This window comes from Lepidochelys kempii, chromosome 2 (genome assembly GCF_965140285.1).
Source record: "Lepidochelys kempii isolate rLepKem1 chromosome 2, rLepKem1.hap1, whole genome shotgun sequence".
NCBI lineage: Eukaryota > Metazoa > Chordata > Testudines > Cheloniidae > Lepidochelys > Lepidochelys kempii.
The window spans coordinates 207,704,490-207,847,790 of NC_136381.1; the positions used below are offsets into that span (position 1 = coordinate 207,704,490).

Below are 143,301 nucleotides of genomic sequence, written 5' to 3' on the forward strand. Positions count from 1 at the left end.
AAATTATATGTGTATGTGCGCATATATGTATATACACACATACACTCATTCACTATATATATAGTTAGCGTTTATTTACTACATTTATATATATTTTCGGTGATCAAAAGTGTTTGTTAGTTTAGATACTGAATTGTCTGCATATTTTCTCGGTTTTGTTATCATCGTTAGTTTGACTGAAGAAGTACCAATACAAACACACACATTTACACTCGTATGTACTTTGTATGTATATTTTTATTTCTTTAGTTATATACTGTGTATACAACATGCTTCAAATTACATATAATTTACACGTAATTTATATATGTATTGCACAATTCAAGTTGCATATAATTTGCACTTAAATATATTATACTAATATATAGTTTAGCAAACTCTTCCAAAAGCAGTAGCAGTGACATATTACCCAAGAGTAATTGTTTAAAAATGTGAATAGGTTTAATAAAATAACTTTAAAATCATTTCTAGTAACTCTTTATCAGAACTAATGAAGGGAGATTTTGTTCAGATTGACTACCTACCAGCTAAATCTGCTAAGTATCCCTGTGCTGAAACTAGGTTACTGGATTTAAATTTCCACTGGTGTCTATATATTTTACAGTGTACGTATTTTATAGTGTAAAAAGTGTGCAATTTCAATTGTGATGCTTACAGGAGCAACATAACATTTTGGATCTGACCCTGCTCTCATTGAAATGCATGGCAAGTTCCCATTGACTTCAAAGGAAGAAGGATAAGGTCCTCTTTCCTAACAAATAAAGGTTCCTCTCCTGCTCCCGTTTAAGTATAGAAAAATCCCATTGACTCCAGCAGGAGCGGGATTAGGCCCAAGGCGCAGACATATGACAATAATTCAAACCAGGGTCTAGCTCTTATATAGTCTTATTGAGTTAATGGGAATACGCCAACACCTAAAAATGGAAGGATCGTGCTTTATTAAGAATTGTTATCACAGTAAGCGTAGTTAGCAAGACAGAATGCTCTTCTTTTTTAAGGCACATTACGTCCCCCATTAAGTGTCTGGCAAGCCATCTTCCGATTTAGGCTCCGACTCTACCAAACATACAGGGGAAAGAGTAGCAGCCGTGTTAGTCTGTATTCGCAAAAAGAAAAGGAGTACTTGTGGCACCTTGTGGCAGAGACTGAGCAATTTATTTGAGCATAAGCCTTCGTGAGCTACAGCATCGGATGAAGTGAGCTGTAGCTCACGAAAGCTTATGCTCAAATAAATTGGTTAGTCTCTAAGGTGACACAAGTCCCTCCTGTTCTTTATACAGGGGAAAGTTAATAGTCAGGTGAGTTCTACTGATCTTGCTGGGATTATTCACTCGAGTAAAATTATTTACTTGCTAGGGATTTGCAGAATTGGGCCAATAACTGACCTCACGTACGGATTTAGCATGATCATTTGGTAATTGTTTTCCTTATCAATGCGTCAGCTGATTTAATAACAAATTAAGAATGAGCTGCGCTTATTGATTTATTAATTGAATAATTATTTAAAATTGACCGCGCTATAAAATGTAGGGAGAGGGAAATTCGCTGTATCTTACTTATCGAATAATCTGCCGGCAAACATGAAGAGGTATAGGTTAAGGCCATGATTTTAAGGCACTTCACTGATTACATTTTATTCTTTTTAATTGTGAAACATATGATCGTCTGCTTTATTTTCGATTATCTCTCTATCTCTCTATCTATGCTGTCTTCTTGAGTATACATAAACACACCTATATATGCATGTGTGTGTGTGTTATTTATTACCTTAATTTACCATCCAAAAGCTGTTGGCATATACATTTTCAAGTACAAATTGCTGTTGTATTATATATTCCCGTCTCATCAATCTGACGCCAACGTTCTAAAATATGTCCGTAATATGTGTTTTATAGGTAAATATATCACCAACGAAAATAATTAACAAACGCAATACAGTACTTCACAAAGTACTCCCATGCACATAGATCTGAGAAAAAACATTATTTATATTCTCAACATTACCAGAAATATATTACCATGGGGGGGAGGGAGGAGTTATTGTATCTGTAATGTTTGATAGTGTTATACACATTCAACATTGTATTTGCCTACATTTAAATATAACCCAAAATATCCTGGGAAGATTGTTGTTGTTGTTATTTATTTATTATTATTTTATTTATTTTAAAATCAGAACAAATAAAAGACACCTAGAGGTTTTAACTTTGCTTTCCCAGATCCCTGGAAAATGCTGTATATAGAAGAAAAAGAAGACGAGCTAATGCTATATATTTAGAGCATTTATGGCAACTGTAATGTGAAGGTAATATTTCTGTCTCAGTGCAAAATGCAAAACATAATTAAAGATAAAAAGATTAGCGCAGCCTCATACTTGCAGGATTCAGCAACATAAACCTTAATTCCAAGTGTCTGAATATATTGATTTATAATCTTCTAATGCCTGACGTCCTTAGAACATTGGATTTAGAATTCCCAAAGACTAGAAATGTTTTATGATATTTGATGAGGACGGAAGAGTAAAACAAATGTTTTGTATTTTTTCCTCAGCAAGAGAATAAGATGGCATTTAATCTATCTCCGCCTTTAACTCCTGGCAATAACAAAGGTGGTTTGCAACGGGAAATAAAACTTGACAGCAACATATTTCCTAAAAGGAATTAGTTTAACGGCAAAAGTATGTCTTTTTCCTCTTTCTTAAAAATACTTCCGTTTAAAATTACTGGATTTCTAAGAAATCATTTCGAAAGAAACCAACTGTGGTGCTTAAAACTGTACTTCATTGGGATATAAAATTATGTCAGGCTTCTACGGAAATGACTTTATTTTTTGCATATCTGAACAAGCGGTAAATATTTAGACCTCCAAACTATAAATTTAAGTTTACAAAATGTTGCTGTGTCTTAAGTAAAATACACATTTCAGTGTCTGTGTAGGCAGCGTTAGCAATGAAATCAAAACAGTGTTTAGAACCAAAAACAGATATGCTATAAAAAGGCGGTTTGTCGTCATTCGGAACTTTTAAATGAACTTAAAATGATGATTTGAAGAGCTGTCCTTAAAGATTTTCTTGTGGTTAAAGAGTAGAAAAAATGTGAAGGATAGTCGTTTTCTTTCCCAAATTATACTTGTTCCCAAATAAACTTCGGACCACGTTGACTCCTTGCACATGTGGCCAGTTTTGCTGACATTACAATTATTTTCTGACGGGACAGTTCCCCCAAAATGTGGGATTGGCTTGGGTGTTTTAGCCTATTATTACTTATTTTCCTGGAAGCCTCCTATTCTCCCTTCCTTGCTAATTGCCCCCTTTGTAGGGATTTGGCTCATTAACTGCAGCTACGAAATGCAAATGTTCATTAACGCTCTGTGAAAAAGCACCAGTGAAAATATGGCGTGCTGAAATGCAATGGTCTTTGCCGCTCCTAGATCTGATTTGTGATTAAAGATCCCCTAAGAGAGCATCTTCCCTTCCCCCCTCTCCTCCTGCAGCGTGAAAGAAAGGGCCCTCCTCTACGTAGTAAAGGTCAAGTCCCTACAACGCACAATCCACGGTCATTACTGTACTGTGACCCACGGTGTATTGGGGAGGGAACGTCAGGGTGTCCAGTGATCAAAAACTCTTGGACTTTTCCTCTAGGGCGATGGGATTATACTGCAGTTAGCTTATTGCAATTACTTTGTTGTATTAGAATTTCAGTTGGAAATTTTACCAGGACTGAGAAAAGAAATATTTAGAATGTTACACTGGTGCATTTTCCAAGTAGGCTAAGCTGAAGTCTGTGAGAAAGCTCATGCACCTTAGCGGCTCCGTTTCTTTGCGTGCCTGAGTGCGATTAAAAACCTTTCGAGTTCCAGAAGAAATACTTTTGTGGACCAGGTGTACTGTATGTATAGGAAAACCACTACTGAGTGGGCGTCTTGAGATCTATCAATCGAGGCGCGGGATCCTAGCTATTAGTCTCTGGTTTTTGAAGTTTGCACAAGGGAAGAAGATCTCGGACTCTGGGGTAAGATTTAAATGCTATTCCTCGATCTTGCTCAATGGTTTCCCTCTCCCAGCTGCTGATGTTGAATTCAAAACAGTGTGGGACCGGTGATTTGTACAACAATGTCATTTGGAGGGCCTTTGCGGCGGTTTTTCAGCCTTCTGCCCAATCCTCCTCCTCTTCCCTCTACTTAACCCTCTAATTTATCTCTCTCCCAAGATATACACAGAAGTACAGATTTCGCTTCAGAAGTTTGGGGGAATGAGAGTGCCGCTAATGGTGACGATCAAACCATTGTTAAAAGTATTAATTCTGATGGTCGCTTGGGGGCAAGGCTCCAACTTGCCCAAAGATGCTACGGAGCACCACATAGGTGGAAACAACAAAAGGGTTTTAGCATTAAAGAAAGATGGAAGGTGCTGGGAGTGTCAAACCCAAGATTAAAGAGGGTGCATGTAGTGACGGTGCTGAATAATTGGATTTGCGTTTGTCTGTTTCTCTAAGAGTTTGCTCAAATTTAATTGAAAAAGAATGGGTTGAGTTTTTTTCCGAGTAATTTTTTTTCATTGTTTGCCTCTTTTTGTTATTATTTAATCTTGCAAGAGAATTAAGGAGAGGGGAAAAACCAGACAAGAATAAAGCCATCCATTGGCGAATTTCCTTAATACTTCCTCAGGATGGTTATTTAACCTGCCTGGTTTTGGCTATATGTGGAATGTCCGAAAACAAATTTCCACCGGATTTTGTAACTGACCAATTTAAATGAATCCGAAGTTAATTTTAATCACCTTGATTCAAACTCCCCAAGCATAGTTTGATTTGTTTAGTATATCAGAAATTCGCCGCTGTGCCCAGCCTAGGTTAAAAATAATCGGAAAGCACAGTGGTTTAGGCCAGTCTGCTCTTAACCTTCGGGATGCCGCTGGGTAGACGTAAAAATGAATAGGTCTTAATACAAAGAAGGCTTGGATTGCTTTCAGCCGTAGCTAATGGTTGGCATATGTCTAAATATAAACAGCTTTAACAATCTCAGCCCTGCTTGTTTTGTTAGAATTTGAAAAGTTTACATACGTGCATGGTATAAAATGTATTGTTGTGTTGCTAAATAGTTTCATTTATATCTATACTGATGTTTGAACCATTGCTAAACAAGTGCCAGGAAAGGGAAATTGACAATACGATGGACATGATGAACCCGGAATATTCAAGACAAATCAGATTAGGATTTTTTGGGGAAATATTTGTATAAGCACCCTTGTATTTTATTTGCATAGCTAAAATTCACAAAAGGAAGACCTTACAGAACAATATAAAACATGTGTGGTAAAGCTATTGCATTTTACAATCCACAACTTCTTTTAAACTTGTGTTTTACAAATGTAAGATTTTAAAAATTACATAGTACAGGTAACTTTTATTATAATACAGTTCTTAGCGTCCATCAAAATATGTTAATGTTCGAAGTTGTTGGTTTGACAGGCTCAGTATAATGATACTTCCTGTACCCGCCCCCTGAAACAATCCTTGATGAAGAAATGTCTTTAGGTCGGTATGTTTCATGATTCTTGAGTAGGGCTCTCCTATACAGTTAGCAGAGTGGCATAGTAGAATCTGATATTTTTTCTTGGTGAGTGGACAAAATATTGTTTAAAATTTTGTATCTATCGCTGTTAAAATTCAGCTTAAATTAGCCAAAACACTGAGTATTATAAAATCAGATTTAGCTGAGAATTCAAGGGACCGACTTTTTTTTAGGATGCACAGCAAACTGCGGATCTCCGCCCCCAAGAATAACCAAAATAAAAAGAGTTTGTCTCCCCATAGCGACATTTTATTACCTATAACTTTAAAATCTTAATATTAAGAGCATATTATATATACCACAAGAACTGAGCTTCGTTGTTGTAACCCTGAATTCCAATATAACAATATAACCTTCTATAGGAGGCAATACAATCATATTTTTCTCCCAGCATGTATTTCATTGATTAACATACCTAAGGTCAAGTTCAAGGCATCACCTGTAGCAATACTTCTAAATATATGTGGGCACTGGAATGTTCTGGCAGGGTTGTTTCTGTTGTTTAAATAAACAGCATTGCAGTTCCCAGACGGCGCATCAATTCTGTGAGCAAATATGGTTGGGGGGTCAAACCTCTGTGGACTTTGCATCAGGAGATCACGAGTCTGTATATTTTATGTAAGGACAGAGGTATAGTCTTATTGTTTTATAACTCGGTTTTTTTAAAATAAATCTTGGAGATGGTCACTAAACCACTATGATTAATTCCACATAAAATAAATCTGCCTGAAAGATGATTGGAACCTGTTTACTACAGGTGAGGTTAATTATCCTAGTTATCTGCGAATATGAATATGGGTGGAACTCAGTTAAAGGTGTCTGGCTTTCTATATCAAAGGATAACAAGCGAAGAATTTTGCTTTCGCAGACACTTTAGAGTAACTGGTTTAGACACCCATTCCCTGCACTCCACATTTATCAGAAGTCTCTTGCATGTTTTCATGTATTGGAAAAATACAGCTGCACAATCACGTAGAGAAGGGAAGATATTTATGGTACCATCGACAGTTAAAACAATTTCAGAAACACCTAGACTTCCAGGATAACACCTCTTTATGCCCACCTTATTTCTGACCCTGCCTCGATTCTCTTACAGACGGTACACAAAAATACCATGACACTGTAGGCAAATATACACTCTGGGTCTCAACGCTTTCCAGAAAAACACGTTTTCAGAAACAGAATATTGAGAGAAAGACGCAGCCCTTAAAAGGGTGCTTGTGGGATGTTATAAAGAATATCTAATATTTTGGTTAAAAAGAACAGGAAAATAACATTTGAAATTGATTATTCTTTTTAGTAGAATAAATTCCTTGTTAAAAGAGAAACACCTCTGTGTTTATATTTGTTACAATTATCGGAATGTTGCCTTACTTTCAGTAACAGCTATTCGATATCGAGCATCTAAGTGAATTTGAGATAGTCTTGATAAATGCTAAAACCGTGTAGCTTTATTCATATCTTCATAAGTCTTATTTAAGTACTAAAAGAGACCACGAGAAAGGAAAATCATTTTTCCAAACATTGTAACTTTAACATGCAACATTTTCAAAGCTAATACAATCATGTACAATCTTCAACCTGGTAAGTAAAATTGTTTTAAAAAGCTTATTCGTCAGAATTAATATAATGCCGTTAAATATACCAAGACTACAGTTGAACTGTGACTCAGTTTTGTATTTACATTTGCTTTCTCTTTATATATAACTTTGCACCTCCATAGTATGACTACTATTACGTAGCGCCTGGTTTTGAAAAATAAAGAGACTATTCCATATCATAATCTTGGAAATGCATCTTGCTCTTTCGATAAATCCCTACTAGCTGTAATAGCAGAGGTATTAGTGTTTGAAATCCATTATCAAAATATTGTTACAATTATTTGTTCTTAAAATGTTAAAGACGTGTTTAGGTGACAAACTATATTTTGGTTATTACTGTATAGCTCAGTAGTACAGTGGTCAAAAAGGAAAAGAGAAAAACAGCTGAGTAAAGACCTAGTAAGTCTTAAATAATGTTTAACCCAAACAATCTGCAGGAAATTTAAATAATTACATTTAAGACAAATTTTTCGAAGTGTTGCGACCTTATAGACATTTTTCATTAGAAAGAAAGAAGTTATGATGTTTTCGTTGGCCAAAATATGTTGCATATTTCCTAATATTGTCCTACTATAGTAACTGCATGTATATAGAAAGTAAAGCATACAATAGCTATATGCTGTAATAATTAATTAGTGCATAATTTTGTAGATATCAACGTTATATCAAAAAGCATAATTATTGAAAATATGCTAATTTTCAAAAATCAATAAAAGTGTAATATTTTAGTTAACTCGTTTTACACATAAATTCCACTTAGTATACACTCCTACTGTGAAACACAGGTATTCACCCTAATGTTTAATATAAAATATAGTGCGATTTGTTTTTATGAAAAACCCCATAAATAAACACAAAGTGACAACATTTTGCACATTATAGAACTTGACCTTTTAAAGATGCCCTGTATTGTTTTTAAAAGTTCCTTCTGCACACCAGATATATACAAACTCTGGAAGTGACATCCTAGCTTTGTTTATATCGCTCCAAAGTATGGATTAATTGTTCTTCCCTTTGTATAGGTAGACACGACCCAATCTGCTCATAAAGTCTATTCACCTACTAGCGATATCTGCGTCCATTGTAAAATGTATCTACAATGTAATGCAGCGCAGTTGCAAAGCACATAATATGATTATACACGTTGCCCTTTCTCAGCCAGACGAAACAGTTGTAAAGGAGGAATGAATTGATTTTGCTTCTCAAAATGAAATGCCTTCTTTTGTTTTTGCTGTTCTCACCGAGGTTAGCAGGGGCAATGCACGGTGTTATTTGCTTTCTAAACGCAGAAGTCCCAATGACTGTATTAAAAGAGCAATTCAAAATTAGACAAAATAATAAACAGTATAATTGTGTTTAAAACAGCAACATAATAGCAGTTTTACTGCAATTACCTAGATATTCCGGGGCTTTAAGCGTACATTATGTCTGTTTCACTTAGCAGCAAATAAAGCTGAGAGTTAACTCCGCCTTGGGTCTCTGCTTATTCTTACGTTATCTGCACCTTTAAATCTTTTCAATAATAGTTTCTAATTGTTCTACAGATATAATCATTTGTCAGGATGCATTTTGTTTTCTCTTGTGTGAAAGCATGTTCTAACAAAGTACCCTACTTCTCTGGGAAAATACATAGCAAACCATCAAAACTAAGCAAGTATATTCTGCATAGGCTGTGCAGTGTCTTTTAATATAATGTTAGCTGGACTTGCATTATTAATTGCGTTCTTGCCTTCAACCCATGATTTCCCTTTGTCTCAGATAGGCATACATGAAAACAGCAAGTCAGAGTCTTTAAGGGCACGACAGAAATTGAATGTAAGTAAGAGCAGGAAATAGGCACATACAAACCTTTCTTCAGAACTGCAGCCCGTTCTATCCCCAACGTTTGTGATTTGTTTAATTAAGAGGGGACTGCAGCGATTCCAAGTAGGTGGTGTCTCCCGATTAACCGTTGGTCCGTTCTGTCGTGTCTGTTCTGACACAAGCTGAAGTTGACTGCCAAAAGTGCTATAAAACCGCAGGTCAGTCTAGAACTGTTTTCGGTTCTCCTAGACGCGCCGTGTTCAATTATAGCCTTAAAAGCCCTAATACAAGTGCAAGAATTTGTTTGCCATCAAACAGAGGCGGGGCGAACCTCTGCAATGGTGGCGCCTTTGTTATCTTAAAGTCGCTGAAATCCTTTATACATTCCTTTTGTCTGGGAAAGGGGGAAATAGATTTTAATATCAAGAATTGAAAGGGAGGGAGAAGGGAGATGAACAGGGCTCAGAGAGCAAAATAGCCTCTCTTTTTTTTTTTTTTTTTTTTTTTTGGAAAAAGGCTAAAGGGGAAACTAAATAAAGGCAAAAGTGTAGAATTAAGGAAGAAGTCTAAGCATGGATGCTGCAGAGTTCTTCTGCGGCTTAAAAACATTTTTACAATCCCCAAACGACAATGGAGTCTTCAGGTAGCACTTTGATGACATGCATATCTCTTACTTCCATCCACTTTCTGGCAAATATGTCAAGTTTGAAGATTAATTAATAATTTCAAGTTCAGATCACAAACACTGAGGGAGCATAAAAGTTCTTGCAGCACACCAAAATAAAGAGTTCATTAAAGGGATATGTCCAGAGCTTTTGATTTGTGATTCGTAACCCTTGTAAAATAAAAAAGGCATATAAACATTAACGCTAATAAATTAGTTTACTCCACTACAAAGTAATTACTTGATAATGTTGATATTTACAGCTTGAATTCAAATGTAACAGTTAACTATAATTTACCGAAAATACATAATGAGAATATTTAGTCAGTGCACAACATGATAAGATTTGTTATTAAGTCAGTTACGATAAGCTAAGCAATAAATAAACAAATCAATGTTGACATTTAAATACCGAAGATCTCCAAAATTTGCAATAGAACTTTCCCCTGTTATATATAAATATTTCCACTACATTGTGAACCTAGAAAAATTCAAAATGTTGTTGTCTTATTATTTTTAGATTTCCTTCCATTGCTCACCCAGGTCCACAGGAACAGAGATGGTGAAATATTTCCAATTTCTTAATTACGCCAACTTCACAATAGTTGTTTGTGGCCTTAGTGTAATTCTGTTTTGCTGTTTTGATTAAAATGAGCCAGAACCTAAATATTTCTTTCCCTTCTGATATCGATCAGCAGAATAGAAAAAAATGTTTTTTTCCTCCCTCCAACAGTGTAAGGTTGTTCATGCCTCAAAAGGTGCTGGCTTATTTCTCTGTTTTCTTTGGAAAAGATCATTCGATGGGATGTGCATTTTTGTTGGCAGATAAATAGCTTTTAGTCTCTGCCCTGTACAGTCCGCTTTCCATATCAGCTCTTTCATGTAACAATAGTAAAAGCTTCTCTACGTTTTTAAAATAGATCTATCTGGATCTCAACCTCCAGCGATGGTCTGAAGAAAAAAGAAAAGTATCTGAGTGCTGCAAGTTTGTTTCTAGGGGTTAATAGGATATAAAATATTTTTAACTAGGCTTCTGGCAATTTTACATAGAATATTTGTGAAATCGGGATAGCCATTGGTTTCCCATGTATTTAGCAGCACTGTTTAGGCAAAGAGATCAGCCCTCTTTACGCAGTGGTCTGGAATTTAAAGGACTTTCTAACACTGAAATAAAGAAAGCAACGCTTTGGAGAAAAGGCAAAAAGGGAACCTGCATGATGGGAATAAAATGTTATTAAATATCTCGAGCAAAACTTGGGTGAAACCGGACAGGGTATTTGAGGTTAATATGTTAAAAAGGGAAGGAAGACACTAAGCGCTTCGGAAGTGAACATGAATGCGAGCATGTAATCTATTCACTATGAAAATCAGTACAGACTTGACCCTGGCACATTCTTCCAAGCAAAAGCCTGCAGGGCGACTATCTTCTGCACAAACAAAAAAATATCGACCAATAGCTTTGGAAACATTCAATGCTAGAAATCAAATAGCAAGAAAAAATCAATTAATTTATTTTGATCTTCTTTTTGCAAATATACAAATTAAAAAGGTCTCACCTAACATGTGGGAATTGCTAATTCTTTCTACTCCACAGCGACCTGGTGCAATTGGTCAAACTAATAAGTAGGAAAAAGTGTCATGCGTCTTTTTGTCCTCTAAGGGTACACAAAGCAAACATGAGTTATATTTTAGATTACGTGCTTTTGGTGAGAATACCAAAGTGACGATCTGTTGCTTCCCTTGAGATGGCTACAAAGAAAAAAGGGCCCATACTTGCAGCTTGTCAATTTCAACATTTGGTCACATGACCAGCACCTCCCTGCTAAGGATGGGGATAGATTTCCACGTCAGCTTACGTCTCCAAATTTCTTACTTCACGGATCTGCTTCAAAGAGGCAGCTGCATTAGAGAATCATGTTAAGCTCAGCTAATGCGGAGAACCCGAGGTAGCCTAATGATGGATTTTGATGAGCGTGTTCCTTGTTCCTCTAACATGTATTTGCCAAGTTGTACTTACTACGTCTCGGGTCCTGATTTCTCCAGCCTCCCTTCTTTTTTGCCCCAGACCCCGTCTTCTCGCCCTATGACATACTCCTACTCTTCCAACCTACCCCAGGTCCAACCTGTGAGAGAAGTTACCTTCAGGGAGTATGCCATTGACCCCTCCAGTAAATGGCACCCCAGGAACAATCTGCCCCACTGCTACTCAGCAGAGGAGATCATGCACAGAGACTGCCTGCCTGCCACCAACACGGCTAGCATGGGCGAGATGTTCGGCAAAAACACAGCAAACGTCTACCACCCCACCACCAACGTCTCTTCCAATTTCTATAGCACGGTGGGGAGGAACGGGGTCCTGCCCCAGGCTTTCGATCAGTTTTTCGAGACGGCGTATGGCACCACGGAAAACCTGTCCTCAGCGGACTATTCGGGAGACAAGAATGGCGAGAAAATGCCTCCGACAGCTCCTGCAACTTCAAGTTCGGCAGGCGGCTGCGGCAGAGAGGCGGCAGCGGCAGCGGCGGAGGAGAAGGAGAGGCGGAGGAGGACAGAGAGCAGCAGCAGCCCGGAGTCATCTTCCGGCAACAATGAGGAGAAATCCAGCAGCTCCAGTACGTATAAAGGCAGCGCCCAAGCGCTTTATGAATGGGAGTTTGAAATCTAGCGCACCACCGCTGTTAAATTTTTATATGCTGTTTTATAAGCATACAAGGTTTATGAAGGGCCTTTAGATTTCCCCCAACAAAACTTTGTTATAAAAGGCAAGATCACGTGTTTAGTGCTGAAATTGGCCGTGAAATACCCACCGGCCAATGGATGCCTTAAAAAAAGCGTTCTCCTTCCCTTTTTTTTTTTTTTTAATAATAATAAAAAAGGGGCTCTGTGGTCAACTCTTGAAAATATAATAACGTACGTTTGTGCCTGTAAAGTCACCAAAAAGGGATCCTGACTCCTTTGATATCAAGGTAATCCAGTGATTTTATAAAAGCCATGTGTTGCACCAGAAGTCTAGTTAGGGTCTGAATTCAAAGCCATCACCATGTTAACGATTGCACTAGCATAGTGTTCAGCAGATAAAGTAGCTGCCTGAACTGTAGCAATATATTAAAAGAAACAAATTAACCTAAAGCTGGCCTTTTTGTCTAAAGGAAGCCATTTTACTTAGGCATTATGGCAATTACGTGTTGCCTTCTGTCCAACAGTCTGTTACTTACAATTGTTATTCAATCTGTCAAAGTCTGATTTTTATATGTGTTTTTTTAAAAGGCAAAGCAAGTAAACAACTTTGAAAAATACCTCTACAGTGGCCTGTACCAGAAAGGGAAGGTTTTTTTGTTTTTTTTTAAAAAAAGGAATAAGATCAATATTTAATTTAAAGAGCTTTTGAACCTTGAAAACCTTCCAAACAGAACCAAACTCTGCGTACTGCGCTTTAAGCCTATGGTGGCACACTGAGAGACGACATTGCCCTTCTAGCGGCATACCTGCATTTTAAAAAACAGCGGAGTGAGGCAGAATGCAGTGGTTTAATAGCAGCCTTAGTCGCAGTGCCATTTCCACTGATTAAAAAAGGAGGGGAAACACATTCATGGAAATGTAAAGCCAGTATCTGTAGACAGAATAAAAGATGAATTGTAATGGTCTGGAGAAAGACTGGGGTTGAAAATGTGTTTACTAAAATGTGTTTACTAAGGTAATGTCAGCTGAAGTGAACCCGGTGATTAACACAGAAATGTCTGTGTGCAGCTGTTTGTTTAGTCTGTCACTGCACGGTACCAAGCATCACATATAGCCTTTGAAAAGTGCGTGCTCAAACAGTAAGGCAAGGTACGCTAATACTTGTTCCGTATTATGCCTGTCCTCGTTGCCGAAGTGACCCTTTGTTTGCCATCATTGCTTTTTCACATGAAGAAGTGTGTGCTCTGCATATTCCGTACCCTTTCCCCACAAAAAAGTCGGTAAGGTAAAGAGCTAGCCTGTAGAATAGGACCTAACCGTTATACCCATGGAGTAGGCAAAACACTTTACATAGTTGCTCCTTGACCGAGCTTTTTCCAGTACCAAGTTTCAAACACTTCTGCCTTTTTTCATTCCACAGGTGGACAACGTACCCGTAAAAAGAGATGCCCATACACCAAATATCAGATTAGAGAATTAGAAAGAGAATTCTTCTTCAGTGTCTATATAAACAAAGAGAAACGCCTCCAGCTTTCCCGAATGCTCAATTTGACCGACCGTCAAGTAAAAATATGGTTTCAAAACAGAAGAATGAAAGAAAAAAAAATTAACAGGGACCGATTACAATATTACTCAGCTAATCCACTACTTTAAAACTCATAGCGTTTTTCAAAATGAGATTAAATTCAAATTTCGCCCTTGACAAGGTCAAGCCACAGGGTTACATTTAAGAAGGAGGTGTGTAACTGACGGGACTATGAGAACTATGATTTTACATAAATGTAAATCAACTCTGGACTTTTAATTTTTTAAATTTTGATATTTACGTATCAACTGGAATCGATTTGATGTTGACACACATGGCTTCTAGCGCCAACAGGCCAGCCACAATCTTTGCTCTGAGTGCAAAATTCATACCTCTTACCTTTATAGACAGTTCCGTTCGTTCTGTTATGGTTTCAGTAATTAAAAGTGGGAACTGAACCTTTGCCTATTCACTGTTTAACTATTGTTTATCTTGTTCCTTTGTTTTACTGTGGAATGTGTGTGTGGAAATTACATGTCGAGTTTACGTGCTGAGGACCACTGCAAAATAAAGCTTCGCAAAATAATTTTTTTTCCTTAGGAAGAGAATTTCTACCTTAGAGCAGTGCTCCATTACTAATTGATTTAAATAAAAATAAATACATATTCCTTTACAAGGCCAATCAAGAAGGTTATAGTACAGACGAAGTGATGGAGATAATCGTGTTTTATTGGGTTCGGGGGGGAATGATATGAAAGACTTGATTATTTACTTTAAAACTATGTCAGGTATAAATTTGCCATATATCGTAAAGAAACAATCACTGAAAATAAAATGTTTAGCAGTTGTCATATTAGCTCTCGATTTATTTATAATAACTGTCTATACCTTGCCATCCTTTAGAAACTAAGTATGATGTCCATATTTAAAAGTTAAAAAATGGCAAAATGAATTCCAAAGTTTTAAAAGACAAAAATAAATAGAAAACTAAGATTCTGGCTTCTGGCGCACAAACTTTCTTCAGGAAATACCTGTGGAGAACGAGAGTTTGGTAAATACCACACAACACTTAAATGTAACTTGGATTTGTACAATACACTAATATTGAATCACCAAAATAATTTAATCTTCTGTTTCTTTAGAAGGTTGCTTGTAAGGAATTTATTCAGAAGCCCAACAATGTAAATATGGTAATTTTGTTTTGTGTGTTGTTGTCTATTTTAAATGTCATGAGCTCTGCTTCGTCCCTCAGGCGACATATACAAAGAATCGATAGTTGTTTGGAGTTATTTTAAACATATACATATATATATATATATATATAAATATATATATTGTCCTGCAGGAACCAAAGCGAGAAAAATGCAATTAAAAATATTTAAAATTCTATATCAGTTTACAAAGGATACGATAATCTATCGTGAAGGCAATTTGCTGTTGAGAGTACGTGAATGTATATTTCATACAGGAACAGTGTTTTACAAGACTTGTAAATAAAAAAAAACATTACCTATTTTGTTTTAATACATTTTTTACATATTTTTTTCCTTTGGGATGAGAGGGTGCCTTTTTTTCTCTACATGAGCAACTAATTGGTGATAATTATTTTTGAACAATCAGCTTACCAAATGGATGTAATTTCTTTTTACACCGTTCACAAAATGCAATATCTTTGTATTACATCACTGTTTTCAATATCTATCATCTATATGTATATACAGTTTTCTTTTAATATGCGAAAGTATTTGGTTGCATGTATACAATGGAACAACGCACAAGGAAATAAAAAAATGGAAATTTATATTTTTATTCTGATGCTACATTACTGTGTATTGTTTTAGCTAATCTAAATTTTACAATCAAAATTGACTGTGCAAGTTACATGCCTATTTTTTCTAATCCTTCACTATCAGCCAAAGCACAATGTTCACACTGGTGAATAAACTTGCAGACCAAGGCTCATTTAAATCTAAATTTCAATGGATTTTAAAAAAGGAAAAAATAATGCGTTTAGTAATTCACTGTAATTATCACTCCTTTGTTCTCAGCTGTAAAATACACACAAGACGATAACTTGCTATATTTTAGGAATTAAAAATCTATTGTTTATTTCAGACCACACATGTCTGGACAAACCATTTAAAAATTATTTTTAGTATCAGTAATGTTCGGGAATATTTTATCACCATAACCCTAAAGCGAAGTTTAAAATTAGCTAACGTGTGTGTAAAGGAGTGAGAACACTGTGTTCTTGGAAAAGCCTTCCATGTGTGAAAGTGGTGGAACTGGGCTGTACGAAATTGTCCTTGATCTCGAAGGGGGGAAAAACAAAAGTTGGGAAAACAATGTCCAGATGAGACTGTGGTATGGAGAATGGCATTTTAATCTCTAATTCTTGTCCTAATCTTAATCAGGAAAAGAAAGTACTTACTGTTTCTGAATTGTTTACTGGCTTTGAACTTCTGTATTGCTTTGGACATCACCCATAACCTTGAGGTGAAGGGCTAAATGGCTCTGGACCTCTGGTTGACAACCCCCACCCAGTCAGACAACGTCTCGTCAAACGATTTTCTTTTTAAAAGGAGGAAAGGGGCAGTTTGCTTGCTTGTTTGTTTGTTTGTCTAGAATGCTACAATAGTATGAAAGTTTTAAAACAGATGGAGGGATAGATACAGACGGAGAGAGAGAAAGAGAGAGAGAGAGAGAGAAATAGATGAATGGCAATGAGTGTTTAGCAAGAAGCTTCCTTTCCCAGTTAAAAATTAACTGATATTCATGGCTACTCCTGGAGGCAGTTGAGCCATGGCGTTTCTCTGGTTGGGATTTGATTTTCTAACCCAATAAAAACACATCCTCTGTGTTGCTGTGACAATGTGATTATAAAAAGTGTCCATGACTTGTTCATTTGCATATATGGAATGCCCTGCTATAAACTAAGGAGAGGTTCTACAGCAATTTCTTAGATATAGAAATTAGATCTGAATAACACTTGTCTGGACACCTTCTCTAGCATCCTTTTATTGGAATAGTGAGTCTGAATTAGTTAGTCAGTCACTGTTCCTCAGGTGTTCGATTGCCACAAGATGGCGTGCTTCAGATCAATGTCAAAGCCGCAGCGGGAGAAGAGAACCCCTGGAAAAAAAATCTTGGCCTTTGTTCACTTTACATTCTAGCAGCAGCACGTTAAATTATTGCACTTTCTATGCTACGGTTGGCAAAAGTAGCTTCGGTGGATTGCTTACTTGACACATGAAGTTAAACATTTCGCAAGGCATTCCTGAAAAATTTAATCCCGATTGACTTTGGTTTAGAAAAAGCATGAAGGTAAGTGCTTAGATCTGCCCTATGTACAGAAATTAAAATGGAATGGGCTGTTATCAAACTAGTTCTTGAAAAGTTTGCAGGAGCTTTATTTGTTTTGTTTCCGTTAAGCATTCTGGAGGAAAACTATAGGGAGGAAAACTATTCCAAAAAATTGGTGGTTAAACTTAATACATTAAAGAATATTTAAGAGACTTTCTAAGTTTTAGTTGACAAATTTTTTTTACTTAATAAAGTTTTGGCCAACAGTATGAAAAATCCACTTTATGGGGAAAAATTTTCAGAAGAATCCTGTAGATTTCTTCCAATTATACAAATAGGTGCACTGGAAATATGAAACTTGACATTTATGTGTAGAACACTAAGGGTCTTCAGTCAAATAGAGCTATGATAACATACATTGAAAATGACAGGTAATTTTGATGTTCTTATTGGACTTGAATCGTAGTTTGCTTATTGGTCAAAATTTTAATGGAATGGCTCGGACAATGTTTAAAAACGTCACTATTCTGAGGCAAACTTTACTCTTTTCTTAGTTGCGGCTGGCAATAGATGTTGGTAAACATATAGTTAAAGTCACTTGCACAAGGAATAAAATATTTGATTGCGTATTAAGTCAGTGTGTGAATAAGAGTAACTTTAAAATATTCACTATCTAGCTATCGCAGATAGAACACTGTTGCAGAGGGATATAGGTCAAACATCCCCATTTTCTAAGGCATGAGTTGGGATGTAGTCTCTAAAGTATCTTCAGCGTGTAATTTAGCAGCTACTTCTGGTTATTTCTCCTGTTTCTACAGTTCCACGAGTCTTTAGTAAGGCTGTATTTGAAAAAATGTGTGGCTCTATGTGAATTCACTAGTTTAGCCGCACATTTCAATACACATGGCACCATAGTCTGAGTACTTTGCTTTTAAATATCAGATTCAAACACAGTTAGCTTACACTTTGCTTTCTGATACTGTAATACTATGCAATCGAAAAAAGAGACTAATGAACCTGGTCTGCAATATTACACGAAAAGATCATTTAAAAAGTAGTTAGAGAAATGTTGAGTGAATTGTTAAAAACCCACATGCAATCATTATAGAGTGTATTTTAGATCACTATCAGAATCTATGTATTAATTAAGCAAATATATTACATTAAAAGTACAAGAATTTTTATCTCTTTTTTACTTCCGCGGATAGGCGTCAATGCTTAAAAAGGCACCTCAAAATAAAGCAGGAGGAATACCGAAAGCCCTTTTAGTAAATTCTATTTTACACCACTCAGATTAGGCTCAGCATATTTGATAAAATATTTTCCTTGTTGTTCCCTTCCCCCATTCAGTACTCAAATGAATAAATCAAAGAGACCCCAGCCGTAGTTAAAGCGCCCTCTGGTTACAAATTGTTTACTGATGGTCTTGGTCATAGGACAATATTTAAAAAAAAACAAGCTTGCTTCTTACAATAACTGTTTATTATTTCACATGGTTTGGGATAGCGTGTTTTGGAGGAAAGAGTCTAAAAGAAGCTCAGTATTTACTTTGCGTTAATTAATCACCGGCACATTTCTATTTCGCGTGCTAGTGATTACCACTTCCTCTACTAAGGCGAGGTTTTTCATAATGTTTTGTCACACCCTTTTCATCTAATGGTCTAAAATTGCAATATGAGGCCAATATCCACCTAGCCATCTAGCTAGCTAGCTCTCAAGCTGCCTCCACCTCGAAAAGGGATATTTATACTTTACATCAAAACTGTATTTAAAGATAAGGTAGTCACAAAAAAAGACAGTAGCTATATAACTTGAAATGTTTAATATTACTGTCTGTCCTAAATCTACATTAAAAGTCAGATATCTACTTCTGTACCCTGTTAAGGGCTACATAGACGTTAGAAAGCACTAGAAGGCAGCGTTCTCACGCAGGTTAGTGAATAGGTAAATCCTTAAAAATGGTTCTGGTGTAATTTTTTATACTGTATAATAATCATAGGGGTCTAAACTTCGGAAAGGACTCATCAGAGTTATGTGCAAAATACATTGCTAATCAAAATTAGTAAAATGGCACACAAAATATAAAATATATTCAGATGATAGAAGGCCTTCAGACGGCTGTAATACAAATTAAATTGCAACCTAAATTTCAAAAAGGATAACCTGCTAAAACATCCCAAGGTTCATTTTGTCCCTTACAACGTGAAACAATTTCTAGTAAAGATAAAAATTAGTGAGCTAGCCATTTATCACCTTTCTTGGCACAGACACGGTTTCTAAACCTCCTGATTGAAAGCCGCCTACTTTGGACCAAATCCAGAAAGAAAAGTAAATCTGGCACACATACACGGTCCTGACAACTGACAGTTCTAATATTAAATAAGTATTCACTGACTGCATTAGTTTTTTGAGATTTATACAATGTAATCTACCTCCATATACTCATATAGGCGGCGTACACACGCCCATGACAAACTTCAGGAAGATTTGCATTTTAGCATATTGCAATTTTCCCACGTCAGAAACAAAAGCATATTTTAATTAGCATACAAAATAGCATCAGACGATTAACAGTGTTGTACCTTTTGCTTTGTCTAGGAAATAAGAAAGAGATAAATCATTATTTAGCTTGCTACATTTCAAAATTTCGAACCAGAGTTTGCATGTGGGTGAGCTGTCCTTTTTAATTTATTTCTTTTAGTTTTTAATTTTTAGTGTAACAAATAAAAGAGTTTAAGGACTCTATTAATACATCCATTACACTTTTCTTAAATCGATTAAGTTTTATTTTGATCTCATTGTCTGTGTATGCAATTAATTTAGATTCTCCACCAAACAACACTTTACTTGCTTTGATGCTTATTAAACTGTACTTGCTTATTTGTATTTACCTCCAGATGGTTTTGTTTATATAAACAGAATTAAGAAGAAACTATTTCTCGTCCCTTGGAATACACAATATTATTCAAAAAATTTTTAAAGTCGGGGTTAATCTTCAAGAGACACATTGTTAAGGGTTTAAAATGTAGTAGCTACACACGATGCATGCCAAATTAGTTTAGTTTATCCAAAATTGGCCATTATCTTTTATAGGTAAGAATCAAGTGAACATTATTAGTTTTACTTCACTGGGTTTGATGATGTTAGTTACTATTTGCCTTGGCCTTGTTAGCGATTAAAGAAAGCACAGATAATACACAGCCGAGTTGAGTTCATGATCTAGACTAAGTGCTTTGACCATCAAAGCAACACTGTTCATTACTATAAACAAAACAATAAAGGGCATAGATTTCTGTTTCCTGTTGCAAGTTATTGTGAATAACTATCCTTTGGGTTAAAGTAATCAGCATTACTAATGCTAAAAAACCATCCCTCTGTGGCAGATCTTTTGCTACAAAGGATAAAAGAAAGAGTTGGTTTAAAACCTGTTTTCTTTCTTTGATTAGTCTCTGTCCTGTATTTCATCTCCCTGATTTCTTTGCTTTAGCTTTTTTTAAAAAGGCAAATCCAATTCTTGTTATAAAATGTGCAATTATTTTATTTAGGCTGAAAAGGATTTTACATACTTTTTCTATCATCCTTTTTCACTTTATTCCAAAGCTAATTTTAATTTTAAAAGCTAGCTGGTTATTTAAAAAAAAAACCAATTTTGGAAGGATTTCAAGCGTTACCCTTCTATTAGTACAGTTTATAGATTTGCAATCCATTTCTATTTAATTTGGCAAATACAAAATAAACATGTGGCAAGAGCAGACTCCCCCGGTGTAAATTTTATACCTGATTTGTGAAGAGAAATACCTTTGGAACGTGGAATTAAGGGTCACATTTCATTTTATTTAGATCTGTATTTATAACTTTAAGCCTATTGATAATAACCTTCCTGTATACTAGCCAATAAACTGGTTCCTTATATGGTATTAATTTTGTTAGCAGTGATATGGCCCTCACAGGAATCTGATAAGGGTTTGTCTATCACACATTAACACAATGTGGGGTAAGTCGAGTTTGGGAAATACACACAATATTACAGCGGGAAAAGAAAAAAAATAGAGGGGTTCCGATAGGCTGCTTGATGTCCCCAGATCACTGCATTACGTCCAGCTTGGCAGTCGTATGTAAGCAACGGTATAATGCTCATTAGATAACATTTGAAAAATAAGCAGCATTTCCATAAAGATTTTATGAGCACTGCAAAGTTGTAACAACCTCTACCAGCTCACAGCTTTTCCAGCTGACAGGGAAAGAACCTTAGGAGGGCCCCTTCAGCTTAATTTGCCCATGGAAACTAACATTTGTGTCCCGCTGTTTTCTGTACATTTCAAAATTACTTGTCTAGGGGAATGTCAAAATGTGGAAAGGAATTGCCTCGTTGTGGGCAAACACTGAAATATTAAACCACGTGAGGCTCGACAGATCAATAGATCGAGGGGAAATGTACAGAGTACAGTTGACACTGTTATTCTTGTAATATTCTCCTAGATGCTTTGAACGCCAAGGGTATGCGCTGCAGGAGTGTATGGCTGAACGCCTGCCGGTTCTGACTGACACAGTCAAGCGTGGTCAGAAAGGAAGCCAAATGACCACTTTAACTGTTTCCTTGGCATTCTTATTGGTTACGGCTGGCTTTATGGCAGAGCTGGGTGCCAGAATGAGGCGAGCATTAAGATTTAACGAGCAATATTTATTTTTCAAACGGTTATTGGTACTCATCGGGAAGCCAAGACAACCGATCATTTGCTTCTAGGATCTGAGAATCAGCTTTGTGTTTTACACAGAAGACCCATATGCTAAGCGGGAATGTGTCACCGAATGCTTTAAAAATATTTAAAAATCCCACGCAGCCATAGACCTTGCACAAAATACCATAATTTCTCCAAGTCAGTTGTATGATTTTAAAATAGCATAAATGAGAGATGATATAACTTTAAGTGAACCATCATCCAGCTATTTCATTAGAAAGTCTATCTAACGCTCCGTCTGCATGCCTGTCTGTCTGCGCTCTGCCTAGGGGCTCCGCTACAATTACATATTGGCTTGTACAGCATTGTCTAATATCCCAGGATTAGTTGTCTTAGTATTTTACTGAGGAAATGGACGGTACATTTTCACAGATTCATAGCGAATCATCCACATGAGAAAATTTAAAACATAATTACCAACATATAAACACGTAGGGCGGGTGGTATGTGGGAAACCATTTTCATTGTGTAGATTTGGATTCTTTCTGTGACGACCATCTTTTCATTTGAAATGTAAACCAGATTTAGGGAAAAATCCAAAGTGAACCATAGTATGAGAAGATGCAATCACAATACCAGTTCTGACCCAATGGCATTAGTTATTAACTGATTCTTCAGTACTCTGGCCAACAAATGTTTATCTCTAGTACATTTCCGATTAGTTTACAGTAATTCACATTGGTGTAGCTGTTATTCTGGAAATTGCTAATTTCTTCATAATTTAAGGCTCCAGGAGCCAGAATCCTTTATAGCGTCAAATGGTGCGAGATAAATAAGAACAATTTTTAAAAAGTAGACAACCAAATAAAATGTCATAGACTAGCAGTAAAAACAGGGGATTCCGGGCTTTATTAATATCATCACAAACACATGCTGTGCAACGAGGCGAGCACGCCTTACTTCCGGAAAGCCCAACTGTAGGAAAAGAAGTGATAATAAAAGGTTCATTTATATACCGTTTCATGTTAGGTAATAATAAACATCAGACTGCTCTGCTACTTTATAGCAGTGAATGTGATAATAGAAGAGTATAAAGTATGCGAACACTAAAATAAGGTGGGAAATGGTTGTATACTTTTCAGTGTGCAACTGTATCTCCTCATACACGTATACCCTATATCTACCTATAGATATAGGTAGATTTAGGTGTGGGTCTATATGGAAATAGATATTACACATTAATATACATATATATTCTAAATACAGAGGTCGACCTGAGACCAGCTCTCTGCATACGAAACCAAACTGGGAGGGGTTGCTAGTAGGGCTTGGGTTTCCATTGGCTGTAAGCATTTGCCGTGGTGCGGGGGTATCTCTAATCATATTCAGCATGTTTTGCACAAGAAATGTCAGCCAGAAAGGGCTATCGGCTCCCTTCGCCAAATTATTCCACAACAATGTCATGCTCAGAGAGCCCAGCTGCAAACTCTTTTTTGGTAGACTCCTTGATCAGCTCAGGCAGAGGGGAAGGAGGAGGAGGAGGAGGCGGAGGAGGCGGAGGCGGCGGCGGCTACTATCCCAACAGTAGTGTCTTTTTGCCACAGGCGTCCGATTTGTCCTATGGGCTGCAAAGCTGCGGACTTTTCCCAGTTTTGAGCAAACGCAATGAAGGTACTGCTCAAAGCATGGTCCCCACTTCTCATCCCTACATGTCAGGGATGGAGGTCTGGCTAGAGCCCCCAAGGTCCTGTCGCCTGGAAGAGCCTGAAAGCCAGCAGGCTACATCCTGCTCTTTTGCTCAAAACATTAAAGAGGAGAACTCTTACTGCCTCTATGATTCAGACAAATGTCCTAAAGGTGCAGCTGCCACAGATCTATCTACTTTTCCAAGGCTAAACGCTGAGGTCTGTCCCATGAGCAACGCTAGTGGGGTTCCTGTCCCAGGCTACTTCCGCTTGTCTCAAGCTTATGGCACTTCCAAGAGCTACAATGCTGGGCAAATTGTTGCTTCCCAGTTCACACCGCAGCCCCAAGTTCGTTTTGATGCGGCTCCATCTTTGCCTTCAGTCCCAACAGAAGCGGGGAGGACAGAGACCGAGGAGGCTTCCCCCAACACCTTGGCTTGCGTCTCCCAGAGGGAGGAAGACGCTCAGGCTTCGCCTTCGACCGCAGAAGAACTCTCCCCAGCTCCGTCAGAAAGCAGCAAACACTCTCCTGAGAAAGAACCCATAGGTAAGCAAATAAAAGCCGTGTGAGGATGATAGTTACATCACAAATGGAAAGGAGGATTGAGCAGCCTGCAGAGCTGGCAAGAAGCGCCGCTCAGACTGACCTTCTGAACTTTTTAATATTTGGGCGTGGGGATGTAGTAAAAATTAACGTCCATCCTATAGTTTAAATGTTAAAGCCTCCGCTCTGGGCAAGCCGTAACTTGCATGCGGTTTGAACATATAGAAAAACAGAGATCCATCTTCCCAGATGATGTGAGGGTGCCTAAGAGATAACATAGATGTTTGTAAAGCATCCAAAATAAGCAATAGGCAGTGCCAATAAATAAACCTATTAACGGGGTAAGTTATATTTTACGATCCAGAATGCTTTTCAAAATAACTGGCGCGTTGAAATGTTCTTTCTATGAACTGCTATCAAATTAGACTGATGAATGCTCCACGAATATCCTTCAGTGTCGTCAACAGATAACAGGGCTGTTATTATTTATTATTGTGATCCCTTGGCAAAAATAAAACCTTAGTGGGCGATATTGTCAGACTTTTCAGTTGCTGATTATTTTACAGTTGATTTTTTTTTAGATATAATACAGTTGCTCTATTAAACAAAAAAGGAAAAACAAAACCATCACCTACCCCACTAGCAAATCAATCTCTAAATAATAGCAACAAACACCTACAAAGGTACTTTAGTTTGTTTTTAAAACTGGGTAGAAGCTTCCTAGTTAAGAGGAAAATAAGGCGAAATAGCTCATCTTGTCTTCCAGCTGCAAAGCGCGCTTATAAAGTTTAAATCCGCAGTTTTTTGCTGAAGCAGTTTTGAAAAACAGAAAGAATAAACTAAACTGCAATATGAGGGTTGGGAGGGGGAGCCATTTAAAAAGCCACTTCCATTAAATTAACTGACCACTAACGTATCTCTATCACTGTAGGAGCCAACAGTTCGTTTCATTAGGAAAATGGAAACTCAGACATTCAGTTTTAATGATCTCCGCGGGCTTTTGGAGGCTAGATTTTTAAAGGAAACGCCAGCTACTCTAAACAAGAGGCTGAGGTGCCCACAAGGACTCCCCAAATAAGAACTATGACCAGGGGGCCAACTTGAGGAACCACTTTGCCTCGTGTCATCTGGTAATGTCCCTTTTTTACTTTCTTAAAACTAGGCAATTCAAAAGGAGAAAATGCAGCAAACTGGCTAACCGCAAAAAGTGGCAGAAAGAAACGATGCCCCTATACCAAGCACCAAACTCTGGAGCTGGAAAAGGAGTTTCTATTCAATATGTACCTGACTCGTGAGCGTCGCCTAGAGATCAGCCGCACAGTCCACCTAACAGACAGACAAGTTAAAATCTGGTTTCAGAACCGCAGAATGAAACTGAAGAAAATGAACAGAGAGAATAGAATTCGGGAGCTCACAGCCAACTTTAATTTTTCTTGATAAACCTATTAACACATTTTTTATGGTTTAAAGAGCCAGTATCATTTTCCTAGGCTTTAGTAATCTGCACCTGTATGGATTAAGGATTTTATACATTCTCAGTGTGTCCATAACTTCTTTATAGCTATTTCTGGGGCGGGGGGAGCCATAATGATGAATAAAATTCTGTGTGTGTGCCGCCCTTGTTCCATTACAATTGCCTTGATGTTATTTGCTTCTTTAACCATGAAACAGAGACATATGAGTTCAAGAGCTGCAAATATTTTTTTCCACTTGAAAAAGTAAGCAAACCCGGTTAAAGGCGAGTTTCAATTTTAAACGATAAAGGGTATATGTGGGCCGTGTGTAGCTTAATAAAGAATAACTGAAGCCTTACCATAGTTCTATGTAAAGGGACTTAAACTCCCCCCCCTCAATGGCAGGAGTTCCAATAATTAAATGCAGGCATACTTTAAAAGAAGGGCTTCGGGGGAACTGGTGTTAGGCTCTGTTTTCTTTTTCTTTTCCTTTAACGTAACAACCAGTATCTGAAGCTTTAAAATTGGCCAGGAAAATGAGACCTCTTCTCTTTAAGGATATAAAAGATCTCGTGTTGCTTATGGACTAAATTATTACACTTACCTCTGAATTTCACCCACTCTGTCTGGTGTAGATATTGACCATAATGTAGTTTTGCTTAAATATGTGGAATTAGTGGATTTTTGTCTATAAATGACGTTACCGCTGGTAACGCATGACAAGCACACAACAATCCCCCCCGTCTTGAGAAAAAAATAGTCCCTTTTGCTAGCTAAGTTCATTGAACATCAGAAGGACTTGCTGAGCCAAAGAGCAAGGGAGAATGTGTCCGTCTATCCTTTATACTGTGAAGTTACATGCATTAAAAAGGTCAAACGTGTAGGTGCAAAAAAAAGGGGGGGGATATAAATACAGATATGTATAAATGTCTATTATTATAAAAATGACGGTACTGGTTTAAGCAAATGCATTCTATCATTATTATAAATGTTAGTTCTAGCTCTATCTAGTACTTACCTTAAATCGGAATAAATTAATATTGTAATGCTGCTGTGCGTGAAAAGACGATGTTTATGTTCTCATAGAAGAATAAAAGAAGTGGAATGAATCCTTTTAATTTTACCTCTTTTTGTGACTGTTTATCCTCAGGTTCTACTTTATGTCTTCAAGAACTTTTACAACAGGAATAGTTGCCTAAACACCCTGCAATTACTTTAGGAATCTATTTAAATATTACCTAGACGGTCGTAATTTGTCTGGGCCATATAGCAATGGTGCAGTAAGGTTTGTCGGCTTTTGTTCAGTTTTATGACTTGCTAGTATATCTGGATTGTTGCTGTCTTGGACGAGTGGTTTCAGTTGAGTGAGGAGCTGCATAGACAGAGGAAGCAAATTACTATTTCTTGAGTGTAGCGTATTGATTTTTTATTTTATTTTTTTTTTTTGGAAAAATAAAACACCTTGAAATATGCAGACGTCTTTGACTCCAAAGGACGGTGAAAAATCTAGCTTTAGCAGATGGCTCAGAAGAAAATCATAAAGGTGAGCACATGTAAATGAGGGTATTATTAAGGTCTTGTTCTTCTTATCAAATAGGTTCTAGCCATATTTACACATCAGTATCCTTTGCCTTTCTACCTGGCTGCATGTTGTCGGGCTTATTTAAAATGCTTTCTCTTTTCTTGCTGCATGTTTAAGTATTAAAGAGTTTTGCACTAGGGCGAAACAAAATATGGGGCCTGAATAAGGGCTACAGCTAATTCTTTCTTTTGGGCGGGGGCGGGGGGGGGAGGAGAGAGAGAGACTTATCCCGGGCTTATGGCGAGTCTTTAGCTTTTTATGATGTACCATTACCGCGCACGGCTTTTCTTCACTTTTTCATGTGCATGGAGAATTAGAAGAAAAACTCACAAGAGATTATCTCCCTCCCCCCCACACACACACATTTTAAAGAATCCTATCCAGATTGGAGTCGGTGACCGGTGTAGGCTGTGGGGGAACGAGGGGAGGTGGAATGTTTTGGTCACATTTCTGGTTTTATTTTTATAGCGGGATCCTTGCGTAAGGAACACGGCTATGGGGAGCGTAATAATTAGAGCACTGAGAACTGTTCTGTGATTTAGGTAGTTTCATGTTGTTGGGGCTCCACCTTTCTCTCTGCAGCACGAAACTGCCTTAATTACTTCAGTTGAAATCATCACCAGGTATAATAGTGCGAGTTGGCTTACTACCGAAGAAATCTTACAGCTGAAGCTATCTGTAGGCGTCAAGTCCCAATGCCATTGTTTCCTATCTACAACGAAGGCTTCATTCACTTCCCAATAAACAGCCAAGGGGAAAATCTTGGGGAGTTCTTCAAGGTTAGCTAGTTCTTGAGTAAGCCTGCTTGCTTATGGAATTTTTTTTAATGTATCTTGTAGACTCCATTCAAGGTCAGGTGCGCTTTACATTCTGCTCAGCATTTGTTCTGTTTTTATTTTATTTGGGGGGGGGGGGCTGGATTTTTAAATTGCGTTACAGTTTAATTGCGTGGCAATATTCATACACTCTGTTATCCCGAGTCCCTGTAACGTAGCGTCAATTTAAGTAAACGAAGGGACCGATTGCAACCAGACCAGAGACAGAGTCTCGGTTTTTTTTGTTAAGATATTTTATGTCATTGTGTCACTTTTTTTTATTTTTTTGCCTGCACTCTGTTGTGTTATTCCGTGTCCATCTCTGCCTTGAGTGTTCCTAAAATCTAAACCTGCTTCTACATATGTCCAGGGATTAATCATAAATTACACAAAAGTACCTTACCGGAGGTGAACCGGTAACTAGAAGTGATTTAAAATCAGCCAAAACCCATTTCCCTATAGCTCACAAGGCCTCGGTTACGATCATTATTACAGTGTGTCCAGGCGCCGACATTCCATTGAGGCTGAATGAGCAACAGCGACCTCATTGGGCCTTGTGCAGGGGATCTAGGGCTGCCGGCTATTGTGTACATAGACCAAACAGAAATAGGAGCTGCAGCCCTTGTTTAGATCACAGGCACAACATTTATCCTTAACGTACATGATCAAGATTTCTTCTGGCTGCAAGGACCTGGGAAGTATTTGAAAATTGAATATCCTTTTTGATCATTCGTTTTTAAACTATTCAGGGCTCAGATAGGCTACAGTGAATAAAAATAGTCTGGAAATTGGATTTTCACTGATTATGTAGATGTGTTATAATTAGATTCTCATATGAAGGGATGCATTTACAAAGAAAGCGTCAGACCTTTAAATTGCAGACATATGACTCTGAGTGTATATGTCTGTATACACGCTGTATGTATGGCGATGTATACGTATGTATGTATATATGTATATGTGTATATATATATATAGCATAGTCTATCGATCGATCGATCGATCTATCAAGTTATAGTGTGTGTACATAGGCTTGCCTCTGCTTTATTTAAAATTTTTAATGTATAATTCTAATTTCATGAGAACTTATCCCAAGTTCTATACAAATTTCCATTATAAAATTTCTGGAACTGGTTAGTTTTAAATGGAAATAAGTTATTTAAGAGGCGATCCAGCAATTTCCATTCAATCAAGACTGAATATTCCTACAGAGTGTTTATCCAAATGCGATAGCGTATATGCAAGCGTTATAGTGCATTAGCAGATAAATTGCATTTACTATTTCCCTTCAGTTAAAAATAGCAATATCCTTTCCCTTACACTGGGTTTAAAAATCGCATCTAAATTGCAGCTTTACTGTTGTGATTATACAGATACGGAGGACAGAACCATTTTTTTAAAATTTCTACAGATAAAATGTTCCTTTTCTAAATATCCCGAGATACCATATACACAGGCGAATTTTATATTAACTTTTTCTGGTGGTGACTATCTGTCTACGAGATTATGTTTCCTATAGTTTAAAATTATTTGTGATGCAAACTATATTAAATTAATAATTTCAGTAGATATTAGAATTTAAAATTGATTAAAGAAAAACTCACCATAAAGGGGGGTGGGGAGAGAAAGGAGATCATACTGAGTGTTTTAGTCAGAAACCTACCTGAAAATAGCGTTATTTATTATTATTGTAACTCCCGGTGTCTTTAAGTTTCCTAATGCTCCTTTAATCCTGCAGCGAGCAATTTTCGGAATACATAGGGTGTTTAACCCATATTCTTTTGCATTCTGTGTATGTGTGAGTAATCAAAAATGAAACACGCTGCAGCTTCAGAACCCAAATTCTAACACAAACATCCAGGACTCCTGGAGTTAAGATTATTTTTCTTAATGGAAAAAGGAAGTTCTGCAATCACATTTCACCCCAGTTGACTCAATAATAAATACAAATGACGTGGAGTTCCGTCTTTCAGTAATAGACATAGACTTGTTTTTCTATTGCGGTATGTCAGTACACGCATGAAAAAAAAAAGAAGCTCTAAGGAGTATATAGACCTTTATTTGCATTTTAAAAAATGGTTTGAAAAGAACTGATTGCTATTCGCCTGGTCTGTCTTTAGGGTTTTTTTTTTATTTTAGTTTTTCTGACTGTAATGTATTAAATAATAGTTTCATATATACCTTGTGATTTCAAATCAGGATAGAAACTGTTGTGAAAAATTACATCTCAGTAAGCTTTCTGATGTAGTTGTTGGGAAAAGTTGAAAAGAAACAAAAATAGAGCGCGCTAGAGAGACCACATAGTGATGTAAAACTAATGAGAAACATATTTTTGCATGCAGAATATTCACACGTGAATTTAATTATTATGCAGTTGCTCTGCCGTTTGCTGGTCTCTATGCTGAATAAGATTTTTCAAATGCAGTTGACAGAGATGTTTTCCCTCTCCCATTGGTCTCTTTTCCCTTGCAACAACAGGAGATAAGCAGCACACACATAAACAGAAGAAGATAATGAAATCAATTCTCATACTTTCAAAAATTTCAGCCATTAGTTCAATTCATAATACTGCACTTGATCTGAGAGCCGTATCACTTTTTTGTGTGTGTGTGTGGGGGGGGGGGGGGGATAGGACTGTAACCCTCCGCTTAGTTTTCATGCTGTACTGTGTGCACAGAAGTCAAAGAACGTGCCAGCCTAGATTTGCACATAAATTTGATTAATCAGAATGTGATACAACATAATGTAAGTGCCCTTTTTACAGTACAACTGAGAAGAAGGGTGCCTTTCGGCGATGAGGAAGAGAATGCTTTTTCCCCTGCTGGTTTGGTGCATATTTAACAATTAATCGTCTTGATAAACACTCCTCCCCCTCCTCCCCTCTCCCCTCTCTTCCTCTCTTGTTCTGGTTTAGATCCGTTCTAGATATAGTATTAGCTACATTTCAGGAAGGCAGGTCTAAAAATCTCTTCCGTGCAAACAGACGTAAAAGTGGAAATAGATTCAAACAGCTTAAATACATTCAAACAATTTGGTAGCGAAATCAACCACTGTATCTGTTCTATTAAAGTCGATTTTACTTCACTCGCTTTAATTATACTTTTCCTATGATAATTGTGTGTGTGTGTGTGTGTGTGTGTGTGTGTGTGTGTGTGTGTGTGTGTGTGTGTGTGTGAGGTGTTTTAATATAATGTCATTGGCAAGGTTCCGGGGTGCATATTCGTTGAAATTTCCTTTGACACCTTCTATTAAAAGATAGTTTTGAAACCCGGTAAATTTATCAGGAACACAGTGTTCCCAGTATAATGCAAATGCATCGATTAATTCTTCTGTATCTGGTTATATGAATTTTTTTTTTTGAGATTCTTCTTGTGGTTTTGAATCTGGTGCATTAGGGATTTCGAACTGGAGTTTGTTGTCTTGAAATGTGAAAAACAATTATTTAGAAAAGTCCAAGATCCAAGACTAGTATATAAAAATGCAAATTTAAATATCGATTTAAAATATTTATATATTCCTCCTCTGGTCTGTGTGGTAAGGAACTACGCTGCAGATCAGTTTCGGTAAGAGACTAAGATGAATTTGACTTTTCTTTGCCAGCTCCAGTTAGCTCGGAACTAAACGGAACGGTATTATTTACAGTTAGTTCCCAAACTAAACACAATAGTATAATTTAACCTTTCCAAGCACTCGTAAATTTTTACTGCTGTGAAACACAGCGATGCAAATGAATATGCTCATAGTTACTGACTTAATAACATGCCTGTGGCTCCTGAAACAATAACTCCTTATGAAATATAATAAATATATATTTAAATACAGTATACCGCAACTGCTATTTTGCTTTTTTATTACTTCAATTATTATATAATTTTATGTGAAGGTCTCCGATCACAAGGTTTTTGCTGGGAACACGAACCACTGATGGGATGATTAATTATGATATAAAATAGTCCGTTTAAAAAGGGTAATAATACAAAATCTGATCTTTTAATCTCAGTTGGCCACAATTAAAACAAACTTTATCGTATAACTCAAATATCCCTTTGCATAAAAACATATGGCTTTGCTATAAAAATTATGACTGGAAAACACTGACCCATTAATAGCCTGCGGAGTGATTTATACTTTATTGTTCTGCTACCCTGCCATGTGACTCCGGCAACCAATGGGCTGACAGGCAGCCTTCAACTTATTAGGTGACTGTACTTCTTGCTAGGACCAAGTAGTTACATGAAATCTGCAGTTTCATAATTTCAGCAGGTCCTGCTCTGTGTTTGTTGAATGGCAATGTCGACTTCAGGGACGCTCAGCAATTATTATGTGGACTCTTTCATAATTCACGAGAGTGAAGACCTGGTGCAGTCCAGATATGCCTCTGCTCCACTGGCACCGCCAACGAGACAGCCAGCCCTGAGCGAGCACCCTGAATTCACCCCATGCAGTTTTCAGTCGAAAACTTCAGTCTTTAGCACTTCCTGGAGCCCCGTTCACCCTCCGAGCGCTAATAATGTGCCCACTGTGTACCATCCATATGTGCATCACCAGGCACCAATGGCAGCGCCGGACGGCAGGTACATGCGTTCGTGGCTCGAGCCTATGCCGGGCTCATTGTCTTTCCCTGGGTTACCTTCCAGCAGGCATTACGGCATTAAACCTGAACCGCTCTCGGCCAGAAGGGGTGACTGTACCACGTTTGACACTCACACGTTGTCTCTGTCTGATTATGCTTGTGGTTCTCCTCCAGCTGATAGAGATAAGCAACCCAGCGAAGGTGCGTTCTCTGAAACCAATGGAGAAAATGAGACAAACGGAGAAAAACCACAGATTGATCCAAGTAAGTGCAACTACAAGGGTAATGGACTTCAGGTCTCTGAGCAGGCTGCAGGGAGGTTAGCATCTCGGGCTAACTAGATGACTCGAAGTTGCCGCTGCTCGGGTGTAGTTAGATCTTAAAGGGAACTGTGCATGTCTAAGCTCTTAAAACGTGAACTAGAATGCCTGAATGTTCGGGCACAACACGGCCAGGCGTGGTTTCCCCCCTGTACGCACTTCTGGGAAATCCTTGGGAAGCATGGGCTTCTTTTGTCACGAGTATCTTGCAAGAAACAGCCCAGGGTGGTTACTGTAAGGATGGAAACAGAGACCTCTTCCTTTACTTCATTTTCTTGCCGTAAATCTAACGGAACAATCGGCTCCATGTTAACGCACAAAAAATAATGCGTATGCAAATAAGGCGAATAAGCGACCGCGGCTTAATTGAGCCAGCTGTATAGTGTCTCGCTATCTCCTTGAAACCTTCCAGTGGTGACACGGGAGAAGGTCAAAATTAAAAACTGAAACGTTTTCCCGATGACATCGTAAGCCCACTAGTCCTTCCCGGGCGGTGAGGAGGAGGGACAGTCTATTTTAAAATCACATTCTATAAACAATATCCAGGCGAGAGTAGGCGGGGGCTGGGCTTTTACCGCGTGCGATTCTGTGTGACCTCTCCATGTGTCTGTATTTTGATTCCATTGTGCCTAACCATCCTGTATGTCTGCTGAAATGAAAGGAAAGTCGTAAACCCTAATATCAGGCTACCTACGCTTTTAAAGTCAGGGCACCGAACAGTGGCGCGACGTGGCTTCCTCCGTCCCCTGAACTTCTCCTGCTCTTTTATTGCAGATAATCCCGCTGCAAATTGGCTGCACGCAAGATCCACCAGGAAAAAGCGCTGCCCTTACACCAAGCACCAAACGCTGGAACTGGAAAAGGAGTTTTTGTTCAATATGTATCTCACTAGGGACCGTAGATACGAAGTGGCGAGACTCCTTAATTTAACTGAGAGACAAGTGAAAATCTGGTTTCAAAACAGGAGGATGAAAATGAAGAAAATCAACAAAGACAGAGCAAAGGATGAATAATGAGGACACACAGGTTACTTTTTTTAAAAAAAGAAAACCCTCCCTGCCCCCGCTCCAACCTCACCACACAATGCGACTGTGTTCAGGCCTCGGGTTTTTTTTTGTTTTTGTTTTTTGTCATGGCAAATTCTAGTCGTTACTGTACCTTGTAACAGTGGCATTGAGATGTCGGTTTGCCAGTGCTACTGCGGAGGTACGGTACTACTTTTAATTTTATAATAGGAAAGAAAAAGGGGGCATTAGTGCGGAAGACTGTTTGTGGGCTTGTATAAATCTACCTGTTCTTCACTTACAAAGAAACAAAACAAAAACAAACAAACAAAAAAAACAAACTACCTTTTCGTAATGCACAACTATTTACGGACTGTAGAGTTTAGACGACGTAGTTAATTTAATTTGCCCTTTGCGCGGCAGAGAGAGGTCTGCTGTAATACTTGAACACTGTGTTTTATTGTGGTAATTATGTTTGTGACTCAACTTATGTGCTTGGGTGCTGTACCAGATGTGATTGTGAAAGCTAGAATTCAATTTGAACTCAGGTTGTTTATTATAAAAGTTACATAGAGTATAGCTCTGTAGTGTAATAAGTCTTTTCTGTATAACTAGACAGTAAACCTTTGATTGTAATATCTATCTATCTATCTATCTATCTATCTATCTATCTATCTATCTATCTATCTATCTATCTATCCCCAGCTTATATATATAGATATATATCTATATATACCAATTTCAACAAACAAAAATAATAATAATAAAATCTCCGGGGTATCTAAGAATTATGGTTCTCAAACTATTATCAAGCAGGTCATTTTAGTATGAAAATTTGATATATATAGTACTGTCTTTGTCAGCTGTATATATAATCTATATATTAAGGAAAAAGTAAATAATCAGACTAGCTTAAATATTGTTTTTGCACCAGTAAGCAGTTATCAGATTTCGGAGCTATACATATATGTGAAAAGGGTAACTACCTATGGTTTACGTTTTAATTTTAATCAAGTAATTTGAAGCTTATTGTAATGAAGTTTAATTTTATTGATAATAAATTATACACTATAAAAAGCTACATTTGGTTATTGTAGATTTGTATCGAGTATAAAATCTGGGAAGTTATGTTTATGCAGAACATACACTGTATATTTTGCAAGTTACCTCATGGCCTACTGACCAAATTGTTGTGTTGAAATGATATTTAACTTTTTGCCAAATAAAATATATTGATTCTTTTATACTTTGTGATGTTTTAACATTATTAAGAAGGCGCTCATCTGTATAAGGCAACATAAAAAACAGTAGAAACTGCATGATTAGAACAACTGTGGTGGGAATAGGCATTTATTTGATCCAGGTTAAATGCACAGATATATGAGTGCAAAACCTGTATAATAATATGTACTAATTTTCTTTGTTTAACCTAGAGAGTGCATAAAAACACCCAGATACAGTTATGTAATCTAGTGCTTAGAAACATATGCAGGAAACCCTTGAAATATTATGGGGTGCATGCTTTGGACTTAACGTATTTTAATAAAGTTTTTTTTAAAAGAACGAGACCGAAATTGTCAAGACTTTTTAGAGGGACAACAATGTAAATAGATTACACATCTTAATTTTAGTTGGCACAGTAAATTACCCCATTATAAAATGGGCATAGCTGAACTGGCTGCAAAAGGTTTGAGAAACGCTCGCTTTGCCAATATATTATTTTTAAATCCCCTTCCATATGTAATGTAATGTGCAAAATATGTCATTTAAAAAGCTTTGCAATCCGTTATTTTTCTTCTTCTTTATTTGCATCTGCAAATTTTCCTCTGAAGTGGCTTATGACACCTAAAATAAGTACGTTGCATTTTACTATCTCTAAGGGGAAAAGTTTACAGACAAGAAATTATAGTATTATTTATAAGTCTACTTTGGTCGTTGTTTTAGTCCAACTGAGAAAATGTACCTCGCAACAGGCTAGTTCAGCAAAGCCAAATACATTAAAGAAGGTTTATTAAAGAAAGTTTATTTCAGGTGAAAGTTATTTTTTTCCAGCTGAGCAACAAAACCAAATAGCAAAGATTGTGAGCTAGCTAAAGTTATCCCTGCTGTAGGCCGACATCTTACCGCCAAGAGAAGGAATCTTCCAAAATACGATCCAGAATACTCGTCTGCTCAAGACCAGGCAAACCATATTTGTAAATATGTAGAACAAATGCTTTGTGAGTGTATCATTTTAAAGGCAAAAGTAGCCAGAACATTTATAGTCACAATTCTTGGCAGAAGATGTTGCTAGGAAAATTCAGAGCCATACAGTGCAATAAAAGAAAATGACTGCTGTAACCGTTTATGGGGTGTAAAACGCTGCAGGGTTAAAGACAAAATTTAGGGCGCTCGCAAGAAGCTTACAGAAGTGCAAAAGTGTGGTAGGAAAATCTTTCAGCCTCACTTCTTCTTCTTCTTCTTCTTTTAAAGAAATCTCTGATAAGTTTTGATGGGTTATAATTAGTAAAGGGGAAATAGTTTTGTTGCACACTCACACAGAAAAAAAGACCCTAATTGATCCCTGTTCCAGTGTTTTGGGATGTTCGGGACGCCCTCTGTTGTTGCAGACAGAGGAAACTTCAAAGAATCAGCATTAAGAGTGTGTAATAAATGACGGGTCTGCAAACTGTCTGGAATTCGGCTCTTAATGGGTTTACAACTGTCCAGCCACAATTAAGATTTTCTACCAAAGCCTTTTCATTTGTTTTGTCTGGCTGTTTTAGATAAAACGGGGGTGCGGAAATAACTACCTTTTATTAGCTTTCCTCGTCTGAAATCTAAGCTGGAAGGCGAACGTTTATCTGTAATGTATTTGTGACCGGAACATTTTGTATAATTGCTACTTTTTGCCGGGCAGATTATTGAAGTATTCGCTGTCGGAGACGTAAACTGTTAGCAAACTGAAATGTTCTTGCATCATTTATTATTTGCAATGTCCTAAATAGAACAGCAGATGGCAGTATTATTCCATGAAAACATTTACAAACCCGCCATGAAGCATACTGCGAGATCACTTGAAAGCTCCTAAAATGTCGACTTTACAGGAGAATAACTGGATCGGAAACAACTGATCTGATGTTAACCAAGGTCAACAGTTCTTACTCTGGGCTTATTGTGAATGATGCATCATTGAAAAATAATATAGTTAGTATTAGGCTTGCTGTGTTGCCTATCTTAACCGCAGTAATTGAAAAGGTAAAGTTTCAGTCTCCGATTTTATCAGATGATTTATTTATTTTTAATTATCAAAGCATTAAAGCATTTCTAATTAGTTAACATAAACCTCTGACGCCTTTATACACTATTCAATTCCCTTTTCACCTTTCCTTTTTTCAAAAATATTAGACATTTTATCATTAACCCATTAATGTACAAGCAAAGTATTCCGATTTCATTCACGGCTCGTAAGAACTTTAATATTTAGGAGAAGCGGGGATTTAAAAAGTACGAACATAATGATTCGAATGTCATTTAGCTTTCTGTGAAGGGTGGAGGTGTTTTTCATACTCAAGTCCATAATGCGATTTCACAAGACGTGGGCTTTGTACGGGGAACGAACAAAGAGTCAAACTAATTCCCCAATGGAACTCTCCTTGCTGACCATACAACCTAACCGCCTTCATTAAAGAAGAGGCAAGGTTGCAAACTTTAATTTGAACATTATTTACTGGCAACTGAAATTCTTCAACAGCTGTCTTTGATACAGATAAAACACTGCTTGGGTTCCTAGCAATTTCAACTCTGTGGGACCCGTTTAATTATATCATACTGACGCTAACAGTCTGAGGAGATGTGTCTTCAAATTAATTCTTAAATTCTCCATGCCTCTTCTTTTTGTTTCCCTGGTTAATTTTAGTATTTATCCGTTTTGGTTTTGTTGACTGCGTTGTTCCTCGCTAACTGCTTTCAGAGAGCAGTTTAGTGGAATTAGGTTATCTTTTGTCAAATCAGTCGTGGAAACGAGAGAAAAACTAACCGAAAGAAAAATAAAGAAAGGGACCCTCTACACATGATCGAAAATATTAGTTTTATATCTTTCAAGTTAAGGAAAACGAAGAAAATGAACCGCCCCCAAGGAGTCACCTTACTTAACTGGTTTTATATATTTCATTAATATTTATTTAAATTAAAGGCAATTTCTTGAAACCAATTCTCAGAATGAGCAAGGGATGTGAGGGTTATGTTATTTTTTCCGCATCACTTTCAGTATATTAGTATTTTTAGGGTAAAATATGATTGAAATAGAACAATCACTTTCTCAGGTTTCTAATAAGCCTATTCACATCGAATGTCTGCATAGATTCGTATTTTAAAATAATGATTTGATTATTTGTCTTGAGCAGTAAAATTATACTGAAATGAACATGTGCTTATGCATTTAAAAGTAAGTAATAATTTGGCGCGGTATGTCCCATTACCATATTGGATAAATTATAGTGGTAACATGTTTTGAAACAACAGAGTAGTGTCCAGGGTCACCGTTGCATCAGAATATTGCTTAACACACAACCGATAATCGTGCCGTGCTCCCAGGTTGCGTATAACTTCTGCGCACCATTTTATCACTACCTTTTCCATTCTGGGAAAAGCTCAGAATGTCATAAGACATAGTCCGGCTCTTTACTAGTCAAAAAGAAAAAAAATTCTAAGGTCTTTTTAAAACATAGGTTGATATTCTGATAGCTGAAAGCTTGCGATTTACTTGTCCAAGATTTTTTCTTGAATGTAATAATTCATTAAAGTGGAAAGTTGCAGTTTCAGAAATATGCTAAAGCACTATCCAGTGCTGTGTAGAATGCAGAAGATTGCCATGTTTTAGAGTCTATTCCAGAGGTAGTATTTTAAGGAGCCTTTTGTCGAATAGGTGCGGGGAAAGCACTTTCCTGGGACTCCTGGTGTGTCTTATTCAGTGCGAACTTCGTGTGAAATATTAATATTGTTTACAAGAGGTGACATTAGAAAGATGAAAGGAAAATAATCAAAGGTGGTGGTATCTATGTTTAATATCCTGATTACTTTTAAATATGTTTTAAGAAGCGAGACACACTTAAATGTTCTTTTTAAGGCTCCTCTATAAAATCCTGTCTTGCTTTATCAATACCCAAGTCTAGACATTGGTTATGTTTGCTGTTTCTTTCTTCTTGCATCTTGGTATGTTGTCACCAGAGGAGCAATTTATTGGTCTAATGCCGTCTAATTCAGCCTCTTTGATCTTCTTAGTAGTCTTCTTGGTTGCTTCACATTCGTTTAACTTCTTGGGCCTTTATTTCTTTCCAAAAAGTCTGTTGGGATTGTAATTCTTCGTTTTTTGTAACTAGCTGTAATGAGGAGTAAGATTTCTGAAACAAAATAAAGAGGAAGCTGTTTATTCAGATGCTGGCTTTAGATTGCTAATAGTAACCTGGTTTGTACATGTTTAGCTGTTGACAAATATCTAGAGGTAGTCACAACGTTTGCATACTCTTAACAACAAATATCTAAATGACTTCACTTTAGTCAATTTCACTTGTTTTTCTCCTTACCCTACGTGGGATTGTTGCAATATTCGCACGTAAACAGTCCTCAAGCGTTCTTTTTTCCTTAGGTTTTCAAAACGTGACCTCTAGGGTCCGTGCGAAATATCGCCAAGAACAATTTTAACTGGTGAGAAGTTCTTTGTACACAGGGCATTAAACTCTATAATTTAAAGGAGAATTTCCGGGGCAATTCCATTGTGCTTCTTCCAGTTTATGATGTGCAATATAGCAGGGCAGTAAAAGCTGTCTTTACCAGGACTCCCTGTCTGAGAGAAGGAAACCCATTTTATGATCCGTTTAAAGGAAGGGTACGGTGCAGCATCCTCAATGGAAAGTCATTCTTATTGTTGGAAAGCGGAGTGTTTAGAAAATGAGGAACGTTACCCGTGATCTAAATGTAACTTTGCTGTCTCCGTCTTCGGATGGTAAGGTAGGTACATTGAAAGGCAAAGAAGGCATTAAACAATTAGTTAAGATCTGAAGCCCTACATGTGTGACTCCAGGACTTATCGGTTTTTAAAAGGTGTTCAGACGAGAGGTGTCCTCTTTTTGCGGGAAAGTGGAATTATTCTGCTATTAGACGTAATGAATCCGTCAGGAATACAATCGTAACAATACAGATTTAGCAACGGAGTATTATAAATATAAAGCGTGATCGATATATTAATTCACCTTTGAAATCGGAAGAGATGAACTAAATTTCACACACGAGGTTCGGTAATATATGCGTGTCATCATTATAAGAGCCCAGGAGTATCAATATTCTTTCAGAATTGTTATCCAGCACTCGCTTCCTCCTTTGAGACATGCTGGTTTGCAAAAGAGTTAAAAGCGGATTTCTGGAGCAACCCCATCCTGATCCATCTTGCCGAAAGCGATTAGCAGAATGTAAAATCTCAATATCTCAACACATCTGTTAGAAAAGCAGGAAACGCAATATATACTTATTTTCACTGCAGAAAAATAATGCATGCGTGAGTAACAAAATTATTTAAACTTGTGTGTGTGTGTGTGTGTGTGAGAGAGAGAGAGAGAGAGAGAGATAGTTTCAGTTTACTGCGGAGTCTTTTTAATGTGCAAGATGTGCTTCCCCCCCAACACTAAATATTGATCAGCTGAGCACTGTAGCTTTTATTAAATGGAAAAGCCCCCTACGCATATTATAATATAGTCCAATGTTATGCGATCTCGACTTGGATTTAAAAAAAAACAGAAAGAAGAAGAAAAAAGACAGAAAATGAGGAGTAAACTGAGAGGCAGGGAGCAATACGTGTGCAGCCATACCTAATCCGATACAGCTCTAGAATAGAGAGATCTGCATCGCACAACGTGCGGTTTAAGTTTCATAATAGAACCAAATAAAACTCTGTTTATTTTACTTACTATACTTTATAGGGATCTTACAAAATATCATCTACCATGTGGCACCCTTAACCAAAAGCTCCCTTGTCTTTAATTTGTTAGACATATATTTGATCCTCTTCCCCTTCCATTATAGGATACTGTGAGACACCCTGATCCATACCACCTGTGATGCAGGAGGAGATTGGAGGATGGGGTCATATGACTGGTCACGTGCTGGAGGCAGCTCAGTCCAAAAGAAAATGGGGTTTGGTGTAAATCTGGGGGTGTAATGTTATCATATATCACGCTACCTCGTAAAACCGACACTGAAGCCTACCGGACAACAAATCACAGGTCAAAATTATGAGTTCTTCGTATTATGTGAACGCTCTTTTTAGCAAATATACGACGGGGGCTTCTCTTTTCCAAAATGCAGAGCCTACTTCTTGCTCCTTTGCAACCAACTCTCAGAGAAGCGGCTATGGACCAGGGGCTAGTGCTTTCACCTCCTCCATGCCTGGCTTGTACAATGTGAACAGTACCATATATCAAAACCCGTTCTCTTCCGGATACAGCCTGGGCTCAGATGCCTACAACCTGCATTGTTCCTCTTTTGATCAGAACATTCCCGTTCTCTGCAATGATCTAACCAAATCCAGCTGTGAGAAAGCGGAGGAAAGCAACCTGCACAGCCAGGCTGAGGCTAATTTCCGGATATACCCCTGGATGAGGTCTTCAGGTATGGGGAATGGAGAGGGCAAAGCTATGGCAGCAAGGCAAATGTGTAGCCGAAATTACTGTCAGCACAGCCTTTATGGTTTTAATTATAGCAGAGGCGCCATTGCGTAGAAAGCCCATGGCATTGTATGTAAATGAGTATCATAAAACTTTTTATTGCTCAATTAATGGGTTCTATCCTCGTAAATTTATTTAAGTCAATTTGCTATGGAATTTTAGTATTGCGTTTATTTGTGCGGTTTGATATAGAAATATGGAGAGCTGGCTATGTACTCTGGGACCCCACACGGGTAAGTGTTCCCCACCCCCACCCCACCCCAACAAAATGTACAAAAATCATATGTGGTGGAAAACGCAGAGGAAAGAGAAAAAGAGGGGCGCTAAAGAAGGGAGGAGAGACTATTTCAGGACGCAGGGGTGCTCTAGCTCACTGTTAGTGTGAAATGTGTCATCTGCCTTTCCTGGGGATCAGGGTCTGTACACATGTGTAAAAAGGAAAGGGACCCGGAAAATGTGAGCTCCGTTCTTGAGTCTAATGCTAGTATGTGTCTATAATCTGTTAAAAAGCCCCTGGAATGAATGAATAAATAAATAAATGGAAGTTCCAGACCCTGCTTTTCTTCTCTTTGTGAAACACTAAAGTCTGGAGGACGCTTGAGAAACAGAGCCGAGTGTAAAGTTCATCCTTTAGGAAGCAAAATGTTTTTTGTTTGTAATGTTTTCTTTCCACTTTGGTATATTTCAGAGAACTTTAATTTGCCATGTTGGAACTGGGCATGCTGTCTGAGAGAAATGCCTTTGTTAGGGGCGGAGGGAATAAAGGAAGAGGATTTACTCCAGTTGCTTGGATGGCTGTTTGTAAATTCCAACTTTCCATCGAACTGATTATTTTCAGGTTTCTGGCTAACTTCTGTGCCTGTTTGCCTGCTTTCAGGTCCAGATAGGAAGCGAGGTCGGCAGACGTACACCCGCTACCAGACCCTGGAGCTGGAGAAAGAATTCCACTTTAACCGCTATCTGACTCGCAGGCGGAGAATAGAGATCGCTCATGCTCTGTGCCTAACTGAAAGGCAGATCAAAATCTGGTTCCAAAACAGGAGGATGAAATGGAAGAAAGAACATAAAGAAGAGAGCTCCAGCACCCCAGCGACCAACGAGAACACGTCAGCAACAGCGTCTGTGGAGAAAGTGGAAGAAGAGGAGGAAGAAGACGAGTAAAGCTCCCATTTGATGAAGCAATCTCTAGTATTATGTATGCACGTGACAGTTGTAAAAGCTCTCGTTGAAAAGACTCACTGTTTTATTTTAAAAATTCTGTTCCCTTTCATGAACATCTTGAAACCGAGTATTTTCAAACATTAAAAGGTCCCCTGACTTGTCTTCCAGTCCCCACCTCCCCAAACCGCGCACATGTCCTGTCCAACCTATTTGGAATCTCTCATAAGATCATCCAAATAATTTTATTTTCGTTTGCCCAAACCTTGGTGTGTTTTGTATGGGTACATTTGCGTGAGAGAACTGCTACTTGCACATGCAGAAAAACGTTAATTTCCAGCATAACTACCTGACTCAATTAGTCCCAATCAGTTGTTAAGGGGTAAGTGCATTAGGGTCACATAAAAAACTACCTAATTTAGAATCAATAGTTCTGCACTTCCTGTTTCCTTTTATTTAAAAAGATCACAACAAACAGGCAATATTAAACAGGAAGTGAAAAAAAAACCTGTAAAAATAATGAAACAGAAACCACTACATCCTACAACAATTATTTGTACTACCTATTTCCAGACTACCTATTTCTTGCTCCGCCTACCTATCTTCTAAGCTATACTGTATTTTATTAATCAAAAGAAGATAACATACTAATGTGAATTGCAGAATGCTTTTAGAAACTTAAGTGTAGTCCTTTGAAAAGCACGCATCAATGGCTTTGGTATATAATTTGGTACCGAAAACGCTGAATATATTTAAATTGAAAAATAATATATTTATTCCAAAGCAATTATAAATGAAACCATATGCTGCAATATATCTTTCTTCTCAATCCTTTACTATTCCGCGTGAAGAAGAAAACACATACTAATATTGTACAAAGCGCTTTAATATCTTCTGTTAGCTCCTACCTTTTGAAGTACATTGTTACAGGCCGTTTTGTTTTCTAGGCTCATCCTACTTAATATAGCGGAAAACGTTCTTTAAAAAGTGAATTAAGACGACCATGTTAGCACCTCTCAAAAATCTTTTTGTCCTGGTTTCAGAATGTGTTAATATGTAATACCGTGAATTTTCCTACAATAGCAAATACTGTATATTTAAACGAAATTTTTGTCATTTATATTGTCTTGAAATCATTTGTAAGATCAGGTCATAAACTGGGAAGTCTGTAATTAAATTGGTAACTTTGTAGCATGATGTATTGTTAAGAACTCTGTATAAATCCTTAATGAAAGTTTGGCTAAAGTTTATTCATAAATTGTATGTTACAATGTGTTTCGATGTGTTCATTGTGAACATTTGGATATGCCGTGTAAGTATTGGCAGTGGAGGAAAAAATGTATGTGAAGCTCTCTTTGGAAGTGATACCGTGTTCAAATATCTCCCACGATAAATGTGTTTTATGTTACACAGGAAATAAATATGCTTGTTGACAATGAATTGTGTTTCTTTATTAGGGAACAGTTCAAAAGAAGCATAAAATTTACACGGCCAAATAAAGAAATGAGATCAAACATATCATTTTTATCCGCAATCAAAACCAAAAATTCATAGGCGATGAATTGTTAGGAATCAGTCAATTTCTCTATCTAGATTTTTCACCTGAGTTGATAAATTAAGCAGAGATCATTCCTTAAACAAGACGCTCCTATGTGCTTCAGTGAAATCTTAAAATCACAGTAGACATGAAACCTAACTATATGCAGGCGGAAATCCGCCTTAGCAGAATGATATTTGATTATAGACGCAAACTGCACTGCAAAAGTTCAAAATGTTGAAGACAGGTGTGTGTCTGCGTGTCAGTCCTATTAGGGCAATAGAAAAAATGTAAAATCAAAACAAATAACCGAACCGAACCGCCTATACTTAAAAATATTCTCCCTGCCCATTATTACAACTGGTAAAGCAGATACCGTATTTTAATATGGAATTTAAAAAGATCATGCATGAAATTCTCTTTAGAGGGCAAGAAAAAAAATATACCTATAATAATACTTTCATCTGCAGAGTAGTTCCCTAGCTCTGCTGTGTTCAGTTGCTGGTAAATGTACTAATTGCAATTTTAATAAAATTAGAACAAACTCTAGGTCTTTTAAAACTCCAGGGCTGCCTCTCTGGTAAGATGGCGCCTCTCTAAGACCTGCCTCTTCTTAGTGATGAGGAAAAGGCCATAAATCCGTTGTTGTTTATGAAAATTTACAACTTTGCAATACAACTTTATGAGTTGCTCGGTTTTTCCATTGGTCGCTGTCGGTCATGTGGATGGTAACCGTGAACATGAACTTTTTTATAATTTCCCTTGCGAGAATAGAGCTGCATTCTTTTGCTCAGCTCTGTCCTGCTTCGGATCTCTCTGGCTTTCAATCCCCCATTTCATTTGTTCTTTGTAAGGCAATAGTGAACAAAGTGTATGGAGGTTCAGCATAAGCAGCCGCCTAGAACACAGATCCTGGATGGCAATTTCCAATTCCTCCGCTGGAAGGTGTGGCATATTGGATTCAAAGCACTGGAGTGGCAGATTTTCAACTTGCAACCTGGCTAATTTCCTGCTTCTTCTGGCACCAAAAGGAGGGCGATTCGTCTCCTGTGCAGCCAAAGCGACAGCTGTCAAAGTAGCAGGGGCTCCTGCGAGCCAGAACCTAAAGGTGAGAAACGTATGTAACACTACCATAAGCAGGGTAACATTATTTTAATACCCATATATACTTATATGGGACCGATATATAATATATATATATATAGAGAGAGAGACATGAATTGATACCAACTGAAGGATTACCAATAAAATATTTAGCTTATTTATATTTAACCAGTGCATACAAAAATTCAAGCGTTTGTTATTAGCAAGGCTGAGGTGTAATTTTAATAAAGGTATTTTTTAAAAGATTTGCTATCACATTCAGATTTGTATTATTATTATTTTGTAATTCAGATTTATAAAATCATACCGAGTTTCTTTGCCCAACAAAATGTATTCATTTTGTTTTCCAGCATTAGCAAATGCATTTGTGTTAATTGCAACTTAGATTTTTTTTTTTTAAAAAAATACACTTACAATTTCAGAAAGAGACCAATCGGCATAATATCTTCTCATTCCATAAAATTTCCAGGCGAGAGAAAGGATATTTCTGTAACAGCAGAATAGAGGAAATATGTGTATAGGTTGCTTTATCAAATGAATCATTGTATACAGTTTAACCGTGTCAAGTCATGTGTTGATCGGAGCTTGAACAATATTACAGACATTTTTCTAAATACGTAGTTTATGGATGAATGGCATCTAAGGCTCGACTTTAAGCAATCAATCCTACATCAGATCCTGAAATGAAGCTTTTTCGATGTCAATTGAAGAAAATAAGAGGTACTCTGTCAATTTAGTTATGATTTTGAAAAACTGGAACACGGTGTGTGTGTGTGTGTTGGGTGGGGGGGGGAAGAGGAAACAGATCTGGACCCGGACTATTTTAGTCAGGTATTGACATCATAAAGTGTCTTTCACCAAGCTGGCGTTGCTTCCTATATTTGTGTTCTGGAAACCGCGGCATTGGTTCAGGGTTCTGCTCCTGCAATATCTTGATATTCATTACAGTAATTAAGAATGAGCTGTGAGTGCTTTAGATGTTAACACCGGTGTTGTTTGTGTTCTCCGGGCTGATAAAGAATTACATTTGCATTGCATTGCAGTATCTGCTTGACTGCAACTGCAGTGAGTGTCGGATTATTTATGGCGGAGCGAGAGACTCTCAGTGCTGCCACTGTGTGGTGGAAACAAGGCGATCCAAAGGCAGCAGCAAGTAAAAGGCTAATTGTCTGCAATCCTCTTGGAGAAATCCTAAAAATTCGGCCTACTTAGGGAAACCATTCAAACTCCACCACGCAAGGGCTATTTCTACGCCGGGGGGGGGGGGATTTTTGTTTTTTAAAAAAACTTTGATGTGTGTAGAATGTAAAATGTCCCAGTGTGACTTGGTTTGATGGGATAAGATTGAGGTTGCCCAGTGAGGTTATTATTAGGAGTTCAATCTAAACAATGGTTTGGATTGCAAGAACTGTTTGGACTATAGGCTATTAGTTAAAGGTTGTTTTCTATTGCGCCTCTGCACATGAGAAGGATTTGTGAGTGGATTTAGATGGTATGTAAAGGGGGGTGGGTTAAGCTCAAGAGGGTAACTGCCCTGCACCTGTACTCCAGCGTTGTTCGAGTGATGGAGTCTGTTGACAGAAAGAAAGAAAGAAAAACCCGCGTCTTGTTTAAGCGCGAATCCCATTTTTTTCAACTGTGTGCTGACATTTTTCCATAATTAAGAAATTAATGGGAGGTGCAGGACTGCTTACTTTGTCGCAGTTGCAGAAGTGCAGTGGTGAGCTTTTCCATATTCACTTTTAGAAGATAAATGTTCATATAAAGCTGCCATTCAACCTATCTGGCTGGGAACGCTCACGGTAAAAGCTTTATGGTGGCAGGGTTTTTTTATTTTTGGTTTTTGAATGTAACTGAAACCACGATTGCCATGAAAATTGTTTCGCTGTTACTGCAACATACCCTAACCAAAACAAATGGGTATTTTCATTTATTTTGCGGTGTAGTGCGGCGGAAGCAACTGGGAAATGTTTTCATTTGTTATGCTGAGACATTAGAGATTTTGACTTTGTCTAGAACAAGAGCCGCCGATTAACATCCCTGGGCAAATCATTTTCCTCCCATCCCTTTAAAAAAAGATAATATCAATCTGAGACCGACATAATAAAACTTAAATATTTATAACCCGCTAATTTTTCGCGATGAATCCAGTGCGTCTTCAAAAAAAAGACCTCTGACCACAACTTTTTAAAAGAAGTAAGGGCGTTGGATTTTTGTATTCACCGAGTCTTAATTTTCATGGCACGTTTCCGGTCTAGCTTCTGCTGAAAAATTTCACATATTTAAAAACCTCATTTGTATTCAGAATTTCCCCCAGCACATCCGATGAAGTGAGCTGTAGCTCAGGAAAGCTTATGCTCAAATAAATTTGTTAGTCTCTACGGTGCCACAAGTCCTCTTGTTCTCCCTCCCCCCCCCCCCCCACATAGTGCAAATTCTTCAGGGTAGGGATTCTTCTGAGTAGCTACACATAATGTTCAGCTGTTCCCTCGATGCATATAGTTTTAGTCTAGCAGATGTGTATATAGATTAAAGTCGGAGAAGAGAATGGGGGAAAAAATAAAAATGGAAGGTAATCAACATCTCAGTGTGAAAGTCCAACTGAGAACGTTAACAATACCAACTATTGTGGAGAGATGTTTTAACTCACTACTGTTTTATAGGTACCGTAATCATCCTCCGGAAATGAGACACGGAACCTTCCAACAACAACAAAACTCACGTTTCCAAAACTAGTTTAGGTGCTATAGGAAACAGAGTTAGTACAAACTCCAGCGGGTTTAAAAATCGGCTGTTCAGTCTGTTGTCATAGTCACGTATTATGAGTAAACAGGGCTTGGAATGAATAATCTCCTTGTTATTTTTAGGAACTGCTGGAGTCGGCTGAATTAAAAGCCTTTCTGTGCATTTCACCAGCACTTCTACTGCTTCTGCCCTGGGCCAAGACTTATATGTCCGCCAAGTTGAACAGTATACGTTAAGATGTTTGTTAAAACATCAGTGGGTAATTAAATGATTAGAAACAACAGCGAAACCGGTTTGCCTCTGCATACACGTTAGGATGGCTATTTTCATTAGGAATAATTCTACCACTACAGTGTTAAAATCGTCGTTTCAGATACAGCAAAATACCCTTTTCGAATGTAAAGAAAACAAACACGGGTAACTTTATCTGACTACATCTTGTCTGGGAGCTCTGGAAACCTGTTCCAACCTCTGCCAGTGACTCCTTTTGAAACACGTATCTAAATAAATAAATAAACCTAGGAGGCCACCATTTCCTGTCCGATCCATAATCTCCACTTTCATTATCTGAAGATTCCCCTCAATAAATGCACGAGATTCCCTTCAATAAACAACGGAGAATATGGCTCAATCCGAACACAAAGGCTGGATTCTGAACTGGGGCGAAGATGCTTGGTGCTCAAGCTCGGGAGGGAAATATTATTTGGGGGCTTTCAGTATATTTAGTTTAATAAAATCATTTTCTTTGCACTGTGTTAAGAAAACAGATATTTGTTTACAAAGTCGGCCAGCTCAGATGCCATCGCTGATTCATTCCCCTTCCACGGATTTTAATTGCTCCAAAGTTTTCAGTTCTAACGTCAATCATCCTCTACCTTTCCCATAGGAATATAGAAAGGACGGGGGTAGTCCAACCCCCCGGGGTGGGGAGCGAGGGGGAGGGGGGTTCGCCGTGTGATGATTTGCATATCTTCCAGAGTGAAGATCCTAACTTTGGAGAGCTGCCCCTTTTTCACCAGCTGCCACAGGGCACTGCCTCTGGGGCGCTAGCGGCCGCCGCTTGCCGCACTCTTTTAAGCTTTGCAGTTTGTTTGTTTTTTACAGTACCACTCCCTACCCATTCCCCTCCCCCCTAACATGTCCCACCTCCCACGTTCCCTTAGCCACGTTAAGGGTGGTGTGTGTGTGTGCGTGTTGCCATCCATCTGTCGGGTGTGCGAGCTCGGGGTTGTTTGTAACTTTGCTGGCTCGGTCGCTGCGGGTCCCAGGGGAGCGGGCTCCACGTTGCGCTCCCATTGGCCGCCGAGCCGTCAGCTGGTGCTATTTGCTGCTGTCGCTTTTGGCGCTCGGCCATCCAGAAACAAACCAGTTCGATGACTACTAATAGTTATAGCCAGATGTACTAATACACAACAAATCACAGTCCTGGAGAGGGGAGAGCAAATGAGTTCCTATTTTGTGAATCCCACTTTCCCTGGGAGCCTGCCTAATGGCCAGGACTCTTTCCTCGGGCAAATCCCCCTTTATCCAGCTGGCTATGATGCTCTGAGGCATTTCCCAGCTTCTTATGGGGCAACAAGCCTGCAGGACAAGACCTACACCTCACCTTGTTTTTACCAACAGTCCAACACGGTCATTGCTTGCAATCGGGCATCCTATGAGTATGGAGCCTCGTGTTTTTATTCTGAGAAGGACATAAGTAGCGCCTCTCCCTCCGGCAGTGGCAAGCAGAGGGGACACGGTGACTATCTGCACTTTTCTCCTGATCAACCATACAAATCCGACAGTGTGCAAAGCAAAATTTTAAATGAGGAAGGCAGCGACCGGAAGTACACGAGCCCTGTTTATCCCTGGATGCAGCGGATGAACTCCTGCGCTGGTAAGTCGTTTGAATGCAATAAAGAGAGAGAGTGAGAGAAAAGTTTCTTTGAGAAAGACTTTCAGAAAGGGCGTCCAAACTGTCGGAGAGCAATGACTCCTGCGAGGTAATGTGTAACACGAAACCTTTCCAGGTTATTCCAGCCCTGGCATATTGGTAGCCTTAAAGCAGTTTAGGAAAAATCTGCTCCAAACTTGGCTGACTTGGTGCAGTTCCTTAGTAATAACTGAAAAATAGGCATTCACAAATTACTAATAACCATCCCTCCCCGAAGAAACCTCTTCTTCGCTCCTTCAGTGTCAAAGACTGATGTAAGTAACATGCCCCCTGTACTGCCTACCCCCATTTATTTGTAGGACCCTCCCAAGCCCATTAGTATACAAATATTGGTTATTGAAAGCACGTTTTCGGACAATGTGTGCACATTTACAAATCACCTTGAATTTTGTCTCACATAAAGTGAAGTTTACACAACAGGACAGTTTGGGATGGGAGCAAATGGCACTTGTTTTGAATAAGCACATTGCCTTGTTTACTTCAACTGTTTCAAAAAATAAAATCTTCCGTCACCTTCCACCTAATTATCTCTCAAAAGATGGGATTATGATTTATATTTATTTGAAAAGTTTAACTTTTAAAGACATTTTTTATTTTGAAGAGCCCTTTTGCATTTGAGTGCACCATATTCAGGAGCAAATGCCAGGGGCTGTTCTAGGAACTTTAGTTGCTTCTGTGAGCTTTAACTATGACCATACTTAATTACAGTTCTGCTATAGTCATAGTAACTATGATAGTTGTATACATACTCACACATATTTGTATATCTCTCACACATACGTATATATAAACGTTTTAAATATTTCTCGTTCATTGGGTAAATGCTTGTCCCAATAAATATCTGTATATCAGAATTATACCTTCAAATATGATAATGATGCTCTTCTTCATTTAGAAATGTTTAATCAGGAAAACTTCTGAAAATCAGAGTAGACACACACCCCTGATGTGATTGTCTCTGCAAGAGGAGGCACAATGCAACTGACCATTATTTCTTAACTTGAGATCATTGGGCCTTGTTCAATGCCATAATTTTGTCTTTACTTTTACAGGTACAGTGTATGGAACACATGGGAGACGGGGGAGGCAAACTTACACCAGATACCAAACTCTAGAGTTAGAAAAGGAGTTTCATTTTAACAGATATTTAACCAGAAGACGACGGATTGAGATTGCAAACGCTCTCTGCCTTACTGAACGACAAATTAAAATATGGTTTCAAAACAGGCGAATGAAATGGAAAAAGGAAAACAAACTCCTACATTCCACACAGCCCAGCAGCGAAGAAACAGAGGAAAAGTCAGGGGAGTAGAATACTCCTGAATAAAAGTTACCAGGCCTTTTCCTTTTTAGCGTTTTTTTTTTCTTGTGTTCCTTCAGCTACTAAAATCCTATAGGTTTTTCACAGTCTGTTGACTCCCAAAGGCTTGATTAAAATATATACATTTGCAATCAACTGTGAATTTATTTTAAAATAGAAGTATTTGATTTAGAGCTATGTAGTGTATATGGTCACCTTTTCAAAGCCTAGATAACCTTGCTTAAAGTAATTCAGAAAAAAAAAACCAGATTATAATTATAAATGTTTTAAAGTGAGTATCGATGTCTGTATGAATGTCTCTGATACCACCGTATGGCTGTAGGCAACAGATAAGTGAGTAGATTTTTGTAATTGGAAACGTTCATATTGTGGAATGACGCCTGATTTAGAAAATCCTGATTTGATGTCTTTACTAACCCAGGCGTCTTGTTCTACTGTGTTTGGGATTTTAGGGCCTCTAGAAAAAAATGTTTTACACGTGTATACGAGATTTAATTAACACAGAGAAGGTAACGGCATTTTAAAAGAAGTCGATTTACAAATCCTGACTATTAACTTCCATTAAAATCGAGGACGAATCGCAGAGAGATTTTAAAATGCCCAGAGCTGATTCCTCTAAATTGAACAAAATCTGCGCTGGTATTAAAGAAAAAACTATGAGTTAAACTTTACAACGGGGAAATAAAAGGTTTTGAGGCGGGCAGATTTCTGCGGCTCCTGATGTGGCACTGATAGTAAAGAAGGTTTTCGCTGAGCAACGAGAGGGTTTTAATCATGCAGCAAGATTGTGGGAGTTTCAAAAAATTAAAAATCAATGGTCTGTCATGTTAAATCGTGCCTCTTTTTTCTATCTTTATTTGCTTTCGAAATTCCTAGCACAGAAGACTAAATAGATAATAGAAACTAGCTTCTAAAATTATTCCAAGTAGAGTTCTCTTTCACTGACTAAAATACTTGCAGTGAAAAATATTTACTAATAGATACGTATACGTATGTGTGAATATGTGTACAGTACGCACAAAGACCCCTTTATTCGGAAGGAAAAGCTATTTGGGTTACCGGTCTGAATAGTCCCAAATCGCGAAAATATTAATGTCAAATGACCGCCCCAACATTGTATTTATCTGAAAAAAAAGCCGCCGACCATAAAACTATATAGAATTTGACTCCACTTGGAAAACTACTATACAATATTTATTTTTAATGGGTACCTGCCATTTAAAATCGTCAGTACAGCTTTTCTTAAGCGACTGCAACACAGGACTGTAATTGTTGCCAGTGTGTGAGGATTTATATTTTTCAATAGGTTTAAATATGCATCACCCTAAAAAGAGGTCGAAGTTGTTTCTGTATTTAAAAATCTATAGCAGAACAGAAGAGGAAGGAATTAAAGAATAAAAGAAAGCTATTGAAAATAAAAGCAAATGTTTTCCTCAAACTCCTGGATTATTCCTGGTTTTGTGGTCTGCAGCCGATAGCCCTTTACAATTGGTACATACTAATGGAACTGTGAGAGAAATGCAATAATTTTGCTATAATGGGCTGTAACCTCGAGTCGACCCCAGCCCTGCGGACCCTGGCTGGAAGCGTGAAGATCTAACTAGTCTCCAGAGGGTGGCGCAAGAGTCCGACTGACAATCAGGAGCTGGAAGCGGGAGCGCGCCTTGGGCGCGCGCGCCAACCCTCCAGCATCCACCCAGCTCCCCCATTAGTGCACGAGTTTACCTCTAGAGGTCATCAGGCAGGATTTACGACTGGACAACAAAAGCACGTGATTTGAAGTCGTACCCCATATTTGGGTGCCTACGTAGGAGGGAACCAAGTACATGTCCCAGTCATTTCCATAATTCATCATAAATTGTGCAAGGGTGCTATAGACGCACAAAACGACCAAGAGCCACAAATCAAGCACACATATCAAAAAACAAATGAGCTCTTATTTTGTAAACTCATTTTGCGGTCGCTATCCAAATGGCCCGGACTACCAGTTACATAATTATGGAGATCATAGTTCCGTGAGCGAGCAATACAGGGATTCAGCGAGCATGCATTCCAGCAGGTACGGGTACGGCTACAATGGCATGGATCTCAGCGTTGGGCGCTCAGCTTCCAACCACTTTGGTGCCAATGAAAGATCTCGCAATTACCCAGCCACTACCACCTCTGCATCGACAGAGCCCAGGTATAACCAACCTGCAACGTCTTCACATTCGCCTCCACCTGACCCTCTGCCCTGTACCGCCGTGGCCACTTCGCCTGTCAGCGAGAGTCATCACGGGGTGAAAAACTCCATAGCTAACTCTACCAGCACTTCGTCCAATTCCAGCAGCAGCACTCACATAAGCAGAGAGGGGGTTGGCACGTCGTCTGGCACTGAGGATGACACCCCAGCAAGCAGCGACCAGGCAAGTGCCCAGAATGACCAAAGCACAGCTCAGCCTTCACAGCCCCAGATCTACCCCTGGATGCGAAAACTGCACATAAGTCATGGTAAAGCATACCCTGCTTTTCTTTAAAGAGGCTTTAATGTAAGATGCGTGGTGGCTGGGTGGATGAGAGTGTGTAGCCTGATCAGACCCCTGTGCTTGCACGGTGGGGAACGACAGTTTCGTAGGCACGTTAAAAATGTAAATGTAGCAACCCTAACTCAACAAAGTCTACACAACTCGGGGAGCAGAGCTATATCTGAAGTGGGAAAATGTGAATAGTGCTTGTTACGGTGTGTAATTTATTATGAGGACTGTCCAGTGGAACAGCGTAGCTAATATATATTTATAAAGAGTTTAGCAAAATAGTGAGAATGGGAGATTTCACTGGTAGGAAGTCAGAAAAAAAACAAACAACTAAGGGTGAGGACCGGGGGGTATGGGAAGGCTATGTGGTTGCCTTCTGCTCTATAATTAAAAACAACAAACAAAAAAACCTGCCATGCCCCTTCTCATTATGAAACAGGAATGATATTGTTAGTTACAAAGCATTCTAAAACTAAATCTTGTGACAGATCTGAATGTCCTTGCTTTGCTTGCCTATCTCTGAAATCCCACCTAGCCTCAGATCCACAATGCACTCATCAGCTTAGCTCAGGATTTCTGTTGGTTTACTCTTCTAAAAATGTCTACAGAAAAGGTGGTACTTGTTGAGCATTTATCAAAAACAAAAACAGGACCAAGAATAACGGTACTACTGATGCTCTGGGCTGCTTTATAAAATACAGGAGCAGGTCGCTGGGAGAGACTAAATCATTCACTTTTCTGTTACAGACAACATAGGGGGACCAGAAGGAAAAAGGGCTCGGACTGCTTATACCCGATATCAGACCCTGGAGCTGGAAAAAGAATTTCACTTCAATAGATACCTGACCCGCAGAAGAAGGATTGAAATAGCACATGCTCTTTGCCTCTCAGAGAGACAAATAAAGATCTGGTTCCAAAACAGGAGAATGAAATGGAAAAAGGATAATAAGCTGAAAAGCATGAGCATGGCAGCTGCAGGAGGGGCTTTTCGTCCTTAAGAAATTGATCAATTAAAAAGTACTGAGCAGTATTAGTTGACCCTGCGCATAATGTCAGTACTAAGTTGACTTTCTAAAACTTCCTTGTGTTACTTCTGTGAAGAAACCTTGTTCTTGTCGCCCTAATTCATCTTTTAATCATGAGCCTGTTTCTTACCATTATATCGCGTGTATAAGTAGATCTGCTTCCCATACATTTCTTTGTCTTGAATGGCTTTGTCTTGAAAATTTAGATGTTTTAACTTATTTATATGAAGCGAGCTGTGTTACTTGAAGTAACTGTAAAAAAGAGAGAGAATTCCCCTCCTTTAGTACAAATGTTATGTGTTGCACTCAATTTGCTTAACTGTGCATGTGTGTTTAAGTGTTAATAACTGTATAGCTCCAAGCTGTTAAAATATTTTTATTCAAACTACCTATATAATTCTTGTGTAATTAATTCTGTTGTAGAGGTGAAATGATGAAATACAACTGAACTTGTCCTACGTGTAGTGAATAGTGAATCTGTGACGAAAACTGTGATTCCAAGCAGTATGTCCTTGCTGTGCCTTTGTATGACTCTTTGCACGAACTCCTAGAAGTGGCTCTTATTAAGCGCAGCATCAGTAATGTATGTTTTTTGTGAACAAAGTTACAAATATAGTCAAAGTCTGGCTGTTTGAGCAAACTGTGATCAGCTTTCTTTCTTTCTTTCTTTCTTTTTTTTTTTTTTTTGCTTTTTTTTTGTATTTGTTTTTTAAAAAAACTGACTGGAAACAAACAGACAAAAATAAATAAATAAACTTTCTATTGTAAGTTTTCGTGATCTGATTTTGAAGCTGTACTTCCTGATCTGGTGCTTTTTTTTTCTTAAATAGTGCAGATTTTTGTAATATTTTACCTGGATAGGACCTTATGCTACATTTTGCAAATGATACAAGTGCAATTATCCGACACCAATCCTTTTAATTGAAAGTTTGACCATAAGTTCCTCCTTAATGGTTTCTCGTTAGGTGGAAAGCTGCATTGCAGAACCACAATCAACACTCTCTGTGGGTGAATAAACTGGTAGCTGGTTGGTGATTGTTGAAAAACATGTGCTTTGTTAAAATACACTCCCAACCCCAGAGCGTGTTTACCTTGCTATATAATTACTCGTGAGGTTTAATTAAGCATATTTGCAGGACAGCCACATCAGAGATCTTTGCGTCCATAAACAACACCCTATAGCCACCTTCCCGCTTTTCACCCTTTACAGATATTTGTTTTTTCGCTACAATTAGTTTTCTATAAATGTAATGTTACTTACCCCATCAGAGCTTGAATGGTTAACTCTTCTGAGCTTCTAAGAGCAACTAGAGATTTGCACATTTACTGACTGGTTACACTGATGCCTTCCCTTAAAAGTTATAAAACAGTAAACTTTATAAGCCCCAGTTCCGGCTATATGACATTTGGGTGCCAAATGAATAGGGTTTTGTCTATGAATTAGATCGTAAAATCATCCATAGCACAGACAGATAGGCTCACTGGCTATAAAAAGTCACGTGGTGCCATTAAAGTAAGTTTTATGGTTTTGGGGAGTTGACATCCAACATTATATACCACATAACATATAATCTCGCTGACGCTGGACTTCATTTGACTCTTTTGCAGGCTACGTGTGCCTCCTGGTCATTCAAATTGTCAGTTTTAGGTACAGAAGTATCCAAATCACAAGTTCTCAGTATTCTATGAAAAATGGCTCCTTACAAGTCAAGGTAAGTTTTATGCACAAGTTCCTTAAAGTTTATTTGTACAGTGGCGAACTGGACTCTCTCTGGCTCGATCCTTTCAGGACTGTCACATTGAATACAAAAATGCAGAATAATCTAGTAAGGATACAGGTTGCGCTAAAAAGTTTTCCCCTCTCTGATTCTAAAGTTCAGCAGCTAGCTCGATATTTTAACAATCAAATCAAAGTAAACCACAACAAGCGTCTTTGGCAGAGATGGATTCTGAGGCCTAACTTTAATTACTTTGACTACTGCAAAAGATAATTACTTCCTTTGCTCCATAGACTTTCCAGTTTAGAAAGGTTTTGTTTAGCAAAGAGTAGATACTGCAGCGATTTTTTAAAAAGGGAATTACATGGATTGATATTATTTGAGAAGTGCCTTATAGAGGCATGGTAACTTGTAGGTGTGCCGATGTGGTAGTAATCTTTGGATTGGAAAATATTTTGCACACCAAAGCAAGCATTAAAATGGCATAGATTGAATGTTCCTGTTTAGGATTCCTCTTTACTGCTCTGTGTTGTATAGATAGCTATATTTATATGACTGTATCCATATGTGTATACGTGGTATGTGCGGGCACTCATAACCACTTACAACTTTGTTATACCTTTTTCCAGAGACAGTATACATTTTTTGTATTTCCGCTGTTTTTTTCTAAGGGAACACATTGACTGTAACTTGTAACGTTAATACAAGCTACTGCAAGTCACAATGCTGCAAATTATGAAATACAGACCAGGTTATAGACAATTGTAAATAACCCGTCTCTATATAGCTACAAATATTACTGGCTGGCAATTGTGAGGTAGGCCCCAGCTGCGTGTTTACTTCAACATTCTTTTTATTTAAGTAGACTATTCTCACCAGAGTGTGATTACTCAGCAGTAAACTTTATGGCCGGATTTAACTTTAGTCTTTGAATTTTCAGGGCTGAATGAAAGGGCGAAAGGAACTTTCACTTTCTCTCTGTCTCTCTCCTTCTTTGTAGAACTAGAGCCAGATCCTGAAAATCCTTACTCATAAGATCATTGCTTAGGTGAGTAGTCTCACTGAACCTATTAGGACTATTGGGGTGATGACTACTCAGTTGAGTAAAGGTTTGAAGGATTAGGCCCACAGGATTTAAATACAAATTTTGACAACTATCTAATCTATCTATCTATCTATCTATTTCATAACTAAGGTTTGGTCATTGTCGAGTACACCAGACTCAACAGAGTTCTTTAAAACTGCAGTGCAATGATATTGTTTTTCCTGACACGCCATAAATTCGAGATTAAAAAAGAACTGAGTTGTTTGTCACTAGATGATTTCTGGCTTTATTTTGTTAGATTCCTTTCTCTTTGAGTATTGTTAATTTTCTTAATATACGCTAGCTGAAACTATTATCAAAATGGCAGAAAGGTGTTAGAAGTTCAGGAGAATTATGAAGATTATTATTTGCACCTTTATAACATAATACCTCTGCAAGGTCTAAGAATGAAATAGAAAATTCATTCTAGCTTTTTAAAATTTTTTTCAAATAATCAAGCGTATACATTGATAAAACACTATCATATAGTCAAGGTTAACTCCTCGAGCTACTCCAAAAGATATGGTAGGTTTACAAACTTTTAATATTTTGAGTTAATTCCCAACATAAGATTAAAAAGTTTGAGATACTTTTGTGTTTTAGTATCTTTCTATGAACACTAAATAAAGTTATTTGCATATCATTGCTATAATAAAATAGAAAAAAGGTAGACTTTAAAAGTGCATTCTTTATTGCACTTTACAGCCAAAGTACAAACTAGAATAATTCCCATAACAAACAGCTGGCAGTTTCATGTTACACGAATATAACAGATTCAGTATCAGGAACACAGCAAAGTTATATTTCATAGTAATACATGTAATTATATGTCATAATACCCAGGCAGTGTTTAATGGGAAAAAATCAAACTTAGAGCTAGTTTCAAAGTTTTGACTTCTTTCATATCTTGGTTGTTTTCTGAATAAAAAGCCCTTATTTCTGCTATTTCATAGATTAAAACTAAAGATAATAGTTTGAATATCTTAGTTTCTTAGCTCCATTGTGAGAATTGGCACAAAGTTCAAGGCAAATATACTTAAATTCTATTTTAAGGGACCTTAATGTCATCTGAGCTTGTGAATTATCAGTGAAGGAAGTAAAATAATTTGCTACCAACGTGAACGTCTTTGAATTTTAGTTTCTCAAGCATGCTATATATAAGATACAGTGTGGATGTGTTTGGGTATTGTGAAAATATCCCAATATTTGCAGATATATAAACACACACATTGTGCAAGGAACTACGAGACACACTCTTGAGACACAAAATAAAGTTGATTGAAAAATTACTACAACTTTAAAGTATTTCTAGTCTTGAATCACCCTTTCAAAGTTATGACAGCTTGAATCCTCTTAAAACAGAATTGCATTAAGATTTTATAATCCAGACCGGAACGGAAAACTCAATACCTTCAAAACGCAAAACTCTAAAACCTTTCCCAGAACCTGTCTTCAGAGGGGAAGGGGCTGGTTCCTTCATAGAGAATGATTATTTGGAATCAAGATTTAGTTCTTTTCTGTGCATATTATTTTTCTATGGTATTTTTGGACTCAGTGCACCTGAGTTTGTTTTACAGAAATCATCGTAAGTGGTGGTCTACTTGGTATTAAAATATAATTTACTAACTCATTTGAAAGAAATACGTGAGTGTAGTGTGTCGTGTCCAAGCATAAGGCTAATTAAAGTTTAGGCAACCCGTTTGTGCATATACCTAGTAATTTATAAGTCTTAACTTTCACTAAACTATAAGTATAACATGTCTTGTGAAAGTCAAATAATTTTAGGTTGGTAGATTTGTCTGAGCCTTGCACAAGTAGTAATTATTAAACATAGCGAAATTACTATCCTCCCATTTCCTTACATTTAGTAAGGGTGTGTCTGTAGAAGGGTGAGAACACAAATGTTTTCTGTTTGCTCTATGGGAAATTGACTATAACAGATTCATATGGGCTGATCATAATTTTCGATTTCCAATCGTGCGTCCTGAAGGAATGTATTTTCCCCTCACAGCTAATACAGATATAATAAATTAAATACATAATTAAATAAACCTTCTGACCAAGCTAAGAAATCTCTTTCCCCCTTACCTTTTTCTCTCTTTTAAGCTTCAGATAGGCACAATTCAGTGTTAGAGTTTTTATGAACAGTACAAAGCTATGACTCCTACAGTAGCCTGCTTATATTTGAAAGTATTCTCCTTTATAAATGAAAGCATCCTCACTAATATTTCGGAGGAAAACAAACACTCATGAACCATCTTAGTCATATGTATATATAGCTGCATATGTACATATGACATGCAGAATGTGCAAGATTTGCAAAGGTTTCCTTTTATAGTGCACATACGGAATCTGTCCTATAGCCAAAAAATGTCTTTTCAATAATAATATTTGTTATGAAGGTTATTGGGTAATTATTGCAATTTTGTGAAACAGTCCTTGCTTGAGGTGAAGTCTGTCTCTGGATAACAAATGGCAGCCCTTGCAGTTCACTGCCAGGTTAAGTAAATGCAGAAAAGATAAATCTGCACACCCTAGGAATCACCAGCAGAGCTCGCTTTAGACCAAGTTCACAGTCAACTCGTTTGCCTAGACAAGGCTTCACAAACAATTAGAGTTTCTTTATTTTTAAATAAAGGCGAAATGACTAAGTGCTTATCAACATACAGCTACATCTTTCCCCCAGTGCTATACAGTACATTCTTTCCGACTCCATGTCCAGAACTTACCAGACTTTCACCTGCAATTGTAACCATATAGCGTCTTTCAGTTAATCTAGTCCCTCCAACGCTGGCGAAAGAGTTTGCAAACTGATTTAACAGCACTTTACAATCGTGAGAGATTTTTTAAAAAAATCCAGTTTTCTCAAAACAAACAAACAACAACAAAAACCCCAACAACAACACAAAAAAAACCCCCACACTTAAAAAGCAGGGGGGAAAACATCAGAACCATTGAAACAAACAGTCCAAGTCCCTTGCTCCTAAAAGAAGCTGCATAGCTTTTGTATATCTTTGTGGTTAGGGCGTTACAACTGCAGGTCAAAAAGTTGAGGGTCAAAAGTTTACGTTTTGCACCACTCTTAGTCATTCGCCCAGACAGAGTTTGATGTCAATGTTATAGTCGAGATCTTGACTATCAGCACAAAAGATAAAATAGCTTTGAGTTAAGCGTGTATCACAGTATGGACTCCAGGTGAACTCTAGTGGTTGAATGACCTCAATTACCAAGGAAAGGATAGAAAATTCCTCTTTTCAGGAGTAATACATGTTGTATTTCATTTTGAATTGTCAGCCACATTTGAGTCTGAATATCTCCGGCTCAGATGCACCAGGTAAACATGCATGTTACTCTGGAACACCAAAACGCGTTCCTAGCTGTATTCTTAAATATCCTGGTCAAGTAACAAAATGTTTCACACTCCTTAATATAATAATCTCCTTAAGAGGTTTAATGCAAAGACTTTTCACTTTTCAAAATGTCAAGAAGATAAGACATGTAATCCATCTATTAACATGTGTGGCGATCCTAGCAGCGTCTTCTTTTTACTATAATTTCTGTAGTAAGCACTAAACTGTACTTAAGAAGGACATATGGTAGGTTATATTTTTAGTCCGAGGGTGAAAATCTAAAATTCAGAATTATGGGGCGATTTGTGATACTAACAGAGATTATTCTGCAAAAAAACCTGACGGCGCTATACAGTTCCATAATTTCCAGGGCTATCAAAGCTTTCTGGAATTACTCTCAGACAGAAATTGATAGTTAAACAAGTATCCGTATTTTTAAGCTGAATTTCTTTGGGTAAAGAGCAGTTTCCAAATTGTTGAGAATTTTTCTTGTCTTTAAGACTGTGACAGTGTTGAAGATTTAGCTCTGAAGTTAATTAAGTATGTCAATAAAAAGCAACACACAGTATTACAAAAAGAAATTGGGAAGGTAATTATAAACCAAATACACAGTGTAGCACATAAATACAGGTCGAAATGATATTGAAGCAGTGCTTTGTTTAGGAGGGAAAGTTTATCCAAAATATTCAGATGTAAAAGGTCTGGGGAATGGGGGAGAGGTTATAATGAGGAAGTCAGCTGGGAAAAAGTACCTCATCTATATCCATGTTTAGCTGAATTAAGAACAAACAGGCATGGATTGTACGATATTCCTAGTTATCTGGATACAAATGAATTATTTGTCAGTGATACTGGTGGATCATTGCAGAAAGCAGGAGTTGTAAATAAATTGTGAGCTGTTTGATTTCAAATCATTGAGAGATATTATTGGAGATTATGCCTACACCGCTTGTATATGACAGCAGTGTGGAAATATATAAATATCATTACACACTGTGTACACATTGCTCATCAAATACTGATGTTGCCAACTTGTAATAAGATAATCAGATTGCATATTTTGGGTTAAAAAACGTTTCCCCCACTTGAGATATTATATATTACCTTGTACTGTTAGATCATTTGTTTGTTGAAAAAAGGAAAGTCTTGGTAGTAACCTGAAATATATAACCATTTATATATATATATTGTTAACAAATGGTGGGCAGATTGTTTCCAATAATAACAAGTCTTTGATACTCCCTGACCGAAAAGCTGTTACTATAACTAAATTACACAAAATAAAGGAACTGAAATCTAGTTTCTTACTTACCAAAACAATTATTTTGATGCAAATCCGTGTATTCAACATAATTGAAAATAAAAATATCAACGAGAATATTTTTAGAGTTCAACTGCAACGTCAATAAATATTGACTTATCTCAATTATTGTTTAAAAGATTCCTTTTTTAAAAGGGAAACAGAGCAGTTATTAATTTGAGATGAACGATTCCTTGCCTTTGTACGTTCATTCTTTGAATGCAGCACACACTGGTCTCTGGTGTAGAATGTCTGGTCAAAAGACCATTCATTTAAAATTCTAACACACATCACATTTTGTGTGTGTTTATTTAACCATGCCGGTATAGAGCAAGCAAATCACTCCAAACATCCAGTTGTTAGAACATATACAGTGCCAGTGAAGTAATCGCTTTATAAAATAATGAACTTGGGGGCAAAAATTCAACCATTGCCCCAATCTTGACTATTTAAAGCAACCGTTTAGCATGTTAGTTTCATAGCTAACAAATGTTAAACTGAGTAGCTGTCTTGTGGGCTTTATGATTCCCAGAGAAGAAAGAAGAGATACAGTTGATACATTCCATAACGTTTACATTTTCCCGCTATTTTTTTTTTTAATTTTCCCTTAGAAGTAGTGACCTGGGCAAAGCACCCTGCTATCTAAAAGACACTGTTATAGACCTTTTAGAAAAACTAAGTCCAAGGCCGAGGTGAACTTCAGGTCACCGCGTCTAACAAATATGAAAATGTCGGCTGGTGAAGGGCACGCCTTGTTGTTTAACAAAGACTGTCAATGTGTAAGATTAATAAGAAACAAAATGCACACGGTGTCACTTTTCGGTCACTTTGAAACTTGGGACAGGGTTGCATTCAAGAGGGAAAGCTGGGGCTAAATGTATTCAAAATGGTTCAAATCAGATTCAAGCCAGGCTGCTCGAGAGTCTTTCTCTCTGTCCACCCTCTCTGGTGTATGGACACGTTAAAAAGTGTACTTGAATTATTATTTTTTAAGTCTTGTTGTAAAACTATTTTATCCGCGCGCATGGAAGTCAGCAGATATGCTTGTATGTTTCACGAGAACTCTGTTAGACTGTTTGGGTAGGCATGAGATTGGAGCTTGTTGGTGCATGAAGATTAGATATCGCACTATCAACTTCGTTTCAGTGAATTCCCAATCGCGTCTATCGCAAGATTAAGCTGGTAAACTTCTGGTCATATGTTAATTGTTTAAGCGAGTGATATATGGTCTGATTTTTTAAATTAAAAATAAAGGTTTTTTGTTTTATTTTTGATTTGTTTGTTTGTTTGTTTGTTTTTAAAGCTGGGATGGTGCTACAAGTTGGGTAACGGGAAATATCCGAGGATGGTTCTGAGATTGTTTATTACATCCATAAATCTTGCAGTAAAATGTCGAAATGGCCGTGTGTAAGATAACACTTGGTGGTCTTGGCTGGGTTCTTGTTTATGATAACAAACCACAAAGACAAGGAACAGGCCTTTGGAGATCCTGCATAAGCACATCTTCACAGGCTGCTAGAACCACAGGAAAAACAGGCTTCATCTGAGCAGCTGAGGTCACCTTGTAGATTTACAATCGCGTGCAAAATTGTATTATTTTCTGTTTCACTGAGAAACACAGCTACACAGTAGAAAGAAGTACAGTTGAACAAGTATCCTTTGAAGTGTAATCACGGTAAATATTATTAATCAGAACCTGGGAAGCTCTCCGAATACAACACTCAGCATACAGAATAAGGTACCAGCTTTCTTTGTATTTTACTTGAGGTTTTGAAGTACGGTAGTTACTGCAGTATTCTGGACATGATAATTAAGGAGCTCCCTTATATTAGGAGGATAATATTTAGTGTAACCCAGTTTAAAGCAATTATGCGCGCCTACGTATATTTGTATCTGTGTATGAATGTACAGCTGTGCGCCGAAAACAACGTACTGTTGGTCTCTAACAATCTCATCTTCTTGCCACACTGTACGGTTAGCTTTATTGTTTTAATAGATATTTGGATTTTGCAGAAAAATAGTCTCCAAACAATCTAGTCCTTCCTGTGTATACAACAATTTATTGTGATGAATAGTTGTGGATGTTAGATGCGTATGGGGTTTGTGTAACCATATTTTCTTCTACATATAAAGTAAATAGAGAAAGGTATCTTTCACATCACTTAAAAAGTTGCACAGACGTTCAGTAGGAAATGAGTAAGTAAATGTGCTTTAACTCTGCAAATTAGACATTAGATATTAGCAAAAATGAGTAATTGTTTATGTAAGTATCACAGTATGTTGGAAATGTTCAAACATACACCAGATGATCTGCAATATATGTGTATTTATATGTGTATAATATAAATTAATGCAGTATACGTGTGTAAGTATCTAATTAGACCTAACATATATTAAATTATAATTTTATATTTATATACTGTTATCTATAAAACTGCAAAAGACAACAATCTGAATTCAAGCCATGATAGCTACTATGAGGAAAAAGATCTAAATTGTACCAAAATTTTAGCTTTCTATATTCAGTTAGATGCATTTTCCTATTCTCGAAGGTGAGACTATCCATTCAGGAACAATGCTCCTGAAGAGGCTGGGAAATATTTGTATTCGATTTTCTATAAACCAACCAACCAAAAAAAATATAAAATAAATTCTAAAAAGTTCAGTATTAACTCCAAACACACAACAGCAGATGGGATTAATAAGAAATTTATTATTTTAAAATAATAGTGTAATTAGTTTAACTATCAAATTTCAATTACCTACGGTCAGGCGGTTGCCTCTTTTCCTTCCTGAGCTGCAAATATTGTTAGCAGACTAATTTTTAGCAATTTAGAAGTCATAGAGTTTTTTCTGCATTCTAATTTCAGTATTGTAGGCTACTTTGTGAAAGATGTCAGTGAATTCTCCTATATTAAAAACCCCAACCCAAATCAAACCAAACCAAACCCAAAACAAACAAAAACCCGAATCGTAAATTTGTAGTTTGGGAAATGCTCTCACTCGGAAAGAAATATTCCCAGTTAGTCCTTTCATTTTATTGGAATTTCTTTCTTTCTTTCTTTCTTTCTTTCTTTCTTTCTTTCTTTCTTTCTTTCTTTCTTTCTTTCTTTCTTTCTTTCTTTCTTTCTTTCTTTCTTTCTTTCTTTCTTTCTTTATCGTTAATGGCACATAGCACCACTAACTAATCTATTTGGCCCTTTCTCCCCTTTTATATCAACTTCCGAATCTAGTTATATGTTATCACACCTCTCAATCTACAAAGGGATAAAAAATTCTCAAATAACTAAATTATCATACAATAACAAAGTTTAAAAGCTCTGGGGACAGATCATAGAGAAACAAATACTGATTTGCAATTAGTTGGCCTCTATTTCACAGGATCTAGCAGTCTCATTTCCACCTTGATATATAATGTATGCTCAATCCTAAATCAAGTGATTTTGAAACGGAGAGTTGTACACTATTGTCATTGTATTTAATGTATTGTGCAATGTCAATTTCTTTTCCTGCATACTACATTTTAGTTTCTCGTTGATTTCTGATCCTCCCCCCATCTTTCCTCCCCTCTCCTTCTTCTTCTCCCTCCCCCCCCCCCCCAAAAAAAAATGCTAGAGGAAAGACAATGTTTGTGCCCAGGACGAATGTGCGACTGGTAACGCCGAATTTAGGTCTCTCTCTCCGTTCCACAGGGAAGAGGGGGAAATAATTGGCCACAATAAGCAGCAATCACAGTAGCAAAGCTCAGACTCGCGTGGCTTTGAGCAAAATCTTGTTCTCCTGTTTTAAGAGTCCGAGGCCACCCGGGTGAGAGGTATCTGGTCGAACGGCGGGTTTAGGGGAGGTGGTTGGTGCCATGGATACTGGGATGCGCCTCGGGTTTCGCTCCCCTTTCTGGCTGCGCATGTTTTCACCACTGCTGGGACCTCTCTCCCCAAGTGGGTAGGAGACGCTTTGGGCTGCTGCTACGGCTGCCGCCCTGGGCTCCTCCGGCACTCACCATCTTTCCATTTCCTGATCCGGGGTCCGCAAACAGCGCACCAATTGGCCCTGCCGGTCAGGTGGTGATGAGTGTGTGTGTGTGTGTGTGTGTGTGTGTGTGTGTGTGTGTGTGTTTGTGTGTGTGTTGTCTGCGCTCGGGTTGGGGGGGGGGGGAGAGAGGCCCAAACTTTGGCAGCCGGCACTTGACAGCGGCGAGCGGAGGAGGGGGAGGGAGGGAGGGGGGGGAGGGAGGGAGGGCGGGGGAGGGGGGGAGGGGGGGAGGGGGCGGGGCCTCGGCGAGCCCAGAAAAACGACAACGCGAGAAAAATTAGTATTTTTGCACTTCAACAAATTAATGACCATGAGTTCGTTTTTGATAAACTCCAACTACATCGAGCCCAAATTCCCGCCCTGCGAGGAGTATTCGCAGCACAGCAGCGCCAGCAGCGCCTACCACCACCACCAGCAGCAGCCGCCGCCGCCGCACCTGCCCCAGCACCCGGCGCACCCGGGCCAGTCTCTCCCCGACTACTACCCGCGGCCCAGCAGAGACCCTGGGTACCAGCCACCGCCGCCGCCTCCGCCTCCTCCCGAGGCGCTCTACCCCGCGCAGCCGCCCGGCTACCCCGAGGCGCCCTACAGCTACAGCAGCGCCCGCGCCAGCCCGGGCCGGGAGCAGCCACCCCCGGGGGCCTCCCCTCCTCCGCCACCGAAGGGGCACCACGTCCAGCCCCAGCCCCTGCTCCAAAGCCACGTCCTGCAGCCCCCGCGCCACTGCGAAGCCGCCCCCGCCGCAGGGGCCGGGGCCAGCCCAGGGTGCCCCCTCCTGCCTGACAAGAGCCTGCCCGGCCTCAAAGGCAAAGAGCCCGTGGTGTACCCCTGGATGAAGAAGATCCATGTGAGCACTGGTGAGTGGGACTGCCGGGGAGGAGGGCGAGGGGGAGGAGGGGAGGACGCTGAAGGTGCTGCAGGTTGGGTTGGGTTTTTATGTGTGCGCGTTTCCTAATGCAAACGTGAGAAACCTTTTGTATCCGGGGTCCTTTATCGAGAGATTTACGAGACGCCAAACCGTTAGGGCAGTAATTATAGCCCCCATAAATTTAATTGCCCTGCCAGTGGCTCTGGGCCATGTGCCTTTGAAGCTTTTCTTCCACCCAAATGCCCATCACCATTTTTTATTGCGCTTCAATTGTTTCCTATTGTCAATAGCCTGTGAAACATTGTCTTGCAGTTATGTCTCTGATTTGAACCTGGTGTCAAGTTATTATATAATGATTCTGTTCAATTGCTTTTTGTGTGTGTGTGTGTGTTCAGTCAATCCCAATTACACTGGAGGCGAACCCAAGCGGTCTCGAACTGCCTACACCAGACAACAAGTCTTAGAGCTGGAGAAGGAGTTCCACTTTAACCGTTACCTGACCAGGAGGCGACGCATTGAGATAGCACATACACTTTGTCTCTCGGAGCGCCAGGTCAAGATTTGGTTTCAGAACAGGAGGATGAAATGGAAGAAAGATCACAAACTGCCTAACACTAAGATGCGCTCCTCAAACCCCTCTACTGCTAGTCAGCAAGCCAAAGCACAGACACAGGGCCACCACCATCAACTCGATGGGTCAACACCCAACTCATCAGCCCTATAATTATTTTTATATTTGTTTTTTCAGTTGCCTATTTTTGTTGTTGACCATTTGGACCAAAACAACTGTATACAGAATCAGAAGAAACGTGCCCTGTACAGGGTACATGTTGAAACCAAAACCTGGACAAATTGTCAACATTGTACAGAGATAATGGTTCCATTCCCTTCATTCTTTTGTATTTATGAAAATATGCTGTACCTTCAGTGTGACAGAGTGCTGGATGCTGTAATGGACGAATTCTGTACCCAAGAAGGACTCTTTTGTACATAACACTTTAAAAATAAAATACAGTTAAAATAATAACTCGTGAGACACTTGTGTAAGACATTGACTTGAGTTGTGTTGTTTCGTGCAATGTTCGTGGATTCTCCAGTATATGCAGACAGAAGAAACCAAATTTTATGTCATGGAGAGTTTATGAAAACTGTCCCATTACAGTCTGACAGGCAATGTTTAATGTAACAAGAGTTATTTAATTGTTTTTAAGAGTAGCCACTGCGGTAGTTGTGATATAATCGTTCCCCCATGTCTCCTATTGCATTTATTTAAAAATATTAAAGGCTGTTGCTGTCTTCATATCTGGCACGTCTAACTGTTTCGGTTTGTGTACAATTTGTGAATTTTGGTGTGATGTATATATTGCCAATACTGGTAATAAAGAATACTCTGTACAAAAAAAATTAAAGGCTTCAAACACAAGTTCATGTAATGCTGTTTCCTAAACGTTATGCTTTGCTGATATAACTACAATTATTTAAAAATAACAGCTTATCACATTGTTTTAACTGTAATGAATCTTGTCAATACAGTTGTTTGCCTTCAAATTTAAAGAGATGCTGTTAGTTGCCTGCCTTCACAAAACATAGAGCCTGCTTGAACAAGTATATGTATTATTTATTGCCTAGATGAGCTGTGTCCTGTAGCAACCTTGCCAGAGGTTCAGTCTGTCTATTCATCTATATGTATATGGCTATTCCCACCCTATGCACAGAGAAATAGAGCTTTCACACTCAGTCAATGAACTGAAATGAACTAATTTACTGTAATAGAACTAAGACAGCTAACCATGATACACTTTAAAATATCTGGCCAGTCATTATTTATTCGTTCACTTGGTATTTATTGTGACTTGTCAATTCACTATGAAGAATTAAGGGGAACTGTATGGGTGACAAAAGTTTCTTTATTTCAAAGGCATCTATTTTTAAAAGTATTTGGTGTAAACAGAATTTAAATGAAATCTGGTACAACCCAGAGGTTTAATCTGGTAAATGTGTTCAGAATGATTCTGGAAAACAGTATTCAGGTGTTTCAAACTCATACTAACCTTCTCATTGTCAACGATGTTGAGAAATATACCAAAGGTGGAATTATTACAATAAAATGTATACCATTTATAAGGATTTTCATATCACTTTGTCGAGAGTATCATTGACATTGAAACCTATTAACTGAGCAGAAGAACTTGTAAGCGGAAACTCTATCACTGTTTTTCTGCCAGAAAAAGATTAAGGGCCACATTTTATTCGCCATACTCATGAAAGTATGTCCAGGTACTAAACTGGAGTCGACGAGTCTTCTCACGTGAGTAAGGCGAGAAAGATTTAGTTCCTTTATTTACATATATCACAATTCACTCAGTAAGAAAGCACGTTGGCACAACAATATTGTGAGCATCACTGCCTGTCCTAGGGACACATACCATTTCAATGAAAAATTTAACATGTCACTGGAAAAGTATATTCAGCATCAAAGCTATGGCAGTTGTAAATACATTTAGCAAACAGGGTTGTCTTCACATTGAACAACTAACCACCCTGAAAAGTATGTTTCCGTTACCATGCTGCTGTTTACTAAATCCTAAAACGTTTTCCATGTTAGCTGCCTCAATAAAAAAGAAACGGAATATATCTGAAGGTGGGGTAACTGCTGGTATCTCTCACTCTCTGCAACGTACAGCTCTTTGTTTTGTTTGTTGTGTGGAACATTTCCCTCCAATTTATTTTAAAACCAAATGAGCAGAAATTATCAAAAGCCCAAATCAAATATTTTAATTGAGAATAATTTATTACTGAAGACTATGCTTATAAACCTATTTTCCCTTCGTAAAACTACATGAAACCACGCGCTGAAAATAGCAATTTTACTGAGTATCATTAATCACCTCCTACAATAAATACTTCTTTGTAATTCAACAGCCGTTCTGAAAGGCATTCTCTTGGAAAAAGTCTGTGAAGACGCAAAGGATTTTCCTGGAAAAAAAAAAGTGGTCATGTGTAAAGACACAGCATCTTGGCTGTCTGCTAAAAAAATGTATACTGCCTTGTTGGAGAATCAGCCCCGGTCTGCAAAATATCACATGGCAGATTATCATCATTTAAGGTAAATTTTCATTTGTACCCCACCCCCTTTTTAAAGCTGCATAGTGTTTGATATGTGAGTGTTACTATGCTTCTCGTGTGATATAATCAGTGTTACAATCACTTAGAAAATTAAATCGCAGAGTTTAAACTCTGGCATTGTCCAGCCTTTGCTAGGGCAACCAGAAGAGTTCACTGAAAGGACAAATTTTCTATCCCATTAATTGTTTTTTTAGAGAAGCAGACTGACCCTTCAAACCCTTGACCTTTAAAGACAGTATCCTTTTAAATCCAGCTCTTGGACCTAAATGTCTCTCTTTGGCTTGCTGTCTCTCTCTCTCACACACACATATTTATCTGCTCTCGCCACAAAGGAAAGCGGCACAAAATGCTAAAGGTGGAAGTTTGTCAATATTTCAAATAAAGACAAAATCAGGTCTGAGTCACTTTAATTGTCACAGTTAGAGCCAAGCCGTTAACCCCCGCCCCTTCCCACCAAGAAAAATGGTAGTTTTTCAAGGTCTCCCTTCCAGTTTCTACTTCAATCTCTGATATACCTGGTGTTTTATTACAAAAGGAACTCATCTGTGACAAGCAGCTCGCAGTATTTAATAACTATACCCATTCTCCATTGAACGTTTAGCCAGGGCTCTGACATTTTTTGGTATACTCTGAGCCCTATGGACTGCTTCTTGGGTTTTGTAAATGGGTGGGGGATGGGTGGGGGAGGAAGGAAGGTGGAGGTCTTGACAAGCTTGTCAGAGACTCCATCTTTCTTCTCCCCTTCCTAGCCCGAGCCTCCATTCCAAGCCAGAAGTCTGATCATGGGCCCGATCCTGAAATCCCTTACTCACGAGTCACGCCAAGAGCGCTTACTCGTTCCAGAAGACCCATTGAAACCAACAGACTACGGGTGCCAGAAAGCTTGGCAGCATCTCTGCGTTAGCATCTCTACTTTAAGACACTCCGTGATTTTATTCCATGACAGCCATTACATGAATCAACTTGAAGAGTAATAAACAAAAAGATTGGGGGTTCATTCTGTGATTTTTGGAAGCAGATATACCCGGATTTCTCTTTTGTATTCATTCTCCACCCTATTGCAGACTTTGTGAGATTGTTGAAAACAGTACTCCAATACATCTACAATTATATGTATCCTTTTAGATGTATTGCTGTTGTATGAGAAATATGATATCCGATACTATATCACTGATAGAACACAGAGTATTGAGAGCTTGAGTCTTATTCTTGTTTTAACCCTAGTTACTGCACTAGAAGGTGTTACATTTACTCCATTGTAGACACCCTGGGACGGATTGTAACATAGTGCATACTACTTTACACCAATGTAATTCCATTGAGTTCACTAAAGTCACTAATGTAAGCAAGACCTGAATGAGGCCCACTGGTTCAAATGAATGCTTGGGTTAATATCTCTGAAGCCAAAGGAATTATGCCAGGCATTCATTTAGCCCACTAACTGTGTATTTCCTAAATACAGAAAGGAAACCTCTCCTTTAACTCTTTATTATACTTTCCCTCGAGATGTGCAAATGGCAGGGCAAAAGAATTCTTCACAGACCTCCTATACCACATGAATGTTGATAAACTGTGATGAACCAATTCTTTGTCAGTTTTAAAGGCATCAAAAGGGCAAATATACTTGGTATCAGTATTGTCATCATATTATCATGTGCAATAACTGTTAGAAGAGGGATGGACTATAATTATGCATGTTAACACAGTCTGCTGTAGACAATAAAAATCCGGAATCAAATGGCTAATTTAAGGTCTGTGGAACTGCCTGATCTTACAATAGCAGACAAGCACATGTTATTAATGTTCAAATGATCTCCCAAGAAACTGAAAAGCTGTCAAAAACAGAGATAATGGGACCTAAATAAGCAAAACAGAAACCCTGCACTAGTAGATAAAGGTGTTGCGTCTTTTCTTGTGTAGATATTGAAATTTTAATCTTTAAGGTCACGTGACTCATTAAATAATTAATGCAGATAGTCAGGAATGGATCTGTGGCCGTCAGGTCTCACTAGGAGTGATTCTCTCTGAAGTGAAACTCAACTTCCTATCTGAGTTTTTTAAAAAGCCCCGATTTGTCTTGAAAGAGTCTAAACTTCTTAAGAAAGCAGTAGGGACTATGTTGGTAAGTATTTAGTGTTTACTGTATTTATAGCTTGATGACTATAATTGTTTGTGCTAACTTTGTTGAAGTCTGCTGAGTATTTACTTAGCAAGTTTAATATTTAGAAATGTTAAATCTTTGTTTTAGCTGCTTTGTGGTCACATTATGGCTTTTTGTGATTAAGTGTTACCGAGTCAAACACATTTGATAATGTTCTAATTCACACTGTGGAAGGCTGGATACCACAGTGCAGGAAGACTGCTTTGTTCAATTTCCCTGGCATTAATAAATCACCAGCTTCTAATGCAGGGCCAAAAAGCAATGGAAAGGCAGCAAGCATTGTAAAGGAAAAGTCATGGGCAAATTTCTCTATGACTCATTAGTCTGAACGATTTATGTACGAAGTTAAAGTGCCGCAATGAATATTAGAATTCGGGATAACAACAAATTAAAAAAAAAGTCATAGCGTTTGTAAAGTGCTTTATTGCTACTTAGCAACTCTTTCAAGAAGAAGTATAGTTTAAAGGACTGTGGCAGTATAAAATATCGTGGTGTAATTTAATAGCTTCAAAATAAATAGCAGAAAGTCGTTGGCACCATTTTCAGATGCACAGTCCATATTTTAAAGGAGGGGGGTAAATCCAATCAAGACATTCGGATCAATATTTATTGTAGTTGATAACATGATTATTGATTATGGATCAAAATGGTTAAAGAATGAGTTTTAACATCAAATAGAACCACTCCATGCCCTCACTGTATTTTTTGGAATGATGTGAATATCAGAGCTAAGAAAACAGCAGACAACCGAATTCAAGCTGGAGATAGCTATCTGAAAAAATTAAGTTTCAATGTGTTTATATATTTTATCAGTGAGAGCTCCAAATTTATGAAAGGGAAATAAACAGCCCAGTAAGCTATTATTGCATAATTTTCTATAGACTGTAATTCTACACCAAATTTCAAATTATTATAGTAATTATGGAACTACTAAATTAGCAAAGCAAAATCTCTTCTCCAAAAGTTCTCCCAAGACAGACTTAATATTTTCCAAGGCTCGGATGACACCCTTCTAATAAATCGTGCTGGTTAACTATTAGCATTTACATTTACTGGCAATCTTAAGACACAATGCATAGGATTTTATTAAGAATAATGAATGCATGGGGTACGTTATTATATCTGATAAATACCTTAGTAAATGTAATCCAAAAATATTTGAAGAGTATGAATATTGGCTTCTTGGGGTCTGAATATTATAAGACCGACAAAAAATTACAATATCTAAGTGCTAAATGTTTCTGCTTCCTCTTCTTCTTTTTCCACAACAGCTTTTAGTAAAGAGTTGAAGGGTTCGATCCAGCTCTCATTGAAGTCAACGGCAGAACTCTCATAGAATTTAATGGGAATAGATTCGGGCTGGAATCCTTAAGTACTTGAATAAAAATCCTAGTATACCATGTCCTACATTTAAACTGGAACCACTTTCTTGATTTATTCAACAGAGAACATCGCTAGTTGTGTTTAATGTCTGCTGTTGATTAAATGATCCTAAGCAAAGGTTTCCCAGAGGAAAATAAAGCATACATTCATGTAACAAGAGTTTGGAATGACAATATTTCCAAACACTTGGAGACAGAAGGCATAGCAGTCTACCACAAAAGGCGTGTTCAGATACCAGTGTTCTTTATTGTTGTATAAAATAATCTTTTACACATTACACCAATCAATGGATTCCCTTCAGTAGTTTTATAGACATCCACGACTTTAGTCTTTTAAAAGAATTAAGCAAACCCAATATTTTTGTATGAATAAATATCTTCCTTTCTGATTCTCATTCAGGCTTTGCTTGTTGCTTATTTACAGAACTCCAGTGCACCGAAAAAGACGATTTACTGAGCGATAACAGCAGGAAACAATTCAGTCCACTGTTAGAAGTTTTAGGAGGTAAGGACTTCGGAAAATAAAATCTGTCGTGGGATAGTTTTGTGTAGAGTTCATATTTCCTAGTGCTTGCATATGTGGGGGAAAATGCTGTTACAATGAGATTTTTATTGTGATAAATATTTAACCGAGTTGGAATTTTCCGGATTGAATCCATTCATCTTCTATGGCTGGTGAATGCGAGTGTCTCGACAGACAAAGAAATATACGGAACAGAATTAATAGCAGTCCTCACAGAGGCATTTGAAACAGGAAAGATGCAAAGTAATTTAAAGAGTGAAAGAAGTTGGCAATTTCTTTGGCATTCTTAGTTCCGTCCAAAATCGAAGTCCCAAAGCAAGAGACAGGTAGTTGAAGCAATTTTAGTGTTGGGTGGCTTTCGTAGTTTTTTTGTTTGGTTCCCTTGAGTAGTTTTGCAATGACTCCTGTGTGATTTGGAATTAGGAACATAAAAATAAATGTTCTGATTTTAGAAACTCTGGCTTTTGCTTCAGAAAATACACCAGAGGAGCATCGGTTTTATGTGTTTTATATATTTTGGACTTCTCTGCATTGTGTGCATGTTTCTTTCATGATTCAATTGTTTTTTAAACAAATACATGTAATGCTCTTCATAGTGACAATATTATTTTGGCAATGGTAGCAGAGGATTATATAGAACTGTTTCAAATTCTTGCCAGATTTACCTGCTTATTTTTTTATGCTGATACATAATTAGTGTAGTTTACTACCTTTTAAAGGCTGCCATAAATTATAGGGCTACAAGGGCTGCTTGTGTTGATTTAATAGCCTGTTGAAATCCTTCCTACAAAGAGACACGGCAAATATCCATTCATTCCCATTTTAAGAAAAGGGAAAGAAAGCATTATTTAATAGAATAATAATTTTATCCCGCATGCCCCACATATATACCTTTGTCCAGAAATAATTGTGATTTGTAAATTAACCATATATTCACAAGTTCCACTCGATCTCAATAAAAATGTCTTTAAATAGGTTGTATCGTTTTTAAATGCATTCTTTCTTCTAACCTGAAAAGGAATTGTCAAAATTCAGTTGAACTAACTTCATCAGTAACAAACACATATGTATCGGTAAACAACTTTGCCCTGTCGATTTCAACTGGGAGAGAAGGGAAATAAAAAGTCTACCGGTATATCAAATAGTGTTTTCATTTCTTCATTCACATAAGGGGATAGTCTTACCTTTTAACTAGTAACATAAGCATAACAATGAAAGGTAGACAGAGAGCAAGAATATTTCAAAATCTACTTATGTAGCCACTTAAAAGGACTATTAATACTAATATTTGCATTCAAATCCGTCACAAAGGGACTCTCTTTATTAGCACACATTTTAAAAAAGCTGTTTGTTGATATTGCTGCTTGGAATCTCAACGCAAAGCCATGTGCACAAAGCATAAAAAAATCAATAGTAAATCTTCTGAGAAAAGTAAGGTTTTCAGCTCTTAAAACAAACTTTTCAGGGCTCCACATCATGGAGGTAATAAAACAATGTTGAGTCTCCAGGAACAAAGCAATATGTTGGATGGCAAGGCAAATCAAACCTCTGCTACTTTCAAATCCATTTGAATTTGTGTTTGAAAACTCAGAATCTTGATACTTGACCAAAGAAAATGAATTCCAGAACCGGTGAGAGGGAATTATTTTCAGCTGCGGTCCAGGACCAGGTAAAGTTAGAAAGTCTCCCCATTCTTCTAAAGCACATCCTGAAGAAGTAATTCATACATCAAGAAGTTACTTTTCTTAATAATTAATTAGTTTATCCACGACATACAATATGTTAATTGTTAAACTGTAGTTTTAACATTAGCTTGATCATTAATACTAATAAAGATGTTCATAGAAATAGGTTTTTTAAGCCTATAGCCATAGCTAGCGTTAAGGCATTTAAGTTTAAGCTGTACCTCTGACTTATGATTGTGATTTATTGCTTTTGTAGTTTCTATTTGCTCAGGACTGCAAGTTCTAAAGCTATCTTTCTGCTTTTGACGCAAAGCAGTCGATAACTTTTTACAACAGATCCAAGGAAGACTTGCTGTGCTTTTTCAGCATCTGCTCCATTATCCATTAATTCCAGTTGCATTGTTGCAGAAGAACTTTTTTATGTGTTTCTTTTATGGAATCTAAAATCACTTTATTTAAAGTAGCCTTGAATCCATCCCTAGTAAATTTCACTCTTGGTTTAAATGTAGTACTCTGCTATACAGCTAAAAATAGCGTTAGAGTTCTGGAGTTGCATTTGCTATGTGTGTCTAAGATGCTATATTTTCCAGAATTTTTTAAATTCAAGGTTCTTAGTGAGGATAATATATAAATGTTCTACTGCTATCAAAGTCACTTCCATTAGAAAAATTGCAAATTCTTCTTCTGTTTTAATGTGACGCTGACTTTGTTGGAATGTCTACTAGTCTATACTATTACTGATGGGTTTAAATTCCAATAACCGTTTATGTTCCACTTTACAATCAAATCGAGATTATTATATACAGTTTGACCATAAAGTCTGTAGAAGATAACATTAATCTTTTTATACAATCTTATTATCGTCAATAAAGTATTGGTGAAGTGATAAAAGAATATAAAAAGTAAGCTAAAAGTTTTCTGTAAAAATGCTAGAGTGGGGAAAGGTTTGAGGCAAATGATATATTGTAAAATGCACAATGGTGGTAAGAAATTCAGAGTGTAAAAGTCACCACAGTGGCACAGTAGCACAATACAAGTGTGAAATATGTTATTTATCCCAACTATCTTTATAAGAGCTCTTTGAACTTGTGATTTCTTGTGTCTGTGGTCGGATTGTGTAAATACGAAAAACTAAGTCTTAGAGGGAAGACTTCATTCAGATTAGAAACTTGGTCATTTCTTAGGTTAACTCAGGGGACGTATATGAGGGCTGTTCCTTTTTTTCTGGACAGTTAGATCATTTTGTTTCTAAATTTTTCATCTTTAGAAGCCTATAATTTTGTGCATCACTCAAATAGTTGTATAGGAAATGCGTAAGCGCAGGTTTAACAGGAAGGTCCCAGAAGATTTTGCAAAATTCAGATCGTCCACTCTGAAGCCAGGCGCATTCTTCATAGGGTGTTACAACGACAAAAATCAACCACATTATTAGAGGAGATTCTTTTTGCCTTTGTCAGGTAATTGCAGGTCTTTTTAGTTTCTACAGCTGCCCTGTTGTAAAGTGTGGGTGTTAAGCAAGCGCTATACAATAGCAATGTAGAGAAGCCTGTAGGGAAGACTGGTAATCAGAGTAGTCATTCGCAAAAAGAAAAGGAGTACTTGTGGCACCTTAGAGACTAACCAAGTCATTAAGGAGTTCCTTATTGAAATAATAGTATCAAGGTTTGACTTTATTATTGGATTGCAAAACACGCCATCATTAAGCATAGATCAGCGTGGCGGTTTTGTTTGGGAAATGCCAGTTAATTAGGTTTAGTATAAAAGTTCATTGTAATCACATAATATGAAAATAATTCCTCTTACCTTGCATGTGATTTTGTGTAAAGAAATATTAAGTGTGGGAGAAAAAATAATCTCCGGTTCCTGATTTTTTTCTTTAAATTCTTCTTAATGTATTTGGTTAAGGCTTTAAAAATCAGAGGACTGCGCTTAGAAACCTTGTTCCTTCAGTGATTCCCTATTTCAAATAAAAGGATTTAAGTTGACGTATGACCACGTGAGCACATAATACAGCGCATTATTGTGGCATTTGGAGTGGAGACCCGGGCTGGCTTCGTCTGTGATTACGCTTTTCCAGTTTCTGTTCAGAGCAAGCACTGCTTTCTATTATTTTTTCCCTCCCTCTCCCTTGCAAGAGCTTTCCATTTCGGTTGCAGCTTTCGTTCCTTATGGAAGGGTTATTGTCGAGCTGATAGGACGGAATGCTTCGTTAAAAAGGATGGATTTTATTTTAAGGTATTTCCGTTGATTGTTCATTTACGTGGTGAGTTATTGCTGGTGGAGGCAAAGGTCAGTAGAAAAGGCTTAAGGGTGTGCGTGGATCCGAATCAAGCTTCGTTTCTCCCTTTGTTTCAATTTGCTGCCGAAAATATTCAAGTCTCTCTTCGCAGCAAAGAAACCAGAGAGTTTCTTATTTCCCCCCCTAGAGATTCTGTTTTTCTTTTATAGGGATCTCCCTCCGTTAAATCTCTTTTAAAGCTACATTACTGTTGTCTTTTATGATCAAGTGGAGACTGGGAGGATCTTATTTTTCCTGAAATATATACATATCTGTGTATACAAGAGTATTTCAGGAGATTGAGAAACACCCCTGGAATGGAGTCGGGGTTCGATTTGTGGCTGTCGTTATTGTTGTTTTGTTTTCTGTGTGCTTCTTTTGCTGATTCCGGCTCCGAAAATCGATGAGTATGCAATTGTGCTGCCATTTTATTTATGATGCTTAGTGGTACTTTGTTTACCATGCGAGCAGGGCTGGATTAGCTCTCTACCGTATTGAGGTTAACAATTCCAATTGAGAAGGGATTGCCTTTGTTTCCTTAGTGAAACCAAACCTGGATTTAGCTAAGAATTATCTGGCTGTGAACAAATGTCCATCCACCGATTCTAACAATAAATCAGCCTCTGGAAATTTGTTTTACTCTGAATGGGGGATCTGGAAAGCGAGGGGGGGGGGGACAATCTCCTTTCTGTAAGGATTTACATGATCACTAAATTTCCTATCTCTACCACTATGTCATAACCTGCTCTATATAACTACATATATCCTGTAGAGTGATATGTACCTCAAATAACCCAAAAAATGAAGGGATTCTTTGTGTTCTACAAGGGGACAAATGTTATATAAAATTACATCCACCAGTGAGTTCCAGCTTTGGGAAAGGTCAGAGTGCTGAGTTTTGATTTATGTTTCCAGTGAGTTGGGGCAGCGTGCTCGCCTAGATGCGGCTGTGTCATTTTGTCCCAAATTACTGGGCAGTTGTAATTACTCAATTTATGAGCGGGTCATGGAAAAAATCGAACTATTAGAGACAAAACGTTCTTTACTGAAATACAAAGGCAGAGTTTAATTTAGAACGACTCCCTGCCATTTCTGCACGGTCCCAGAAAGCGGAAATGTAGAATTTGGGTTTAGCTGCCAACAGATACACTCTGAGCAGAACTGACCCAAAGAAATGCCAATTCCCCCACACATAATGAAGCATGTTCCTCTTTATTAGACATAGTGTTTTTCTTACGCAATTAAAGGAGGGGTATTTCATTCCCAACAGTGTGTTTAAAGCTAAAGCAGGTCAAACCATATTTTAAACGGGCCGAAACGCGTCGTGAAAATAAAATGTAAGCTTTAATTGCAGCCTTATTGCTTGTCATCGTTTCTGATGATTTACGACTCAGTTCTGGTGCATTTTTGACCCAGTTAAAACAATCATAAATTAAAAAAGTCCCAATATAAAACGTGGAAGACTAAGAACAGTTGTGTAGATGGATATTTCGAAAGCCTTTCTGCTTGTGTAAATAATCAGAGTGTTGAGTAAATACAAAATGAAGTGTCAATTGCGATTTTATGGTGTTCGATAACACAAACGGTAATGCAGATTAAACAGGCTTCTCGCCAATATTTGATAATGCACTCATTTTCTAAGGCAACTCACATCCTTGCTCATCTGTGTAATTACTTGGATGTACATTTTATCAGTAACTTCTTCAATTCTCTCCTTTCCCCGATTTGAATAGGTAGAATATTTTTCCCCTAAAATATGCCGAAATTATAAATCCTTTATAATCTTAGGCGTTTCTGCCAGAACGGATCAAATCAAGATTTATATTAACTATTTTACACCGAGACTGACAACATTTCCGTGAGTGGAGAGAACTCCGATACAATGTAAACTCTCCAGAAATACACCACATTTCAAATCTCAAATATTTAACCAAAATATAGAGGAAATTCTTCCCTCAAATTAAACCCTTGCAGTCCCATTGGCTTCTGTGGGGTATTAGGGAAAGACGGAATTTCGGCCCTCTGTTAGTGAAAGATACATCTTTGTATAACATGCAGTGCAAATATGTGCATTATTATATGTTACATCAAATTCAAATCCAGTCATACAAAGAAAAATCACCTGCTCACCTTAAAATTACATCTTTGAGTAGCGAGAAAGACAGGACCTGTCTAGAGTTATTGCAAAGTAACTTTCTATTCTTATGCAGTAAAATGTATCAAGGAAAACTATATCGCAGAAACTCAATAAACCATTTAATTTCTTGAATTAAAATACCTTGACAATGCCCACGATTTAGAACAAAGAATCTTCCCCTTATTCCTCCCCCTTCCAAAACAAAATACATATTTCAGTCCAAACTTTAAACGCGCTAATATTAAAACATCAAATATTCCCGGAGTATCCTGAAGAGCTCCCCAAATCGTCACCGTTTCCTGAGTCCGGAGGTTTCCCCTCTTTGCTCTAGGAGGGTTCTGTAGGGATTCTGTAGGGGTTTTTTTGATTGCATCTTGCTATGTTAGCTGGAAACAGGGAGAAAGACAAATCAGCAGTTTCAGAAAAAAAGTGTGGGGTTGATTATTGACTAAAGAAGCTTTTCTTCAAATGCAACATTCAAGGGGCTGTTTGAAGCAAAATGCATACGAGTGAATTTTTGCCTCTTCTCCCCTCCTACGCTGCCCGACTTCCCCTTTCATGTTGTGCCATCGCAATATGCCATAAGGAGCAAGTGTTTTCTGTTTTAGTGCTCTGTTTACAGCTTTGGTGCATGAAGCCATAAATCTTGTATAGCCATAAATGACAAAAACCATTGGTATGCATAAGAGGCCACCCTGGCCTTATAGTGCTTTTTATTTGTCGTTTGCTTTGTTTTTGCTTTAAGGTGACACTGTGCTCCCTTGCGGTTTTAAGCATACTATTTATATTTTAACACCTTAATTAACGAAGAAACGACAAATTTACACCTTGTAATTATTCTAAATCGCCACTTAATGTGTTTCACCCAAACCGGCTCCTTTATGCGGGATTATAGTCTTAAACTTGATTCTAACTGTAATGTCCCCGAAAGGAATTCCATGGTTGTTGCTGACGCTTGTATATTTCTGTTGTCAAATTTGGGTTATTTTATTTTATTTTATTTTATTTTTTAAAAAAGCACTGAAGCTCAAAACATAAGCCCCTCAGATACACCTCAGCAATCTGTACAGATAGGTGTGCCAACACAGGCGTAGTGTGTGTGTCAAATGTTTGTGTGTGAATACGTGAAACTATACACACGCACATATGGGTGGATATCTCTATAGGTATATCTATGTGTATGTATGCGTAGATCCATATCTGCACATAGGTGAATATGTCAGTATGTGCATATATGTGTGGATATCTGCGTGGGTGTATGCGCATGTGTACATCTCTACTTGCGTGTGTGTATACTCACGCATGCATGTTTAATTACTAACTATAATTAGTTCATTTGCTCCACTAAAAGCATTGCCCAGAGCACAGATCTGATAGGAGTTGCTTGGATGAAAGACATAAACTACAGATTATTAATTGTTATTGTTATTGTTATTATTGCGAATATTACTGACTAGGTCTCCCATAACTTTCAGCATCGAGGAGCTCGTGTAGAGAATATTCCATATCTACCAAAAACCGATTCACACAAAAAACTGGTCAGAGTGACCCTTTGTGAGCGCCGTTTGTCTTCATTAGCATAATTTTCCTGGACTTTAGTGACGCCTCGGTGCGGGGGGAGCTTCACTCCTTCACTCCCCTTTCTCCTCTCACTCCTTCATTCCTTCTCTGCAACCCCCACCCTGCCCCGGACTTCCCGAGGCGGCTGCGTTTTCCCCCCCCACCAGGCGTCCTTTGCGTGTAATATTCATAAGAAACATACCCATTTTCTGTGGCACTACATGAGGGAAGCCCTGAGACTTGATAGCTCTTATCTTTGGGCCCCGCTTTCTGCCCTAGGGGCTGAGCAGGGAGAGGGAGGGGGTCCGAGCCGAACCAGCGAGTCCTGAGCAGTGAGCGCTCCTCCAGTCTTGGCTGGTGGGTTCCTTGTGCAGATGACTTGAGCCGGTGCCCATCCCGGAGCCGAAGGGACTTGGCTGGGGGAAAGTTCTGCTCCCTGGGTTGTGTGTCGCCGAGCCTCCAAAGAGCATGCTGGCTTCCGCCTCAGTCGTCAGAAGTTAAGGTAAGCAGGCCACAAATACGCTGCTATCAGTTGTGAATGGCGGAGTTTATGTCCCAGTGATTTATGACCATAGACTTAAATCTCGGTTCAAGAAGAGTTCACAAGCGGGAGCTTCCTCCCAGGCAGTGACTGATACCCTTACACTTCGCATGCAGGCAGTTTCTCCCTCTTCCCTGAACTTTTCTTTATCTGTCAGGAAATCTTTAGGGGCTGTCTGCTTTTCTCTCCTGGATCAGAGTTCGGGCTGGGGGGCGGGGGGGAGGGAAGGAGGTTGGAAGGAAGGGATTTTGTCAGATGTATCAGGGAGGGGGAAATAATGGGGAAATGGGGAACAAGTGAGGGACCTGCCCTAGTAAGGCAACTTTCCTCTGTGTCTTCTTTATCTTTCAGAGAGCTTGTTAAAGTGGCACTTGTTTAATGCACAAATATTGATCTTGTCGGTGGAAGGGCTACTCCAAGATTTTGGGGCCCAATTTTGCTTTCACTCCCATGCGACCCCAATGAAGTCAGTGGGGTCTCACGGGCATAACCGAGGACAGAGTCAGGCCCTTTGTCTTCAGCGTGTAAAAGAGAAACGTTTCTGCCAGCCCAGGCACCGGTTGTAGTGACAAACTTTTGTCCTCCCCTGGTTTTAGTATCTATGGCACTTACAAAAAAAGAGAAACGGCCACGTTGTACTCACAGCTTCCCAGTTTTCTATAACTTTGCAGAAGCTGGTGTCCAAAGTTGGACACCAAAACCTGAGTTGCTCTGTCTGCAAGTAGATTTACCAGAACCTACAATATTTCTCTCTCAAAATCAAGTTGCTTTTTGTTTTTGTTTTAGCTCCTTGCGGAGCTCTGGAAATATTCTCCACCAGACTTTCTACTCAGCATTATCCCCCTGGACATGTTAGTCAATGTAACAAACTTTAAAATGTCAAATATAAAGTGAAGCATTTTAAATGGGTGACCATGACGCTAAGATCACTATTATTTAATTAATGTATTGTTTTCCTGAGACTGGGAGTCCCATATCTCTGTGTGTTTCAAGGGAACTAAATGAAAACTACTTTAGGGCCTAAGAATTAGGCACAGTATATGGGGGTTGGGGGGAGAGAGAGAGAGAGTGTTGTGCTTTATAATTGAGGAACTGGAAATTAATATGTTTATATGTATATGCTTTACAGTATATGTGTTACAGATCTTGACCAACTTATTAGTTCAATAACATCCATGGGTCTCAATTAATAAAAAAAATCAAAGGGTAAGGCCTTTTGGGGGTTTATTAAAGTAACTAGTCTATAATAAAACAAAGGGACCATTTCTTTCTAAGTAACTTGTATCACTTGAAATACCTATATTTGTAATTATTGGTGGATTTTGTGTAACACTTTCTCCCCAAAGGCTCATGTGGTTTTAGGTGCCTTGGAAAAAAAATCAAACGACAGGAGACTGTAGAGCACTATTTTTGACCCGGTGTAGCTGTTTGTCAGCAACAGGGAGGTGGGTGGAGGTGGAGAAAAGGATTTTAATTATTGAAAATAATGTGTGTGTAAGAGTTCCTAGATTGGAGATAACATTCAGATCTCCTTTCCCATTATTGAGGACACATCTTTAACTGGTTATTCTCAGGCAGGTAAACAGCATGAGTTACAAAAAAGATTCACACGGGCTATAGGAGCATTTTATGGTTTGTGTGTCCATCCCCTCTCTCCAGCCAAATAACCCTCATACATCAAATTACATAGCAGTTTCAAAGACAGAACCTATTATCGTTAAGTTGGAAGGAAAGTTCAAGCCGTGGTCATGGAGATGAACGCTGGTTTTTCAGGTTCCTGGTGTTTTTTCCAATCCATCATGTTTTAACAGGTAGAATTTGGTAGTTTCCATGGAAAGAAGTAGCTCCAAAATAACTATAAAAAGTGTCCTGATTCCTTACGAACTTTTGATTATAATCGTCATTCCTAGAGAACAACATTCCATTTCTGGGATTCTTTTAAAAGTGAAAGACATGAGAGATGGAAATTCCAAACAGGCCGATTCTACCAGGCTCACTTAAGAGAAAACTCACAAGTGACAACTGGAGAGCAGTCCCCAAATTATTTACTTTGATGGCTTTGTAAAGCTGTTTGGCCCTGGTGGCTAAATCTGTGTCCCAGTTTAAATTCACTGCAATTAAAACTGATTTATGTGAATGGGGGGGGAGGGAGGGAAGGGTATTAAATATCTAAAGTAGTCCCAAGTTAATCTGCAAGTACTGCTTCTTCCATTTAATGTGTGTCAGCTTGTATTGTTTTTGTCAAGTATTTTATAGACAAACAAAATATGCATTAGACTGCGTGCGTGTGGATCTTCTTGAATGGAAAGGCTTTGAATGTTTTTTTCTTTTCCACGTAATATATATTTTAAAAGTCTTATCCAAACTGTAACCACAATATAAATATTAAAAGTAAGATGGCAGTGGTTACGGTGAAGTATAGGAGAAAGGTTTATTACTCTCCGACAGCAGTGAAAGTGAATGAGAGAACTACTCCCCTAGTGTAACATACATTTTCCTTGATCACCCTTATCTGGAAGCATTGTATTTAAATAACCTCTCGTGTTCCTTGTGTGATAAATGATAAAACAATTCACGGTGTTATAAACCCTGGAAAACCTTTATCCTGGTACAGTAAACCACATATTTGTAGCTGCCAGTAAATTCAGGCAGCTTTTATACCGAAATTCTCTTAGCCTAAGGCCAAGTCATGCTGCTAAATATTGCTGACCACTTTTTCTTTTATGGCTTTCATGTCACTTAGCTATTGAAAGTAAGATGGATTTGTACTATTTCTTCACTCTAGTGTGCTTTCGCTACACCCTAGGTCTACCAGGAGAGGCCATTGGAGGAAGAACGTCACGTGACAGAGGGGTGCCAATGTTATTCTTTAAGGGTGTCAAGACCCTGTCAGTTTGTGAAATAAATATTGGGAAACAACGAAATGCAAAAAGCGACCTACTACGACAGCTCTGCAATCTATGGTGGCTACCCCTACCAAGGAGCAAATGGTTTCACTTATAATGCTAGTCAGCAGCAATACCCTCCATCTTCATCACTTGTGGAAACTGAATATCATCGACCTGCTTGCTCTTTACAGTCACCTGGCAGTTCTGTGTCCCACCATAAGACCAATGAAATCAATGAGAGTTGCATGAGGACCATCACTAGCCAACCCATTCAGCCCCCAGTTATTTCAGAGCAGCAACAGCCTCCAGCCCAGCAGGCAGCACCTCCACCTCCACCCTCTGTCTCACCACCTCAAAATGCCAGCAGCAATTCTGCCCCAGCTAACACTACCAAGAGCCCAGTTATTAACTCACCCACCATGTCCAAACAAATATTCCCATGGATGAAAGAGTCTCGACAAAATACAAAGCAGAAAAACAGCAGTTCCAGTTCAGGTATGAAATGTATTTACATTATAAGTGACTTACTTAGTCTGGCAGGCCAAATTGTGGGATCAAGTATTTGTAGTTTGTCCGAGATATGTCATCTTTTTAAAAAAATATTGTGGGAGTAATCTTATTTCAAATATAACTTTTTAACCATGTATCTTCTAGAAAGTATTTCAGAATGCTTTAAAGTGACTTTGGTAAAATGCTAAACTCAGCCTTGCAAATTATTTCTAAGTTATTTAGTTTCCAGGTGTTTCTATTTTGTAGTGTCTAAGGTTGATATAACATTTGCCTCTTAGTCTATAACATTCCATTCCACAGGTTATGTTCTTTCTTCTATTAAATCATGTCAACATCTAGAGGCCTAGACCTCTAGCCAGAGGCACATCCTGAATATTTTGTTGGCATAGTGCTATTAGAATAATAAGACAGTGACCTAGCTCTGCTGAATTGTAAATGGAATAAAATAGCTCATAATCATCTGCAGTCAGGATCAATGCTTTACTTATACTCAGTACCTATTCTTATTTTAGCAGACTGGCAAAGTTACAAGTCTGGTAAACAAAGATCAGTTATGAGTAAAATAAAGTTAGGTCCATAAAAATATTACTGGGGGATTATAGTATATATGGAAATTATGATTACACAAGTACACCTAAATCGATAACACAAACTTCTGTTCCCAGGCATTTTGTTTATATTTACCACTTCCTACATTTCCTGTGTACTGTGGAAATAGATTCCAAAACCGTGGCAAATATTTTCTTTCATGTATTTCTTATCGTTTGATAATGTTACCATTTAGAATGTTGTATGTCATGTATTATTTTATTCATAACAGCAATGTGTGTTTATATATATATGTATACATAGTACATATATGTTTATATTTATGTGTATATATGCATGTATATGTTTAGAATTATATTTTTGTTTGTACATATGGGACATGTGCACATGAGTGTGAGTGTGCATACAAACACACACACAGAGTTCATGTGGGTATGATGAGATTTTCAGACCATTCTGGGGGATTCCATTCTAAATCCTCTGGACTGCTTTAAGGAAACCAACAATAATATATAACATTTAATCAGACTTTTGCATTAAAGAGTTCATAAGACTCACTTTTAAAAAATCTTTTCTTCTTGTATAAGGATTATTTCAGGTAAACTACAATATTTGGTGCTGTGTTTATTGAGGCAGTTATAGTCATATAGTGACACTTCAAAGGTGAAGGAAAATAATGGTGAGCCTTTCAATGCTTTTAGCCTGGCATATTTTAGTTATAGAAAGAAATATGTATGTTTCACTAGGATATTTGTATACCAGAGAGCTGGGATCTACAGACACTAATCCTAGCCATGGCTTCTATTGTTTCTGGTTACTGTGTTCAGGTTCCACCATGTTGATTGTATTCTTTGTGTGATTTACATAGGTGAGAGCTGTGCTGGTGATAAAAGCCCTCCAGGGCAAGCCTCCTCTAAAAGAGCACGTACAGCTTATACAAGTGCCCAGCTGGTAGAACTGGAAAAGGAGTTCCACTTCAATAGATACCTCTGCAGGCCAAGAAGGGTAGAAATGGCTAATTTGCTCAATCTTACAGAAAGACAAATCAAAATATGGTTTCAGAACCGCAGAATGAAATATAAAAAGGATCAAAAGGGAAAGGGCATGATGACCTCTTCAGGAGGACAGTCCCCAAGCAGAAGTCCTGTGCCTCCAGCTCCTGGGGGGTATTTAAACTCTATGCATTCTTTAGTAAACAGTGTTCCCTATGAGCCCCAGTCTCCTCCATCATTTAACAAGCCTCATCAAAATGCCTATGGCATCCCTGCATCATATCCGGCTCCTCTCAATAATTGTCCGCCTCCTCAAAAGAGATACACGGGGACAGCAGCGGTTACTCCTGAATATGATACTCACCCTCTTCAAGGCAACAGTTATGGAAATCCACATATACAGGGAAGCCCCGTCTATGTGGGGGGCAACTATGTGGACACCATGACCAATTCTGGGCCTTCCATCTTTGGTCTAACTCATCTCCCTCATCCTTCCTCTGCCAACATGGACTACAGTGGGACTGGGCCAATGGGCAACAATCACCACCATGGACCTTGTGATCCACACCCAACATACACAGACCTTACTTCTCATCATCCTTCTCAGGGAAGAATTCAGGAAGCGCCCAAACTCACCCATCTGTAACAGACATGAGTTACTAAGTGGAATGAAGTCCCCAACTTTTTAAAAGTACTTCCCACCCTTCCCTCCCGTCTCCCTCTATTTTTGTTTTTGTTTTGTTTGGTTTGGTAAAGCGTTCTATAGTTTACGTGACGTAGCAATATTTGTTGCTTGAATTGCTCTATAGTTTCAATAGTGGATATTTATCTTCTTGAACTGTAGCCTTGTGTCTCGCTTTGGGAGTATACATAGGCTTTATACTTTACTTCTACACTTTTATCAAAACAGGGTATATGAACAAATTTTCTATAACAATAATTCTGAAATGTGAATTTGTTCGTACAAATTGATTGATTGATCCCACGGGGAAGCAATTTTTTATTGCACTTCTTTTAAATAGCGAGAAAGAAATCAAAGGCGCTTGAACAGGGGCTCCCTGGACAATTATTAATACGTGTTAAGTCTTTCAATGTGTGTATGCTGGTGAACATTCAGATTTATTTATATTTTTTTTAAAACATTGAATAATCTAAGTGTTTAAAATTTTATTTATCCCCATCTGTTCATATTTATATATATATATAAAATTCTGTACCATGAATATTCAGGAGGTATTTACCTGGCCGTATGTTAGATGGCATATTGGCATAAGTAGGAAATATCATTTGAAAGGAAACTATTACTCCTTTATTTAAAAATATAATAATGCAATAAAATCTGAAAAATTGATCACAAATTGAATAATTTATGCTTGTAACATCCAGCTAAATGGAAAATGTGTAAACCTGAAAAGACTAGATTTGTTTTGAAAGTTATACATTCCTTGCTGCTCACATTCTGACAAAAATAAAGTTTTTATTCTGAATAATAAAGAGTTAAGAAACGGTTATTTGTTCAAAAAGACCCAAACCATGTGATCACTAAGTGAACAGATATAGATACACACACACACACACACACACACACACACACACACACACACAAATATCCGATACCCAACCCACGTAAACAGCCCCTTCTGTTTTCCTTATCAAGGTTTTAAAAATGCAGTGAATTGGCAAATCCCAATATGTCTTATGAGCTGTGACAATTTCAGCGTTGAAAATACCAAGGATGCAAACGATCCGCCTTTTGTGTCCATAACGCTAGGTGCTGAGCTGCCGGCATGCTTTACAGGCACTGCTATTGGGAGGATATTTTTGTCTGAATAATATTTATTTGGGTCAGAAACACAACCACGTTTATTTCGCAAACAGCACTGCTTCACATAAAGCTCGGGTGCCCGCGCCGAACAGAGTGATTCCTGAGACAGTGCTCGTAAGGGTAAGCTGGTCCTTGGTCTAGGGATGTTGGATTTCGCCATGTTGGGCTTTTTTTCCCCCCTGCAGGAACCCACTTCACCAACAGCCGTCCATATGGAAAAGGCTCTTCTCGCCTCTGCACTGGAGGGACCTTTGGAAAGCTTGGAGCTTTCTACTCCCACACTTTTCCTCCCAGGGTCAGAACAGACAATTCATCGCCTGTTACATTGTGCCGGGAGGAGGGGGAAATTAAATAAAGCAAAGAGAACTAAGAATAAAAATAAGATAATGCACATGGATATTTTGAAGGCACAAATTAAAAAAAATTAATAGTGAGAAATACAGTTCATCACCCCACTAGAGAAGAAACCCAGAATAAACCAGCTGTTCAGGTTTGTGTACACTTTTTGGAAGCAAAGCTTGTTGTTCAGGCTCATAAACAGGATTACAATGTAGTTCGGGATATTTTCTTCTCAATATGTTGCTTCCTATTCGGCTATGGTTTTAAAAAAAATGACCCGATTTATTATTTTTTTCATTTTTGTTAATCTGGTTTCCCACCCCACTTCACCTCCTCCCTTTTTTGGCCTTGGTGGGGGAGGGGAGACAAGTGGGCTCTAGCTTTTGGTTAAAAAACGCAATATTGCAAAATACTTACTCTCTGCATGGTTTTCGATAATAAATTAGCAAGGTATTCATATGCAAGGCTATTCCGATAGGAATCTGTATTAACTGGAATCCAGAGAAGCGAATCAACATACTAAAATAAGATTTTTATTTCATAATACTATGTGACCTTATTTTTAAAATTCAGACTATAAATCAGGAGGGACCTTAATAGATTCGGGTGAAATATACACATGTATGTATATAGACACATAAACGTATGCCATGTAGATATTAACCCATGCTGTTCAGTATCTGTGTCTTTTTAATGCACAGGAAAAATGTCGCCATTTTGGTCTCACTCTAAAATATTATTAATCGTGAGTCTTTATCTTGTTCTGAGAATCATCCTTGCTTGAAGTTTGTTGAAAATATTATAATGTATCCACGAATCTATATATATAAGTGTTCTGCAAAAAATATATATAACATTTCAGTCAAAGAAAACGATTTTGTATGTATTTATTTTGTATACATATATATGTATTTATACCTCAACTGATGAAGAGGTTGCCTAGAATCTGTCTGATATTTTTCATTGAATTATAATATATATTCAAAACTGACCTAGGATAGAACATTAATGAGAAGAGGAAGAAAGTATCTTTTGGCAATTGATAAATCCAGAAAGGATTATTTAGGAAATGTTTCTGTTTTATTTAAACAACTCTTGTTTTAGGCAGATTAAATAAAATCAAAGGAAATGTCAGAATCTATGAATTCTTCATGTGTTGCTTCTTTTAGCACAGATAATTAAATTTATAAAAATATTAGAAAGAATTTGGCTTTCCACTCCCCCCCCCATTCCAAATACATATATGAGCGTAATTTCCCCTACTCTTTCCAGAAAAAATATATATCATACATCTAGTTTGTTTCCATTTTTAAATCTCTATACTGGATTTTTTTAAAAAAATCTATTGATTAACACATATTTACAAAGGCAGAGTAATAGATTTTTACAAGTATTTTGCAGTTCACTGTCCGAAGAGAAAAACCTTTTGTTCCAGGTGATTTTTGTATTATACCGATCCACAAGAAAATAAATAGGATAAATAAATAAATAAATAAATGTGCAGAATACCTACACCCACACGGTTTTTACTTACAAAGGCTGGTTACACTCGAAATCTCCCTCTTTCTCTCCCTTTATTGTTTTTTTCATCCTACTGTTAATTCCAATATTTTAAAGTAAAAATAACCCTCAGCACCAAGCCAACTAGAAACGTATATTCCCACAGTACTGAGAATAACCCTGTAGCAGTACATTTTAAAAGGAGCCCTTTTCCTTGTTTACTTGCGTTTCTTGCTCTCCTTCTTTGCTTGGTCACATTTGATCTTGGAAAGAGCAAGAAGGTTTAAATGTGTTCTTAAGGGCCAGTAGCTGTCAAACCTTTTGGCGGACAAGATTGATCACGCACAGGCATCACCAGAGCTTTGTTTGTAGTAAAAGCAAGAAAATTAAACCCCCAGCATTTTCCAACAGCATCTATATTTATAAGGCATCCCTTTTGAGGTATTAAATGACAAGTCTCGTTCTATATTTTATTTAAACAACCTAACAAAACAACCCCCCCTTTAAAATGCCCCAACCCCATTCCTCCTTTCCCAGCCTTTCCCAGATATACTTCATCTTGTGGATTTATTAGCTTCAGACGGAAGGGTTTTGGTCAGTCTTGGATAGAGTGGAGGTCTAATGATCAGTTTGTTATTTGAACCGCTTACAAAGATTCTGGCGATTCCTTTCAATGCAATTCCGAAACAGAGCAGCTATTGCCAGCGCGAGGCTGATTTGGCTTCCTTAGACTAAAAAAAAAAAAAAAAAAAGCACAACAATGCTGTTTTTCATCTTGAATATAAAATGCTACACGAAACAGATATGGCCTGCGTGCTGTGGAAAAATAAAATTCAGGATGTCTTCATTGTGTTTTAATAATAATAACAACAATTAATAATAAATAGCCATTAGCATCATACTTTTACCACTCTTCTCGATTTGATTGGAAAGGTTGTTTCAAAGCCTCAGCGTTCAGTAGTTTAATAGCTTTGTAAGTTGTAAATCAAAACGATTGTAAACAAAGCAAATGCTTTTGGCTCATACACAGTCATTCAAGTTAGAATCCTTGCAGCATTTCCCCCCTGACGTATTAATATTTATATATATATCTGACACTACCTTGCAATATATTTCCCTGCAATTGAACATACTCACCAGACCCCGTCTACTACGGTTATTAAGTAAAACATGTCAGCAGAAGCGAGTGTAGTTTACAAACTAATGCACTAGATTGCTTAGAATATTTACAGTATATCTATATCTATATGGTAGAGATAGAGATAGATATATTATAGTGCACTTCTGTGAAGTCAACTGCAGTGAAAAGTCATGACCATAAAGCTTTTTCTATGTTATTCTTCCCATAGGAGCAAGGCTGCTGCGGAAAATCCTGCTAAACAATGAGCTCAGAGATCGGCGGCCAATTGTTCTCCATACTGTACATACTCTCTCCCCCCAAAGCAAAAGTGGCATAGAGATGCCAATTCGGGAGCAGTAAACTAGCTTAGGGGGAAGTGCTATTCCCCGGGAAAAAAGCAGGACTCTCTGCCAGTAACTCCTGCCTGGGTGCAACTTCTTATGTGGCTGAGATGTGGGGGCCCCAGGTGTCAAAACTTTGAAGATTAATGGATTACTTTGTTAATGACTCAAAGCGTCAGATTGAGGTGCTTAAATGATTTGCGAGGTGCAAAGCGTTTTCCTGACAGTCCCAAACAATGAGATGAGTGTGCGGGAGGAGACGAGAGGGGCAGCAGTCTGCAGGACAAGCAACCACACACACACACACACACACACAGATCATTTCAGATTAGGACGCAAAGCCGATAGATACAGATATATAATTTTCCCCCTAAAAAGTGTAAATAAAGCCTTTCTGGCCCCCAATGAGGCGTTCCTTCCCGACTTTTTTGGATCAATCAAACAGACAGTGGCTTCTTTTGATTAAAGCCCAAATTGTCATTGGGCAGAGGCAATCATGTGACAGCCAATTCGGTCCAATTTCAACCTTGTCTCCATGAATTCAATAGTTTAATAGTAGCACGGTCCCCATACGGCTGTAATCAGTGAATTAGAAAAAAAACACCCCACCAGCGATCTTCTATGATATATTTTTTTCTTCTCTCTCTCCTTTTTCCTGGGCCTTTCCCCCCTCCCCCGCAAAAACCCTCAATAAGAGGGAACTTTTTCTCCAAGGGGGCTGCGAGTTGAAGGCCATGAATTTCGAATTTGAGCGAGAGATTGGTTTTATCAATAGTCAGCCATCGCTTGCTGAGTGCCTGCCATCTTTCCCCCCTGTCGGTGATACATTTCAAAGTTCATCAATCAAGAACTCGACGCTTTCACACTCGACACTGATTCCTCCTCCTTTTGAGCAGACCATCCCCAGCCTGAACCCAGGCAGCCACCCTCGCCACACCAGCAGCAGCCGTCCCAAGCAGAGCCCCAATGTCAGCAGCAGCAGCCCGGTGCCAGCCGGCGCCCTGCAGCCTCCGGAATACCCCTGGATGAAAGAGAAAAAAGCCTCCAAGAAAACTACCCTCCCGCTTGCTTCGGCCTCAGCCTCAGCCACTGGACCAGCCTGCCTAAGCCACAAAGGTCAGTTAAAAAACTTTCCCCTAGAGCTAGCTCTTTTCCTTGGATTGTTACTTTCCCAACTTCACTGGAAATGGTTTGGAGGAGAAGGAGGAAATAATCTGGTGGGCTCCACAGTGTTATTAAAACCCCAAACTTTCCCTAACTTGTTTAATGTGGGATGATTTATCTGAGTTGGAGCTGACCTCCTCTTGTCTTGCTGTCCTAGAGTTAGGATATTTGACAGTAATGAAGAGTGATAGATTGCTCCTGCTCAGCTAAGCAGCTGATGCATTAATTATAAATTGTAGTATGGCTAATATAAAGTTTGCTCTGGTAGGTTTGGGAGCTAGATGCAATAATTTTATTGAGGTGGAAAGGGGTCCACAGTATCGGGAGCACAGGAGTGCAACACAATGGATCTACTGCAGCCAAGGGCGGCCATTTTGTTGCAGTTGATATTTTATGCTATATATATATACATATATCTTTCCCCCCTCTGAGGTGGAATGTGCTGGGATGCTAAAATTCAAACTGTGCATTTATCTGTTTTTACAGAGTCTCATGAAATCCCCGACAGTGGGAACGGTGGATCTAGGAGGCTGAGGACGGCTTATACCAACACCCAGCTTTTGGAGCTAGAAAAAGAATTTCATTTCAACAAGTATCTCTGTAGACCAAGGAGGGTTGAAATAGCAGCTTTGCTGGATTTGACTGAGAGACAAGTAAAAGTCTGGTTCCAGAACAGAAGGATGAAGCACAAGAGACAGACCCAGTGTAAGGAGAACCAAAACAGTGAGGGGAAATTTAAGAGTCTGGAGGACAGCGAGAAAGCAGAAGAGGAGGAGGAGAAATCGCTCTTTGAGCAAACCCTCAATAATGTCTCAGGCGCTCTTTTGGAAAGGGAAGGTTACACTTTTCAACAAAATGCACTATCTCAACAGCAGGCTCAGAATGTACACAATGGAGAGTCCCAAAGTTTCCCAGTTTCGCCTTTAACAAGCAATGAGAAAAATCTGAAACATTTTCAGCATCAGTCACCCACTGTTCAAAACTGCCTATCAACAATGGCCCAGAACTGTGCAGCTGGCCTGAACAATGACAGTCCTGAGGCCCTAGATGTCCCTTCTTTACAGGACTTTAACGTTTTCTCCACAGATTCCTGCCTACAGCTTTCAGATGCAGTTTCACCCAGTTTGCCAGGATCTCTGGACAGTCCTGTAGATATTTCTGCTGACAGTTTTGACTTTTTTACAGACACACTCACTACAATTGACTTGCAGCATCTGAATTATTGAGAAATTAAAGACGTCCTGTCGCCAAGGGTTATGGCTTGTTTCAAATTACTTCCTTTTATTTTTCTTTTCCTGGTCAGTATTTTCTGTTTTTTAATTCCCTTTACTGTGTTCCAGAGCCATTTTTACTGTTTCTTATGAAGTTTTAATTGTGTTCAGTTTAACCTAGCCACATTCTAGGTCCCTCTATGAAAGCAATATATGAGGCCTGTAAGAAAGTGATCATATAGAATTGTATCTTCACTTTCTTTTTATTTTTGTATTACATTAGGATGCGTTGTCATAAGTATTTTTGGTAGAATAAATTCTTGTTTGCTACAAGTAGCTTTCTTCTCTCTCTCTCTAGACTCAGACCATAAGTGGTATTTCCTCCCACCCCCCTCTCTTTATTTAACTTCAGAAATGAAATTAAGACATTCTGGTCACAATCTCTCTCCTGTTGGTAATTTAATATATTTATTAGAGAGAGAAAAATCACATTTAATTTTTTTATTGCAAAGGTTCTCATAAGTCAGGTCAAAGTACCCCCTGATTCTCACAAACAAAATAATAACTAAAAAGCCCACAGAGCTCACATAAAGATTTCTTCCTTTTAATGCACATAACAGGTTATTCTGTGTGTGAATACAAGTCTTGGGTTTTCTAAACTGTGACAAACACCATACATATGCATCTTAGCCGTTACAGACAAAATAGAATCTATTGTAAATGGGGAACGTGCCTGCTATAGAACCAGGCTCGTTACAGGGGTGGAAGGCTCTTTTAAAGCATCCTGTTTTTCTATAACTCAACGTTTAGGTGTCCAGCAAGTCGTTTTCTGAAACACTTCTTTAAAAATAAAAATGCTAACAAAGTACGCCTCGGATTAGCTCCCATGTGCTGAAAGGTCCCAAGAAAAGATATCTAAAAAAGAGAGGAAATAAAAAAAATGTTATTATCTAAAAATACATTTAGGATGGGCTTAAATTCTTAGTGCCATTCTTCAGGGGATTTCTGCGGGGTCCAATAACAAAGAAAGTCCCTTTCTTTTTAAACCGGTTTGCGGTGCCAAGGGTTGATCATTAAAACTGGAAGCTAATGGTTAATATGTTTAAATTTCAGTTGAACCACTTCAGCGGCCCACTGTCCAAAAATGTGTTACTTCCTCAATTACAGCAGTAAAAAAGCTCATTAAAAACTCCAGCTAAATTGGTAAGAATATTATTGATATTAATCACCCAGTTCAGAAGGTGAGCGTTTTTTACTCTGCTAAAATCAAGCAACAGATGCTAGCAGGCAGTTTTGCTGCCCACAGATCCTTGATTTTGAGTATTCCGGAATATATCTGAAACACAGTGAATGGATTCATTTGTCTCAAGTACTTTGTTTCCATTTCATTTGAGGTGTGTTATTTCTCTGAGCCGCAACACGTTGCGGAGCTGAGATGCGTGGGCAATAGCTGGAAGGGGTTGGATGCAATTCTTCCTACACTCATAAATCACACTCTTTCTATGAATGAGAATGTCATCAAAGAGATCAATGGCAGGAACACATGCACAAATAAAAATCCTCTTACGTATTTGCCGGAGCCGGGGATCCCCGTCTAAAACCATTAAGTTAGAAGGCGTTTAGTCATAATTCATTTTTATTGCTCGTTTAAAACAACAGATTGGCTAAGCTGCGGATGCCACAAAAACCTCGGGCCTGCTTCTTTTCTTTCGCTGCTTCAGCACTTTCGCTTTTGTAAGAGAGCAGTTTTCGTCGAGTATTTTAACGCCTGTTACAGGGTTCCAATGGGATTTAATTGTTAATATATGATTGGCTTTTAGATATTTATGTATGATGTATATACAAAGTGATGTCATAGCATCTTCTTAAATGAACAGAATTGTTTAGGAAAAGACCAGTAAAAGTCTCTCAAGATATATGTAAAAGCAATATCTGTAAATCTACCTGAGATAGAATTCCTCTAAGAAACTCACTGTAACCCCTAAATCTTGAGTGTGTGAGAGACACAGAGTATTGTTTGGGGAATGTTCCAAGAATGTGCATCAGGCGCCAGAAATGCTTCAAAGGCTTGAATTGCTGGAGATGCAAACTCGACTTTCTGCAAACCACGGTGGATCGAACCCACAAAGGAGGCAGGGTGGGGCTAGCGGAAAGATTTGACCGTTAAAATAGCACAGCTCTGAATTTTTGTGTGTATTTGCGACCGTGTCTGATGGCAACTTTTCTAGTTGGGGGGATGAAGAGGTATTTATCCCTGGTGTGTCCCCTTCCCATTATGTTGCACTGTGGCTCTGTAATGGCAGCAGCATTCGAGGCATTAGAAGAGAGACAATGTAACAAAAGACGCGGATTTCTTCAAAACAATGGTGCAGAAACGAAGGGAAACAATTTAAAGGAAGCAGAGGAGAGTAACAGAGGAGCTGTTATTTGGCAAAAATTACGGGTAAATATATAGAGAGGAATTATATGTGCAGATAGATTTGCAGATAGATTGATTTTAAATAGAGAGAAGTTTACTGTTCTTTTAGTAAACAATTCTGTTCTTTGAATATGATGGTATAACATCAACGATGTTTATAAATAAATTATACATATACGGTACAATAAATAGTTTTGTTAATCGTTAAAGTAGTGAAGAAAAAAAACTGGAAAAAGCCATCTCTTTTATAGTTAACAGATACGCCAGCCTGTGTTAGCACCTGATTTGTACAGCGGTTATCACAACGGATTGACAAGAATTAAATAAGACAATATTGCAGCCAAAAAGGGTGAGCATCGTTCCATATATGCTTGCTGGACTTCCTCCCAGCCTCACTCATGAATTTTAAGAAATCCAATGTTTTCAAACGGCTATCTAGGCATGTTTGTAAAATGTAAATAGAAGGACAAATCTTTTTATGGATAAACTTAGGCGGGGGAACATATATTCGTTTTCCGGTGGCGTCAGAGCGGCTCTGGAGGTGAAATGGATACAAGGGTGGCCTAGTTGGAGCTTCGAACACTTCTGGTAACTTATCACTTGGAAGAGGATGTTGCACTTAGTATGTGTGGGTGGCTGGAGGGAGGGGGCTGGCGAGTCGAGGGGGAAATAGCCCTTTATATTTTAAAATACAAATAACAATCAATCGGGCATGGTGACAATGCAAAATCTGCCAAAGTCGAAGTGCATCTGCATAAATCCACACACAGTTCTCCAGGCTGAAAAAGACAAGAATAAAACTATTTGCGAAGTTAGGTGGATGGCTCCACAGGTTTGACTAGCTCTGTAACTGCCTGTATCTGTCTGAGCAGATAAGGTGAACGTGAAATCAAATGCCAAATACCAACTATCATCCATGCTGTTCTAACCATTGGTCCTATTTTCCTTGTCTGGAACAAGAGAAAGTTTTAGTAAACTCTGAGATAGATCACACAGGGTGGGGGGGGGGGCACCTCTGCCAGCAGCTATCTGGTTACTCTCCCCTCTACTCTCTGTATACTCTGTGGTGGAGTATACAGTGACAAAGAGAGCCACCAAGTGACAAAGAGAATTAATTAGAGTTAGGGACTGCAGTGGCCCTTCACCTCCTTTTCTCTCCCCCTCCCCCTTACCCCTGGGCATGTCATCCGGTGCTTGGGTGTGTTTATCGTTAGGAACTGTCCCTAGATCTCATGCATTGTGTGTGTGTGTTGTGTGTGTTGTGTGTGTGTCAGGCGCCGCGGGACCCCAGCAGATGGATTGCAGAACCTGGAAAAGCTTCCAGCCTGGCCCACGTTTGCAATCGTCATCCATTTTCCTGCCTCCCCCCCCCCCCCCCCCGCAGCCCCGAAACCGACTGAGCTCACGTAACCCCTGGTTAGCTGGGCAGAGCCCCAGATAGGGGCCGAGGCAGCAGCGCTTCGGCCGCTCGGCGCCCCACGCCTGGGCTCGGTGGCAGAAGCCGGGCGAGCCCGCCTGCCCGCAGCACAATGGGGTTAAATTACAAAAGACCTCATTTCCATGCTAATAACATCGGCGCGATGGGGAAGGGGATGGACAAGCCCCTTTAACTCTTGGCTGGTCGAGAGCGGGGCTCTGCTGAGGCTCCCGGAAAGGGGAAACCGGTCTCCCCCACCCAGCCCCCCGCATGCCCCCAGCCCCGAAACGCTGCGCGGGGCTCCCTTCTGCACAGCCCGCTTGCCCGTCCAGCTGGGCCCCGCACAAGGACCGGCCAGCAGGAGGGCAGGGGCGACGGGCTGTCCTGACAGCACCAGCAGGAGTGCCGCACTCTCGAGCCATCCGTGAAGGAGATTCACCCCGGAGCGGTGCTGGTGCTGGCCCAAATCCTCCCAAGCGCGCTCCGGGGAAGGGAGCGGCCACCAACTGCTCTGCGAGCAGAAAGCCTGAGAGCGCCTGTCTTACCTGAGCTCCTCCAGCTGGGTCTCCGAGCCCTGTAATCCATGCCGCAGGAGCACCCCCCTCCACCCCCCTCCAGAGGCGCCTCCGCCTCAGCTGCTGCAGGCTGAGCGCCTGGGCTCACACTGTCTCTCTGGCCCCGGCTCTGAAGCCCCAATGAACTGGCTAAGGGGAAGGGGGAGGAGGACGGAGGGGGGGGGGGGGAGAGGAGGTGGTGGTAGATCCGCGTCACCTTGATGGAGGAGCGCTCGGAATTTAAATGCCACTGGAACGGTGATCCATCACCAACAGGAGCAGGGAAATTTTAGCAGGAGGCTCAGCCATTGGCTGCCGTCCTCACGTGTCCCCCTCTCACTGTACATTCATATCATTTTTCTCCTGGCCCCATGGAGGAAGTGAGAAAGTTGGCACGGTCACCCAGGACTCCGAAGACCCGGTCACTCGGTGATAAATGGACACGGCGAGGATGAGTTCCTTCCTCGATTACCCCATCCTCAGCGGAGAGTCCGGGGCATGCTCTTCCAGAGCCTATCCTCCCCCAGATCATGGGATTACAACTTTCCAGTCCTGTGCGGTCACTGCCAGTAACTGCAACGGGGATGATCGTTTTTTGGTTGGCAGGGGGGTCCAGATAAGTCCCCATCACCATCACCATCACCATCACCAGACCGGTACCTTCCAGCATCACAACAACCTGGGCATGTCCTACTCGCACTCTAGCTGTAGCTCGGGATATGGCACCCAGAACTTCACCGCGGGTTACAGTCACTACGCACTAAATCAGGAAGCAGAAGTAAGTGGAGGGTATCCCCCATGCACCCCGGCCGTTTACTCTGGAACTGTCTCATCTTCCATGGTCCAGCATCACCACCCCCACCAAGGTTATGCTGGGGGCACGGTGGGTCCCGCTCAGTACATTCACCCCTCATACGGACAAGAGCAGCAGAATCTGACTCTAGCGAGTTATAGTAATTCCTTATCCCCACTCCATGCCAGCCACCAAGAAGCTTGTCGCTCTCCTTCTGCAGAGACCTCGCCTCCAGCACAAACCTTTGACTGGATGAAAGTTAAAAGAAACCCGCCTAAAACAGGTTAGTCGTGATTTCAGAGCAGGGGGCTGTTTCTTTCCTCTTCCACTTTCTTTAATAAAACAAAACGAAACCAAACCCTTCTGCTTTCTGACCTAGAGTGTACAGGTGCCTTGTTGTTTATGGGTAAGGAGAGCTGAGACCACTGAGTATGGACAGGTTCATCCACCTGATATAATGGCAGTTCCATGCTGGGTTTTTATGTGGTAATATTTCTTGTAATTGGTAAACAACTTATCAAATTTCCTTTGATACACACTAGTGGCCGCCTTTATATTAGCACCTCACACTCCATCACTCACTGTCCCTCTTTTTAAGAAGTTCTTGTTCCATATCGTTTTACCTGTGTGCACATATTGATTATGTCACCTATATATCACTTATTGAACTTTTCATATACTTTTGCAGGGAAAGCTGGAGAGTACGGATACGTAGGTCAGCCCAACACCGTTAGAACCAATTTTACCACTAAGCAGCTCACAGAACTGGAGAAAGAATTCCATTTCAACAAGTACTTGACAAGGGCCAGGAGGGTGGAGATAGCTGCTTCACTGCAACTTAATGAAACACAGGTGAAAATCTGGTTCCAGAACCGTAGGATGAAGCAGAAGAAAAGAGAGAAAGAGGGGTTGCTACCCATTTCCCCTGCTACCCCGACAGGAAGTGAAGAAAAAACAGAGGAATCATCAGAAAAGTCCAGTTCATCCCCATGTACCCCTTCACCAGCTTCATCTACCTCAGACACTCTAACTACCTCAAATTGAAATATTTCTGGCCCCCACTGTTTTAGATAAAGGACTCCCACTCTAAAGCCACATCTTTAGCAAAGCTTTATTGATTTAAAGTATATTTTAATCTTTAGGTCATCTTTACATCAATCAACTTGTTTCAAGAGAATTTGGTTTTAGAAGGCTCCCCAGCTGTTTAGTCTATGCAGAACTAAACAATTTAGTGGTTTCCATAATCAGGTTTCTGATGATCACTTATTCAAAATTCATATTTTTTTAAATTCCTGCTATTTGCTACAGAAGATTTGTTGGCACAGTTAAAAGAGTTCTCAGTAGTTCTCAGCAGAATAAAATTGCAAGGACATTTCTATATTTTTCCTTACATAAAGACAGGATATATGGAGTACATAACCTCATGAAGAGATGCACTATTGAAAGTGTTTACACAAATTATAGAACTTTCATCCTTTAATTTAATGTATTCTTTTTCATGCGTATGAGTTTGCTGGTTGTAAATACTTTGTCCAAGAGATTTATCTTTTTACAGATTTTCTAGAAATGATGTTTAGATAATCAGATTAAATAGGGTAGGTGCAGTCTCAAAGGTGGAATCCCTTTTATATTGTTACAACTGATGATCATATCAGCTAAATTTGTTAATGCCAATCAGATACCTCAAATAATAGGCACCATTTCTTTTAATGAACTGGAAGGAAAAAGCTTCAATTGCACTAGGTTTTGTAAACTTTGCTTGGTGTGCTCCCACCCCACCTCCCCCCATCTGTGCTGGATTATATGGGACCTAAGGGTATATTATCCAAAAGACCTGACCTACTCCTATTTTCATATTAATCATTCCTTAGACTTGATGTCTTTTCAACCAAATCGTCAATGTGATGAATGGCCAACTGAATGTATATTTTATGTGATTCGTGTATAGAACTTTGCATGATGCACAGTGCTTTGATGTACTTAAGGTACACTGAGTTTTATCAGTTGTCATTTGTGAGCAAACCATCTTCCTGATTTTCTGTACAATCATTAAAGGTTCTGAGATTCTGTAAGTGATGAATCCAGAGCAGAATTTACGGGTCCTAAAATGTCTGTAATAAATATATTCCCGTTTCAGGTATACTTGGTTTGGGTACTTTTTTTTGTGCCGTTGTTAATCATACTTAGCTCAACATTTCAGTTTCTTCATTTTCACTGATGTGGCCTTTGATATGCTACTTAATAAAAAGTAATTTCTCCTAATCATTACTGTGCTGAGGTCAGAACTCTGTAGTTCCTTTCAACCGTGCCACATCGCACAAGCCAGAGTCCTTTTTCATGTTTCACCAATATTATCTTTAGATAGTATAAGAAAACTCCCCTCTCTGTTGCAGCACGAGGGAATTTATGAACTAGATCTATCTTTTGAAACACAAATCCTAGCACTTCCTGGTTCAAGTGCTAACCTTTTAACCTCCAACTGAACGCTGACATATCTATAAACAGAGCACTCTTCAAAAGCAGAAACTGTCTTCAGCCAGTCTTTCTTCACATCGTAGGCCAATAGTTAAGAGAGTCACATTTCATTATCGCTAGTATAAAGCTGACCCAAGACATGCAGCTCCATTCTCCCTCCTCTTTACATTGCCAGTGACGTCTTTAAGACGTTAACAACCCGACAGTTGGGTGCTTCTTCTTCATGGAGACGGAACTCTAATGCTATACATTTGCACCTTATTTCAAAGAGAATTTCACCTCCAGGTGATACACACAACTTGTTCTTGCCAAAAAGCCCAATAATCTACACCAATTGGATGCTTCCACTGTGCATAAAACAAGTTCTTTCAGGCAAATTTTAGGAAATCCTGAAATACTTCGATTCAAGTTAATACAGTTTGCAGATTAAAAGAAAGCTCCCCTCTCCCCCTCCCCCTTTTTATTGACTATTTCAGGGCTGAGTACAGACATGTTCAGCTAGACATGTGAGGTATAAAATTGATGCTAGCTTTTGAATTTCAGCCCAAACAAACAAGTAAGATCTTATTTCTCCCCTGCACATTTGCAGGCGAGTTTTACAAAGGCTGGGCTGCCCATAAAGCGGCTGACTCTGCTTGGAAGCTCCATAGAGCGTCAACGACAATTTCTTCACTTCAGTGTCAAAAAAGACAAGCCTTGATTTGCACGCGCGTCGGCCATATCAAGAGGACAGAGATCTGGACTAGCACAGGGCTGTCTCCAAAGGCCCCTGTGAACGCAGCAGAACTTCAAAGCAGGGGGAGATATTTCTTCCATTCCCCCGCCTGGTTTATACTTTACCTTTTGTTTATTAGTGTAAGGCCACAAAGTAAAACAGATGGCTCTCTTCCCGATCCTTTAATGTGTTAAAGTGCCATTTGCATGCCAATGAGGTGATTTCAATATCGAAAACTGCATCCAAACACGTTGGAATTTGGTTCTGCAACCTGGCTCCCCGGCGATGGCTTAATGGAACAGAAAGATAGCACGCGCTACACTAAATGCAGCAGTCCCTGCTTGTCACTGCCGAAATCTGCAGGCAGGCGCGTCATTTCCAAAGAGCGCTTCACCTTTCCTCAACGAAAACCTGGGTATCTTTTTGCTGCCCAAATAGATTGCATCAAGGGGACCTAACAGGTCGGGCTTCAAAGTCTTGTCTTGGGCTTCGCTACAACAAATCGTTAATAAAGAAAAATGGAATGAAAATCTGTAGACTTCCGACGCCTGATATTTGTAACTTAAAGTAAAGAGGACGACATAAAATCATGGTAATAATAAAAGCATGATTTAACATGACAAGGAGGTTCATTTTATTTTAAATCTCTTACAACGTTTGTTGTTTGTTTTTACTATAGTCTTTTTTTTTTAAGCATCCAAATGTCAAACGAAGTTTAGCATCTTTCTATAATACTGGCGTTCACCTTTAAAGTTTACTTTTAGAGGCTGTTGAGATGCTTTGGTGTTTTCCTCTGGGGCTATCAGATTGAAACAGATCAATATTTACTCAGTCTGAAAGGGTTGTTGAAAAGGCAGCTAACAACAAACTGCTTAGCTGCTCACCCCTGTTTAATCTCAGGTTCACCGAAAGTTCAAGCAGAAATGCATTCAGTGATGGGTCACTTTAGAATGAGTCCCAGTGGTTTATCTCAGGGCTCTGGTAAGGGCAACAATTACCGATTCAGCCTCTCTCTCTACGACAGCGGCAAATTTCCGATTATTCTTTTGCTAAGAGATGTTTACTAAAAGCTTAAAACATTTTCTTCTCTTTTGCGTAGAATTTGCTCCCCCCGCCGCCACCTTTCTGTTTCGCCCTCTCCGTCAATTATCCGTAATGTTGGTAAAACCACAAATACTGTAGCTATTAAAATAGATTGACATAGATTCTTAAAATAAACCCTTTAAAAGATATAATGAATTTTAAAAAGGTCTTTCAGAGACTATCTTTCAGGGAAAGCACTGCACAAGATTGAATGAGAGAACATTTTTGTTTCAATAATAGAATCGGGATCTTAATATCTATCTAGAGCTATCTATAGGGAAGCCTGCGGGAGGAATTTTCAGAACTAATTTAGACATTTATTTGTCTAAACCGTGTGTTTTCATTCTCTTCTGATCCACCATTCACCAAATAATAATAATAAAATAATAATAATAATAATAATAATACAGTCAAAAACATAGATCCAGGAGGAAAGTGGTGGCTTTTGCGGCTAATTGCAGCAACTCTTCTGAGGTCAAAGTTCACGTAATCACTGCATAAATGCATACTTAATTGGAATTTATTAGTCCTTTTCTAATGGCAGCTCACGTTTTGGACGTAGTCTTGAAAGCGTTTCCATGAGCATACTGGTTCTCAGGAATTATCGCTCATAAACTCGGGAAATTGACATGTTGGTTTCTTTTGAGATATACATTGTATAAATAATATATTTATATGACGAAACAGAAGCACAGCGTAAGTAATACTTATTCAGGAGCTAACGCTATGGCAGCGGAGGATAGATAGATAGATAGATAGATAGATAGATAGATAGATAGATAGATAGATAGATAGATAGATAGATAGATGTTAATCAGAGAATTTCATGATTTTGGTTTTAGAAAAAAAAGTATTCATAATATTTTTCGAAAATAGCTCTATTGTATTAATTTAGAAATTGGCTAGACATAGCCTAAGTACATTGATAAATAAATGAAGCGAATACAGCAATATTTAATGCATAATAATTGAATAAATAATAATATAATGTATCATAACATTAAGTCTTTCTTTCTTTCTTTCTTTCTTTCTTTCTTTCTTTCTTTCTTTCTTTCTTTCTTTCTTTCTTTCTTTCTTTCTTTCTTTCAAAAGCACACATTCAATATCTTTCCCGGCATGTTACTTAGCTGGTTTTCACTGTTTAGATTCCTCTTTTATGGCATATGTGCCATAAAATATTTCGGGCCATAGCGGGCTACTCTTCTTTCAAGCGCAGAACGCCTGTTATAGTCAAGGGAGCTTTTCAATAAAATAAACTAAAAATAAAGAGCCAAATCGATGTGCTTCTTTGTGCTTAAGAATTTCGGGACAAAACCGGTTTATTCTGATCACGTGAGTAGTCCTATTTGCCACGTAACTTTAAAGGGATTATCGGCATGAGTAATATGAACAGAATTTGGCCCGAATAAGGGATCTGCGCTATTTTTATAGGTTGGTAACATAGTTAAGCATTTACTACACATACTGTACATGGTGCTTCAATTATTATTTTACCAACTATCTTTGATCCCTTTTGGATTTCCTCGCAAGTGCATATCTAAATTTTGGAAAGGTAATCAGGATTATTGATTATTAGAAGTGTTCAGCTGGCAATCAACCTTTACCATAATAAAATCGAGATCCAAGGACATACCAGTTTCTTCGCAGGACTTCAGTTTAAAATATGAAATGAATACACTGAATAAAACTACCTAGCCAAAATTCAAGAAAAACAGCTTCCCGGACAGATGGTAAACAAACGACATGGAGGAAATCCGTATAGCTTTCTGTTTTACCGTTTGCATCCATATGATAGGTAGTGTGGTCCAATGGGAACCTTGGGTGCTACAGTTGTACCACGATTCGGGTGGAGATCTGAACACATTATGTTATCAGAACTCGAGACGTATGTCTTAAAACTTCCGTCGCCTTCTTTACTGTTGGGGCTTCCTTAGCAATCTGTAAAAAGAAAAGGAGGACTTGTGGCACCTTAGAGACTAACCAATTTATTTGAGCATAAGCTTTCGTGAGCTACAGCTCACTTCTGAATGCATCCGATGAAGTGAGCTGTAGGTCACGAAAGCTTATGCTCTAATAAATTGGTTAGTCTCTAAGGTGCCACAAGTCCTCCTTTTCTTTTTGCGAATACAGACTAACACGGTTGCTATTTTGAAATTTAGCAATCTGTGTTGCCATTAGTTTAACTAGCTATGCTTTTCTTCACACATAGATTTTAAATTAAAACATATCCTGGGCTTCCATTTCCTGGACCATTTATTCCGAATAACCTGCACGAACAAAAAGCAGAACTTAATCACTGGAGTTTTTAAACAATGAATAAAAGTTAAAAAAACCACACCCTGCTTTGAAGGAATACTTTGTGAGCATATTTTAAAAAGCTCATTGGAAAGTACAGCTGGCTTTAATTTGATCATACAAAATGACATGTATAACGAAATTTCGTTTTGTACAGTAATCACAATAATAACTAGCTGACTTAATGCTCTCAGGCGCTGGGCTGCAGCCATTGTAGTCAATGAGATTTTCACCTTTTACTTTAACTGGGACCGAATGGCGTGTTAACTCCAGATGTTTCATAAAAGGTAAAGTACTATGTTAAGGCGTGTCTTTAAAGTGTAATTCCATCCAATGTTTAAACATGTATACATCAATAAATGTAGCGTAGCCTTTGAGTTCCAACTATTCATATAATATATGTTGTTATTTAAAAATATTATTCAGATGAAGGCATGTTTTAAATCTATTTTTAATCATAGATTTAAATTGTTTTATTACAAGTTACTCTTTTATATACCCCGAGTGTTATTTTTTGTTGTGAGAATTCCAGCCAAGAACACGCCTTTACAAACATCAAAAACCATGAAGGTAGCGAAAAGTTTTTAATACCATACACTAAGCTGGTTTTCTTTCAAGTTTTTTCTTTCAAGTTTATTTGCTTACAGTCCCCCCTCCCCCCCCTTTTTTTTTTTGCTCTAAGTGTAATAAAACTTCACAAACCTAGAATGGTTGTAAACCTTTGCACACCTATGTAAACTTTCAGATTGGTTTATGGAGGTGCCCATTGTTTAATGTAAATATTACCCGGCCCATATTCTCAGATTCTACAAGGATTCTGCACGGAAAAAAAGTGAAAACGAGCAGCAGCCGAGCAAGATATGCAGGGTGGCGTCCGCAGTAATAGATGACTGGAGCGGGTATGCAGCAAGGGCCCGATCCTGCGCCCATTAAAGCTAATGGAAAATTTCGATTACATTCAGTGGAAGCAGATTCGGAACCCTCGGACTCCAGCTGTTACTACGCAAAGTCTTGAGAAAACACAGACCCCCCTCTGCAGTGAGCTGCTCGATCATTGCCTAAAGGTGTTCTTGCCTGTGGGAAACTTTTGACAGTCTAGCTTTATAAAAAGAAAAGGAGTACTTGTGGCACCTTAGAGACTAGCATATTTATTTGAGCATAAGCTTTAGTGAGCTACAGCTCACTTCCGATGAAGTGAGCTGTAACTCAGGAAAGCTTATGCTCAAATAAATTGGTTAGTCTCTAAGGTGCCACAAGTACTCCTTTTCTTTTTGCGAATACAGACTAACAGGGCTGCTACTCTGAAATCTAGCTTTATAGTCACTCCTAGAGTAGACTCCTACTGCAGACACACGTTGCATTGATTTCATAGGGCCGAATCCTGCTGCCCTGACTCAGGGACCCAATGGGATTTCTGCCGGAGTGAAGACTACAGGCCTTGGCTCACAGTGATGGAGGAAAGTGCTCAGCCACACAGTCGCAGTAGCCACCATTTCAAAACAAAACGAATGAGGAAGCATCTTCTAAGTGGTTCATCATTTCAGTCTTCAGAGCGAAGCCGAAAGGAGCTAGAAAGACCCTCCTAATGCAGAGAGGTTAAGTGTATCGTAGTCCCGGCTTTTTCTTTATATCTTTATAGGCCACTTTGTGATGACAATTAGAGGTCCTTTCTAAGCAGCTGTTTTCCCCAAGGCTCTGTGCCAATTGATCAAATTGGGGGGTGGGGAGGAGGTAGGGGAGTTATTTTAAAATGCAAGTCCATAGTCAAGAGCGAGCTGAAGCTAGGGCCCTGATCCTGCTATTTACATTAATCATGGGAGTTTCGCTATGAACTTCGGTGTGAGCAGGATCAGACCCTGGTATCTGAAGTTTAATGATCGACGCTCAAGAGGGGATAGAATTAAGGACAAGCCATACTATATGGATGATACTACTCAGATACTATGGTGATTAGGGCCATATGGGGGATAGGGGGAAACAGGGTTCACATCAGCGTCCATTGGTGGCTTCATGATTGGTGCATGATTGCTTTTCACCCAGAACCTCTGCTTTCTCCAAAATGATAGCTACAAAGCCCAGGCAGATTAATGGAGTATCCAAAGTGATCACTTCTGATCTCCTTTGTCTATTAATAAACCGATCACCCCAAACCGGATAACCCTCCTTTTCTCTCTGTCAACACTGCTGAAGTCAACAATGTACACTGGAGAAGAGGGATTGGACATGCCATCAGGGTCCTACAAAGGGGCGGACCTTTTGGGGTTACTTGGTGACAGATGTTGACATTTACAGAGAACTTAGTAAACAGAAAATTGGACTGGACTTTTTCATAGCACATATGTTTTTCATCATCCCTCTTCCAGCTAATACCAAAGAAAGAAGCTTCCCTCTTCGGACTGATCATCTTCTCTCATCTTCAACAGTCATTCAGCTCTGGTGACATGGAATAAAGAGCAGAGAAAACACAAGGAAACCAGGTTCTTCTTAAACTGGAGGAAAGGATGGAGGGTGGGGGTTACCTCCTCCTGGACACCCACAGGCATCAAGTTGCAAACTACATTTGTGTAAATTCTGAAAAAATACTTCTGGAAAAATCACATTAAATAAATAGAATACATCAGGAAAGATTCTTAGAGAATTAATAAGATGCTTGACTCAAAAGATTTTCTGATGAAAAGGAATCTGGTTGTGGCTCCAGGAAGGGGATAATTTATAAGACTGGGGAGGGAATTCATACCTGGCTTTCACTGCAAGTCAGAAATATGAATGAGCCAAAGCTTTTCCTACAATGGAATCCTGACCTTTAATCAGGCTTATCTATTTTTAATAGGAATAAGATCCAGCCATAGTCTAGGATTAGTTTCTCAGCATAGTTGTAAAATACTCTTTCAGGCACAAGCAAAAATGGTGGGAAATTATTCTCTTCAGCCCTATTGGTTCATCTTGACAATGGTCCATCTTGAGAACAAATCCCAGCAGATTTGACCTGGAATGTCAAAAAACCCAGGGTTCATCCATGTATCTGGGGACAGATCCATTGTAAAATAAAATACACGGGTTAAGGCAGTGTTGAGTTCCTCATCCTGGTCATAGAAATGGGGTAAAAACTAATTGTAACCAGAACCCAAAGGTGGTCCTGTCTGAGATGCATGTCATAAAGTGTGCACATGTATTTCATTATACAGTAATCTTATCTTGGAGGGACATCACTTCAAGCAATGGAACATTAGCCTTTAAGGGCCTAATCCTGCTGCCATTGGCGTCTTGCTACTGACTTCAGTGGAAGCAGGATTAAATCCTAAATGTCTACAAAATGTGGCTATACTAATAAATGTATGGTCATTCTCAAAATACTCCTGTGTAGTCAAAGAGAAGTGATTCTGTTATAGATTCCAATAGACTTTAAAAAATAGCTTCTGTTTTGTATATTTTGGTATCTAACTGTCATATATTTGCTAAGTAAATATAGGACTCAGTAGAAGGTACAGTACAGTTGCATTGTTTGTATATACCTTCCTTCATGAGTAGTATCACAAGATGCTTTACAGAGAGAGTCAAGTTAATGGCAAGACAAAGGTTTAAAGATGCAATTTAAAGAAAGGAATTTGCCCTTAGTCATAATTCTCCGATTTGCAGTCCTGTAGTCCATAGGCAGGCCAACTCCCACTGGCAATGGGAAGCTGGCCAGTTTTGCAACAGTAGGCTCAAATCTGAGTGTGATCTACCGTGGTTGTAGGCACAATACAGAGATGTAATTGCATCTAAACCTTTTGGTCTGCGGTTAAATTGATATTAGCAAGATTTAAATCAATTTAACATCTACATGAAGGGACTGAACTTGTTTAGATTTAAAATCAATTTTAGTTAAAGGGGTGCAATTTTCTAGTATAGACAAGGTCTTAGGTATTGCATTATTCATCGCACTGCAGACCTATGTATGGAGACTCCTTGCCCCTTTTTGTGTTGATCTCCATTTCCAGAATTGTTGCCTGCTCTTACAGCACTGACTGAAATAAAAAAACAAATTACACACACACAATATTCAGCTAATAAATTACAAAACTACATGTATTGCCCCCAGGGTGTCTCATTTACCTGCAACAACCACTTCTGTATCTGAGCACATTGTTCAGGCTAATCTTAGCTGCAGTCTTAGTCTATGATCCTTTTCATTGCAACAGCAATAGGAGTAGGCCCCATAATAACCAGTCTTAACCAGGTTATAATTATAATCTATAATAGGGATCTATCTTGCAGTCCTTACTCATTGCAGGCAGCAGGAGTTTTGTATAAGAAAGAACTACAGGCCTGGACTCAGTAGTGACTATCTATTTTTCAGTGTGACATTTTACAAGAAGTTAAAATAATAGGTGAGAAGTAGTTACTATAAATGCAGCATTAAAAGCAACAGTGAACCCACGGTATAATTGATCTCTCTTTCTGTCTCTTTCTCTCTTACTTTATAAAACTAATGTACTCTAGCAATATGAAGCTACCTACTTTGCTAATAAATCTGCTGTTTCAAGCCAATGTTTCCTTTTACATGTAATTTATAGTTATATTGATTTTAAGCACTGACTCTATAGTCCTCTGGTGTTGTATTAAAAGATGAGTCCTAACTGAAAGACAAAATGATCTTTGGTTAAAGTGCATAATAGAATGTTTTGGTTGCAACAAAGCAGGTTTAATCTGATGAATGACAAAATGAAAAGCTTTGAACAATATTTTAAATGACAATTTTCAGTTAAAAAAAAAGTTGTTAATGAAGCTGTGGAAAGCTGGCTTGCAACGATCAGTCCAAAAGCAGATGTTCTTTTGCTTTCTTGTTGGTATTCTGGTTTTCAGGGTGTACAGTAAACATCTCAGTGAATACACAAGCATGTCCAAACATTTCAGCCTGTTCCTATATTTTTTTTGCCTTGAGGATATCTGCATATCTCACGGGGACTTCAATGGGAGCAGGATCAGGTCTAAAGCCATTCCATCTAGGAACAAAACAAATGTTTGCATGTGCTTGTGGGTGTAATCAGTGCTCCTTTGTGGGCTTTGCAAGTCAGAATGGGTGAAGGCTTCGCTCACTTTTCACCTGTAGTCTCTTATTTTCCTCAGACAGAGTGAAAAATCATCAATAGATTAATGGGAGATCTGAGACATACTGTATATTGTGTTTGAGTATATTCATGTTATATATTTAATGCCAATTAGATTAGGATGCTGTTAATTCATATGCTATCACTTTACAGGACTAAATAAAATGCTCAAGACCCCCCCAATTTAAACACCTTTGAAGATCACCTTAAATGGTAAAATGTATGAAACTTCCAATTTAAGTGTGCAGTGTAAATATCAGTTCTTCTTATGATTATGAGAACGTCATATATATGTTTTTGTTTTTAATACTTAAGACAGGCCCTTTTTTACACTTTCCAATATCCCTTTTGAAGGAGCAATGCCAAAACCAACAGACTCAAACTCTGCCCTCTATAGACTTTAAAATATACATTTATTTTTGTTTCTATGTATTCTCCAGAGAGAGGGATAAATATCAACCCTCCAAAAATTAGACCAGATGACACAAGCAAAATGAATAAAAGTAAACTGTGATTAGAAGCACATTAAGTAATCCAGACTTTATTGTACACTTATCATAGCAAGGAGTTTGTAAGAAAGAGGATTATTATTATCATGGTCAAAAATTTTCTCCCAGGCTCCCCATACTTTCTAATATCTGATATAAAGTTCTCCAGTAACTTTCAAAGAAAAAACTTCCTTTAATCACTAAAGGTCAAATCCTGCCAATCTTATTCAGTCAGAAGACCCATTGATTTCAGTGAGAAAACTGCCAGAGAAAGGACTGCAGAAGTTGGTGCACAGTTATTTATTTAAGAGACAGACACAATCTGAGCTCAGACAGAAAAAGGGAGAAAGGAACGAGGTCTACCAATGGCCATTTGATCCCAATGGCTGCTCAGTGTCCAAAGGAAGGCAACCTCCCCCAGCCTACCCTGGCAATATGATCAATTTAACTGGGCATTTAAATAAGACTAACCATAATTAGTCACTGAATCCTTTTTGGTACTCTGAAATACTGCTGCTGTTGGAAACATTACCTTTTCTTGACTCATAGCTAGATGAATTCTGCCCATACCTCCCAAGCCAAGAATGGCAAATGTTATGATTGCCTTCTTAGGGGAAAGGAAATAAAGAGGCTCTCCTTATATATAACCTACACGTTTCTTTTTTTACATATATTGGCTTGTCCACATGTTCTCCAGCTGCCTCTCAGTATGAATAAATCCTCAGCCAACTCTGAGATAATCTTTTAGGGTATGTCTACACCACAGTTAAAAACCCACAACTGGCCCATGCCTGCTGACTTGGGCTCCTGGAGCTCAGGCTAAGGGCCTGTGTAACTGCAGTGTAGATGTTTGGACTTGGGATTGCAGAATGAACTCTGGGTGCAGCATGAGCAGCTTGCAGGGTCCTAGAGCCTGGGCTTTAGCCTGAGCCTGAATGTCTACACCGTAATTCAACAGCCTCTTAGCCTGAGCCATGTTGTGAACCTGAGACAGCTGCCATAGGCCTGTTGTGGGTTTTTAATGACAGTGTAGACATACCCTTAGGCACTTGTTCACTTCGATAAGATTCACCAGTAGTGTCCTCTTCTCCAACCCTTATCAGCTTAAGTTCTCCAGACTATCATCATAGCTAAGACTATCCATTGCTTTTGATCAGTTTAGGATGCCTTCTCTGGAACTTATCTAGAATTTGAAATTGCTGGGAAGGCAAAGTGCTCAAACCAGGAAATAGTGTTCCAAATGGGGCATCACTAGGGCCTTTTGCAACAATTTATTTTCCTTAGTCTTGTTTACAATTCCTTTTTAGATGCACCCTACTAGCCTTCTCAGGTGTAATGTAACAATGCTTTCCTATTTTGTCTATTATTAGCTTGAATCCTTTGAAACATTGTCTTATGCACATGTGGTTTGTCTGTAACCCTGTGTGGCTAAAGATTGATTTTCTTTAAAAGATACCTTTTATCACTTGATGAGGTTGATAGAAAATGGAGGATTTTTTTGTTTTGGACACAAGAGCATAGGATTTTTTTTTAAACCCTGAAGAAAGCAACACAAGAATTGTATGTTGTGGTTATGAATCAAGGAAGATGTGCATGCTTCCTTCCACTTCCCTGTTGGAATGCCCAGAATATTCATATTGGGAGCAGGACACTTCATTTTCTAGTACTTCTACCTACCTTTCCAGAATGGTATAGTTTTTAACTGGACATTGGTTCTGAGAACTGATAGCCATTAGGACAAGGCTAGAGTGTGCATTTCACTTCCTGTCACACTGGCTTACTATTTGTTTCATCTCATTCATTTCCCCCTTATCATTCATTGTAGAATTCACAGACTCAGACTTCTGCTCTAGGGGAGTCATAGAGGCTGGTAGTTTACCTTGTCAGAAAGGATTCTTCCAATGGTTGCCAATTTTCTTCCTCCTCTCCTCTTCCTCAGCATTGCCAGTAAGTGCTACCATCTGCTTGGGTGCCTAGGTTTGCATGCAGTGAATTAGGCCAGGATTTTTAAAAAGTCCAAGACTGTTTTGATGATTGGTCGGCCTAATGAAGATTGTCGTCTTTGCCTGGGGGTGGGGGTGGGGCTGGAGAACACAAAGTAAAAATGCAGGTAATTCATTGGTTTTGAGTGATCTGTTTGTTAAAAGAAGATTTTGCTGTTTAAAAACAGTGTTCACTCATTATGCAGCCACTCTTGTCTTCTGCTAGTCTCCACCTCCCTAATATTCTTAATCTTAGACAGAAAGATGTAATATATTGTAATGCTCCAACTGGTCTGAAGACACTATCAATTTTATATGTGATAGGTACATGCCAAAATCAGTGTAATTAACTGGAATGACAATCCTGTTAAATGTGTTCATGCCACTGCACTGGCGTGTAAATTTACAATTAAAGCCTGTCTTTCCTTTATACCACAGAGACTTGTGACAAACATTAAGAAGTTGTATAGGCCCATGGATCTGAAAGAGGCATTTATCACAATAAAAACACCAGGTGATACATTACCCAAGTTAAAATGTCTTTGCATAGAATTACTCTTTTTGCTGCATATTTTTGACTGAATAATAATTACCTTTCCACTTTGAAAGGATAGTTGCAAACTTTTAAAATCTTCTATATTTCCAAGACATATGAGAGCCATAATACTTTATGGGAAAAGTATTTAAAATAGCTCCTGTTTTATATAATATAGCAATTTGTATTTTAAACTAATGCTGGCTGCATTGGACTTTACACAAACATATATGAGGATAAGTTTTCAGTAGTTCTACAAATCATTTCCCTGGACTGCGTTTGGATGTTGTAACTACGTCTATACCGATCACTGGAAAGCATCAGCATAAGTAAGATGAAGGTGATTTAAAGTGCATTTGAGAATCAGGCAGTGAATTGACAGCCATCTTTAACCAGCATGACCCAGGAATGACCCTGAGCTCAGCTGGTTGTGAGATAGTTGGGTCTATTATGGGACAAAGGATCATATGTCTGACAGGATGCAGAGAACACATTACAAGATCACAGCTGAGTAACAGCGCAAGACATAATGTACATTTATTTGATGAACAATATAAGCAAATCTTGCCAAGAAAATTGAATGTTCACTTTTTTGTTTATTTCAAGTAGACCTCTTTTCTCCTCCTATTTCAAGAAATTCATATTTGTTAGCTTTTTCTGGTCTATGCCTAAAACATGTTATCATGATGGTAGAATTTATTAAGCAAGGTAAATTCATACTGATAAATTTATGAAACGTGCATACATCTTTTCATTTTGTTTCCTATTTGCCAAGTAGGCTTGACCAGTTATCTGCATCTAGTAAATGTACAATTTCTAATATCTTTGCCTAAAACCATGTACTTAATTTTGTCAAGCATGATGACTCTGAATGTCAGAATAAAGGTGGTATCTTGACACCAGCAATACTGATTGAAATAAGAATTACAGGCCCAATTGTGCGTATACTTAGGCATGTAATAACTTCACTCATTTGAGTGGTGCCAAGTAAATGTTTTTGGGTGGGTTTTTTTTTTAAATAGTTGTCCAGGAAGAAGTGGAACTCGTGTAACTTTGCATGTCAAACCTAATCTGCCCTTAGGATAATGCACTACCAGAATGATATCTGACATCACTAGTATATATAACTTGTTTCAACAACGGAAAACGGCGGATTATGAATGGGGGAAAGAGTGATCTCTATGATCCTGAATACTAATACTTAGGTCATATGTAAGATTTCAAGGTACTTTACAAAGCAAAGTAACAATCTTTGTCCTCATTTTACAGATGGGGAAACTGAGGCACAGAGAGGCAAAGTGGCTTGTCCAAGGTCACACAGCCTGCCAGTGGTGGAGCCAAGAATAGTACCCAGGTTTCCTGACTCCTAGTCCAGCCACTTAAACATGAACTGTGCTGTCTCTCTGCAGTGACTTTTTGAAAAAGGGAAGAGGAGTTATTGATGTTAACACTGATCCCAAAGGCACATCACAGCACAAAGAGAGGGCCTTAAAGAATAGCCTCAGCTGTTGACTTAATGTTGTCAATAGGACTCAGATCAAACGAAAGCTGTTTCCATCAGTCCCCCAACATTGCTGATCCAATGTCCTTTGAAATCAATGGAAAAATGCCAGTTGGCTTGGACTTTAGATCAGGCCCAACCAGTGTCAAAAGAAAGCATTGCTGATAATATAGTAATGGGTATTATCAGCTGTCCCATTAGTTGGGTTACAAGGTGGCGTGGTTTGAGAGATGGGCTGGAAAAACGGAAATGGAAACAAAGTGTTCTTCCAGGGGCAGGGCCACCTGTTGCTAGCTCTGGGGAAGAAGCCCTTCTGCGAGCCACTGCTCTAGCAGCCTTAAAGTTGGCTGGAATTTTTGACAATGCGGTCTCACCTCAACCCTTTGGATGCCCTTGATGCTACCATTTCAAATGTTGCCAAGAAGTCTAGCCAAAGCAAATAGGAGAAAAGAACAATGTAACTTGAATCTGCAGAATTAAATAAATAATTGTACTTCCTCCCCAAGCAGACTTTGTGGCTTGGTGAGCCTTAGAACCTAACCAGAATTTTATGAGATAGCCAGACTGAGCAAGGTTATTTTACCAACATAGTTTTCCGAGGTTCTGGGGTTTTACTCTGCTTTTCAGGGCCAGTGTATCCCAATGTTTAATCTAAGGCAAAATCTGGCTCACAGTGTTATATAGACAGCCCACTCTTTACAGAACTACTGTGTTTTGTGACCTCTTTTAATATATCACTGTTTTATATTTGATCTGATTGCATCCAAAAGGAAAGTGACAAGAAGTGATTCAGTATGACTTCGTTAACTTGGCTCACACTGTTAAATGGATGACCACGATTAGGAAGGCTCTGCTAAGGCAATGCTTCCATCATATTACCTATGGATAGTACCATAATCTTGCTATAACCTGCTGCAAAGATTTATGCACTCTACTAACTTGCATACTACAACTGCTTTCTGTCTTCTAAATATTGACTTTTGTGCCAAAAACAACTTTATGCAACAGGAATTAATCTTCTGCTTGACTGATGTATCTTTACAGACCAGTTTGTCTTTAGGAAATAGAGCTCAAGAGAGTTTTATGATTTAGAAAAGTACTTTGGAAGTTGATCTAAAATATAGTCTGAGATAAGCAGGGGCATTGTTCAGGTGGCATGGGGGTTATATTTTGCCTTCCAGTTTTTTCCTAACAGTACCATCCATTTGTTGTCTGGACTTGTTTGAAATTTTAAAGAAATTGCCAGACTCTGTACCCTAAATCTTTTTGTGTGTGTGTGTATTACATTTTCTATTGTAAATTATCTATAACATTATCCAAATGATTTTAATTCACTTGATTTTCTTCATCAAAAAAATCCTGCAGCACATCCTATTTATCAAAACCTTTATAGATGTTAGAAGATATTTTTCTCAGATAGAGCATCACATAGCCAGAGAAGCAAAGCACATCCCCCATTTGCTGTGAGATACTAAATTCACAATATTGCCAGATTATAGCGCTAAAGACAATAAATAATGAATTACAGAGTAGGGCGTTGAGTGGGTTAAAACACAGAACACTGGCTTGTCATTTCCAAGGTCCGTCCAAAATGTACTCATAAAATATAATGCATAAATTAATACATTTTGTAAAGTAACTACGTTACTAGACCTAAAAATGGACCTACAGTATTTTGGCTTTTGTCCTGTACTGAAGTTCAGACGTTAAGAATTCTAACTACAGATTTATTTTTTGTAAATCAATCAGTGTTACACGTGCAGAGAGAAAGATTCATACATTTCATAGATTATAAGGCCAGAAGGGATAATCTAGGTTGACGTCCAATATATCACAAGACGTAGGAATTAATTCTTCTTTGAACCAAAGCACATTCATTTTTAATATAAACAAAAACCTTAAACTACAGACAGTTTGGAGTACATGCAAAACCATTTTTGACCTGAATAAGTATGGTGCAATGTACCTACCATTTCTGTAAGAGCACCAATCTCAGATCTGATCCCAGGATGATCTGGAAGCTATTTACTTATCTTAATAACTTCTCTTTCTTATTTTTTAAATTAACACTGTCCCTGCCTCAGAGAGAATGAGAGAGACTCCCAATACATGATGATATGGTGTGGCATAAGGGTGAGATTTTCATAAGCACTCAGCTTTGGCCTAACTATACTCCCACTAGTCTTCAGGACTATCCAAACTCCAGGAAAGAGTTGTGGTTTAATGCAATAGTAATTCAGCCAGGTTACATATTCTGTATATAGTATAGTTGTATATTCTCATTCAGGCCAAATTCCCATTGACTTCAGTGGAATTTTTACCTGAAGGATGACATTAGTGCTGAGTCCTTAATAACATTTGGTGAAATTCATCTTTACACACCCCTACGCAAATTCTGAGTAATTGGGCTTTTAGCAGGATCTCCACTAGGGATGAAATTAATGACTCCACAATACAGGCAGTCTCCAGGACTGTGTCACAGCCCCTACACAGCTGCTCATCTAGCTCACTGGCTGGAATAGTGATGACTTCTGGGCCTCTCAGTCCACGTAATCACAAATTCTATGGCACTATCCTTGGTACATACCCCAAGCACTCTTAGGGCTTGATCCTGCACCCATTGAAATCAACAGTAAAGCTCACAATAACTTCCATGACAAGACCATGCACTTATACACTGGTTTACTTGCAAGAGTGTATGAAAACTTTGTCTACAACTCTGAGAGAGGGCTTAAGTGTGGAGGGCCGAGGAGAGGCATGTCATATCAATGGTGAATTTCACCATAAATTTAAGGTTTACATTTATTAGAGAAAAAGTCAGTGGAAAATGCTTCATATGTGTGATGTGGCCAAATTAACCCTGCATTAGAAACATTAGCATTCTTCATATCCTGAAATCCCATAGTTGATTTCTCAAACTTAATATGAAATTAACTAGTTTTTTACATTTAATTTGCCTGATTCCTTGATGTTCAAGAGGTCAAACAGGTACAAAGTGTTCTAGCTGCCTAAACTTTGTGGCACTCTGAAAAAAATGAATGAAAAATGTTCTAATGTTCATGCTAGATTATTTCACACGAAAGTGTTCAAAAATTTAAAATGCAAATTTTCTTCAAACTGGAACTGTTTTTCCTTATTCAATGTGGAAAGCTGAGAAAATTAAGCCAAGACTAAATGTTTAGCTTCATTTATTTCTGAGTTAGAGTGGTGTAAACATTTCATATGAGGAAAGTATATCTCTTTCATGCTCACTAATCTCAAAAACAGCTGGAAGGGTACAGCTCAAATTTTTATTAAAAAAAACAACTTTGGGGCTTAGACCAAATATAGAAAATTTTAATCCAATAGGAATGTATTTTAAAAAGTATGAGCAAATGAAAAAGGCAGATATTGCAACTGGAAACTGAAATTCAGCATTAACTGTAGAATTCATTATCCATAGAGATATACAGTACATATCTATTTACTTACTTCATATGCAATACACAATAAATGAACTTGTGTTCATATTCCAATATTAAAAACAGCATCTGTGCATTGGTGTGTTCATAATGGCATGCACATAACTCAGGCATTTGTAATGTACAGTTTTGAATGGTAGCAATAATCACTTTACAAGAAAGAAAGAAAGAAATTACATAGTTGGAATCCCTAATCTGGTCATAGTTGTAGCTCAAAAACACATATTTTTAAATGCCTGAGATACTGTGCATCTGATTATAAATAAACAATTGCACAGATGCTATTTCCAGGTAATGTATGTCTATATCAGTTTATTTACTGTATCATATTCAGCAAATTAATGTATTTTGAGCTGCAAGAATGATTGGTGTGTGAAAAGAAGTATGAATTGCGGTTAGAAACATTAAATTATGAATTTAAATATTGTGTGACAAAAGCCATCAAGACAGGTAAATTTTAGATTTAATATTAAGGTCCTGGGGGCAGGGACCACCTTTTTCTGCTTTGTTTGTACAGCACCTAGCACAACGGGTTCCTGGTCCTCATGCCTACTAACAATGCTCTGGTCCATGACTAGTACATGGCTACTAGGTGCTATCACCATACAAATAAATAATAATAATAACCTTCTAAGTTTTGCTTTGATGGCTTAAGATAGTTCCAATGGGCAAAAACTCACACCAGAACCTATACAGTGCCATATACTGCTCTTTATCTGCAGTGAAATTTTCACTGATATCAATGAGAGCTGTTCACATGAATCAAGGCCTAGAACTGGTCATATTTTGGGCAAAGTTGGCAATATCTGTTCAGATGAAACCTGATACTATATAATATGAAAGGTGTCACCTCTTCTCCTGGAGGTAGATAACAGTGTGGATACATCTGCTCTATGAAGGAGTAGAAAACTGACATTTTAAATTCTGTCAGAATTGAAATATTGGATGTAATATCTTATCCTTTAGAATAAAAACATTACTTTGCAACTTTTGTAATGCCTTTCAGGCTAGGTTCTCAAAGTGTTTTGTGAACCTTAATTAATTAAGTCTTATAACATCTTTGTGAGAGAGAAAAGTATTATAACGGAATCATAGAAATGTAGGGCTGGAAGGGACCTTGAGAGGTCATCTAGTCCAGTGGTTCTCAACCTTTCCAGACTACTGTATCCCTTTCTTGCGTACCCTCAAGTTTCACGTCCCTTAAAAACTACTTGCTTACAAAATCAGACATAAAAATACAGAAGTGTCACAGCACACTATGACTGAAAAATTGTTTACGTTCTCATTTTTACCATATAATTATAAAGTAAATCATGACCCCCAGGCTGAGAAACACTGATATAGTATATAGAGCAGTATAACCAAGTTATTGTCTGTATGACATTTTAGTTTGAACTGACTTTGCTAGTGCTTTTCATGTAGCCTGTTGCAAAATGAGGCAAATATCTAGATGAGTTGATGCATCCTCTGGAAGATCTCTGCGCACTCCCAAGGGTACATGTACCCTTGGCTGAGAACCACTGATCTAGTGCAACCCCTTGGTCTGAGGTAGGACCAACTATACCAAGACCATTACTGGTAGCTGAGACTTGACCAGTGCCTACTAGAACAGGACAGGTGCTTCCAGTGGCTTACATATGACACTCTTGATAATATACGCCAAAATGATATTTGTCTTTTTCACAATTACATCAGATTTTTGACTCATATTCAATTTGTGATCCACTATAACCCACAGATCCTTTTCTGAAATCTACTGCCTAGCTAGATATTACTCATTTTGTAGTTTTGCATTTGATTTTTCCTTCATAAGTGTAGTAATTTGCACTTGTCTTTATTGAATTTCGTCTTGTTGAATTCAGAAAAATCCCCCAATTTGTCAAAGACATTTTGAATTCTAATCCTGTCTTCCTTCTCAGCTTGGTGTCATCTACAAATTTTATAAGCATACCCTTCACTCCATTATCCAAATAATTAATGGAAATATTGAAAAGTACGAGATCCAGGTAAGACTCTTGAGGGACCCCACTAAATACCTGTTCCCAGTTTGACAGCGAACCACTGATAACTACTTTTTGACTATGGTCTTTCAATCCAGTTATGCACGCACCTTATAGTAAATTCATCAAGACCACATTTCTCTAGTTTGCTTGTGAAAATGTCAATTGAGGCTGTGTCAAAAGCCTTCCTAAAATCAAGATATACAATGTTTACAGCTTCTTCCTTATCCACTAGGCCAATAACTATGTCAAAGAAGGAAATTTGATTGGTTTGGCATGATTTGTTTTTGGCACATACCTATTGGCTAATCCCTAGAATCCTATGTTCTCTAGATGCTTACAAATTGATAGTTTAATAATTTGTTCCAGTATCATTTCAGGTATGGAAGTTAGGGTGACTGGTCTATAATTCCCCAGGTCTTGCTTGTTTTCCTTTTTAAAGATAAGTAATATATTTGTCCTTTTCCTGTCCTCTGGGACTTCAACCATTCTACATGAGTTCTCCAAGACAATCACTAACGGTTCTGAGATTGCTTCAGCTAGTTCCTTAAGCACCCTAGGGTGAATTTCATAGACCCTACTGACTTGAATACATCTAAGGGTATGTCTACACTGGCAGAATTACACTGCCAACAGTTACATCACTACTCAGAGAGCGCTGAAGGGAAACCGCTCTTGTGTGTTCACATCAGCTGCCTGCGCAATAGTGTGTTCACATTTGCGGCACTTGCATCGGTATTCGGAGAGGTGCACTCTGGGTGGCTATCCTACAAAGCACCTCTTTCTCTTCTGCCACTAAGAGTTGTGGGAAGGCAGAGGGGGCACGGAGCACCCTGGGTCCTGTCCCAATGCCCCATGATGCATTGCTTCGCATCCCAGCAATCCCTGTGATTCCATCTGCATTTGGCACCATCTTTCAGCTGTTTGTGTACTGCGCGCCCTGCCTCTTTGGTCTGCAGGAATGGATCCCGCACTGTTGACCAGTATACTGCTCACACTAACACATCACAAGTGGCAGTGGAGTTATTCCTTAAACTGCAAAGCCAAGAGGAGTTTGATATTGATCTCTCCACATGTAGTAGCTACAATATGAGATTGCTTGCGATTGCTTGTGATTGATTCATGGAGGTGCTGACCACAGCGGGACACAGCTTTTGGGCTTGGGAAACAAGCACTGAGTGGTGGGATCACATCGTCATGCACGTCTGGGATGACAAGCAGTGGCTGCAGAACTTTCGAATGAGGAAAGTCACATTCACGGCAATGTGTGATGAGCTCACCCCAGCTGTCTACCCATGCTGGTAGCATCGGAGCAAGGACACGAGAATGAGAGCTGCCCTGTTGTTGGAGAAGCATGTGGCGATTGCACTGTGGAAGCTGGCTACTCCAGGCTGCTACTGATTGGTCACTAACCAGTTTGGCGTGGGAAGGTCGACCATTGGACTCATGTTGACGGAAGTGTGCAGGGCCATTAATTGCATCCTGCTCCAAAAGACCGTGACTCTGGGCAAAGTGCTTGACATTGTGGATGGCTTTGCACAAATGGGCTTCCCTAACTGCAGAGGGGCGATAGATGGCATACATATTCCAATTCTGGCACCAGACCACCTAGCAACCAAGTACATTAATCAGAAGGGGTATTTCGCTATGTTTCTCCAGGTGCAGTGCTTGTAATGCTAGGAATTGATTGTGATTGGTGCAGACAATTTACTATGAAGGTGTAAGAAAATTGCCTGTTGCTTTGTAGGGCTCTGTTTGCTTTCAGTTAAAGGAATAAAGATTGCTTTCAAACCAAAACAATTCTTTTATTAAAAAACAACAACCGAAGGAGAGAGACAAACAAAAAAAACACAACAGCACTGTGGGGGATGGGGAAGGGAGGCTGCCAGAGGAGGTGGGGTCCCAGGACGGTTAAAGATTTGTGTATGTCCAGGTATCATATGCAACCTTGTCCTTTGGAGTACAGTGCATTACTCAAAATGGTGAGTAATCGCAGGGGCAGGGGAAATCAGCGTTCCAGGACCGTACTGTACACTTGACATGTGACTCTTGGGGAGAGCCAGCAGTGTAGGGGTGGCCTGATAATCATTCCTGTCCCCACATTTTCCACAGGCTGTGTTTATTATGGAAGATATCTTGCTGCTGAGGGTGAGCAGGGAACCAAGGGAGGGTCTTCTCCAAGACTGTGGCTTCCTCCCTGGCCCTCATGCGGCTTGCCTGTGTGCAGCAATGATCCCCCCCCACCCAGTGATGGCAGAATGGTACCATTAATGGGGCAAGAAACAAAGCAGCTGTGCCAAAGAACCTGTGGCAGTGGATTGCCCAGTATCTCCATGAGAGTTTCATGGAGATCTCTGAGGCAGATTCCCCTGAAGTGAGAGAGTCAATCAACACCCTGTTCCGCTGCTCAGACTAGGCATATGGTGGTATGTGCATCATACAGACAGAAGCCTGCTTTCTGCAACCCTCTTGCCCACAACAACTTGCTTCAGTGATTCCCCAAATCAAAGCCACTTACCAGGGGCCTCCTTTCCTGTTTGTGCTTTGCCAGGCTCCAACCGCTGTGACTGGCTAGCCTCCTCCAAGATAGAGAAGAGCTGCTGGCTGCATGCTTCTCTGAAAAACAAGTCGTCCTCTGTCACGGGGTCCCCATATCCCTCCACATCCTTGTCCAAGATTTCCTCCTCCTGGCTCAGTCCACTCTCGACTGGCATGCAAGCCACCAAAGCATCCACAGTGGCTTTTGCAGTGGAGGTGGGGTCACCACCGAGTATCGCATCCAGCTCTTTGTTGAACAGGCAGCTTGTGGGCGCAGCACTGGAGCAGCGGTTTGCCTCCTGTGCCTTGTGGTAGACATTCCGTAGCTCCTTCACTTTGACCCTGCACTGCAGTGTGTCCCAGTCATGGCCCCTTTCTGTCACGCATCATGAAATCTGTCCGTAGGTATCATAATTCCTACGGCTGTAGCGCAGCTGGGACTGCACAGCCTCCTCTCCCCAAATGCTGATGAGGTCCAGCAGCTCGGCATTGCTCCAAGCGGGGGATTGCCTGGTGCGTGGAGCAGGCATGGCCACCTGGAAAGATGCGCTGAGACCACTGCACGTGTCACTGAGCAAACAGGAAGGGGACTTTCAAAATTCACAAGGAATTTAAGGGGTGGGGCTCACAGTTGGTCACCTGATGGCGGGGCAGTAGAGTTCAAACCAATGCCCAGAGGGGTGAGAACAGGCATTGTGGGACACCTCCTGGAGGCCAATCGCCGGGCTGTAATTGACCAGGGTGTCTACACTGGCACCAGGGCACTGTAGCCCCAGTGGAGAAATCTCTGCATCTCTCATCAGGGTGGTTTTTTTACAGCACTGCAACTGCAAAGTTTCTGTGCACAAAGTGGCTTGGCGGTGTGTACACCTCAGGAGTTACAGCGCAGAAAGCGGCTTTACTGCAAGAAACTTGCCAGTGTAGACAAGGCATCACTTATCTAAATATTCTTTAACTTCTTTCTCTAGTTTGGCTTGTGTTCCTTCTCCTTTGTTGTTAATATTAATTGTGTTAAGTATTTGGTCACAGTTTACAAGTTTAATGATGACAAAAGCAAAATAGACATTAAACGCCTCAGACTTCTTGATATCATCCATTATTAGCTTTCCTTCTTCACTAAGTAGAGGACTACACTTTCTTTTGTTTTCTCTTACTCCTAATGTATTTATAGAACATCTTCTTATTGTCTTTTATGTCCCTTGCTAGATGTAACTCATTCTGTGCCTTAGCCTTGCTGATTTTGTCCTTACATGCTTGTGCTATTTTTTTGTACTAATCTTTAACAATTTATCCATATTTTCATTTTTTGTAGGATTCCTTTTTGATTTTCAAATAATTAAAAAGCTCCGGATAGTGTCATTTTGACATCTTACTATTCTTCCTATCTTTCCTTCACATTGGGATAGTGCTATTGCACCTTTAATATTGTCTCCTTGAGAAACTGCCAGCTCTCTTGAACTCTTTTTTCCCTTTGATTTTCTTCCTGTGGGACTTTACCTACCAGATCTCTAAATTTGTTAATTTCTGTTTTTTTTTAAAGTGAATTGTCCTTATTCTGCTGCTCTCACTCCTTCATTTCCTTAGAATCATAACATCTATCATTTCATGGTCACTTTCATCTAAATTGCCTTCAGCCTTCAGATTCACAACCAATTCTTCCTTGTTAGGACATTTTGTTTTTTGATGTATTACTTTTCCAACAGATATCTGGGTAGCTAAAGTTCCCCATTAATACCAGGTTTTGTGTTTTGGATATTTCTGTTATTTGTTCTATAAATGCCTTATCCACCTCCTCCTTCTAATTTGGCGATCTATAGTAGACCCCTACCATGACATCACTCCTATTTTTATCTCCTTTATAATATACATTTCACACTTGGATAGTCACAGCACACATGGGTAGGTTAAGTCTTCAAAGGTGCAGATGCACCTGACCACCTGATTTAGGGCACACGAATACCTGTGTGTGTGTGTAAGCTGAGCTTTGCACAGTTGTATGCAAATGTGTTTACTCAAGACCTAGCTTGCAAGGCCAAAATGAACTCATGTCTGAGGTTGCACTTGCCTAAGCTGGCCATATGAAAAAGTGCACATGCGTTGTTGAAGATCTGTATCTAAGGGGCAGATCTAGCCCCCTGTATTGGGCTCATAGAGTTTTGTTGCTAAAACAGTGTCAATTTCACTATGCAGGCATTTAGACGGGGGGACTGGAGGTTGCGGCTATGCAGCTGGTGTGCAACCCCACAGAGTTCAGCTCCTTGTGAGTTTTCTGGCCTGCACTGCAAGGAAAAAGGGAGACAGCAGGCATGGAGTGTGGGACCGCTGTCTGTTGCTGAGCAGATACCCTGTTTCTCATCCCCCGCACATTCCACACAGTGGTGTGAGGGACAGAGATATAAGGCCCCCCCGTGTAGATTACTTTAGCCACTGGCAACTTCATGGCATCCTCTCATTCAACTCTTACCTCTCGCCCGCAGCCTTTGCCCATTCCCGTGCACCTACCAAATGCCTAGCTTCACTATCCAGGCCAGTTACCAGGTCCAGGATTTTAGCTGAAGTGATTGTCCAAGATCACATAGTGAATCAGTGGCATATCCCACAGGTGCAGATAACTGTAACAAAACTTGCAAAGAGGCTTGGCTTGATTCACCACTGCAGGTGCAGGAGCGTGCAACTTTGAACCCCTGCATCTCCTCCCACCAGATTCCATCAGTGGAAAGCAGCTTTAATTTACAGTAGAGGCTGTTCATGATATGTGCTGTGCTGATTGAGTACATTTCCTGAATGCACTGGCCACATATCCTCCCCTTCCCACTTTGGGTATGTCTACTCTGCAGAGGAGAGCATGCTTTCCAGTGTGAACAGACAGACATGCGCTAGCTCTGCTTAAGCTAAGGTGTTAAAAATAGCAGTGTGGATGCAATGGCCTGGGCAGCAGCTCGGGCTCGCCACCCGAATAAGTACCCAGATGGGTCAGACAGGTTTGTGCTCAGGTGGCTAGCTTAAGCTGCTGCCCATGCTGCTGTAGCCACACTGCTATTTTTAGCAGCCCAGCTTGAGCACAGCTAGCATTTGTCTGTCTACCCAGGCTGGGAAGCACCTCCCCAGCAGTTGTGTAGCCATACCCTTTCTGGGAGCCACAGATTGGCTTTGTGCCTCCGGGTGAAGCTGGAAGCACCTTGTGGTGCTGTGCCCTCACTCCACCCCGGACTTTCTAGCGGACGTTCTGTCACCAGCGCAGCCCGAGTTCCTGTGGTGAGCCAGTGAAACAAGTTTCCCAAGCTGCTCTAATCATGTATACATTCAAATCTAGAAACGTGGAGATACTTGCCCTTATATTTTATGCTGGTTCAGTTTTACCTTTTTAGGGAATAATCAGCAGTATCTGAATTCATTATATATTAGCCAGAATTGCCTCTCTTTTTGAAAAGAAGTTTTTGCTGGGAAAATGACTTTGTCTGTGTTCACCGTATTTGATTAAACATATATCTAGATGTAAGACAAATAACCGAACGAGTCAGTTGTACGTTGAGAAAGCTTTAGCTACCTCATGTAAAAATGAGCAGCACCATAGCCATGTACTCTCTGGTGCTGCATTCTGTTTGATATTTTATTTACCGTAAGATTAGGCAAACAATTTTCTACCTGCTACTGCCTAATATCTTCTGATGATTTAGGATCCAATCCCACAAACACAGGGGGCTACTGGACCGTGTAAAACTAGGCACATGTGAGGGGTTGCAGGCCCAACTGTGAAAATTCATCTCACAGCAGAGGACTCCTGGAGGCCTTTGGTAGCAGCTGAGCCCAGCTGTGGGGCAGTGTGATTGCAAGAGAGGAGCACAAGCTGAGCAGCCACTCCTGGGTGTCTTTGCACTTTCAGGGAAGATCTTCACTGGCTATGAATAGACTGTTAGAGGGAGCATCAGGGAGGGCTTGGAAGGGGCCATTACACTGATAACTATGCAGATCCCGCGACAAGGAACCTTTTCATAGGAAGATTAGAGGGGGCGGAAAATCCTTGCACAGACTAGAATAGGAGCCTCTGAAGCCCCGGACTATCTGCTCACGGCTTGTCTATTCTATTCCTCTGTGACCCGTGGTGCTTGGGGCAACCCTCACTGGGAATCCCAAGGTCAAGGCAGGCTGCAAAAGGGAGAGCAGATACTCCCAAGACTGGTGAGTAACCTTGAAGTTAAACTCCCTAACTGGTCATAGACTGTGCTTCTGATCCCCCTCACTGGTTATCAAGAAGCAAAAAAGAAATCACATATCCCCCTTATTGCATTTAAGTTTTCTGGCTCCCAACCAGCACCTAGGACCAGTACAGTGAAAAGTTATTTAAAAAACTCTGCTCACATATACAAACTGTTCTTCTGACCCCAAAGGGTCAGCTACATTACCAAGTCAGTATAGGTTTGGATCTTAGCCAAAATACCACGCTGCCAGACAATCCTTTAGTGTCTAAAACTAAAGGTTTATTATAAAGAAAAAAGAACAAGAAGAGAGATGTTAAATGGTAAAATATTCACATACATACAAAGATTCAAAGTCCATATATCCAGTTCCTAGCAGTTTTGGTGACTTTGCTGGCTTGAAAGTCCCTCTGGAACACATCCACTGCTTGGATGGGTCATTCAGTCCTTTGTTCAGCGCTTCAGTTTGTAGCAAAGTTCCTCCGAGGTAAGAAGCAGGACTGAAGACAAAATGGAGTAGATGCAGCTGCCTTTTATAGTCTTTTGCCATGTGGCCTGTACTTCTTTTGTTTCAAACACAAGTTGACCAGCACATGGCTTGAAAGCCTTAGAGTTCTGTCCATAGGCATGTCCCTGAATGCCTTGCTGAGTCAAAAGGTGTATCTGCCTTCTCTCAATGGGTCAGTTGTATAGATGATGATCCTTAATGGGCTACCAAGCAGGCTAGGCAGTGCTGATGCCAAACTGCCTGGGGGTGTCACCCAGAAGCATGGCACAAGTTTGAAATACAGACATACATATATATCTATAACTTATAATACAAAGGTGATACAAACACATAAATGAGATTATCATCTCTGGAAAATTATAACATTTTTGCATATACCTTATATGGCCTGTCTGGCACAACTCATTGCAATTTTACAATATTGATATTCATAATATCCTCAAGTGTCCCCCAGATTCCATACAGCATCACATCCTCCACTCCCACAGGATTCCCTGCAGAAAGCCCATTTACTCAGTCCTGGTACAGCAAGGGCTGCATGTCATCATTAATGCAGAACTGTAGGCCTTTTAAAAGAAAATGTATGATGTTTAATTTATGCCCTGACCCTGCAATCAGCTTGGCACGAGTGGACATCTGAGGCCATGTCAAGCCCCATTGAAGTAAATAAAACTCTAGCCTTGTGATGCTCATTGCTGGTTCAAGGCCTTGGACAGCTTTCATAGTTGGATATGCTGCTTACTCAATACATGAACAGACAGCGTTGCCTAGTGCTTAGGTCAGTGGCTTGGAAGACAGGAACCCAAGGTTCTGTTATTGACATGGCTACAGCTCTGCTGTGTAACCTTGGATAAGTCATTTCATTGCTTTATATCTCAGTTTCTCCATTTGTAAAATGGGGATAATTATCTTTACCTTTGCAAAGTACTTTGAGATCTATGTGGTATTGAAGAGCTAGGTATTATTATTGGTAAGCGAATAAGTGCTTTAACTAAAATGAAATATAAATAATTGCTTAAATACAGGTTGTATGGGACATCAGTGTTTCTGAAGGAGCTGTTCCAGATTTTAGGTAAATAATACAGATTTTAAGCAAATGCATAGATTAAGAAAACCTGTCTACCTACCTATTTTTCTGGATACCATATCTAGGAAAATGATTGAAAAGCAAACAATGTACTTAAGTATAAAAAAGCCTGTGTAAATGAAAGCCTATCTGTATTTTATTCAGTTGTGATTAAAGGTATTGTCGGTTAGGAGGAGAATATGATGCAACACTTGTTTCATTGGCACAAGGTCTGGGTAAACTCTTACTCTGTTTTAAAAGCCACCTGTTATGACAGCTCTGTATGTCGAAATGACGAAAGAAAATTATGAAGGAAATTCAGAGGCACTGCTTTGAGAGAGGAAGGATGAGTTAATCTGGCACTTGGGAGACCTGGGTTCAGTTCCAGGTGTGATCTTCAGCAAGTTACTCATGTTATATCTACACTGCAGCTGGGAGCAAGCCTCCCAGTGCAGGTTGACAGATCTGTGCTAGTTTGCTTAAGATAGCAGTGTGGGTGTTGCAGCTGCAGCAGAGACTCAGGCTAGCCACCTAGGCTGAGACCCAGGTGGTTGGGTGGGCTTGAGCGCCCAAGCTGCCACCTGAGCCACGATGTCCATGCTGCTATTTTTAGTGTGCTAGCTCAAGACCTACTAGTGTGAGTATGTCGACATGGACTAAGAGTCTTGCTCCTAGTTGCAGTGTAAATATACTCCTTAAAGGTGCTGAGGTGCCCATCTACCACTTCAGATGTCTAAGCACCAATTAGGTGCCACCAACATTTTCAAAGGAGCCATTCAGCTGTCACATAACTCCTCAGGTGCCTAAGTTCCCAGTTCATCTAAGTTTCTGCTGGTAGGCATTCACTAAGTCACCCATGAACTGAAGCTGCCCCACAGCTAATGATCTGCTTATAGGCCTAGCTCAAGCTGATGTCCTGGAAGCCCCAAAGTGGGATTCTCAAACTAGACTGGGTAATGCCTATCTTGCCAGTGGGTCCAGATTCCATAGGCATGCTCTGAGCACACCTAGCACCTATTAACTGCTAGCCCCTGAATAAGGAGGGCCAGATGCAGGCCACTGGTGGGGGCGGGGGGCACCAGAGTGCCACACAAGAGACAGGGAATTGTAGGGTGACTGTGAGAGAGGTATTGAGTGTGAGCAAGAGACAGAGGGAGAGACGGTTTTGGCTGCTAGTGAATGGACTAGCTAAGTGGCTGACCTGGCTCAGGTGCCTAATTCCAGAACAGCTGAATCACTGTTGATTGTTTATATACATTCAGTTATTTGTTCCAAGGATCTTTTGTTTTTGTTTTTTTACTTAATTGAATTAGAAGGAAGTGAAGCAGGGCTGATTGCTAAGGCAATCAAAGCTTATTTAGTGAAACATGATTACTGCAATGAATATTTGAGTATGAACTTTGTAGGTATATGCAGTGATGGTGCTAACATCATGGTCAGGATAAGAGTGGACTAGTTTAACCAATGACTACTCTAATCTCATCAAATCTCTGTCTATGTCACAGAGCTGAATTTAGCATTGGGGTTACCATCAAAAAAATTGGAAGAATAAATCACTTCAAAATTTTCATGGTCAAGGTACACTCATTCTACAGCCAATCTCCCAAAAATCAATGGGAACTTAGTGCTTGTGACTCTGAACTTGGTGTACAACTTAACAAGATTGGAACAATTCTGTCAGTACGTCAGGTGGCTTCTTGTTTTAGAGTGGTATCAGCTGTGTGGAAAAATTATGCAGCTCTTCACATGCATTTCAAATATGCCTCTGAAAATCAGTCATGTGATGCCAAAACCCAAGAGACTTTCTAGGGGCTTGCTAAGTCATTGGCTTCTGAAGAGGTTGTTTTAAATTGCAGACTTTTGATGGATTCTCTAGAGGAGGTAACTAAAGTGTTGGAACACTTACAAAGAGATCATGTCATCTTAGCTCGAGCGTGGCCGGTGATCAATAGGACTGTTTGGGCAATAGACAAAATGAAACAAGAAGCTCTCCCATTATACTGGAAACACAGTAAGCTGTTTCTGAACAGATTTTCAAGTCAATACCACTGTTGACAAGTGCTTCTGCAACCAGCCTGCAATCAACCAAAAACAGTTTCTCCAAAGCTACTGGTCATGAGAGGAGAAATGTTGCTAACTGTAGTTCCAGAGCATATAGGGACTTCAGGTCTGAGAGCAAGGCATGATGGGAAGGAGAGCCAGGAGCTATAAGAAGCATCTCTTCCCACAGAACAGAAAGAGCTGTAGAAGAATTAGCATCTTTGTGGCTCTCTCCGCTGAAAGATAACAAGTTAAAGAACCCTGTAGAGAAGAAGTATTTGGTGGCCCTGAGGAAAAGACCTTTTGAATTTATTTATCAGTGGAACATTGCTTGACCGTCCCGATTGGTGCTGGAAACCCAGAGTGGAAGGTGGTGACTCAGAACAAAGTGAAGGAAACAGTCTTGGGCAAAGAGGCAAATGTGGACTTGAGGCCCAGAGTGGGCACTGACTTATTTCTTAGTTCAAAGAAAAGGAGTACTTGTGGCACCTTAGAGACTAACAAATTTATTTGAGCATAAGTTTTCGTGAGCTGCATCCGATGAAGTGAGCTGTAGCTCACAAAAGCTTATGCTCAAATAAATTTGTTAGTCTCTGAGGCGCCACAAGTCCTCCTTTTCTTTTTGCGAATACAGACTAACACGGCTGCTATTCTGAAACCGGTCATTATTTCTTAGTGGAACCCAAATCAAAACTTCTGAAGGAAGGCATAGGCTCCCTTCACATGCCTTCCCCCTTTCTTTCCTCTCCTTGCACCATGCCCATGTGGGAGCCGAATGCAGACCACCAGTGAAGAAGCAAAGAATGAGGTGGGCTTTGCCTTGATTGACATCTTTGCTGGGTTCTTGTTGCCCTGAAAGGGTAGAATTTTGGCTTAACCAGAAGGCTGAGCTACCCAAAGAACAAGGGAGATAGAGGCAGCTGTTGGCTTTGCCTTGATTTCAAATGCTCATAAATTATCTCAAAATTTCTTTTGGGGCTGAAAGCTTCCATGCTTGGTATCAATTCAGAGGTGATGTTTTCTCTTCTGAAAATGTGAGGAAAATTCTTTTGAGTTTTGAAGAAAAAAAGTTTTGAGCAATAGAAGAGTGAGAAAATTTAACCTTTTCATATTCAGACAGTAACTCAGAAATAGCTGAGCAAAAAGAACTCTGAACTTGTCCTTTGGCAATTCCTCTGTGAGGACTAGCTTCCAAGTTAAAGGCTCAAACCCACAATCCCTTTACAGGACTCCTACTAACCACGGAGGGCTTTGGAGGGTCAGATCCTCACTTTAGAAAAATATATAGCTTTATAACTGACTGAGAAACAGCTTCTGCACATGCCCATGACCTTACATATAAGATGGACAAAACTGTATATTCACCCTGTTTGTCCTGACCATCCTCCACAGGACCATGTGTCCTAGCATCCCAGACTGACGCTAGGACAATTTACATAAGGGAAACTGTAACTGGTTTACTAAAACACATTCATTTTCACAGTTAACTGCATTGTGCATATCTCTTATTTTTGTTTACTAGTTAAAGCACTAGATTTTTGTTAACTGGATTATGCACTTAATGTGTTCATCTATGCCCTTAAAAATGAATTCCACAAAGGGATCTATACTGGCTTAATTAAATGAAAGGTTTGCAGCTAATTTTATTGTTGTAGTTCACACTTACCATATTTTGGAAATTTTCCTTATTTTAAAATGTGCTGAGATCTGTTTTTTATTATTGTTATTTATTTGCGCTGGAACTCTTTGACAGGCAAGTAACATAGCTAAATTCAGACTATTTGGGATGACAATATTTACCCTTCTTTGGGTATGTCTACACTACGAAATTAGGTCGAATTTATAGAAGTCGGTTTTTTAGAAATCGGTTTTATATATTCGAGTGTGTGTGTCCCCACAGAAAATGCTCTGAGTGCATTAAGTGAATTAACTCGGCGGAGTGCTTCCACAGTACCGAGGCTAGAGTCGACTTCCGGAGCGTTGCACTGTGGGTAGCTATCCCACAGTTCCCGCAGTCTCCGCTGCCCATTGGAATTCTGGGTTGAAATCCCAATGCCTGATGGGGCTAAAACATTGCCACGGGTGGTTCTGGGTACATATCGTCAGGCCCCCGTTCCCTCCCTCCCTCCGTGAAAGTAAGGGCAGACAATCGTTTTGCGCCTTTTTTCCTGAGTTACCTGTGCAGACGCCATACCACGGCAAGCGTGGAGCCCGCTCAGCTCACTGTCACCGTATGTCTCCTGGGTGCTGGCAGACACAGTACTGCATTGCTACACAGTAGCAGCAACCCATTGCCTTCTGGCAGCAGACGGTGCAATATGACAGGTAGCCGTCATCGTCATGTCCGAGGTGCTCCTGGCCGCGTCGGCCTGGAGCGCCTGGGCAGACATGGGTGCAGGGACTAAATTTGGAGTGACTTGACCAGGTCATTCTCTTTAGTCCTGCAGTCAGTCCTATTGAACCATCTTATGGTGAGCAGGCAGGCGATACGGATTGCTAGCAGTCCTATTGCATCATCTTCTGCCGGGCAGGCAAGAGATGAGGATGGCTAGCGTACCATCTTCTGCCGAGCAGCCATGAGATGTGGATGGCATGCAGTCCTTCTGCACCGTCTGCTGCCAGCCAAAGATGTAAAGAATAGATGGAGTGTATCAAAACAACAAATAGACCAGATTTGTTTTGTACTCATTTGCTTTCCCCCCTCCCCATCTAGGGGACTCATTCCTCTAGGTCACACTGCAGTCACTCACAGGGAAGGTGCAGCGAGGTAAATCTGGCCACGTATCAATCAGACGCCAGACTAACCTTCTCGTTCCAATAAGAACAATAACTTAGCTGCACCATTTCTTATTGGAGCCCTCCATGAAGTCCTGCCTGAAATACTCCTTGATGTAAAGCCACCCCCTTTGTTGATTTTAGCTCCCTGAAGCCAACCCTGTAAGCCGTGTCGTCAGTCGCCCCTCCCTCCGTCAGAGCAACGGCAGACAATCGTTCCGCGCCTTTTTTCTGAGCAGACGCCATACCAAGGCAAGCATGGAGGCCGCTCAGCTCACTTTGGCAATTAGGAGCACATTAAACACCACACGCATTATCCAGCAGTATATGCAGCACCAGAATCTGGCAGAGCGATACCGGGTGAGGAGGCAACGTCAGCACAGTCGCGTGAGTGATCAGGACATGGACACAGATTTCTCTGAAAGCATGGGCCCTGCCAATGCATGCATCATGGTGCTAATGGGGCAGGTTCATGCTGTGGAACGCCGATTCTGGGCTTGGGAAACAAGCACAGACTGGTGGGACCGCATAGTGTTGCAGGTCTGGGACGATTCCCAGTGGCTGAGAAACTTTCGCATGCGTAAGGGCACTTTCATGGAACTTTGTGACTTGCTTTCCCCTGCCCTGAGGTGCATGAATACCAAGATGAGAGCAGCCCTCACAGTTGAGAAGCGAGTGGCGATAGCCCTGTGGAAGCTAGCAACGCCAGACAGCTACCGATCAGTTGGGAATCAATTTGGAGTGGGCAAATCTACTGTTGGGACTGCTGTGATGCAAGTAGCCCACGCAATCAAAGATCTGCTGATATCAAGGGTAGTGACCCGGGGAAATGTGCAGGTCATAGTGGATGGCTTTGCTGCAATGGGTTTTCTCCCTAACTGTGATGGGGCCATAGACAGAACCCATATCCCTGTCTTGGTACCGGAGCACCAAGCCGGCGAGTACATAAACCGCAAGGGGTACTTTTCGATAGTGCTGCAAGCTCTGGTGGATCACAAGGGACATTTCACCAACATCAACGTGGGATGGCCGGGAAAGGTACATGACGCTCGCATCTTCAGGAACTCCAGTCTGTTTCAAAAGCTGCAGGAAGGGACTTTATTCCCAGACCAGAAAATAACTGTTGGGGATGTTGAAATGCCTATAGTTATCCTTGGGGACCCAGCCTATCCCTTAATGCCATGGCTCATGAAGCCGTACACAGGCAGCCTGGACAGTAGTCAGGAGCTGTTCAACTACAGGCTGAGCAAGTGCAGGGTGGTAGAATGTGCATTTGGACGTTTAAAGGTGCGCTGGAGCAGTTTACTGCCTCGATTAGACCTCAGCGAAACCAATATTCCCACTGTTATTACTGCTTGCTGTGTGCTCCACAATATCTGTGAGAGTAAGGGGGAGACATTTATGGCAGGGTGGGAGGTTGAGGCAAATCGCCTGGCTGCTGGTTACGTGTAGCCAGACACCAGGACGGTTAGAAGAGCACAGGAGGGCGCGGTACGCATCAGAGAAGCTTTGAAAACCAGTTTCATGACTGGCCAGGCTACGGTGTGAAAGTTCTGTTTGTTTCTCCTTGATGAAACCCCCCGCCCCTTGGTTAACTCTACTTCCCTGCAAGCTAACCACCCGCCCCTCCTCCCTTTAATCATTGCTTGCAGAGGCAATAAAGTCATTGTTGCTTCACATTCACGCATTCTTTATTCATTCATCACACAAATAGGGGGATAACTACCAAGGTAGCCCAGGAGGGGTGGTGGAGGAGGGAAGGAAAATGCCACACAGCACTTTAAAAGTTTACAACTTTAAAATTTATTGAATGCCAGCCTTCTGTTTTTTGGGCAATCCTCTGTGGTGGAGTGGCTGGTTGGCCGGAGGCCCCCCCACCGCATTCTTGGGCGTCTGGGTGTGGAGGCTATGGAACTTGGAGAGGAGGGCGGTTGTTTACACAGGGGCTGTAGTGGCAGTCTGTGCTCCAGCTGCCTTTGCTGCAGCTCATCCATACACTGGAGCATACCGGTTTGATCCTCCAGCAGCCTCAGCATTGAATCCTGCCTCCTCTCATCACGCTGAGCTTCAGCCCTGTCTTCAGCCCACCACTTACTCTCTTCAGCCCGCCACTTACTCTCTTCAGCCCGCCACCTCTCCTCCCGGTCATTTTGTGCTTTCCTGCACTCTGACATTATTTGCCTCCACGGATTCGTCTGTGCTCTGTCAGTGTGGGAGGTCAGCATGAGCTCAGAGAACATTTCATCACGAGTGCATTTTTTTTTCTTTCTAATCTTCACTAGCCTCTGGGAAGGAGAAGATCCTGTGATCATTGAAACACATGCAGCTGGTGGAGAAAAAAAAAGGGACAGCGGTATTTAAAAAGACACATTTTATAAAAGAGTGGCTACAGTCTTTCAGGGTAAACCTTGCTGTTAACATTACATACATAGCATATGTGCTTTCGTTACAAGGTCGCATTTTGCCTCCCCCTACCGCGTGACTACCCCCTCAACCCTCCCCTCTCCCCGTGGCTAACAGCGGGGAACATTTCTGTTCAGCCGCAGGTAAACAGCCCAGCAGGAACGGGGTCCTCTGAGTGTCCCCTGAAGAAAAGCACCCTGTTTCAACCAGGTGACCATGAATGATATCTCACTCTCCTGAGGATAACACAGAGAGATAAAGAATGGACGTTGTTTGAACGCCAGCAAACATACACTGCAATGCTTTGTTGTACAATGATTCCCGAGTACGTGTTACTGGCCTGGAGTGGTAAAGTGTCCTACCATGGAGGACGCAATAAGGCTGCCCTCCCCAGAAACCTTTTGCAAAGGCTTTGGGAGTACATCCAGGAGAGCCGCGAATGCCAGGGCAAAGTAATCCTTTCACATGCTTGCTTTTAAACCATGTATAGTATTTTAAAAGGTACACTCACCGGAGGTCCCTTCTCCACCTGCCGGGTCCAGGAGGCAGCCTTTGGTGGGTTCAGGGGGTACTGGCTCCAGGTCCAGGGTGAGAAACAGTTCCTGGCTGTCGGGAAAACCGGTTTCTCCGCTTGCTTCCTGTGAGCTATCTACAACCTCCTCCTCCTCATCATCTTCTTCGTCCCCAAAACCTGCTTCCGTGTTGCCTCCATCTCCATTGAAGGAGTCAAACAACACGGCTGGGGTACTGGTGGCTGAACCCCGTACAATGGTATGCAGCTTATCATAGAAGCGGCATGTTTGGGGCTCTGACCCGGAGCGGCCATTCGCCCCTCTGGTTTTCTGGTAGGCTTGCCTCAGCTCCTTAAGTTTCATTTGGCACTGCTTCGGATCCCTGTTATGGCCTCTGTCCTTCATGCCCTGGGAGATTTTGACAAAGGTTTTGGCATTTCGAAAACTGGAACGGAGTTCTGATAGCATGGATTCCTCTCCCCATACAGCGATCAGATCCCGTACCTCCCGTTCAGTCCATGCTGGAGCTCTTTTGCGATTCTGGGACTCCATCATGGTCACCTCTGCTGATGAGCTCTGCATGGTCACCTGCAGCTTGCCACGCTGGCCAAACAGGAAATGAGATTAAAAAGTTCGCGGTTCTTTTCCTGTCTACCTGGCCAGTGCATCTGAGTTGAGAGTGCTGTCCAGAGCGGTCACAATGGAGCACTCTGGGATAGCTCCCGGAGGCCAATACCGTCGAATTGTGTCCACAGTACCCCAAATTTGACCCGGCAAGGTCAATTTAAGCCCTAATCCACTTGTCGGGGTGGAGTACGGAAATCAATTTTAAGAGCCCTTTAAGTCGAAATAAAGGGCTTCGTCGTGTGGACGGGTGCAGGTTTACATCGATTTAACGCTGCTAAATTTGACCTAAAGTCCTAGTGTAGACCAGGGCTTAGTTAATCACAGAGAGTTTTCAGATTTAAAGCGCTATATATTTGATGCTGCTCAGTAATATGATGAAAAATAAAAGTCCCATAAAATCTCTGATGCCATGAAATAATATCAACGGGAATATGTAATGAAAACCACAATAATGGGTACCACAAAATCAAGACTTATGTAATGTTCACTAAAGATCTTATTTCAGCTGTGCTCAGAGCTGAATTCTGTTCAATGGTTTTGTCTTAATAATGAGAGCACACATTTCATGCTGGCAAACAGCAATAATCCCTATTGAGAGTAATATGCCCATTGTTGTCATAATGGATCTCCATCCACACATTTAACAGCTTGAAGGTACACACTTCAGGCACTATAACTCACAGTAATTAATCTTTATTACATCATTACTGCTCTGTACTCTTGAAAAGCAGAACCATGTAAGAATTTATCATTGATATTAATGAACATGTCAGCTCAGCTAAACTTGAAGTTGAACTTTATTTTGAAAATGAAGACACACTAACTACTCTGAGCAAACAATGAGTCAGTGAAGTCAGTTGTACATTGTAACTGTCTAGTCTATTATAGTATTAGGTATCTATGTGTTATCCTTACCTGATGAGTTAGGTCTTTCAGATTTAGGATTCACTAAGTTACTAATGAGACTATAAGATCTGTCCATCATGGTGATCTCTTGAGGTCTTGGAGTGTTATTACAGTCTTCAGCAAAGTATCTTTGCACTAATATTATCATTTTAGATGTCATGGTTAACCAGCGTCTTAATTAGATTTCATGTCTAATATCTCTAATGACAACGATATGAAATGGCTTATGTCATAAATATAAAGGGAAGGGTAAACCCCTTTGAAATCCCTCCTGGCCAGGGGAAAGCTCCTCTCACCTGTAAAGGGTTAAGAAGCTAAAGGTAACCTCGCTGGCACCTGAGCAAAATGACCAAAGAGGAGACAAGATACTTTCAAAAGCTGGGAGGAGGGAGAGAAACAAAGGGTCTGTGTGTCTGTCTATATGCTGGTTTCTGCCAGGGATAGATCAGGAATGGAGTCTTAGAACTTTTAGTAAGTAATCTAGCTAGGTATGTGTTAGATTATGATTTCTTTAAATGGCGGAGAAAAGAATTGTGCTGAATAGAATAACTATTTCTGTCTGTGTATCTTTTTTGTAACTTAAGGTTTTGCCTAGAGGGGTTCTCTATGTTTTTGAATCTAATTACCCTGTAAGATATCTACCATCCTGATTTTACAGGGGGGATTTCTTTATTTCTATTTACCTCTATTTTTATTAAAAGTCTTCTTGTAAGAAAACTGAATGCGTTTTCATTGTTCTCAGATCCAAGGGTTTGGGTCTGTGGTCACCTATGCAAATTGGTGAGGCTTTTTATCCAACATTTCCCAGGAAAGGGGGGGGTGCAAGTGTTGGGAGGATTGTTCATTGATCTTAAGATCCAAGGGTCTGGGTCTGTAGTCACCTAGGCAAATTGGTGAGGTTTTTTACCAAACCTTGTCCAGGAAGTGGGGTGCAAGGTTTTGGGAAGTATTTTGGGGGGAAAGACGCGTCCAAACAGCTCTTCCCCAGTAACCAGTATTAGTTTGGTGGTGGTAGCGGCCAATCCAAGGACGACGGGTGGAATATTTTGTACCTTGGGGAAGTTTTGACCTAAGCTGGTAAAGATAAGCTTAGGAGGTTTTTCATGCAGGTCCCCACATCTGTACCCTAGAGTTCAGAGTGGGGGAGGAACCTTGACAGCTTATTAGTGTAATATAGTGTGCAATTGTGCCACAGAAGCACGAGCCCTCACTAGGAGTGACGTGGACCTGAATTGCCCCACTGAAGGTCTAGGAGACACTGAAAGATTAGAGGGCTCTGTCTATCTAATCTAAGAAGGCATTCATCATTAGTGTGGTGAGCTATGTGTCCAGGAGTCCAGCAGAATCTGGAGGCTTTGCATTGCCCTCCCTCCTCTGGGCTGAGATTGTCAATTGATGGCGAGGTTAGAGTATTACAAAATACACTGTCTTTTCTGGATCAGGTTTGAGCCCTCTCTCCTCCTCTACCTGCTCATCTCTTCTAGGAAGAGAGACACCTTGATGATGGGGCAAGTTACACTGGTAGAGAAGGATGTATTGTTGCATGTTGTCTATATACTGATGACATGGAGAGAACTGAAGATGCCATTAATTCAAATCAGTCACACAGAGATGTAAATGAGGAGGAGACTATGCATGAGAGTAGGTTCTCATCTTGACCCAGTAAGGCCAGTGTGATGGGAATGAATGGATTCAGCACAGTACTGCACCATTCACTTCTTCTAGGTTTCTTAGCATGTCATCGATGGCATGCTGAAAGATCTGACAATATGATCGTGGGCATTTTTTTTTGTCCATAGCTAGCAGGGCTATCTCTATTCTATATCCTAATCCAGGGGTAGTCAACAGGTGGACTGTAGGCCAAATCCAGACTGCCAGATGCTTTTGAAAGGACCCCAAAATCTTTTTATTTACTTATCACTATTGTTATTTTTTATTATTATTTTCTCTGGAATCTAGACCTTGACTATATCTTGATCAAGAAATTTGGACCTTGACAAAAAATAATTGACTACCCCTGTTCTAATCTGAACTGATGGTAACAGGATCCAGGATATTGGCAGAATGCAGATGTTGCTGATGCTTGGATGCCACTCTCATCCCAAAGACACTGCAGAGAAAAGGGATGCTGGAACTTGAGTAGTTAGTGACTTTGTTGGCTTCTTTAAAATTGGCCATTCTTTAAGGTAGCTGATATTGATAAGTTCTATCATCATGGGGGCGTGGTAAGCTACATTAGCCTTCACTAGCAAAGACCAGAGATCAGTTTCACAAGTGATGGATCAAAGAGGGCTAAATCATCTATGAATGACTTGCTTTTATGTGATTTCACATCTGTTGGTTACTCCATCTTGGTGTGAATCCTTTAAAAACCAGTTCCATTAAGATTTCACTAAAGACAGATATTGCAGCTGTAATGCATAATAGAAATGCTACTCAATCAAATTATGTATAAAGAATACAAAGTATTGTGTAAAATGATCCTGTGACAGCTCCCTGCAGTTGGACGTAGATAAAGACAGAGATGGTTAGCTCTACTAGCTTAAATGAAGCTACGCTGGTGGACCCCAAGTGAGGCATTTCTTTCAGGTTGAGTTGGGCACATAAAACTGCACAAATATTAATTCAAATTGTGAAATGAATTGCTTAGGCCATGTTTGTGCTCCTTCTGTTGTCACTTTCAATGGGCATTCTAGTGATCCAGTCTGCTGGCACAACTGTCTGTGACAAGCAAACTTCAGTATTTTTGTGGGAATTGCTTTCAGGTTTATCCAGTCAGGGAACAGAAATCTGCCCAGTCACAACAGAACTGCATGATCTGAACACAGAAGATTCACAGCTAGGCAAGAGAATAGAAAAGCTGAAAAGAGATTCACTGAACGAGTGTGAACAACAAATAGATTTGAGGAAATTTATTTAATGGTAGATATTCTGGGGCTTAATTTGTCAAATTATTCCGTGAAAATTAATTCATCTCTATTAAATCAAGTGTTGGGTCATGTAAAATGTGTCTAATGAACTTCTGGAAACTGCACACAGGATTTGTTTGACAGATTCTCTGTAATTCAGAAAGAAAACACAATGAAATACAAGTAATAACATTCTGGGCCCAAAGTAACATTCCCCCACTTCTTACAATTTTTTTTATGTCTTTGTCTCAGTCCTGGGATGTATCTATGACACAAGCCACAGCATTTTAAGGTGGCACTGTTCATCTGTTCATTTTCAGAGGGCTGGACAGTGTACAACAAAGGCTCATCACACAGTTTGAGGTGCAGGTTACACTTAAAGAGCCAAACTTTTTGATATTGTAACTTCTTTGACTTCACACACTCAGAGTTTACTAACATAGTTAAATTAGGAATGAATTCCCATGTGTTTAAATTACATCAGAATAACACACAGTGACCTTTTATTCTTTTTTCAGAAAATGTGGCACATATCACATTGTGCTCCCAGTTCAAAGAAACAGCACTTCCTTTTTAAAATAAAATGGTCGAAATTGGTAATTTACCGGCATGTGGCAAGTAATTTTCAGCTCTCCCTGCTGTGAATGAAGCCAACAGCTTCATGTCTTAAATCAGGTTTTTATTTAAATAGGTTTCACTGTGCTACAATAGACAAAATAGGCAACTCATTCTCTAGTAATAAGCTACATTGTCAGCTTGTCATAATTTCTCAAAATGATGAACCATATTATGAGCCCATAACATGCGGTATGAAAAACTGGTGTATACTGACAAAATATGAACCTTTCTTGGGTCTGTACCTCTATATTGCCTCTTAAAACTGTGTTGCCACATTGAAAATGGGAGACTGTAGAGCCAGCTGCTTCTCTCTCATAATACTTATGCAGCACTTTACAAACATCATCTAATTAATCTTCACAACCCGCCAATG

At 39.4% G+C, this 143,301-nt stretch overlaps 10 protein-coding genes and 1 long non-coding RNA gene across 19 annotated transcripts; 10 read left to right on the top strand and 1 right to left on the bottom strand.

The window, feature by feature from the left end:
• Positions 1 to 11,523: 11,523 nt before the first annotated feature.
• HOXA11 (homeobox A11) lies at positions 11,524 to 15,123 on the top strand. Its single transcript, XM_073333641.1, has 2 exons — positions 11,524 to 12,251; positions 13,739 to 15,123. Exons 1-2 carry the CDS (start codon positions 11,570 to 11,572, stop codon positions 13,969 to 13,971), a joined length of 915 nt encoding a protein of 304 aa, XP_073189742.1. The 5' UTR covers positions 11,524 to 11,569; the 3' UTR covers positions 13,972 to 15,123.
• Positions 15,124 to 23,231: 8,108 nt separating this feature from the next.
• HOXA10 (homeobox A10) lies at positions 23,232 to 26,573 on the top strand. The gene is made up of 2 exons (XM_073333640.2): positions 23,232 to 24,057; positions 25,217 to 26,573. The coding sequence occupies exons 1-2, from the start codon at positions 23,232 to 23,234 to the stop codon at positions 25,489 to 25,491; spliced, it is 1,101 nt and encodes a 366-aa protein (XP_073189741.1). The 3' UTR covers positions 25,492 to 26,573.
• Positions 26,574 to 26,945: 372 nt separating this feature from the next.
• HOXA3 (homeobox A3) lies at positions 26,946 to 89,068 on the top strand. Of its 7 annotated transcripts, XM_073333628.2 has the most exons (6): positions 45,221 to 45,302; positions 56,447 to 56,550; positions 70,113 to 70,296; positions 74,284 to 74,364; positions 85,390 to 85,966; positions 87,399 to 89,068. In XM_073333628.2, the coding sequence occupies exons 5-6, from the start codon at positions 85,507 to 85,509 to the stop codon at positions 88,166 to 88,168; spliced, it is 1,230 nt and encodes a 409-aa protein (XP_073189729.1). In that variant the 5' UTR covers positions 45,221 to 45,302; positions 56,447 to 56,550; positions 70,113 to 70,296; positions 74,284 to 74,364; positions 85,390 to 85,506; the 3' UTR covers positions 88,169 to 89,068. The 7 variants fall into 7 exon arrangements, with proteins under 7 accessions (XP_073189738.1, XP_073189730.1, XP_073189739.1 ...); XM_073333629.2 differs by lacking the exon at positions 56,447 to 56,550 and having other exon boundaries at positions 45,217 to 45,302; XM_073333634.1 differs by lacking the exons at positions 56,447 to 56,550; positions 70,113 to 70,296 and having other exon boundaries at positions 45,225 to 45,302.
• Positions 30,111 to 34,990, top strand: HOXA9 (homeobox A9). 2 transcript variants are annotated; one of them, XM_073333645.2, is made up of 3 exons: positions 32,333 to 32,479; positions 32,653 to 32,742; positions 33,573 to 34,990. In XM_073333645.2, the coding sequence occupies exons 1-3, from the start codon at positions 32,416 to 32,418 to the stop codon at positions 33,809 to 33,811; spliced, it is 393 nt and encodes a 130-aa protein (XP_073189746.1). In that variant the 5' UTR covers positions 32,333 to 32,415; the 3' UTR covers positions 33,812 to 34,990. The 2 variants fall into 2 exon arrangements, with proteins under 2 accessions (XP_073189744.1, XP_073189746.1); XM_073333643.2 differs by having other exon boundaries at positions 30,111 to 32,742.
• Positions 38,581 to 44,097, top strand: HOXA7 (homeobox A7). 2 transcript variants are annotated; one of them, XM_073333649.2, is made up of 3 exons: positions 38,581 to 39,790; positions 40,859 to 41,443; positions 42,377 to 44,097. In XM_073333649.2, the coding sequence occupies exons 2-3, from the start codon at positions 41,068 to 41,070 to the stop codon at positions 42,658 to 42,660; spliced, it is 660 nt and encodes a 219-aa protein (XP_073189750.1). In that variant the 5' UTR covers positions 38,581 to 39,790; positions 40,859 to 41,067; the 3' UTR covers positions 42,661 to 44,097. The 2 variants fall into 2 exon arrangements, with proteins under 2 accessions (XP_073189750.1, XP_073189748.1); XM_073333647.2 differs by having other exon boundaries at positions 38,581 to 41,443.
• Positions 44,191 to 56,183, bottom strand: LOC140907512 (uncharacterized). The gene is made up of 3 exons (XR_012157508.2): positions 56,100 to 56,183; positions 45,713 to 45,785; positions 44,191 to 45,296 (listed from the first exon to the last, which is right to left on the bottom strand). It is a non-coding gene; the product is annotated as an uncharacterized LOC140907512 (long non-coding RNA).
• Positions 49,050 to 51,423, top strand: HOXA6 (homeobox A6). Its single transcript, XM_073333646.2, has 2 exons — positions 49,050 to 49,922; positions 51,032 to 51,423. The coding sequence occupies exons 1-2, from the start codon at positions 49,487 to 49,489 to the stop codon at positions 51,289 to 51,291; spliced, it is 696 nt and encodes a 231-aa protein (XP_073189747.1). The 5' UTR covers positions 49,050 to 49,486; the 3' UTR covers positions 51,292 to 51,423.
• Positions 51,456 to 55,502, top strand: HOXA5 (homeobox A5). Its single transcript, XM_073333642.2, has 2 exons — positions 51,456 to 53,790; positions 54,561 to 55,502. Exons 1-2 carry the CDS (start codon positions 53,229 to 53,231, stop codon positions 54,809 to 54,811), a joined length of 813 nt encoding a protein of 270 aa, XP_073189743.1. The 5' UTR covers positions 51,456 to 53,228; the 3' UTR covers positions 54,812 to 55,502.
• Positions 66,581 to 69,618, top strand: HOXA4 (homeobox A4). Its single transcript, XM_073329531.1, has 2 exons — positions 66,581 to 67,179; positions 67,586 to 69,618. Exons 1-2 carry the CDS (start codon positions 66,627 to 66,629, stop codon positions 67,912 to 67,914), a joined length of 882 nt encoding a protein of 293 aa, XP_073185632.1. The 5' UTR covers positions 66,581 to 66,626; the 3' UTR covers positions 67,915 to 69,618.
• Positions 89,069 to 93,320: 4,252 nt separating the features above from the next.
• HOXA2 (homeobox A2) lies at positions 93,321 to 95,068 on the top strand. Its single transcript, XM_073329532.1, has 2 exons — positions 93,321 to 93,763; positions 94,298 to 95,068. The coding sequence occupies exons 1-2, from the start codon at positions 93,382 to 93,384 to the stop codon at positions 95,035 to 95,037; spliced, it is 1,122 nt and encodes a 373-aa protein (XP_073185633.1). The 5' UTR covers positions 93,321 to 93,381; the 3' UTR covers positions 95,038 to 95,068.
• Positions 95,069 to 99,848: 4,780 nt separating this feature from the next.
• HOXA1 (homeobox A1) lies at positions 99,849 to 101,268 on the top strand. The gene is made up of 2 exons (XM_073329533.1): positions 99,849 to 100,488; positions 100,894 to 101,268. Exons 1-2 carry the CDS (start codon positions 99,849 to 99,851, stop codon positions 101,247 to 101,249), a joined length of 996 nt encoding a protein of 331 aa, XP_073185634.1. The 3' UTR covers positions 101,250 to 101,268.
• The last annotated feature ends 42,033 nt before the right edge of the window (positions 101,269 to 143,301 follow it).

What these genes read in the sequence shown, in the direction of transcription:
- HOXA11 (XM_073333641.1), top strand. Translation starts at nt 11,570, where the DNA reads ATGCGGAGAACCCGAGGTAGCCTAATGATGGATTTTGATGAGCGTGTT. An exon ending in GGAGAAATCCAGCAGCTCCA is followed by an intron (nt 12,252 to 13,738) that starts GTACGTATAAAG and finishes TTCATTCCACAG; the next exon opens with GTGGACAACGTACCCGTAAA.
- HOXA10 (XM_073333640.2), top strand. Translation starts at nt 23,232, where the DNA reads ATGTCAGCCAGAAAGGGCTATCGGCTCCCTTCGCCAAATTATTCCACA. An exon ending in TCCTGAGAAAGAACCCATAG is followed by an intron (nt 24,058 to 25,216) that starts GTAAGCAAATAA and finishes TCTTAAAACTAG; the next exon opens with GCAATTCAAAAGGAGAAAAT.
- HOXA9 (XM_073333643.2), top strand. Translation starts at nt 32,190, where the DNA reads ATGGCAATGTCGACTTCAGGGACGCTCAGCAATTATTATGTGGACTCT. An exon ending in AAAACCACAGATTGATCCAA is followed by an intron (nt 32,743 to 33,572) that starts GTAAGTGCAACT and finishes CTTTTATTGCAG; the next exon opens with ATAATCCCGCTGCAAATTGG.
- HOXA7 (XM_073333647.2), top strand. Translation starts at nt 41,068, where the DNA reads ATGAGTTCTTCGTATTATGTGAACGCTCTTTTTAGCAAATATACGACG. An exon ending in CCCCTGGATGAGGTCTTCAG is followed by an intron (nt 41,444 to 42,376) that starts GTATGGGGAATG and finishes GCCTGCTTTCAG; the next exon opens with GTCCAGATAGGAAGCGAGGT.
- HOXA6 (XM_073333646.2), top strand. Translation starts at nt 49,487, where the DNA reads ATGAGTTCCTATTTTGTGAATCCCACTTTCCCTGGGAGCCTGCCTAAT. An exon ending in GCGGATGAACTCCTGCGCTG is followed by an intron (nt 49,923 to 51,031) that starts GTAAGTCGTTTG and finishes TTACTTTTACAG; the next exon opens with GTACAGTGTATGGAACACAT.
- HOXA5 (XM_073333642.2), top strand. Translation starts at nt 53,229, where the DNA reads ATGAGCTCTTATTTTGTAAACTCATTTTGCGGTCGCTATCCAAATGGC. An exon ending in AAAACTGCACATAAGTCATG is followed by an intron (nt 53,791 to 54,560) that starts GTAAAGCATACC and finishes TTTCTGTTACAG; the next exon opens with ACAACATAGGGGGACCAGAA.
- HOXA4 (XM_073329531.1), top strand. Translation starts at nt 66,627, where the DNA reads ATGACCATGAGTTCGTTTTTGATAAACTCCAACTACATCGAGCCCAAA. An exon ending in GAAGATCCATGTGAGCACTG is followed by an intron (nt 67,180 to 67,585) that starts GTGAGTGGGACT and finishes GTGTGTGTTCAG; the next exon opens with TCAATCCCAATTACACTGGA.
- HOXA3 (XM_073333637.2), top strand. Translation starts at nt 85,507, where the DNA reads ATGCAAAAAGCGACCTACTACGACAGCTCTGCAATCTATGGTGGCTAC. An exon ending in AAACAGCAGTTCCAGTTCAG is followed by an intron (nt 85,967 to 87,398) that starts GTATGAAATGTA and finishes TGATTTACATAG; the next exon opens with GTGAGAGCTGTGCTGGTGAT.
- HOXA2 (XM_073329532.1), top strand. Translation starts at nt 93,382, where the DNA reads ATGAATTTCGAATTTGAGCGAGAGATTGGTTTTATCAATAGTCAGCCA. An exon ending in AGCCTGCCTAAGCCACAAAG is followed by an intron (nt 93,764 to 94,297) that starts GTCAGTTAAAAA and finishes CTGTTTTTACAG; the next exon opens with AGTCTCATGAAATCCCCGAC.
- HOXA1 (XM_073329533.1), top strand. Translation starts at nt 99,849, where the DNA reads ATGGACACGGCGAGGATGAGTTCCTTCCTCGATTACCCCATCCTCAGC. An exon ending in AAGAAACCCGCCTAAAACAG is followed by an intron (nt 100,489 to 100,893) that starts GTTAGTCGTGAT and finishes ATACTTTTGCAG; the next exon opens with GGAAAGCTGGAGAGTACGGA.